General features: G+C 51.2%; 1 protein-coding gene across 1 annotated transcript; it reads left to right on the top strand.

Moving 5' to 3' along the window:
* Nucleotides 1-7,160: 7,160 nt before the first annotated feature.
* UMODL1 (uromodulin like 1) lies at nt 7,161-60,464 on the top strand (the record flags this gene model as incomplete). Its single annotated transcript, XM_080654726.1, has 21 exons — nt 7,161-7,236; nt 10,673-10,915; nt 15,267-15,428; nt 17,300-17,421; nt 19,450-19,636; nt 21,548-21,688; nt 28,827-29,081; nt 29,756-29,868; nt 31,364-31,583; nt 34,548-34,685; nt 37,001-37,570; nt 38,584-38,841; nt 42,207-42,319; nt 44,830-45,043; nt 46,534-46,671; nt 48,203-48,540; nt 53,421-53,566; nt 54,057-54,293; nt 54,568-54,727; nt 56,763-56,847; nt 60,283-60,464. The coding sequence occupies 21 exons, from the start codon at nt 7,161-7,163 to the stop codon at nt 60,462-60,464; spliced, it is 4,098 nt and encodes a 1,365-aa protein (XP_080510852.1).
* Nucleotides 60,465-113,351: the final 52,887 nt, after the last annotated feature.

The raw sequence follows: 113,351 nt of genomic DNA, 5'->3' as shown, positions 1-113,351 counted from the left end.
TTCCTCCTGTTGTTGCCCAACATCTCTCAGGGAAGAGGAGCCCTTTGCTCACATGGATATCCTATATAATAAAGAGGTAATATGCAAATTGACCATCATGCCCTCACAAAGATGGCTGCCTATGACCAGGTTGGCAGGGGGTTAGTGAGGGATGACCAAATGACTGAATAGCAGGCTGCATGGGGCAACCGGGCCGGTGGGGCGGGGGGGCTGTGAGGGGCAACCAGGCTGGCAGGAAGGGGGCAGTTGGGGGTGACCTGGCCAGCAGTGGGGGGCTGTTAGGGGTGACCAGGCTGGCAGGGGGGCATTTAGGGGCAATCAGGCCAGCATGCAGAGGCAGTGATGGGTGATCAGGCTGGCAGGGCGGGGGGGGGGGTGCAGTTAAGGGCAACCAGGCAGGCAGGCAGGCAGGTGAGTGATTAGGAGCTAGCGGTCCAGGATTGTGAGAGGGATGTCCGACAGCCGGTTTAGGCCTAATCCCACAGGGATCGGGCCTAAACTGGCGGTCGGACATCCCTCAAGGGGTCCCCAATTGGAGAGGGTACAGGCTGGGCTGAGGCCCTCCCCCGCTGTGCACGAATTTCGTGCACTGGGCCTCTAGTAAAAGATAAAGGGCCAAAACTGCCAGAGGGCAGGAAGGCACAGGGGTAAATCCGTGTTTGAGCTGGTGCTTAATGGACCATATTTAGTTCCCTGTTGGTCCCAGCCTGACCAGATGGCCCTCTTGTCCTTCCTAAGCATTAGGTCCTCAGGCCTGGCCCAATTGAAATATCTGACCTTGGCCTCTGACTCCGGCCAGCATGGACCCTGGACCCAGCTCCTCACTCAGCTCTGCCTCTGTGTTGTGGTTGTGATCTGTTCAGGGGCTCACCTGGTGCACAATGGCCATCAGCATGACCCCTCCAGGGCCAGGAGTTTCTGAGCCAGGGCCAGCCCTGCCACCTCTGGTGGACCTCCCTGAAGCTGGCCAACCAACCCTGACCCTGGTTCCTGTCTTTGCCATTCATGTGCTCATGATCCATGCTGTCCTGTCTGCCATACTCTCACCTGCATGACTGGCTACTGCTGGACACCCTTGGAAGGCCTGACCTGACCCATGTTGCTGAGTGTCCCCTCCCTGTACCACTGGTGGGGTCAGTTCCCCCAGCCCTGGCCAGCTTTCATTTGGGCCCAGTAAGGGTCTACCACTAGGCCAGGCCTTCACAGCCAGTCTGTCTGTCCCCAGATGACCTATGACAAGGGCTCTGTTTGGCCAGCAGTTCCCATGCATGGACAGTGACTGCAATTGACATTGCACAGCCCTTCCCTGTACATAGGTCGTCTCGTGGTCACTCTTGTACTTGACCTTCATAAGGAGAAAGCAAGGACACTGACCTTGATGAAGCACCAGTTGTGAGCAAGCAAGCCCGTAGGGCCCCCCTGAGCAAGTGCGTTGTTCCCTGTTTGCAGGTGAGGAGGACACAGCCTTCCCGGACTGCTCAGAGAGTGAATGGTGATGCCAAGGTGGAGTGGGAACCTGAGGATCATGGGTGGTTCTTTCTCCTCCTCCTCCCAGCTCCAGTGGGTCCCTCCCGCCCTGTCTCCTGCTCCCTGGAGCGGAGTGCCTGTTCACTCTCACTGAAGCCACCCACTCGTGAAGGGCACCTTGCTGGGAAGCTGTGATCGCAGGCACAGAGGCTGGATGGGGCGCGGGTGGGAGCCCCACCTGGGTCTGGCAGATTCACCCGTGCCAGCTTCTCCTCGTCACAGAGCTTAGATAAGGCATTCCAGCCTTAACAGCCCTCATTATCTGACCCAAATACCTCCTGCTGCAATTGAAGTCGACCCTGTGGACCCGGCCCTGAGTGACATGGAGGCCCCATCGCACACCCTGAGGGGGCAGGTAGGGGAGGTGCCCTGGGCCCACTTCGTTGGTGCTCTGCCTTGATGCCCACTTCAAGAGAGACTCGGCCCTCAGATGCCCCACTCTCCTGAGCTGGGGCTGGAAGGATGGCGTGATGGACAGGGCGGGGCCACACCTTGCTCACTTGAGCTTCAGGGTCCCTCCCCTCTACCAGTTTCTTGGTGCAACCGAGCTCCTGGCCCTGGATCCTTTGTAGGCTGTGCCCTCTCCCTTCAGGTCCCAGCTTTTATCCAGGGACCCTGCTGTCATGATGTGATCAGCTGTGAAGTTAGGTTTAATGGCAGCCTTCTCACTGCTCTTTCAGAGCTTCCCAGGGCTGCTGTCACGAAGTGCCACAAACTGGGTAGCTTAACACAACAGAAATCTGTTCTCTCACAGTCCGGAGGCCAGGAGTCTGAGATACCGGCCTGGGCAGGGCCACTCTCCTGGTGGTGGCCGGAACTCCGTGGCATCCTTGGCCGGCAGCTGTTATCACCCAATCTGCCGCACTGTTCCATGGCCTTCTCTCTGTGTGACTGTATCCAAACCCCCCTCACATAAGGACCTGAATCGTATTGGATTTAGGGCCAGGATAACCTCGCCTTAACTAAGTGACATCTGCAAGGCACCCGCTCACGAAGGCACCTGGCTCTGGAAGGCACGTGTGGGTGGATGTCCGGGGAAATGGATGAGTGAGCAGGCAGAGAGCTGACCCTGCAACCAGGTTGGAAATGAAAAGCCCGGGCACCCAAGAAAAGTCTGGTTTGTGCTGATGGTTTTTCTCTTTTCCTCTGCCTTCGTGATTGTGTTGATTCTTCTTTCTCAAATGTGAATCCTCTCAACTTCACTGCCCCTCCTTCATTCTCACTTCCTGTTTCCTGCCTCTCATCTGAGCTGTTTCAGAACTTGAAACCATCAGGGCCGAATCAGAAGCAATGGTGGGACTTTCTCCTGCGCCCTGACGCCACACAGGTCCCAAGCAGCTTCCTGTGTCATCCTGGGGCTGCTGGGCATGGACCTTGAAAAGTGCTGGCAGGGAGAGCCCGGGCGCGTGATGCAGACCTGCCTCGCTCCTCGGAGGGCAGGCAGCCTTTCTCATGCCCTGTTTTATTTCCACTTGTCTGCAGGGCAAACTCCTACACAGGCACCTTGCAAGGCCAGCTCTGGCTTTGACCTTGGGAGCTTTCTCCTTCACCCAAGAGGCTCTGAGCTCATCTCTGACTGTGTCTCAGAAAACCAGCAGACTAATAGTGCTACTGCCACCAACGTCCTTGCTAGCTCCTTTCATTACAGTGTCTTAGTCAGCTGGGGCCACCATAACAAAATGCCACAGACTGTGTGACTTAAACGCAGAAAATTGTTCATAGCTCTGGAGGATGGAAGTCCAAGATCGAGGTGCCAGTACCATCAGTTTCTGGTGAGGATTCTTCTTACCTTTCATATGGCCACCTTCTTACTGAGTCCTCACATGGAAGAGAGAGCGAGAGAGTGAGAGCGAATGAGAGAGAGAGAGTGAACGAGAAAGAGTGAGAGAGAGTGAGAGAGAAAGAGGGCTCTGGTGTCTCCTCTTATAAGAGCACTAGAGGCCCGGTGCACAACATTCGTGCACTGGAGGGGGGGTCCCTCAGCTTGGCCTGCGCCCTCTCATAGTCCGGGACTCCTCAGGGGATGTCCAACTTTTAAGCCAGCAGTTGGACGTCCCCCAAGGGGTCCTTAGTGCTGCTGCGGAAGCGGGAGAGGCTCTCGCCACCGCCACTGCGCTCACCAGCCATGAGTCCAGCTTCTGGCTGAGCGGCACTCCCCCTGTGGGAGTGCACTGACCACCAGGGGCCAGTTCCTGTGTTGAGTGTCTGCCCCCTGGTGGTCATTGCGCATCATAGCAACCGGTTGTTCCACCATTCAGTCTATTTGCATATTAGGGTTTTATTATTTAGGATGGATCCTATCAGACCAGGGTCCCACCCTTATGACCTCATTTTACCTTAATAATGTCCTTACCCCTAATATAACTGCACTTGGGGTTAGGGCTTCAACCTACACATTTTGGGAGGACACAAACTTTCAGCCCATAGCGCACACACTATGTAGTGGAGACTGTTGAACTTCTGTTCATAGGACCACAGAACTCAGAGCCTGAGGTGAGAAGGCCCCCTCCCTCCAAAGGTGGAGAAAGCAGGCAGAGCTCAGCTCAGGTACCAACATTGAAAGCAGAGAACACGGTTCATGTCCATAGAGACACTGGTTCCAGGGACAAGGAGCATGCTCATCCCGTGTACTTGTGCATGTGTGTGAGCATGCTGGGTGTGTGCCTCTGCATGTACACACACACATGTGAGTGTGTGAGCATGCACATGCACGTGTAAGTGTTCAAGCATGTGTGTCTGCATGTACACACCTACACGTGAAAGTGTGAGTGTGTGAGTGTACAAGTATGTGTGAGCATCTGCCCAGCTGCGAGCACATATCAGTGTGAGAGTATGGAGGTGTGTGAGTGTGCACACATGAGTGTGAGTATGCATGAGTATGGACATGTGTGAATGTGCCTGTATTATGTATACATATGAGAGTGTGTGAGAGTGTGTCTGTGTGCATGCATGAGTGTGAGTGTGCATATGAGTGTCCTTAAATCCAGCATTGCACCATGGAGGCTGCACCTAGAGTGAACCGGGATCTTTGCTGGATGAACCTGTGGCCGAGCACACCCTGGAGGTGATAGACATAACGTACTGGAGGGACATCCCGCCAGTTATAGTGTATGGTGTTTCCTCTTCAGGGTGTTTACATGAAAAAGGCAGATGTGGAAAATCCCTACAGTCATCATGCAGAAAAATATGCCTCCAAAATAACTGGAGGAAGAGTCCCCATTGTAGATGAAATTAACACACACATCCTTCTTGTGCCTGTATGAGAGGGAGGTAGAGGGAGGACCAAGCTAGAAACAGACTGTCAATTTTGAGGGTTTTATTACATTATATGAGTTTCAATATAAAGAGAAAATATGTGTGATGACATTTAATGGAGAATTTCAAATTAGAATGAAGTGCTCTGCTGGTAAAACGTCTTGGCTTTGCTACCTTCTCTTGGAGGCTGTGGCTGGATGTTCTGTTGGTTGGCACTGTGACCAGGCAGGGAGTGGAGTGGAGTGGAGCATGAAGGACTCGGCCTTTGGGGTCGAATCTCCTACTCGCTGGCTGTGTGGCCTCTCTGACCCTCAGTTTCTTCTTCTGTGCCGTGGGGATAAGGACCTACTTCGTAGGGTCATCCTGAACATGAGAGAAAATGGTACACAGCACCAATTTCAAGTTTTAAAATGTATCATTACTCTTGATTTCACCTTTATATTTTATAGAAATGGCCATACATTATAGGAGCCAAAAGTTCTAAGAGATGATATAATAGAATGTCATCATAGAGAATCATCTCACATTTTTTAACTTTCAGATTTCCCTAAATTACAATATATTTTGTATTTTGTACAAAATATATTGTAATTGAATATTATATATCTCTTGAATATTATATTACTAGAGGCCTGATGCATGAAGATTGGTGCAAGAATAGGCCTTCCTTCCCCTGGCTGCCGGCACCCAGGACCCGGGCCTTTGCTCTGGCCGCCACCTTCAGCCTTCGCTCTGGCCCGGAGATGCCGTCCGCCTTTGTGCGCTGCCAAGAGGCCCCGAGCAGCTGGGGCGGGGCAGAACGTCTGCTTCGTCACCATGGCGACAACGCAAGCAGCCTGGCACAGCCACCGCCATCTTTGTCATGTCAATTTGCATATTTCCTCCTTATTGGCTGTGGGCACCGCCATCTTTGTCGTGAAGTGATGGTCAATTTGCATATTCCATCTTTATTAGATAGGATAGCTTTAAAATGTATTCTTTTCTTATTGAGACCTTTTTAAACCTCCATTCCAGCACTGTGAGGGTCGACGAGTCGATCCTGCTTCCCTGGTTCTCTGTAAAGGGTGCCGTCTCCCAGGAGACTTGTGCTGAGCCCCTTAACTGCACGATTATTTCTAGCTCCCTTTTTTGGTATTCTTGTCCTAGCATGTGTCATTTAGCCATTAACCATGCAAACGCAGCAGCCAGTCATCTCAGAGGTTAATCTACGGAGAACAGGAGACATAGCAACGCAGCAACGGTGATGCGGGCGCCAGGCTAGAGGCTTCCTTCTGGAAGCACTGGTTAGTGTTTCACACACAGGGGACTTAGACTTCTGCACCTTCAGCCACGATGGGGCTCTGTTGCCCTAATTGGAAGTTTTCTCAGCAGAACTAATGAGATCTTCACCTAATGTTCAAAATCGTGCCTCGGTTTTCAATACCAAGCACTGAAAAACAACCCACCAGGGGAATGAGACAGCACCCACCAGACAGTGTTTCATAGGAGATTTAAATCCGTTTCACATACAAGATCATGGCTACTGACATAAAATGGAGATCAGCCATCATTCTGTCACCCTCACCATGGTTCCTTTTATTTCTGCGGCCCTTTCGGGACTGGGCCCACTGGTATATATCACACAGAGTCGTGGTCTTTATGGGGACAGACTGTATGAGCTGCTGCTTTGACTTGGCACTGTGAAGGTTTGTTTTCCTGCTGCTAAAAGCCTTCAGGTGAGCCTGTCATTGTGTGTGGGATGTCACGTCCGGATGCTCTGTGGTAATTTACCCTCCCGTTCTCCTGCGATGCTCACTTGATGCTTTTCTCTGTTAAATCCTGACAGGTAATGAGCATCTCTGGGACCACAGCGTCCTGGCCCAGGCAGGTCCTCCGGAGCCATCACTGGGTTAAGGTGAGGGACATTTCCAGGGCTTTTGATCTGTAGCATCCACTTGTGAGAAGGATGCTTTTCTGAATCTGATGGACCACTTTGATTTGACGCTGTTGTCTCCTGCCAGTTCCCAATGATAAGCTTCAGAGAGTACTTTGTACTTGATGGAGGGAGTCAGATTCGGGTCTAAAATGTGTTTTCTGCGTAACAACGAGATGGGACGCAGCGATGCAGCCTGGTGGGTGGGTACTCGCCTTTCCTCAAAGATGCCGTCAGCCCGGAGGGAGAATGGGCTGTGACATGCAGGCGCCCCCGGGGACGCAGCCGTGGCAGTGGCAGGCGCTAACGAGAAGGCATAAGGGACTGCTCCCTGGGAGCGCATCCTCTGAAGCCATTGCCACCGTCAGCGGCACAGGGAACAGAAGGGCCCTCTCTCCAGCCCAGGGCCCAGGCCCCTTTGTGCTTCTGCGCAGGAGAGGCCCAGAGCCGCCACCACTGCCCGACCATGCTCAGGACCCTCGGGCTGGCCCTGCTGCCTCTGCTCAGCACCGTGGGCTCCAGCCAGGCCAGCGGCTTCACAGGTGAGGGGTCCCGGCGCAGTGCAGGTGATGCCGGAGGAGGGAGCTCCCTGGGGGAGGGTCTCCATGAGTACGGGCAGCAGCCCCGCTGAGGGCTGGGCAGGCGGACGCTTCTGCTTTGAGAGGGTAGCATCTGTTCTTCTCACCACACTTTCTTGCAGCCACAAAAGAGGTGGCGTGTGTGCCCCCGAATCCCCAGGGGGCCCATGGTTCAAATGCAGATTCTGAGCCGACGGTCCGGGTGGGACCCGGAACTGTGCATTCCTGCCGGTGGTGCGGGGGTGCAGGGCCACAGGCCACCCTGAGAGTGGGTGCAGATGAGGTCTCCAGGCCTTAGGTCCTCTAGTTACAGAGGAGGCGGAGGCCCAGGGTGTCAGGACCTCGCCCCAGGCCACACAGCCGGCGGAGGGCGGTTTCCACGGGGAACCCTGACAGTGGGCTCTCTGTCCAGCTGCCCCTCACCTAGGGCTCTGCCAGCCCCCCATTTCCTTAGTGGTAAGTGAGGACGGAGGTGGCCCACCGGGGAGCGAGGAGCTGAGTCGGGGCACCTGTCCAAAGCCTTTTTGCCCGGCACAGAGTCGGCTGCTCAAAAACATTGATTTCTGAAGCCCCAGATTTCAAAGAATTGAGATCAGAAACTTTTAAATCATTGTCCTCCTGAAATCAGTCTCATTCAGTTGGGAACTCAAACAGGTCCATTCTGTTCCTATAATCACTTCGGTTTTGTTCCGGTTTGAAGTTTTTGACCCGTAAGCAGGATTTTGGTTTAGCTGTGATGGTTCTTCCTCGATTTCCCCTTTGGGGTGGGTAACGCGTGAACCACGCAGCTCCGCCCAGAAGGAGCGGGGCTATCGCGGAGCCAGAGGAGACCTGGGAGTGTTGCGTGACCCCTCGTGGTACATGTGAGGACTCGGGGACAGAAGCGTGGCGATGCTCAGAGTCCCACATCTACTTGGTCGTAGGCGCTGGTGCTGCCTTTGCAGGCATCCATTCAGGTGACCCTACAACCCGGGGCACAGCTAGTGCTTTACAAATGACAAGACCGGGGCACTGGGGGTGGGGTCCGGCAGGGTGGGGGTGGGGGGGATGAAACTGGCTCCGAACCACACAGCTGGTGACTGTGGAGCTGCTGTGCATCGGGTCCTCTGACCCCAGGGCCCAGGCTCTGGAGCATGAAGAGGTCCCGCCTCTGAGACCTGAGCCCAGGACCCCCGACTCCCACGCTGATGGCTCTCGGAGGGATTTGTTGAAGGGCAGGATCTGCTAAGGGGTGTCTACTCCGGGATCTGCCGAGCAGCCGGGCTCGGAGAGGACCCGGGGGGCCTCCGGGAGAATGTAAACAACAGAACCAAACAAGTCGCTCCCAAGTGCAGTTTCACAGGAGAGGTGCGTGCGCGTGGCGTGTGTGCCAATGACCAGCTGGGACCTTGCCATGATCCGCTGGGGACCGGTGACTCTCTGGAGATAGGGACGAGGTGCCAACCACTAATGAAGCTTGGCATCTCGTCTCGGGTTAAGACGAGAAAAACAGGATCTAGGTCCACCTTGCCGAATTCTCCGTGCAGGAAGTCCTTGTCTTGTCTTGTTAGTCGATCACTTTCATGGCGGCCATTGTCCCTAGCCCCTCATCCAAGTCACCTCTAAGCTCTGGGCTAAGTGACCTTGGTCTCAGAGGCTGATTTCTCCTGCCCCACCCACCTACCAAGGGGCTTCCCATTCCCTTTCAAAGCTTACTGTCGCCCACCCTTTTGGTAGAGACGGGCAGCAGATGTCTCCACCCCCAGAGGCCCTGCCACCCCCAAAGGTGACAAGGAGGCAGCCAGTGGTTCCCGTGGCTGTGAGGTGGGCTCGCTGTGGGGTGGGGAAATGCAGCACTGCCTTCACCCCAGAGTAAGGCTGCGGGCTCTCCCACCAGCCCGGGCTGAGGGCCGGCTCAGTCCATTTCTTCCTGGGGATCACTAGCCCGCTGCCTCTCGCTGTCTGCGCACTTGGGCGCTGTTGTGAGGCAGACTATTCAGGGGTGCTGCCTGTTGCTGGGGATGAAGAGGATTTATGCCGCCATCCCTGAGTTCCTCTCCAGAAACCCAGCTTCTCCCTGAGGGTTGTACACTATCAAATTGAGCTTACCCATTGGCTGCACCGTCTCATAGAGCTTGGAGCTCAGAGGTTGAGAATCTGAAAGTGCGAAGTATATTCAGACCTTGCATTCGTCCTGCACTGAGAGCCCCATGCTGGCTGCGTGAGCTCCCCGGGGCTGCCTGGACAAACTACCACAGGCTGGGAACTGAAACAGTGGAGATTTACTCCCTCACAGTTCTAGAGGCCAGAAGTCCAAGATCAAGGTGTCAGCAGAACTGGTTCCTCCTGTTGGCTGTCGGGGAGACCCTTCCCCGCCCTCTCCCCAGCTCCTGCTGGTTGCTAGCACTCTTGGGGTTCCTTGGCTTGTAGAGTATCACCTCGATCTCTGCCTCTATCTTCATGTGGCCTTCTCCCTGTGCCCGCTCCTGCCTCTGTGTCCAAATTTCTCCTTTCCTATTGGATGGGGGCCACCCTACTACAATATAACCTCATCTTAACTATATCTGCAAAACCCCTATTCATAAATAAGGTCACATTCTGAAGTACTGGGAGTGAGGACTTCAGCATAGGAATTTTGGGTGGGTGCGGGACACAGTTCAGCTCACAACTGAAGCTCCCAGGGCAGATGGGATGCCCCAAGGCCACAGTGTCCATGACAAAGAGACGCAGGACTGGAGATGGTAGTGGTACCACAGGGTCAGAGCCTTGAGTGATCATGCTGATGAAGGGGCCATGGGCACAGAACCCAGTGTCATCCTACAGCGGGAGCTATGCCCTCATCTTTTGATGACGACAGTAACAGTCAGACTGACCTTGACCTTCGATGATTCCTCACATGTCTTGGAGATTTCTGTTTATTTATCTTCCATCTCATTCCTTAAAAGGGTGCGCTTGCTCTCTGAGCCTGGTGCGTAGACGCCTTCAGTACATAGTTATTGCGGGAATTGTTACTGAGGCACTTGTCTTGTGACGAACTGTGGCTCATGGAGATGGAGACGTGCACAAAATTCTCCTGGCTGCAGAATCACAGAGCACGAAGCTGAAAACGGGGCCTGAGCCCCAGAAGTCTGACTCCTCCGTGTCTCCCTCCTGTGCACCTGGCGCTGGGCACAGCGTGGCTCGGCGTTGGCTGCTCCGTGTTCTGTAGAGGGGGGTCTCTTAGTGGACAGGTCTCTGTTCACGCTTTATCCCTTTGAGTTTCTGCTGCTGTCCTGACTTCTCAGTAGGCAGATTCCGAGGGTACAGGAATGCAGGGATCTTGTTTCACTCGCTTCGGCAGAAGCGAGATAACCCCTCACATCGATTTGACTCTGGTGTTTGTTCTTTCTTTGGCTCCTGCATCCTCCCTGCTCCCTCATAGACAAAGGCCTGTCTTTGCTGAGCTACCAGCTTTGCAACTACAGCGTGACCCAAAATGTCCAGAAAGTGGAGGCCGTCCCGATGTCCCACGTGACCTACGCCCCCTGCGGCGGGTGGATCCCATGGAGGCGGTGCCCCAAGACCATTTACAAGACCCGGTACCTGGCCGTGGACGTCCCTGAGTCCAGGAACGTGACCGACTGCTGCCAGGGCTACGAGCAGCTGGGCCTCTACTGCGTCCTGCGTGAGTCCAGGGCTGTGGGTGGGCTGAGGGCCACTCCCCCACTTCCTTCTCCCTGGGAGTCCTGACGAGTCTTGGGATCGTTACTGTTCACATACACTAGCCCTAAACGTACTAGATCTTTCTGAAACACTGGTTCCTAACCTTGAGCGTCAGGATCATGTGGAGGGCTTGTCCAAGCACACATCGCTGGCCCACCCCTGGCTTCAGATCCAGTGGGTCAGGGTGAAGTACAAGGTCCCAGGTGGTGCTGATGCTGCTGGCCCAGGGTTCTGGTTTGAGAACCTTTGCTCAGGAGCCGTGGCTCCCAGACCTCACTGCACACCGAAGGCCCCTGGGCAGCTTTAAAAACACAGATGCCAGGTCCTGCCCTTGGAAATTGTGATGGGCTTGGCCTGGGGCGTTGGGATGTTTTTGAATTTGAGAACCAATGTTGCAGTCTCTTCTGTTGCATTCACCTTTTCTTTTTAAAAGTGGTGGTGGCTCCTTTTTTAAAATCTGAAATCCTAATTGGAACTCCAATATATGAAAGTGATGGGAGGGGTCCCCTCAGGACCCCGTAACTGCTCAGAGGCCCCAAGTCCTCCTACTTCCTCGGTGTGGTTTGGAAGATTCTTGGGGAGGTTACCAAGGTGACCGGTGGGAGTGTGCTGGGCCAGTGTCTGAGGCCAGGTGGGCTGTGCTGTGTTGGGGTTCAGGGCTCAGCCGCTCGGTGGAAAGGGAACTTTCCAGAAGACCTCTTCCAGGGGAAAGGGTGCATATGTGAGTGTGTGTGGGTAGTGGCGATTGTTACATCTGAGTCAATACCAGATCTCAAATGAGTTTCTGAGCAGTCAGAGGTACCTCTGTCCCCATCCCGTCATGGAGGGGAAGTGGGAAGGGTGTGACTTCAGTGAGTGCCAGCGGGGTCACCCTGAGTTGTGAGGGCTACCATCTCCAGGGTGCAGAAAACACCTCTCAGGCTGGTCGGAGAGGGGATCTCACTTGACCCATACCTGGGCCAGAGGCTAAGCCGTGGCCATCACACACCAGGGGCGACAGGATGTAGCCTTGTGTCCCATAGGCCTGTGGAAGGCTGCGTGGGCTTGGCACGCTGAGTCATGCTGAGCCTCCTCCCTCAGGTCCCCTAAACAACTCAGCAACCAAGGCCTTAAAACGGGAAGAGCATTGAGGACCCGTATGGTATTTCTTTCAGTCTAAGTTTAAATTTTATTTTTAAATTCAGCGTTAGGAATGCAGTGATGACTCAGACATCATTTTATTGAAATGCATCTTTTTACTATAATTACAAATATGAATACACGAGCCGTGCAGAAACTCTGGGAACAAAGATGACTCTCACAGGGACAGGGATGCCACTTTCCGCGGGACCTGCTCAGAGGGCCAGGCACAGGGGTGTCCTGACGGCTCAGGGCTGTGTCTTCAAATGAAACCATTGTCACAAACACTGCCACCACCAGTAAAAACCAGATAGGGCCGGCTGACCTCAGGGCGATGGCTTGGAGCCAGTTTTATATTCCCGTTGGCTCTCTAAAGGGGTGCTGAAGGGAGGGGCTGTCCCCTGGAGATGCCGCCTGGGTGCTGGGTAGGAGTTCCTTCCTGTGCTGACTCCTGCTCCCTCTCCTCTCCGTGTCTTCAAGGGCATAGGTGCGAAGGGGTGGCCAGTGGAGCTGCTTGCCCATGCCCTGGGGGCACCTCTCTTCCTGGGGGGCGGGGGTCCCATTGTTTGTGGAGACCTTGGGGCCCATGGAACCTTGGTCTGGAGCATCAGAATCCAGGGGAAAAAGGCAGGTGTGCCCTGTTCCATTTGTCTTCACCTGTGAAGGCCACACAGGTCAAAACCTGCTGGCTGTGGTCAGGGCTAGTGAGGTCACAGGTCCAGTGGCCTGGAGGAGGGTCCAGGATTGGCTGAGCCACACAAGCCCCACCCACCAAAGGGTGATGTTTCTGTAAGGGCTGCTGCCCTGCTGAGCGGAACAAGTCAAGTCCCAACGGAGAGGAGGCAGGGAGGGCTGATGCTCCTTCCCCACCACCTGCCTCTCATCGTTCTTCCCCTCAATAAACCAGCCACCAAGAAATGACTCTCATGGGACATCAACCCCACTTTTAAAGTGTTAGCACCTTTAATTAGGAGCTCACCAGGTGGCTGGAGGGCCGGAACATTCTAGTTAGAGAGTCCCATGGGCAGGGCTGCTCTGGGGAGTTACAGTAGGTGTGTGGCTAGAATAAGGAGAGTGGGGATATGGGGGTGGGGGGGGGACAAGATGAGCAGCTCAGGGCCAGCGCATTGGCAGCTGGAACTGCCCGTGGTGGAAGCATTTACACCACGGGCATTGGCAACACAACCTCCTCCACGCTGGCACAGCTCCTGCTCCAGGGCCTGACTGTTTGATTAGAGCTCATTCAGAGCAGCCTAGCGACAGGCTGGCTCTTTGGAAACTGAAGAGATTCAGTCTCTGTGAGGGATCCCCCGACCCAGTGGTTGCTTTGCACCGGTTGGGGCAGAGGCCAAACCCTGGATGTGGTAGCTATGGGGACAGCCTGGACATCTGGGGAGGACAGGTGGGCCTCCAGGTCCCCCTGGGCATGGGGAGACTTGTGTCTTGGCAACCCAGGGCTCTCAGCCCACAGGTCTCATCTCCAGGCAGCAGAGAGACTCAGATGAGCTTCCTCCTTTCCCCTCCCACTCGACAACCGATGCACTAAAAAGGGAAGAGCGTTATGAGAACACAGCGGCATGTCTTTCAGTCTAAATGACTTTCAATTTCTAAAAACCCAGCCTTTGGAAGGCAATGATAACGCATACATTATTTTTCAAAAATGTATCTTTGTGCCATCGTTACCAAAAAGGATGCACACGCCATGCGCAAAATCTGGGACACAGAAGAGAACACAGGGACATCACCGACAAGCCGCCCTGCTCCCCAAAGCAGAGCCACCGCGAACACTCTCTTCTATCTCCACTCAGGGCAGGCATTTCACAAAAGGGGGATCACCCTGTGTGAGGTTTTTCTGTAACATGCTTTTACCATTTGGGAATGTATTTGGGCCACGTTTCATGTCAATAAATATCGTCCTGCAGCATGATTCAGCGGCCAAATGGCATTACCTCACAGGGATGTATCAGCATGTAGCAATCTCCCACATCGCACATCTAGCTGCTTCCAAGTTTTCATTATCGCACATGATGCTGCCATGAGCGTCTAAGGGCGCAAACACCGCTACACACGCTGGGGGTGGCACCAACTGAGCATCTTAGCCGATGCTAGCCAACTGCAGCCTCGGAAACCCTCCCCTCACCACGGGCCCATCATCGTGGTAGAAGGACCCCACCGCACCCAGAGACTACCCCAAACTCGCCGTCCCCCAGGTTGAGACCAGGGCCCCTTTGGGGAAGGAGTTCGCTTGGGAAGGAGGCGGGAGTGGGAATGATATTCCAGAAGGATCACATTTCTGAGCCCAGGAGGCCTCAGTGCTGCCGCTCAGACAGAAACCTCTGTGGGTCGCCCCCTAGCACCGTGGCTAGCCTTGGGTTGCCAGGCGCGGAGCGGTCCTGTTTCGTTGTCCGTAATGAGATGGTGGAAAGGGAAGCGGATTTCTGACTTTCCACCAAGTTGGAATGGTTGACTGTTCTCTTGGGCTCTCAGTGAGCGCCTGCCCTGTGGGGAGGGAGGAAGGGAGTCCCCACAGCGATCAGGTCAAGATGAACGTGAACTGGAAAGCATGTCTGTTGTGATTGACAGCCATTTTTGGTTGCTGATTTTTCTTGGTGGCCTGTACTTTCCTTTCATTAAGTAGACCTTTTAGTGTAGAATAGTTTAGATTGACAGACAGGTTGCAAAGGTGGCAGAGTTCTCCGTACCCTTCAACAGAGTCCCCTTGTGTTAGTGTCTTGTGTCACCATCGTATACGCATCCCCACGAAGCAATCCACGGTGGTGCATTGCTGTTCATTCGACTGAACACTTTCTGTCCTCCTCATGTCATTTTTCTGTCTCAGGAGCCACCTCACATTTAGTCTCAGGTCTCCCTAACTGTAAGGCGTTGGCTTTTAGGATGGGGACAAAGCAATCCTTGGTTTTGGGCCCCACAGGGACGCTGGAACTTCTGTCCCAGTGGCTCTCTGGGTGGCACCACTTGCCCATTTTTTATGTCCCCAAAGCCAGTCCCTGTGTGGCGGTTTCTCCAGGACTTTAGACATCAGAATGGCGCTGCCCAGGCCTTGGCCATCGCCCTTGAGCGGCTGCACTGTGCTCTCCACGGTCCGAGCGTCAGGAGGCACCCGGAGGTGTTGCCTGAGCGGCTCACCTGGTTTCTATTGCTGACGTCATTAACTGCTAATTACTCTCCCTCAGCCCTGAATCGGTCCGGGGAGTTTGCATCAAGACCCGGCGTCTGCCCGAAGGAGGGGCAGGAAGCATCCACCTTGCCGTGTACCCTGGACGCCGACTGCCCTGGACTTCAGAAATGCTGTTCCTTTTTGTGGGGCCACAGCTGTGTGGCTCCTGCACCCCAAGGTAGGACTGAGACCTGCAGCAAAGCAGGTGCCCAGTGAGGCAGCTGCCCATGGGCTGGGGCCTGGTCCTGATCTGGTGAAGGTCGGGGGAGGGGAGGGTGATTTCCAGGAACCTCAGCCAAGGTCACGATATCATGGGGAGTCCACAGCTGTGTGTGGGCACAGCCCACTCCCACTCAGTGCAACGTCTCTGCAATGTTTCTGACCACCGACACCTCAGGGGGTGGGGGTGGGGAGTGCTCACAGGCCTTCCTGGCAGAGCAGTCACCCAAGTTTCCCCAGTTGCCTGGGGCACCCCAGAGTCCCGTGGCTGGTGGCACTTATTGGAAGCTGACCTGTCTGGTAGCTGCTCCTGAAACGCCACAGGGGCCCGAAATCCTGCGCATAGCACCTGCCTGGCAAGCCTGTGGCCCAGCCCTCAGGGCATGCCTATCTGGTCTGGAAGGTTCTGGTCTTGACCTTGACCTTGGAGAATGGGTTGGTCAAGGTTCAGAGCTAAGGATAAATATATCATATTCATTGCCCTGGCTGGGTGGTTCAGTTGGTTGGAATGTTGTCCTATCACCAAAAGGTTGCAGGTTTGATTCCATAACCTAGGTATGTGCTGGGCAAGGTGCATACCCCGGTTATGGGTTTGATCCCCAGTTGGGGCGCATATGGGAGGTAACTGGTTGACGTTTCTTTCTCACATCGATGTTTCTCTCTCTCTCTCTCAAAATCAGTAAAAAATAATACATATCTTCTGGTGAGGATTGAAAAAGAAAATATCATATACATTATATGTTACTAGAAGCCCGATGCACGAAGATTCGTGCTAGAATGGACTTTCCTTTCCCTGGCTGCTGGCACCGCCTTTCCACTCCAGCCCAGCCCCTTTCCGCTCAGGCTCCGGAGCCGCCTCTTTCTGCTCTGGCCCCGCCTTCCCACGCTGCCCAGAGGCCCTGAGAGACTGGGGGTGGGGCAGAACGCCTGTGTCATCGCCATGGCGACGACGCAAGTGTTCCGCCCCCGTCACTCAGCACCTGTGTATGCAAATTGACCACCTTCTTTGTTGGGTTAATTTGCATATATCTCCTGATTGGCTGGTGGCATAGTGGAGGTACAGTCAATTTACATGTTTGTCTATTATTAGGTAAGATAATATAGTCTAGTATTAGTATAGTATAAATAATGTAAAGTATTATATATCACATATATTAATTATGCTATTTTACTATACACTCAGTGTATATATGTGTGTGTATATATATATGTAATATATATATATATTACATATATATTACACACACATATATATATATATATATATTACATGTGTGTATATATATATATATATATATATATATATATATATATATTTTAGAGGCCCGGTGCATGAATTCGTGCATGGGTGGGGTCTGGCCAGCCTGGCCAGGGGGAGGGGACATGGGTGGTTGGCCGGCCTGCCTGCTGGTCGAACTCCTGGTGGAGGGGACAATTTGCATATTAGCCTTTTATTATATAGGATATACACTGAGTGGCCAGATTATTATGTGTTCAGAGATCATAATAATCTGGCCACTCAGTGTATATCACAGTCTACATATCCTATAAAATACGTATTACACACATTATTATCTAGTATACATTATCTCCAAAAATATAGTATTAGTATATATAAGATTACAAATATTATAATGTAAGAGAAGTGTGGGACAGGAGGTGGGGGAGGTGTCCCATGCCGGCCGTGTGGCAGCCCCCCTCATGCAGGAGGGTGAATGCAGACGGGCCAGCTCCTGCCTTCCAGGCCTCCTGTCCCCCTTCTCAGCCCAGGGCCTCTGGGGGCCACACCTGGTCCTGGGCCCGTAGCTCATCAGCCTGTGCCCCTTGCAGCTCCAGAGGGGACTTCGGTGCATTCCTGGTACAACGTGACCGTCCTGGTGAAAATGGACTTCAGGGAACTCCAGCAGGTGGATGCCAAGCTCCTGGATCACATGCGGCTGCTGCACTCCATGGTGCGTGAGGGCCGGGCGAGCCTGCAGGCCGCCCTGCTGGCGCCCGTGCAAACCAGGGGTTGGGGAGGGGTTCCACGAGTGAACTTAGAATGTCCGACTCTGAAGCAGATGTAAACTCCTAATTTAAAAACAAAGTTTCAAAGAGATGTGATTTATGTGTAACCAAGTGCACACACAAGAGTGTGCAGTTTGAAGTTTGACACACACGGCGTTAAGCCGTACACCATCGTGGGGTAGAACACGGAACCCCTAATCTTCTAACGGGCTGTTGCTTAAGCCAAAGGGTGCCCAGTATAGATGGCCTGGGCCCCAGAGCTGGGCCCTCACTGGCCTCCCCCTCGATCCCCAGCGTGCTGGAAAGTGCTGGATGGGGACCTTTACCCGACACTATCGCTGTTCGGGGCTGGATGGCTCTCTGTGGTGGGGGCTGCCTGTCATGGGATTGCACAGCATGCCTGGCTTCTTTGCACAAGCACCCAGACGCATGCCTAGCTGTGACAGCCACACATGTCTCTGAACAAGGCCACATGTCCCCTGAGGGGCAACTGTTCCCGCTGCAGACACGGCTCACACTTGCTGACACTGCAGAGCCTTCCAGCCAGGATGACTTCACCCGGCGGTGGCCAGGGCATTGCCCATCCTCACGGATGGAGGTCTCTCCAGGGTGTGGTCTGCACCCAGGGCCGCATGGGCCCGTGTCCCCTGGAGTGAGCCCAGGCTCAGAAGGTCCCACACTTGGTTTAATGCTCTGGCGTTGCCTCTTGAAAAGCTTCATATGTTTTGAGTAAGGCCCCCAGTTTTGCTTCTGCACTGGGCCCCACACACTCTGTGGTTGGTTCTGCTTGACTTTCAGATCCCACAGCTGTGTCCCATGGGTGATGGGGAGGGGGTAGGCCCGGACTTGGATCCCTTCCACGCAGAACAGATTTCACACACACTCACCTTGCTCTGGGCTGTCCAGTAAAGCGACTTGAGAGGCATTGCAAGAGGGCACAGTCCCCTGGATGCTTCTTACCCGCCCCAGCTGCAGGAGAAGATGGCCCAGCTAAATAGCCAGTGAGAGCATGGCTCAGGAGCCAGACGGCCTGGGTTCAAATCCAGTGCTGCCACTCATCAGCTGCGTGGCCTTGGGCAAGTTACTTAACCTCTCTGTGTCTTAGATACCATTTCCTTTAACTAGAAATAGTCATAATCCTGTCAGAGACAGTGGCTGTGAGGGTTAAACAGTGCATGGAAAGAGCTTACAGAGATAGCAGGCTGGAGCAAAAAGAATTCAGATGAAATGAGAAAAGGGGCCACGAAAGCTGAAGAAGTCAGATGTGCAACATGAAGCTTGACGTCCAGTTCCCTAATTCCTGATACAGCCCTCTGTCATGAGCTGTGAGGATGGGGACCGCAGGGCCCGGGGGCTGACCGGTGTTTTTTCCGGGGTGGCCGTGACAGAGTGCCACAGACTGGGAGCGGGGAGGGGGGGCTTGGATAACAGACACTTAGGGTCCCACAGGTCTGGAGGCTGGAGGCCTGAGATCGAGGTGTGGGCAGGGCTGCTCCTTCTGAGGCTGTGAGGGAAGGGTCCCTCCCAGGCCCCTCTGCTTGGCATGTAGGTGGCTGTCTTCTCCCTGTGTCCCCACAGCATTTCCTTCTATCAATGTCTGTCTCTGTGTCCAAATCTCTTCTTTGTGTAAGGACACCAGTCGCACTGGGCAAAGGCTCACCCGAATGACCTCATCTAATCTGGTTTCATCCACTGAGACCCTATGTCCAAATAAGGGCCCATTCTGAAGTCCTGGGGGTGGGACTTCAACATACGGATTTGGGGGGTGGGTGGCCACTCTTCAGCCCATGACAACCAGTGTTGCAGAAGTATTTATAAACTGGGGTGATGACAGAAATAAACTATCGTAGGGGTTCTCTTCTGCAGACCCGAATGGCGCACACACAATTCACGTCAATTCTCCGGGCCTCAGTCTCCCTGTCTGTCTGAGGGGGGCACTTTCCCTGGGTGACGCTCTAACTCTGGCTTCACAGGTGACCAGTGCCCTGAGGCCGATGGACGCCGCTGTCTACCACCTGCACTCGGCCTGTGGGGACACCTCGGCCACAGTGTCGCGGCTGCTGCTGGGCCTGCCACGGCCGGTGCCTGTGGCCAACGTGTCCACAGTGTTGGATGGCATCGTGAAGCGTGTCTATGAGGTGATCAACATCCAGGTGCAAGGTGTGCTTTCCCTCGATCCTCTCCTTGGGGCGGGGGGAGGAGTGGAAAAATAATCCGGCAGGTGATGGGGGGCTGACCCCTTTAGCCCATTCTGGTCCAAACCAAGTTAAACTAACCACACGCTCCCATTCCCAGGTCCCCACTTCCATCCAGGTGGGCACTGGTGAACAGACCCCAGAACATACAGGATTTCTTCCTTCAGTTTTCAGGTTCCTCTATTTCCCTTCTTGCCTCTGTCCCATCCTCGCCAAGGACATCCTTGTACCCAGAGGGTTTTGTCAGCAGAACTTGTTCCAAGTTGGTTTGGTGAAGCACACAGATGTGGACTTGTTTCTGGAAGAAATTACCTGGTCTTTCTTTTTCCTCTTCCTCTTCCTCTTCCTTTTCCTTCTCATTTTCCTCTTCCTCTTCCTTTTCCTCGTCCTCTTCCTGTTCCTTTTTCTTCTCCTCTTCCTTCTCCTTTCCCTTTTCCTTTCCTTTTCCTGTTCCCGTTCCTTTTTCTTTTCCTTTTCCTTTTCCTCTTCTCGTTTGGTCTATATCAGGGTTAGCAAACACTTGAAAAGTGCCAGGCAGTGAATACTTCGGGCTGTGGACCACATGGCCTCTGGCTCCGCGCTCAGCAGTCGTGTGACGTGGAAGGAACGTGGTAGGGTGTGAGCGAGCCCACGGCGCCAGCAGCACGTCCTGTCCCAGGACAGGAGGACCTGAGTCCCCTGCTCCCCTGGGAGGGTGGCTGCTCCTGTGGGGAAGCTCCTCCTAGGACAGTGAAGGTCACACAGGCTCTGGGTCTTTAATTCCCTGAAAATCCACACGTGCTTGAGGACCAAGCCCACTCGTGCCAATAAGAGAAGTGCCTGTTGGCCTGTGAAGGCCCCCAGCTGGAGACCAGGCCAGTGGTCGGCAAACTCTTTAGTCAACAGAGCCAAATATCAACCGGACAACGATTGAAATTTCTTTGGAGAGCCAATTTTTTTAAACTTAAACTTCTTCTAACACTACTTCTTCAAAATAGACTCGCCCAGGCCGTGGTATTTTGTGTAAGAGCCACACTCAAGGGGCCAAAGAGCCGCATGTGGCTCATGAGCCGCAGTTTGCTGACCACTGCTGTACGTGAACAGGGCGGGTTAGCACTGGAGGGAGGGAGCAAGGGCACGCCACAGGCTTGGGGCAGGAGCGGGCAGGTGGGAGAATCTGTTATGGGATGTGGGCTTTGAGTGGGTGGTTTTTTGTTTGGGGGCGGGGGGAACTTTGATCCAGGGCTTTGTTCTAGATTGGGTGCTGTCAGAGTGTGGGGTTCTATGACTGGGTATCTCAACAAGAGGAGCAAATTTGCCTGAAGATAAGCTATAATTAGTAAAAACGAAGAGCCACTCCTTCTGCCCAAGGGGTGTGTGTGACATTGTGTGGGTGACATGGTGGTCTTTTTTTGCCTGGCTTTGGTAAAGTCGTGCGGTGGCCTGGTTCTGTCTCACTTCATCCTGGCCGGGGAGTAGCCGTGTGTGTTCTGAGACGGTTTCTGTCGGTAGGAGAGGGAAGGACCCAGCTGTGAGTGACAGGCCACCTCTGAATGCCAGGGGCTGCTCTGCTCCCTTTCTCAGTCCAGAAAGGCGCCCATCCACCACACCAGGCCACGGGTAGGATGCTTGGACCCATCATTTCGTGACCCTTAGACTCCATACAGCCCCAGAGCGATTGGCTCAGGCATCCGCAGCCGCCCAAGCACGTGTGACGGCTGCAGGTGAGCGCGGCACGTGTCCTGAGACGTAAGCCAGCTGCTCTGCAGGCTTTCTGAGTCAGGGCTTCTGCCCCGGGCCCACTGCCCCATCCACTTCCTCAGCTCAGAGGACACACACTTGGAGGCCGGTGAGAAGGACCAGGTGGTGGCCACTCACCTGCTCTTCTTTTCAATAGATGTGAATGAATGTTTGCATGAGGAACTCAATGCCTGCTCTGCAAGGGAACTGTGTTTAAACACGGAGGGCTCATACCAGTGTGTCCGCCACCCAGAGGCGCCGGTCTCGTCTCCCCAGAAGCTGGACGGCACGTGTGAAGGTAAGATGTCACAGGACTTGGCTAAGGAACCCTTTTCGTCTAGATCCATGGTCGGCAAACTGCGGCTCGCGAGCCACATGCGGCTCTTTGGCCCCTTGAGTGTGGCTCTTCCACAAAATACCATGGCCTGAGCGAGTCTATTTTGAAGAAGTGGCGTTAGAAGCAGTTTAAGTTTTAAAAATTTGGCTCTCAAAAGAAATTTCAATCGTTGTACTGTTGATATTTGGCTCTGTTGACTAATGAGTTTGCCGACCACTGGTCTAGATGGACCGTGGACCACAGAGATCCTCTCTTCTTGCAAAGGTGAACGGCTGGCTCATGGGCAGAGAACAGTCACCTGGTTCTGTAGATTGTTCTGGCTCTCATACCCGGCTATTCTCACCTTCTTTCTCCAATTGAACCAATCTGCGCGAGATGCTGGTAATTGAAACACGTATGAGTAGATCATCATTTCTGCTCTCGGGAAACTCAGTGGCGAGCATGCCAGATGCTTGGCGGTCATGATGCAGATGAGTAGGATGCCTGTGTAATTTATTGTTTAAATCAGGACACTGAGAGGGAAGGGGCCTGACTAATACGTACACTGGGCCCAGGAATAACCTGGACCAGCCCTGGGATTACTGATGAATTAGATGTAAAAGAGCAAGAGAGAAATGAAGCAGCATGCAGATGTGTTGGCCGAACAGTGTAATAGATGACGATTCCTGGATGAGTTGGGGGAAGACCAGGGTTATAATTACTATTTTTAACAATAGTTGTTTAAATTGAGAAGGGGTTGAAATTGAGTGGAGAGGCCAGGATGCTGACTGAGCTGCATATTGGGTGCTGGAGCTCAGAGGGGGCTGAGCTGCATACGGGAATCTGGGGTCATCGGCGTCCAGGTAGCATTTCACTATGGGCATGGTTGGGGGTCTGGGAAGGGGGCCTGGTGCCTGGGGCTGAGGAACCCAGCTATTTAGAAGTCAGTACAGGAGGAGGGGCTTGCAAAGGGATAGAGTGAGATGGGAAGAACAGTAGGAAAGATAGTCTCAGGCGTGTTTACAAGGAGGAGGTGCAGAGACCCAGCAGAGCCTGGAGGAAGAGCAGACTCCAAGGAGGGTCTTTCTGGAAGACGGGTGATGCCAGAGCAGGTTCGTGTGCTGATGGGAGAGACCCTGGCCGATTCTTGCAGCTCTGGCGCCCAGTCAAGCTTTCTCTCTTCTGGGAAGCTGCTCTTGGACGTCTCCCCTCCCCGCCCCCCCGGGCTTCCCCAGCTGGGATGACGGTCACCTGCAGCTGCTCTGGTGGCCAGCGTGTGGTCAGGAGAAGCTTAGTGGCCACAGCCTGTAGGGCTGTCTGCAGGTGAGTGAGGCTGCAGGTGCAGCTGGATGGTGACCAGAGAAGCTCAGCTTGCATGGCTGGACAGGAAGGGGCAGTAAGTGAGCATTCATTCATTCACTCACAGGACACATTTTAATGAGTTCCTGTAACGCACCAGATACTGTGCCTGCTATGCTCGGTGAAGAACAGACTACGGGAGTCATGGCAGACCACAAACCCACTCTTTCCTTCCGTAGTGACAGAAGTTAGATTGAGTTTTGTGTGGAAATGTTAGTTGAAGAGACTAGGTTTCCCTACCTCTCTTGCAGGTAGGGTGGCCATGTGACTTGTCTTAGCCAATGAGACATGGCAGGAGTTTCCATGGGAATGAGGAAGACTGCTTAATGGTTCTAGGCCCTGCTAAGACCAGGCTGAGCACAGGATTATGATGGCTGAGGCCCCCTTGGCCATCTGAGCCACAGGGTGACCTTGATGATAAGGCTCAGATACTAGTGATGAGGAAGCAAAGACAATGAAGAGGTCTGGGCCTGAGGTACCATAGATGTTCCCTACACAAAGGGTACACCTGACAGGGGTCAAACACGGTTATGTGGGCTTTCCTATTATATGGAGCAACTTATCCCAATGCAAGTGGCTTGGGGCAAGGCAGGAAGCAGGGAGGTAAAGTGCAGGCAGCGTCCCGGAAGCAGGTGGCTGGTGGTGAGGTAGTGGGTGTGGCGGGGAGGTGTGTCTGCTAGACAAACACCAGGCCTCCCAGGACAGCGGGGCGCAAACCACAGACTGGGCGTTAGTGGGAGAGGAGATTGCAGGATGGGACTTGATGGACTTGGTACCTCTCTCAGAGTTCAGCCTAGAGCAGATACTGCTTATTCAATTTGGCCACTAAAACTTTCTCCTGTTATTGCAGAATCTGATTTATTACTTTAGCAACATTCTAACAACAGCGGAAAGATAAGTCACCCCCCGTCTCAACGCGCCAGCAAACAGTTTTCTTTTTCCCTGTTCTCTTCCAGGTTTTCTACCCTATTTAAATCCTGCTATGCGTGCAGTTTTGTATTCTGCTTTCTTCACTCACCAGGATGTCTTGTAAAGGCTTCCAACACGCAACCTGGTCTTCATCATCCTAATTTTGATGGTTGAGCAATAATGATGGCGTATAGCAGTGATATCATGTCTTAGCTATCTGCCTCATGGGGGGCATTAAGGTGGCTTCCAACATTCTTCTATAGAAACGAGAACTTTCATTAGCAGTGTGAAGTGGTTATGGAGAATACTGTTATACTCACGTTTGGATCACTTAATTTAATTCGCATGTCCTATCTCCTTTAAAAGAATGTAACAGTGAGGACCCTCCCTTTGTTCATAGTAACACAGTCAAGAGCTGCTTAGCACGTAAGTCACCCGGGCTCTGTAAGAAGCACCTTTACAGCATCACCTTATTTAACCCTTAGAACAACCCTGCCAGGCAACTGCCCCACAGTGCATCCCCCAGCGGCTGTCCTCGTCACAGCCTTGTGCCCCCCGGTGGCCGTGCCCTTTCCCTCCTCCCATTCATGTGGAGGATTGGGAGCTGACCAGGGTTCTAGGGCTCTGGACTGTTTCCTTAGGTGACCCAGAACTCAGCGGGATAATGAGTGCAGGGTCCTTGCTGACTCTTCCCGCTTTGCCATGGAGGGGTGAGGGTGGAAGCTGCGGGATGATGCTGGGAGGGGCTGGTTCCCAGCCCCACTTGAGGATCTGGAGGGTCAGTCTTCATCACTGGAATGTTCTATCTACTTCCTCCAGGATGAAGCTCCATGGGGCAGGTCTCCTGATTGATGCCAGTGAGTCCTGTACTTGGCAAATAGCAGACACTCAACACACCTCTCTATATAAAAGCCTAAGCGACCATTATGACTGGATGACCGGATGACCGGCCAGTAGCTATGACGTGCACTGACCACCAGGGGCAGATGCTCAACGCAGGAGTTGCCCCCTGGTAGTCAGTGCACTCCCACAACCAACCTCCCACAGCCAGCCAACCTCCCGTGGTCCCTTCCCTTGGCTGGCCGGCCCCGATTAGCTCTGATTGGCCCCCATTAGGACTGGGCGAGACAGCCCTGATTGGCTGGGAGGGACCCCATCTGTGCACGAATTCATGCACCGGGCCTCTAGTATTATCAATGAATGAAGAGGGAGGTTTGAATGATGGCTGTTCCTAGGATCTCTGAGTGTTGAGTGGTGAACATACCAGTCCACCTGTAGCAACAGGGCACTCCTCCACTATGTGGGTCTAATTAAAACTGTGCGTGCCCTCCACGCGCAACTGGGCCCACAAAGCTTTGCACAGACTCCCCTGTAGACCATCCTTGGATCTACACTGTGGCCTCTGTGGGGAGAATCCTGTCCATCACTGAGAATAGAAGACTGGAATCAGTTACTGAAAGTACTGTGGTCAGTAATCTGAAAAAGACATTAGACTCTATTTATAGTTAGGGATGTTGCCAGCCAGACTTTGCCATGCTGCCCGGATACTGCGTTACAAGGTTCCGTCCAGATAAAGCGCTGTCCCACAGGTAAAGGGAAAGCTGCCCCATCTGGCTTCACTCCCCACCGGGCAGAAAAGGCGAACCCAGTGTTGCCAGCTCCGAAACAGAGTGAATTCCAATGGCATATTGCTAAGGGAAGCAGCACATGGTTTAAATTTAGAAGCTAATATAAATGAGCAATCTGCTGGAATGGTTCAGAGGTACAAACCCGTGGAAAATACAGCACAAATTTCACATGCTTTTCTTGTGAAATTAGTCATTCGATTAATGACACACGGGGCAGCTGGATTCTTGCACAAAACAGAGACCGTAGGAAATGTTGCCTGGTTGGCATGTGACGTTCCAGGGACACGCTCTGCTTTTTGGACGGGGAGGAACTGTTCTAGGACCCTCCTAACTCTGTCTGCCATGGTCCCTTTCTCCACTGGAACCCAATACCTGGTCAACACCCTAAAAAACGCGTGCTTGACCAGGGCAGGGCTGCCCACTCCAGAGGCAGGCTGTTCACCAAGCCAAGACCCCTCGTCCCTAACTGAATGCGCAGGCTCTTGGCTAGCATCCTCAGCATTTCTACCTTTACGAAAGGTCAGGTCTCAGGATGACAGGCCCCAGGGAAAAGAGGAGCAGCCTGACCTGGGGTACCCTGGGAAAGGCAGCATTCCCAGCAGGCAGGCTCCTTCCTGCTTCCCCCGAGGCGGGTCAGGGCTGCCCCAAAGCAACAAGGCCCAGACCCAGGGACACAGGGAATCTAATGCGCTCACCGAGATAAAGGCCAAGTTCCCAAATGAAGGTCAGGGAGGCACATGGCAGCAGGGTTGCACAGACTCAGGGGTTGGGTGTTATTTTCAAGGGCCTCATTATATGAGGGTCGTCAAAAAGCTGAAGGGCTGTGAGAGCAGATGTCCTGGCTAATGAAGGACAAAAACCCGGGTTCAAGCACAAGGGGCAGAGGCATCATGTCCAGCGTAAGAGGCCTTGAGCTCTGACTTAGAGCAGAGGGCTTTGGCCGAGTGTGTCAGAAGCTGGCTGATTCTGCAGCGACACGAATAATTTTCCAAGTGGCTGTCCAGCCAGCAGCTGCCTTGAAAAGTAGTTGAAGAGGCTGGGAGGTGGGTTCGTTTCCTGTGGCTGTTGTAACGAAGGGCCACACACCTGGTGGTGTAAAACAGCAGAAAAAAGGTAAAAAGCAAAGCAAAAGGAGGTGATCAAATTTTTTTTTTTTTTTTTTTAAAAAGTCTAAAAGAGCAGTAATGTATTCTCTCACAGTTCTGGAGGGCAGAAGTCTGAAAAGGACAGATGTGTCTTCCTCAACCACCCATCCTGGGAGAGTGGTCAGGGCACAATGAGAATTTAGGTGGAGGTCCCCAGTCCCATCCAAGTAAGGCGGGGGGGTGGGGGGGGAGGAGGGCTGGGCTCACTGTAATTTATCTCCACCTGCTTTGAGGGGGATCCACAGGGGTTCACAGGAGGGAAGCATGCACCCACGGGGCACCCCCATTTATAAAAGGCAGCTCCGTGCTCAGTTGGAGGAAGACACAGCAGGGCTGAGTCAGAGGACTAGGGTGAGGCACTAACCTTGATTCTGAGCCTCTTGGCATCCAAGGCAAAAAGGAAAATGGGTTGAATTACACTGGTTTTTATTTTATTTTTTTACTGAAAGGAGACATACACATTTCTCTGGAAAGGTGGAATTTTTTTCATGATCCTAGAAAACATGTTTTATGAAGCCTTTCATGAAGGGCTTTGGGAAAGGTTGACACGTCTTTAACTGAGTCTTTTTACTATGGTTTCACAAAAGGTTTTTAAAAAATCCTCATGACTTGCTTTTTTATAGAACTCAGATTCTGATGTAAGAATTGTTGTGCCTAGACTGAGGGCTAAACTACTTTTTACATAATTCATATTTCTTAGGTGCCTGTTGTATGCCAGAATTTTTCTTCAAAAACAGAGATTAATTATATTTGAATATTAAAATATATGTTAATTGTTTTATTAGAATATTACATGCTAGAGTTTTATATTAGAGTATTGCTCCCCAACACATGGATTTTCATATGAAAATGTAAAAAAAAAAAAAAAATAGATCAAGGCCTGCACCACCCAGGTACCACCATGACCAGGCAAAGGGGGGCTTGAACCATGGGGCAGGGCAAAAGTCAGCCACCTGGTGGAGTCGTGTGGCCACGCCAGCTGCCTTCTGGACGCCAGAATCCCCAGTTCATTCAGGGCTGAGTGTGTATAACTTCCCCAAACCAGGACCTGAGCACAGTATGGCTCAGTGGTTGAGGGTGGACCTTTGAACCAGGAGGTCACAGTTTGATTCCTGGTCAGGGCACATGCCCGGGTTGTGGGCTCAATCCCCAGTAAGGGGTGTGCAGGAGGCAGCCGGTCAATGATTCTCTCTTATCATTGATGTTTCTAACTCTCTTTCCCTCTCCCTTCCTCTCTCTGAAATCAATCAAAACATATATATTTTTAAAAAGGGCACAGTCAGATTGGAGTAGGGCCCAGCCTAATTACCTAACTTGAACTTAGTCACCTCTTTAAAGACCTGTCTCCAAATACTGTCCCATCCTGATGTACTGGGAGTTGAGACTTCACCCTGTGGATACTGGGGGATGCAGTTCAGCCCATGACACACCATAATGACCACAGCTGAGGTTGTGTCCAAGTCTTGGCTATTGTGAATGATGCTGCGGTGAACGCTGAGGCGCACACATTGCTTGGAGACAGTGCTTTCATTTCCTTCGGGTAAGTACCCAGCAGTGGGCTTGCTGGATCACGTGGCAGCTCTATAGCCTGAATTCTTTGAGGAACTTCTGTACTGCTTCCCACAGTGGCTGCACCAACAGTGCACAAGGGTTCCCTTTTCCCCCCACATCCTCACCAGCTCTTATCTCTTGTCTTTCTGAGGATAGCCGTTCTGACAGGCGTATCCCATTGTGGTTTTGATCGCATTTATCTGATGATGAGTGATGTTGATCATCTTTTCATGTGCTTGTTGGCCATCTGTATGTCTTCTTTGGGGGAAATGTGTACTCAGATTTTTTGCCCATTTTGCAATTATATTATTTGTTGTTGTTTTTTTTTGCCATTGATTTCTATGAGTTTCATACATATTTTGGATGCTAACCCCTTACCAGATGTGTGATTTGCAAATATCGTCTCCCATTCCCTAGGTTGCCTTTGCTGTGCAGAAGCGTTTTTGTTTGAGGGGTTCCACTTGTTGATGTTGCTTCTGCTGCCTCTCTGTGACATCCTCCGATGCTTCTCTTTCTGTGTGTTCACAGACGGCCCTCCCATCACAGACTACATGATCCTCAATGTCACGAGCAGCAGCTTTCAAGTGTCCTGGAGTTTAAATTCCACCCAGAACCGCACCTTCCACGTGCAGGTTTCCAGGGGCGAGGAGCTGCTCAGGAGTGTCAGGACCCAGGCGACGACCCTGGAGGTGACGGGGCTGGAGGCCGGGGTGCTGTATTGGGTGAAGACCAGCTACCAGGTGTGCAGGACCAATGTCACCGCCATGCTGACCGTCAGAACCGGTGAGGCACTCGTCTGAACACCGTGTGTTTCCTGTGAGCTGGTCTTTCCATCCTGATTCCGTTGGCCCCAGAAATTCAAACTGTTGCTCTTCTTATAACCAGGCAGGGGCAGGCATGGGCTTGGCCGTCCTAATGGGGTGGCAGGTGCTCCATGTCCTCTGAGCAATGTCTGGGGGTCATGGCCATCATGGGCTCCCTCGCTCCCCTCACTGCGTCCTGCAGGCACTGAAAGACCTTCTGTGACACTTAACCCCTCAGGGCTGAGTGTGTATAACTTCCCCAAACGAGGGCCTGAGCGCTTTGTGAAACCTGCAGGAAGTGCACCTCATTTCCCACACGGTGCACCTGACAAGGGCATGCCCCGCCCACGGTGTCAATGCCAGGAGAGAACTTTCCCCCAGACAAACACGGGTAGGAATGAACCGGGGATTCTGGCATCCAAAAGGCAGCGGGCGTGGCCACACGACTCCTCCAGGTGGCTGACTTTTGCCCTGCCCCATGGTTCGAGCCCCCCTTTGCCTGGTCATGGTGGTACCTGGGTGGCGCAGGCCTTGATCTATTTTTTTTTTTTTTAAATTTCTCTCAAAGCATAGGCTTTATGAAAAGCGTTGACAGAAAACCACGTGATGTTGGATCACTGGGTTTCAGCTAATGTGCACGATTGTCTGTCTCAGAGGCCCGTGTGTTTGGAGTCACAGTGAGGATCCTGAACCGCACCGTGACGGAGCCGCTGCTGAACCGCGGCAGCCCCGAGTACCGGGACTTTGCCCGGCAGCTGCTTCAGGAGGTAAAGCCAAGGAGGGGGGCGGTGAGCTGTCCCTGATGCTCCGAGCGAGGAGCCCACATAAGCCATGACTCAAATACTTCCCCCTCTTCGTTTATGGGGGGCTTAATCTAGATTTGGGGCCACACTGTCTTTGAAATACATGTTTTGGATTCAAATGGTCTACACCACTGGATCCTACAGCTGGGTTTTCTGTCGAACTTCCTCCCTGGGATCTGAGGGCTCTGTCTTCCCACTTTGGGGCGGCTTCATCAGGAATGCTAAGCAGGGATCAGGCATCCATGTCCCCGGTGGCTAAAGGGGGTCATTAGCACCCGGCCTGGGAGGACCAAGAAAAAAGTGACTTCATAAACAGTCAAGAACCACGAAAGGTCTAAGACTTTACCCTTCCTGCAAACTAATACGTCAGCCTCTTCCTGTTGTCTGGGTGCTGGCCGAAGACACCAGGTGCCTGGGTGAGACACAAAGGGCTTTGTCCAGCACAGCAGGCAGCGCGACGGTCCCACTGGGGCCAGATCCCCCGCTGCCCCCGGGTCCCACAGGGGTGACTCAAAGGAGGCCAGGTGGGGGATGCACGCAGTATGTCTGCATCACAGCAGGGGATCCCCAAGCTTGGGGAGCCCGAACCTTTGTAACTGGGCTGTGAGCAAACCCGACCAAACCTTACTCCATAAGGAGACATTACCTTTATTCTCTCAGACAGGGAACAGATCTGCCCTTGGCGCCATGATCTCTCCCCCCTCAGGCTGTCCGTCATACAAACGCCTGGGAACGATATTCGGGAACAAAAGGGCAGTGATGGCTTCTGCTTGCAAACGGTGTAGAAATGCGAGAGACCGGAGGAGGGTTGTCTCTCCATAGTCACCTACAGGGAAAATTGGTTTTTAAGCCAATGGGATCTGTGTGTGTGCAGGAATGGTGTGGCAGGAGCGTGGGGCAAGGCTGCTGTCTCCCTGGCTCCGGCAGGGCCGACCCTGAGCCCCTGGCCCTGCCCCGGTGTGTCCTGGGGGAGACAGCCCTGTAAGAGGGGGACAGTGCCAAACAGCCATGAGATTGTTCCTTGGCGGCCCCCTTGGTCAGTCAGTCCATCCATCAGTCAATCCGGCAGCCCTTTGTCTCTCTCTCACGCAATTTACCTTCACAGCGATGTTCAGAGCACTGTCCCCCACTTACAGGGCTGCCTGCCGTGCTGGACAAAGCCCTTTGTCTCTAACCCAGAGGGCACCGCATCTCTCCTGCTCCATGACAGAGAGCCCGACTCTCATGGTCACTGCCCGTCCTCACCAACACCCGGTCCGCTGTCCCAGGGGAAGCCCGGTTGGGGTGCAGTGAGCTGGGGGACATTTGCTTGCCCCAAGGGGTTGGTCGCCGGCTGCCTCTTCTTGGTCCTGGAGGGGACACACGTCCCGTCGGCAGCCACGCCTGGGGCCCGGCTTGGCCGTGTTAAAGACGCTGATGGAAAATCGGCTCTGACCGGCTGTCGCCTCTCCCTGGCCAGGTTGAACGTGCCTTTCCGCCGGCGGTGTCGGACCTGTGCAGGCGGGGGAAGCTGAGGCTGCAGATCGTGTCTCTCCAGGCCGGAAGCGTGGTCGTGAAGCTCAGAGTGACGGTGCAGGACCCCGAGTTCCCAGTGGGTGTCTCCACGCTGGCCCCCATGCTCCCGCGGCTGTGGGCAAGCAGAGTGTTCCAGATTGATCCGAGGGAGACGCTGGTGCAAGGTGGGTGGGAGATCCAGAGGCCACTGGCAGCTCTACCTGCCGCAGGCCCGCCTTCTGCCTCGGACCCGGAGAGCCGCCTGGCCCTGGGTTTTAATACAGGCCGGATAAAGCTGGGCCGCCTTCCCGGGCGTGCTGCTGAGCTGTGTGCAGGGGGAGTAAGGGGAGGGGAGTCACCAGCACTAAAAATAGCCACCAGGTGCTCTGTGCTCTGCACTTTGAGCCCAGATCTCCTCTGGGGCCTTGAGCACCTCAGGGCCCTGCTGCTGGGCCAGCCTGGGCTCCGTTCTGGCCTCCACCCCCCAGCACCCTGGTGCTGCCTGCAGGCTGGTCGACGGGCAGGGTTCCAGAACATCTGGGGGCCGGACCAGCAGGGCCCTGTCTGCAAAAGAGCCCAGGTGTGTGTGTGGTGAGTGGTGTGTGTGTATGTGGTGTGTGTGGTGGTGGTGGTGGTGGTGTGTGGTGAGTGTGTATGTGTGGTGTGTGTGTGAGGAGTGTGGGGTATGTACGATGTGTGGTGTGGGGTGTGTGAGGTGTGTGGGATGTGTGGGATGTGTGTGTGGTGTGTGTGTGAGGTGTGTGGGGTATGTATGGTGTGTGGTGTGGTGTGTGTGAGGTATGTGGGGTGTGGGGTGTGTGTGTGGTGTGTGGTGGTGGTGGTGGTGGTGGTGGTGTGTGTGTGTGTGGTGAGTGGTGTGTGTGTGTGAGGAGTGTGGGGTATGTATGGTGTGTGGTGTGGTGTGTGTGTGTGAGGTGTGTGGGGTGTGTATGGTGTGTGGTGTGGTGTGTGTGTGAGGTGTGTGGTGTGTGTGTGTGGGTGTGTGTGGTGTGTGTGGTAAGTGGTGTGTATGTATGAGGTGTGTGGGGTTTGGATGGTATGTGGTGTGGTGTGTGTGAGGTGTGTGTGTGGGGGGGTGTGGTATGTGTGTGGGGTGTGTGTGTGTGTGTGGGGGTGTGGTATGTGTGTGGGGTGTGTGTGTATGGTGTGTGTGTGTGAGGTGTGTGGGGTGTGAGATGTGTGTGTGTGGTGTGTGTGGTAAGTGGTGTGTGTGTATGAGGTGTGTGGGGTTTGGATGGTATGTGGTATGGTGTGTGTGAGGTGTGTGGGGTGTGTGTGGGGGGTGTGTGGTGTGTGTGTATGTGGTGTGTGTGTGGTGGTGGTGGTGGTGTGTGTGGTGAGTGGTGCGTGTGTGGTGTGTGTGAGGTGTGTGGGGTGTGTATGGTGTGTGGTGTGGTGTGTGTGTGAGGTGTGTGGTATGTGTGTGTGGGTGTGTGTGGTGTGTGTGGTAAGTGGTGTGTATGTATGAGGTGTGTGGGGTTTGGATGGTATGTGGTGTGGTGTGTGTGAGGTGTGTGTGTGGGGGGGTGTGGTATGTATGTGGGGTGTGTGTGTATGGTGTGTGTGTGTGAGGTGTGTGGGGTGTGAGATGTGTGTGTGTGGTGTGTGTGGTAAGTGGTGTGTGTGTATGAGGTGTGTGGGGTTTGGATGGTATGTGGTGAGTGGTGTGGTGTGTGTGTGTTTGGTGTGTGTGTATGAGGTGTGTGGGGTTTGGATGGTATGTGGTGTGGTGTGTGTGAGGTGTGTGTGGGGGTGTGTGGTGTGTGTGTGGTGTGTGTGTGTGGTGTGTGTGCATCAGCTGACGAGTGAGCCTGCTGGTCTCCAGGGAGCTGCTTCCGTGAAGATCACATGAAACAAAACTGAAAACCACAACATGGGCCCCTGAGCATCAGCTGCAGTTTCTCTGCACAAAACTGACCTCGTCCCTGATCTTGACTTGACCCAGCCCCGCCCGGCTCCCTTGGCGCACTGGGCGTGGTCGGGCACGCTGCCAGGCTCAGGGAGGCGTGTGCAGAGGGCCTCACAGCCCTCCCCACCTGGGGAATCCAGCCCCCTCTCGGGGCCCTAGCGTGTCCTGCCAGCCGAGGTGACTCTGCTTGGAGCCACTTGTTCCCCTGAGGGGCGGGGAGGTGGGGCAGGTAGTGACCCAAAGAGCTGGGTGGGCGGAAGGATGGAGTTCTGGGATGTGGGAAACTACCCCAGGCCCCCCCCCCCCCAGCCCGGAAACCAGTTGAGATATTCATTCCTTGAGGTTTAGGTTTATTGTGCTGATTGCACGTAGCCCTTTACTGATTAGCCATGTGTCCAAACGCACGAGACCATCAGATTCTTTCCTAAGGCAGGTACGGAAGTACGGGTAGTGGTCCCAGGGGGTCCAGGAGAGGGGCTTGGAGAGGGCAGGATAAAGAAGGGAATGGCATTCCTGGAGAATTTTGTTCCTCACTTTGGCCTGATGCCAGTCCTGGCTGTGGGTGATTGGAAAAGGCAGGGCTGGACTGGGTGTGGGTGAGTGAGCCAGGGCCGGGGGCCACTGGGGTGTTTACAGGGACAGGGGCTTACCTAACATTTCCTTGCCCAAATCAGAAGGCTCAGGGCTTGCTGGTGACATGGGGACTTTGAGAGTCATTTCCCAGAGGGGGTGCTCCAGGGCCATTCCTGTCCATGTCAAAGAAAGCTCACATTATACCTAACTGGACATCTGGCTCAGCCATTTTCCCATTTCTCTCTTGAACACTAAGTATTAGGGCATGTTGACACATTTGAGAGGTTTAGGTCTGGAACAAAGAATAAACAAGGAAGAAATATATTCCCATCTGTGTGTGTTAATACCTTAAACAGTAACCACCATCCCCTAATCTTTGCTCCATTATCAGCCAGCCAACGGTGAGGGTCAGCGCATCAGGCGCTCAGATTGTGCCCTGGTTCAAGTGCAGGCCTCTGGGGAAGGATCGGTGCAGAGCCTCCTCCCAAGGGTGCTGGACACCCGGGCACTTCACTCACCCTGGCCTCGGCCTTTGGGCTATTCCCTGAAAGACAGTCAGAGAGAACTTTGCTCTGTTCCCATCCGTTTTCTGAGCAGCCTCTGGCCTTTCTCCCGGGCTCCTGTCCCGTCTCTCTCCCTCCCACAGACTGGGACGAGTGTGCGGACAGCCTGGAGCATGACTGCTCGCCGGCCGCCCAGTGCATCAACCTTGAGGGCTCCTACACCTGCCGCTGCCTGACGGCCAAGGACGCCAACCCCTCCAGAGCTGGCCGGGCCTGCGTGGGTGAGTCCTCCACCCCACCCCTTCCCCAGCGCTGGGCTGGCCCCCACCCTGCGGACCTGGGTGTGGGGTAAGGCCCACTTCTCCATCAGGCACAGTGTCGAGGGCTCCTCATACAGTTAGGAACCCACAGAAATGTTTTCATTTTTTAAATTAAAGGAAAGAAATCCTATCTAATAAAAGAGTAATATGCAAATTAACCACCACTCTGCTACACCCACCAGCCACGCCCACCAGCCAATCAGGAGGGAATATGCAAATAAACCCAACCAAGATGGCTACAGCCACAGAGAGCAGGAGGGAGGCTTGGGTTTCCCCGGCAATGGAGGAAGTCAAGCTTTCCGCCTGCCCTTGCTGGTCCAGGCCTCCACTCAATGCTACAAAGTTTCAATTATAGAAGATAAATAAAGCCCAACAGAAATGTGGCAGCCACAGAGCTGGAGAGAGCAGGAGGCTAGGGTTGCCCGCGGTGATGGAGGAAGCCAAGCTTCTGCAGCCCTGGCCTGCTTTGGCCTCCGCTTAAGGCTACAAAGTTTCAATTATAGAAGATAAATAAATCCCAACAGAAATGGCTGCTGCCATGGAGTGAGCAGAAGGCTTGGCTCCGCTCCAGGCTACAAAGTTTCAATTGTAGAAGATAAATATACCCCAGATACCAGGGCCTCCACTTGGGTCGCCAAGGGGTGTGGCTGGCCTGCAAACCACCACAGGCCCCTCGCCCAGGCCACCCCACACCCCAAGGGTACCCTCACCCTGATCGGGGACACCCTTCAGGGCAAACCAGCTGGCCGCCACCCATGTACCAGGCCTCTATCCTATCTAATAAAAGAGTAATATGCAGATTGACCATCACTCCAATACACAAGATGGCTGCCCCCATGTGGTCAAAGATCCTGCCCCCATGTGGACACAAGATGGCCACCACAAGATGGCCAGCAGGGGAGGGCAGTTGGGAGGAACCAGGCCTGAAAGGGAGGGCAGTTGTGGGTGATCAGGCCAGCAGGGGAGGGCAGTTAGGGGTGACCCGGCCGGCAGAGGAGGGAAGTTGGGGGTGACTGGGTGTGCAGGGAAGGGCAGTTGGGAGGGACCCAGGCCTGCAGGGGAGAGCAGTTAGGGGGTACCAGGCCTTCAGGGGAAGGCAGTTAGGCATCAATCAGGCTGGCAGGGGAGTGGTTAGGGGGTGATCAGGCTGGCAGGCAAAAGCGGTTAGGGGCAATCAGGAAGGCAGGCAGGCGAGCAGTAGGGAGCCAGCAGTCCTGGATTGTGAGAGGGATGTCCGAATGCCCATTTAGGCCCGATCCTATTGGGCAGTCGGACATCCCTCGAGGGGTCCCAGATTGGAGAGGGTTCAGGCTGGGCTGAGGGACATCCCCCCCCCACCCCCGGCCCCGTGCATGAATTTCGTGCACCAGGCCTCTAGTGAATATAATAATAGTGAATATCAATAGTGAATCCTATCTTTATACCAGGGCAGTTTTAAAATATGATGTTTAATCTTTTTACTTGCCTGGAGCCCGAGGCTAGAGAAGCCCAGGCAAGTGCGGAGAAGGCCCTGACGTGGGGCCCAAACATCTGCCCTGAGTTTTGGGGGGCCAGTTCTGATTGATTGGTTGGGGCACCTGAAGGGCTGAGGGAGAAGCAGGAGGAGGCCCGAATGGATGCACGTGCTGTGATGGGCCAGCCATGTGTGCCCTGGGTGCTGGGGGGGCAGTGGAGGGCTCGGCCACCTTTGAGGTCCCAGCTCAGGCCTCTGGCTGGGAGCACTGGCAGAGAGCTGTCCTCAGAAAGGAGCTCTGTTCCCTGCCCTCTGGGCCTCCAGTCCCACCTCCTCACATGGCAGAGCTTCCCTTCTCCATCTTCTCAGTCATGTGTCCAGTAGGTGGGCACCAGTGCCAGCGCCAAGCCCTGCTCTGAGCACACATCTGGGGAAATCACTCCATTTCCCAAAGGCGGATGGATTTGTGTGAACTTGCAGGAACCAAGCCCTGCATCTAGGTCCTGGCTCGGCAGCAACCCCCGTCCCCCGCCGCCCCTGCCCCGGGGAACGTGACTGTGGGGCACATCCTCCAGCTGTGTTGGGCCCCCAACACCCTGCTCTTGGCGCCCCAGCATCCTCACGTATGAAGTGGAAAGGCTCCTCCTGGCCCTCCTTGAGAGTCGCTTGGGTGACGCCACATTAAACAGTCCTAGTCACCGAGACAGCCTGTGGCCCCACTTGGGGTCCTTCCGGGGGTCTCTTGCTCATCAGTGGCATCTGGGGCTTTGCTGAGATGTTTGTGGGTCAGACACCCCATCTGAGAGTGGCTGTGTCCCAGCAGGTGACGTGGCGAGCCCCATGGAAGGTGCGCTGTCCCTGGCGACAAGGGTAACAGCCCCAGCTGTCAGCACAGAAACAACAGCCCTTGGCCTGGAGACCCCTGCCTTGTCACCCAGCCCTGGGCACTCGTGGGGCCCCCCTGCAGCAGGCCAGGCCCAGACCCCAGGGCCCCCGCCCAGGAGCGGGGACAGTAGCGTGGTCGGGCAGGACAGGAACAGCACGGGGCAAGGCGTGGAGGAGGCGGCGCCCAGCGAGGCCCCAGGTCTGGGGACGAGCCAGTGGACTGCCAGCAGGGCTCCTAGGCCAACGCACAGCTCCCTTCCCGGGCCCATGGACGGCTTGTTGGAGGCCTCTGGATGGCTGCTGAGAAACTCCACGGCAGAGCCGCACGCTCGGCCCAGCCCCGCTGAGGGCCCTACTGGCCACGTGTGGCACACTGGCCTCCCCACGCGGGGCACACCGCCTGTACCTCTGGACCCTACGTGGCCGCAGAACACAGACCCTGGACACTCCAGCTCCCCAGACCTGCCCTTGGCCTCCACCCCTACGTCTCTGAAGACCCCAGCCTGTGGTGAGTGCCTGGAATGATGTGTCCCAGGGGCACGTGGGACCACATGGTCAGCGCAAGTTCTGGTGGCACAGGCTCAGACAGCTGTCGGGTCAGAGACCTTTTAGCAACGCTCAGGTGTATTTCTCATTTTAAGGCTCGGCAAGCTGCGTGCAGAGCAGCCCTGTCCCTGGGTTCGGGCCTAGTTAGGACGAGAACTTGGTCTCCGTGTTCTCTCTAGCCCTTCCTCCCCCTTCCGAAGCCTCCCATTTGCCAACATCTGGGGCAGGGATTCAGGCATCTGGAGGAGACTGTGGGGCACATCCCACAGCTGTGTTGGGCCCCCCACATTTCTGCACCTCCCCAGCATCGCTGACCCCAGCAGCTCCACATTATACATTCCATGGAGAGGGTTTAGTCATCACCAAGGCCCACGGGTGACAGCTCAGGAGCCAGGAGCCAGCTCTGGCAGGAGACGGCCTGGCCGTGCCGCCTCCCTCGGGGCGGCCACGCTGGCACCTCTGTGAGCTCACGCGGCTGGCCCGGCTCTGGACGGCATCCAAATGGAAGTAGCTGTTCGATGCAGTTCCTCTGCTGAGCCATGCAGCTCCCAAGACTAAACTGTTAAGCCCGCATAACCCAGTGCTGTCGCGTCCCTGGGGCCCCCTGTAAAAACAGTTCTGCAGCCAGCAGTGGCCACTATGCTGACTCCTCGGAATGTCAGCCCAGGGGGTGAGGGGGATGAACCCTCTGGAGGAGCTACCTACAACCTGTTCAAGAGGCCTTCGTTTCGGGAATCCGGGAACCTCAGAGGCAGACACCAAACCGAAGGTGCAGGGGTGCTGCCCAGGGAGCTGCACCCCTGGGTTCCGCTTGCAGCAAGGCCTCACAGGACTCCCCTGGGCCAGCGTCCCCTGAGGACGTCTTATATCCCGAGTGAGCGGTGCATTTGATTTTAACACTGGGGACGAGGCTTCTCCTTTCTTCTCTCCTCGGAGCGTTGGTTTTTAATCTCAGCGTTTATATCCACTTCCCAGTTCCTGCCCCCATCAGAAGGGCCACTGTCTCCAATGTGACCAGCACCGGCTTTCACGTGGCGTGGGTGACAGATCTCGCCCCGCGCCCCACTTTCCAGCTCACGCTGATGTCCACGCGGAGCCCCACCGTGCACCTGGAGACCCGGAACACAAGTCTGCAGCTGTGGGGCCTGGAGCCCGGTGTCTTGCACCTGGTTGAGATAGTAGCCAAAGCATGTGGGGAAGAAAGTGCCAGGGCACACCTGAAAGTGCGGACAGGTAATGGGCTTCCGGAACGCTGATGGCCACTTGCTCTTTAAGGGAGGGAAGACGTATGAAAAAGGGTTTCCGTGGGTTCAGGGTTAAAAGAGCTGCGTTTACTTGCAGGCTGCTGGGTTTCCATTTGCTTCTCAGTGTAGAAACATCGGGTTCAATTCATACTAGGCATGGACAGCCAGACCAAAGGTGGCTCATTTTGGGAAAAGGTGTTAGAGGTGGAGTTGCAAAGAGCTCCAGACTCTGCCGCAAGGTGTGGACACTTGCCTACCTGTGCCCTCGTGTGGGCAGATGTGGGTGGTGCAGGTCTACTGAGCATCAGCCATTCCTCCCGATCACTCTCACTCTCACTCCCAGTGGACCTGCATTTGGTTTTCAGGAAGAAGGTCAACAGACAGATGGACACACAGTGGATCTGTGAATGGCCCCCAGAGCCTAGGGCTGCAGAGTAAAAGGGATGGGAATAGAATTGAGCAAATCACACACAGATTCAGATAAGCTGCCACTGATTGTTGACCATCTACACCAGGGGTGGGCAAACTTTTTGACTGGAGGGCCACAATGGGTTCTTAAACTGGATCGGAGGGCCGGAACAAAAGCATGGATGGAGTGTTTGTGTGAACTAATATAAATTCAAAGTAAAGGAGCGGAGGGGAGAGCAAGAGAACCCTCCGCTCTTTCGGCTCCGAGGGCCAGATAGAACAGCCGAACGGGCCAGATCCGGCCCGCAGGCCGTAGTTTTCCCACGGCTGATCTACACTAATAAAAGAGAAACATGCAAATTGACCATTACTCCACTATACCCACCAGCCAATCAGGAGTGAGTATGCAAATTAACCCAACAAAGATGGCAGCGGCCATGGAGCTGGAGCGAGCAGGAGGCTTGGGTTGCCCCTGGTGATGGAGGAAGCCAAGCTTCCCACCTTCCCTGGCCGGCCCTGTCCTCCGCTCAAGGCTACAAAGTTTCAATTATAGAAGATAAATAAATCCCAGATACGTGCTTTCAGCCAGCCCTGGCCTCCGCTCAAGGAGGCACTGAAAAAAAAAAAAGAAAAAAGGAGGGGCTGGGAGCTTGGGTTGCCGGGGGGTGTGGCCATCCTACAAACAGCCATCAGCCCCTCACCCAGGCTGGCCAGGCACCCCAGCGGGGACCCCCACCCTGAAGGGGGTGTGGCCAGCCTGAAAACAACCCTCAGCCCCTCACCCAGGCTGGTCACACCCCCATGGGGTGAGGGTCCCCGCTGGGGGGCTTGGCCAGCCTGCAAACATCCATCAGCTCATCACCCAGGCTGGCCAGGCATCCCAGTGGGGACCCCCACCCTGAAGGGGCTGTGGCCAGCCTGCAAACAGCCCTCAGCCCCTCACCCAGGCTGGCCACACCCCCATGGCCCGATCCCTGTAAATGGGTAGTCGAACATCCCTCTAGGGGTCTCAGATTGGAGAGGGTGCAGGCTGGGCTGAGGGACACCCCCCCAGCATGAACTTCGTGCACCGGGCCTCTAGTCTATAATAAAAAAAGTGTAATATGCTAATTAGACCAGATGTCCTTCCAGACGACCTTCTGGATAAAGCTGGGGCTGCGAGGGAAGCCTGGGTCCTGAGTGCCAGAGGGAAGCCGGTGCTGGCAGCTGGGGGAAGAAAGGCCTACTCTTGCACGAATTTCGTGCATCGGGCCTCTAGTAGTCATAGATACAGACAACCTCTCTTCTCTCTGGCAGTTGTCAGCAGAGGTTTTCTTGAAAGTCTAACTTACCTGAACAGCCGAAGGGCAGGCTTGATGTTGCGGTTAGTCCTCAGATCTTGGGCGGCTGTCCGGGAGTTGATGGCAGCTCTCCAAGGTGGGGTGCACACCCTTGGGAGATGCCTAAGGTGACCTATAGGAATGCAGTCAGAAAGTTTAGAATTTTTGTTTATATCTTTAAAGTTCTAATTAGCTATGGGCTGGGAAATAGAGAAAAGGTGTTTGATGATGCTAGTGTACAAGTTGGTGGGACCTGGAGAAGGGGGGTGACTGTCGGCCGGATGGTCCAGCAGGGTGGCCTCGGGTCAGCATCCGTCTGGCCTCTGAAGGTCTCACCCACTGGACCTTCACTGGAGGGAGGAGCTGCTGGTGCCTGAGGCGGGTCGGCATCCGCTCTCACCTGTGCACTGTCCTGTTCCTGGTGGCTTCTAGATCAGGCCACACGCCCCCGTTGTCCTGAGTCTGGACCGCTGGCCCTCAGACGCAGCAGTGACCCCGAGGACTTGGGGTGTAGGCTCATCCAGAATGCGAAGTGAGATGGAGCTGTGGCTTGTCTTACACGTGGGGGGAGGGGCAGCAAGCCTCTGAGGGGGCGCCTCTCACCTCCAGGGGGAGAGCCTTGTCCTCCGCCTTCGCTGCCAGAGGCCTGGCCCGTAGCAGGGGCCTCACAGACGCCCAGGGAAGGGCTGCGTGAGAAGAGATGGCTGCTGTGCGGGAGCGGGATGAGCGGGATGCTCTGTACCACGCGCTCCTGGAAGTCCTGTGCGGGGGAAGATCCGGGTGGGACTGGCCTGTGCAGAAGCAGGGCAGCCCTTAGACCGCAGAGCGGCGGGGCTGTAGGGCGGAGGAAGAGCTGACTGTGTCGGGACTTCCGGGCGCTCTGTCCTGGGCACAGGGCTCTGAGCAGAGGTTTGGCAAGGCCACCTCAGGTCCGGGTTTGCCAGGACAGCCGGTGAGCACCTGAGGCCCTGGCACAATGAACTATGTACGTGCCTCCTATCACGCTCAAAGCTGTCCCCACTTGCTGGTAAATTACCTGGACAGGCTGTGCACAGGCTATGCCACAGGCAGGGAGGAGACAGCTGCCGGGGCTGAGCTGTTCCTCGGCCTCCACAGGTTTTCCCCGGAGCCCCGGCTTTGTCCCGCTGTCCTCCAGTCTGGCGGGCCGTGTCTGGGAGTGTCGGGCTCTGCTCCTTCTTTGCAGAGCCCAAGTCAGCCTAGCGTGATGTTCTTCCCGGCCAACATGAAAATACTGTTATTAAGTTAGAAGTGGCCATGGCCAGTGTTGCTCAGTGGTTAAACAAAGGCTCACGGGTTCAATTCCTGGGCAAGGGCGCGTACCTGGGTTTCAGGTTCAATCCCCAGCCCCAGTTGGGGCTCGTGCAGGCGGCAACCAATTGATGTGTCTCTTTCACATCAATGTTTCTCTCTCTCTCTCTCTCTCTCTCTCTCTCTCTCTCTCTCTCTCTCTCCCTCCCTCCCTCCCTCTTTCTATCCTTCCCTCCCTCCCTTATATTCTCTCTAAAAAGCAATGGAAAACAATCCACAGGTGAGGATTAAAAAAACACATGATCATCTCTTCCCTAACACATTCCTGTCCCAAACTTGCTTTTTCTTCACCCTGCAGCCGCCCAGAAGCTCAGTGGGAAAGTCAGAATAGCCAACGTCAGGTATTCCGAATCCTTCCGCAACGCCAGCAGCAAGGAATCCCAGGATTTCTTAGAGCTATTCTTCAGGATGGTAAGTTGGTGAGATCGTCCTTACTTCCTTGCGGGATGTGAAGGAGGGAGGCGGGTAGAATCCTAGCTGCAGCCCAGCAGGATTTAGACCCTCTTTTCGGAAGGAAACTGGGACCTCCGGCTCTAGCGTGGGGCCTGGGTGTCCCTGGATCTGCCACTAAATAGACACATCAGTGGATGGGAGACACATCTTGTCCTCCGCTGCCTCCCTGCCTCACACTGTTTCCTGCTCAGTACAACTTTATCAAGGTGAGACTGCTCGAAGCAGAAAGCCCCTTCCTGCCTTAAAAAGAACACTTTTTAAAAAAGTGAGATCTATTTCACATACCACAGGACTCAGAGTTTTAAAGTACACAATTCAGTAGTTTGGACTGTATTGTATTCATAAAATTGTGCAACCATCACCACCTTCTAATTCCAGAACATTTCATCACCTCCCTCCCCAAATCCTACCTATGAATAATCACATTCTATTCCCCCTTCTCTCTGCTCCTGGCAACCACTAATGTGCTTTCTGTCTCTATGGACTTGCCTGTCCTGGACATTTCATAGAGACAGAGTCATACAATATATGATCTTTTGTGTCTGGATTATTTCACTGAGCATATTGTCTTCAAGGCTCACCCATGTTGTAGCATGTACAGAACTTCATTCAGGAGACCATCTCCTCTGGATGGCTGAAGAATATGCCATCATGTGGATGAACCACATTTTGTTTACCCTTTCACTCATTGGTGGACATATAGGTTGTTTCCAATTTTTACCTTAAAAAATTATTTTCCTGCTCTTTCTTGCCCTTCCTCTGCCATCCCGTCAGCATCTTTGGGATGGTATGTTGTTATGCTTTAGTCGGGGTAGCAATCTCAATATTATTTTTGATGGAGTTTAGACTTCCCTTTGATGAACAGAGAACACACTTGTCATGACCTAGTGACTTACTTGCACAGGGGATGCCAGCTTTTCCTTATTCTGGGCGATTAAGATACAGAATAGCCGGAGTTTAGCAGCGCCATCTAGTGGTGGAGTGTGAAGACATACGGGCGCCTTAGCAATGCAGGTGGCCTCCTCACCTTTGATTCTATTCTACCCTGTCAGCATCACTTAGTGATAAAACGGTCACACAGCCTCCAGGAACCGTCCCATTGAGGTTCCCCAGGATCTGGGCCTCCACATTATTTACCCTGGGTCCCCAGCTCCTGGTCCAGTGCGTGGATTACGGAGCTGTTGATGGTTTGATTCATTCATGTATCCATCTGCTTTAGGTTAAAGATAGCTACACTGAGATGAAGCAAACACTGAAATCAGTCCACATCGCTCTAGGGGTCACACGAGGGAGCTCCATTTCCACCCTGAGTTTCTTGATTTCCTCTTTAAACCGTTTCCTCATTTGTCAATTTTTGGGGGATAATTTTTGTTTGTTTATTTAGAATTTCAGGATAGCAAATAAGTGTGCCACTAATCGCATGTGTAGAACTTTAAGACAAGTTTTGGTGAGTTGTGGGTTAATCCAAGGTAATTGTGGGTTACCTTGTTCTTTGTAACAGCCTAGCAAGGAGCCTGGAACTTGGTTTGAGATGGGTTTGAAAAGCAATTGAAGGCGGCATTGACCCAAGACTGTGACAGATCCTTCTTAGGAAGTCCCAGAAGAGCAAAAGAGACAGAGAGAGGGAGGGAGAAATAGATTATAGATATATGATTGATAGCTAGCTAGCTAGATGATAGATAATAGGTACATAGATGATAGGTATATAGATAGATAGGTAACGGTTGACTGTTCAAATCATAAGAATGTCAGCCATGTGACTGCAGGCAGCTCCTGGTCTCTGGGCCTCTGCAGCCCCTGGTGGATGCCACTAGATTGCTGGGGTTGACTGTTCCCAGGCTGGGAAGTGAATCCTGGGCTTGAGCGCCTCCTACAGGGCAGAGGCGGCAAGGCTTTCTCTGTGAGAGCCTCTGGAGGTGCGCGTTCCATAGACGAGTTCCATCCCGTGGACTCCTTAAAGCTCATCACCACGTCTTCCTGGGCATTTCGGCCATCATGGGCTGGACTGCAGTGATACCGTGTGTGGTGTCAGGTGCTGTCCAAAGTGACAGAATAAGAAACAGCTTTCAGAGGCAGGAACAGCCTGCCCCACACGGTGCTCACGGGAAGCAGTTTTTGGAAAGGCGGGGAGGAGGATTAGAGGGGAAATGTGTCGTATCAGGAGCAAAAGGGTTATTCTAGGAAAAACAAAGTGAGGGACCACTCGTCCAGGGCCCCGCCCCCAGGGCCCTGAGCTGATGGGGGCAGATCCCAAGTGCCACTGTGAGTCCCCTACCCAGTGAGAAGCCCCTAGGGTAGGGCTTTTGCACCCAGCCCCATGCGGACACCTGGCTAGGGGCAAACAGGGCTCTTCTCATATCTCAGACCCACAGGCACTGGGACTGGGCCCAGGCCCGACCTGTGGCTTTGCCCTGCTGCTGCCTGCAATCCCAAGAGGAGTTCCTTTCACCAGCTCTGTCTCTCCGAAGGTGCGGGAGTCCCTGTCACCCACCATGCGCCAGCACCTGGACGCGGGCGGGGTGCGGGTGGAAGTGACCCGCATCGCCAATGGCAGCATCGTGGTGGAGTTCAGCCTGCTGATTGTCGCGGACTTGGAGGTCCAGGCGGTGTCTGCGGCGTTCCTCGCCGCCTTTCAGAACGCCTCTCTGCTGGAGGTGGTCGGAGGGGACACCTTCATCTGGGGTACGTGTTGGTCTGGCCCGATGGAGGCTCACGGGGCTGGAACGCGAGGCAGTGATGCCCAGCTGCGGCCTTTGTTTCTGAAAGACGTCGCTCCGCGTGCTTCCTCTCCAGGGCTCCCGGGCATTAGGTGAAAATGGGAAGCAGGACCCTCCTCTCGCTTTTTGCTTCTATGTCGTTGTTTGTATTTATGACCTAAGGGTTGAGAACAGCCCCGGGTGAATGTGGGGTGCTGCTGCCTGGTCGCAGGCTGCGTCCCGCCCCCGGCCCCGCCCCCGCCCCCGCCCCTCCTCCACGGCCCGAGGGCACACGGGTCCCTCCCTGCAGCCAGACTTCCTCCAGAGCACGGTTGCCAAGGAGACCCTAGTGAAAATAATTGAAAAGCAGGCAGAAAGGGCAACCTAGATGCTTTCCTCAGATCGTCTTAGTCAGCTCGAGCTGTCACAATAAAACACCGCAGATGGGGGGCTCACACAGCCGACACTGGCGGCCAGAAGTCCAGGATCAAGGTGCCAGCCAACCTGGTTTCTGATGAGGGTCCACTTCCTGGCGTGTGTCCTCAGAAGGCGAGCCCCATGGTGTCTCCTCATGACAGGACACCAGTCCCACTAGATCAGGACCGCACCTCGATGACCTCCTTTAACCTGAATCACCCCTAAAAGCCCGTCTCCAAACGCTGTCACATGGGGGTTAGGGCTTCAACGGGTGAACTTTCAGGGGCACAGTTCAGTCCACAGCACGTATCCTACTTGAAAACCGTGATGAAGGGCTTCCAGAGACCTGTATAAAAAATCAAAGACAACATGGATGAATATTTTTCTGAATTTTTGGAGTAAGACACGTTTTCCAAGTTTAAAAGCCGAAGGAAAACAAGCCCACGGAAGAAAAGACTGGAATATTTGATTGCATGAAAATGTAAATCTTTAATGTCACACAAAATAAAGGCGCCCTTCTAAAGCAAGCAACAAAGCAAAGTATAATTTTAATAATTTGATGAAGAATTAAACCCTAAATGGAGAGAGAGATCACATGCATTGATCATATCCGTTTTGTTCAGTAAACCTGCATGACTGTTGGTAAGTAAAGTAACTGAGCATAGAAACCAAGGGCAGGTGGGCTGCGGGCCTGCTGCCCAGGGCTGTCTTGTTTTGGGGGTCCCTCTGCCTGAGACCAGGGGTTGGGTGGGGCCTGCTCACCTCCTGGCTGCTCTGATGTGACACTGCTTTGTCCAGTGTCCCCCCCCCCCCCATCTCCCCCCCACCCTGCAGCCCTGGGACCAGGAATTCTTCCAGAACAGCCCCTGCAGCCGGCTGACACCTGCCCCCACCCCATCCCTGTCTGCAGAACTGTCCAGAACTGACAACATGGATAATTTTTAACTTTCTCTGAGATGCGCTTTCCACGTGGCTGTCTGTGAACAGCTGGCAGGGTGCCCCCTCCACAACCGTCAAGCCCACTGAGACGTTCTGCTTTGTTTCCTAAATGTCGCACAGATTTCGATGAGTGTGAGAGGAGGGAGGACGACTGCGAACCCGGCACAGCCTGTCGCAACACTCTCGGGTCTTACACTTGCAGCTGTGTGGGAGGTGCCTCCGACTTCCCTGTAGAATATTCTGGAAGACCCTGTGAAGGTAATATCCTCCCGGTCCCTTTTCTGGAATACTGTCCACAATCTGTCCTGTTAAAAGAAGCAAAGTGCCTCTTTTCCAAAGGAGGTCGGCCTATTTTATGTCCTGGGCAAGTTTCTTGTTCTGTGTGTGTGTGTGTGTGTGTGTGTGTGTGTATGCACATGTAACCCGTGTGAGTGTGTATGAGTACATGTGTGTGATGCTGTCCCTTCACATTCTCTCATATGTCTCCAGCCTTCTTGGTGGTGCCTCATATCCCCAAATGATTCTTCTGATGACTGAGAGGAGAAAACACACTCAGAACTGAGGTGTGTTTTCTTGCAAAACGTATAGCCCATGAGACAAGCACCATGCGCGAGACCTTTCTCCTCAGCCCCTGTCTCCACTCAGCACTCTCCCCGTCCAGCGGGGCTGTAGTGAATTCAGCACTGACTCCGAGATGATGCCTGCCATGCAGGGTCTGTGGTCCAGTGGAGGGAGACAGAGTAAACACAGTGTCACAGGGAATGTGGAATGTGCTCTGCTTGAGGTAGAAGCAGGAGGCTCAGAGGAGACTAAGTTGTTTCAGCCCTATGTGTGTGGTCAGGGAGGGCTTCCTGGAAGAGGTACCTTAGAGCTGGTCTCAAAGGATGGCTAAGATAAGCACTGGGCAGAGGGGGCTGTGGTGGGGCAGGCCATGGTGGGTGGGGGCAACAGTGAGAACAGAACTGTTCAAGGTGGGCATGGTCCAGGCATGCAGCTGGGCTAGCTTCAAAGTGGGTGCCTGCAGGAGATGGGGGGGAGGAGTGGGAGGCAGGCTGCCAAGAGAAGTGGGTGAGGCCAGTTGAGAAGGCTGCAAACACCAGGAGCAGTGATTTGGCTGCATGCTGGAGACAGGGAGAGCCAGGTGAGGCGGCAGAGTGATGGGTGAGACCCCCTTCCCCCACCCCCACCTTGAGACAAGAAATGGCAGATGCGAAGGTGGCAGGCAATGGGGCCGGGCTGTAGAGGAAGGCCCAAGGGGGGGATGTGTCTTGGGTCTGCTTCATGCAGGCCGGGGAGGGAGCCCAGGGAGAGTGGTGGGCGCCTTTAAGGAGCCTCTTCCTTCTTCCAGAGGGTGAAACCGAGAGTGCTTTGCGGGAAGCAGGGAGCTGGAGCAGGAGTGAGACACTCAAGGATCTGGGGAGTAAACATCATTAACTCATCTTAGAGACAGGACTCGGGGACTCCTGAGGGTAGACGGCTTGTCCCAAGTCCACAGGCTTAGCACATGCCCAGCCTGGGCCTGGGAGAGGCTGGGAGGGCAGGAGGCCCCTCTATTCCCTGGCCCACAGGGCCCGTGGGTCGCCAAGCCAAGCCCAGCTATCTGGGTTGGCAGAAACGTGCAACACGTGTGTGCGTGAGGCCGTGGCTGGAATGTGCAGTGCCCAGGTGTGTGCTGCAGGTGCAGGGGCTCCGGTGGGCTCTCCACCCGCAGTGCCGGCCTCACAGTCAGGCTCACATCCCAGTCCCCAAACGCAGACCCACATGCTGCTTGTCTCCACGTGCCTTGTAGGTGACTCTCCTGGTAGCACAACCCAGGCCCCCGGGTCTTCCCTGGGCCCCGGCCCAGAGCAGCCTCCCACCCCCGCAGAAACCAGGGCTGCCTCCGTGCAAGGGGCCAGCCCAGCCCCCCAGGACCCACCCCCGCGGCTGAACCTGACGGGAGCAGTCAGGGTGCTCTGCGAGATCGAGAAGGTGGCCATCGCCGTAGAGAGGCGCTTCCTGCAGCAGGAGTCCATCCCCGAGTCCTCCCTGTACCTGGGGCACCCGTCCTGCAACGTGAGCGACAGCAACAGCACACACGTGTTCCTGGTGGCCGCGTGGAGTGAGTGCGGCACCCTCGTGCAAAGCGTAAGTCCTGGTGCAGGGGGCGTCCAAGCTCTCTGGACCTCGATATGGGGAGGGCCTGCCCTGACCTGGGGACCAGGAAATACTCTGTACCCTGAGGTCCTGACGCTAAGTGAGGGACCCGCAAAGGAGTCAGGATAGGGCCGGGTTCTCACTGCAGATTGGGCTGCACCTTCGCACCAGGAGGGACCTGAGAGGCCCACCCGGCAAGGATTCTGGTGCAAAGGGCCTGGGGCACGTTTGAGAGTCAGGGTGCAAAACAGCCTCTCGGTGAGTCTGATGTACAGGCAGAGCCAGTGGGGAGTGATAGGGGTAGGGAAGCTGGAGCCTATGTGTGCACGTGAGCGTCCATGTGTGAGAATATGTATGTGTGTATGTGTGCGTGTGTGAATGTGTGTGTAGCTATGGTTGTGTGAGTGTGCGTAGCTATTGTTGTATGAGTGTGCGTGTGTGAATGTGTGTGTAGCTATGGTTGTATGGGTGTGTGAGACTGTGTGTGTAGCTATGGTTATATGAGTGTGCGTGTGTGAATGTGTGTGTAGCTATGGTTGTATGGGTGTGTGTAAATGTGTGTGTAGCTATGGTTGCATGAGTGTGCATGTGTGAATGTGTGTGTAGCTATGGTTGCATGAGTGTGCATGTGTGACTGTGTGTGTAGCTATGGTTATATGAGTGTGTGTGAATGTGTGTGTAGCATGAGTGTGCATGTGTAAATGTGTGTGTAGCTATGGTTGCATGAGTGTGCATGTGTGAATGTGTGTGTGGCTATGGTTGCATGGGTGTGTGTGAATGTGTGTGTAGCTATGGTTGTATGGGTGTGTGTGTGAATGTGTGTGTAGCATGAGTGTGCATGTGTAAATGTGTGTGTAGCTATGGTTGCATGAGTGTGCATGTGTGAATGTGTGTGTGGCTATGGTTGCATGGGTGTGTGTGAATGTGTGTGTAGCTATGGTTGTATGGGTGTGCGTGTGAATGTGTGTGTAGCATGAGTGTGCATGTGTAAATGTGTGTGTAGCTATGGTTGCATGAGTGTGCATGTGTGAATGTGTGTGTGGCTATGGTTGCATGGGTGTGTGTGAATGTGTGTGTAGCTATGGTTGTATGGGTGTGTGTGTGAATGTGTGTGTAGCTATGGTTGTATGGGTGTGTGTGTGAATGTGTGTGTGGCTATGGTTGTATGGGTGTGTGTGTGAATGTGTGTGTGGCTATGGTTGCATGAGTGTGTGTGTGTGAATGTGTGTGTGGCTATGGTTGTATGAGTGTGTGTGTGTGAATGTGTGTGTAGCTGTGGTTGTGTGAGTGCGGGCATGTGTTGGAGGATTTGCCATGGGCAGAGCTGTCCAGCTCCTGCTGGCGATGCTCTCACAGGCTGTTCCCAAGTGGGTCTGCCACTGTGGTGGGCGAGGGGGCCCGGAGTCAAGGCTGCCATGTCGGCTCGCTCCCTTTGTTTTTCTGAGCCGGGCAAACACCTGCTTAGCAGTTACATTCAGCTGGGTTCAGGGCCTGGTCAGAGCAGAGGGAAACTTGTCTCTTATGAGTCATGCCAGCCCTGGAATCCACACAAGTTCTCGATGTTCTTTGACGTTTGTCAAAAGCTAAGTTTGCCTTGAAGACTTATTTGTACAAACATGATAGATTGCACACAGCAGGTTCCACCTTCCTTTTTTTTCATTAAGTGGTTTACATTTATTGACCCCCAGGTTAGAAGAAAAAAGATCACAGCCCTAGCCGGGTTGGCTCAGTGGATAGAGTGTCTGCCAGCAGACTGAAAGGTCCTGGGTTCGATTCTGGTCAAGGGCATGTACCTTGGTTGCAGTCTCCTTCCCAGCTCAGGCCCTGGTCAGGGGGTGTGCAGGAGGCAACCAATCTCTGTGTTTCTCTCACATCGATATTTCTCTCTGTCTTTCCTTCTCTCTTCCACTCTCTCTAAAAAAATCAATAGAAAAATAGCCTAGGGCAGTGGTTGGCAAACTCATTCGTCAACAGAGTCAAATATCAACAGTACAACGATTGAAATTTCTTTTGAGAGCCACATTTTTTAAACTTCTTCTAATGCCACTTCTTCAAAATAGACTCGCCCAGGCCGTGGTATTTTGTGGAAGAGCCACACGCAAGGGGCCAAAGAGCCACATGTGGCTCGCGAGCCGCAGTTTGCCGACCACGAGCCTAGGGTGAGGATTAAAAAAGAAAAAGGTCACATTTCTCTGTTTGATTACTATAAACAGGTCTTGCAGATATGACGATGAAGAGACACAAATTCACCCATGCCCCCAAAAGTTTCACTTGAGTACAGAATCATCTTTGTAAATACATGTAAGATTCTTGCGAAGATAGAAGGGGACTTCCCTGTTTTTCCTGAGACACTTTGCAAAATGCTGCGAGGCACAAAACCCATCACCATTGTGAAGATACATCCCAGACCGAGTCCCCCCTGTACCTGGTGTCACACGTCCCAGGCTGAGTCCTCCCTGTCCCTGGTGTCACATGTCCCAGACCTAGTCCTCCCTGTACCTGGTGGCTCTCCTCCCGCCCATCAAAGTCTTGGCCTCGGGACTGAGATTAAACTAAGAGGAACAGGAGTTTGTTTGGCTGAAAACCCGCAGGGCCTGTAAGCATCTCGCAGACAATTCCTCCCAAATACAGAGCTACAAACACAGGCCTTTTTTTAAAAAGACGCCAACACAAAAGATTGGCGTAAATTCAAAAGGGATGAAAGGCTTCCATGAGGGACCCGTCAGTTAAGAACTGTACACATTTGCTCCTAGGAGCTGGTGCATTGCTAGTCACTACTAAGGAAAATGAATTCTAACCGTGAACCTGGTTTTCAGTAACCCAGATTTTGCTGTTTCTATAAAATCCTAAAGCAAATCTGATAGCTTTCAAAGATATGCTAGTGGCTCTGATGTAATCGACGTTACCAAAGTTTGTCCAGGCCTGTTCAATACACAACAAAAATTCATTCGTTCTGTAATTTTGGGTCCAGTAGCCACTAAGGAGCTGCAGAAGGGGAGAGACTTCTCTTCAGTGGCTCCCTCTTCAGAACCATGGAAAGCCGCCCCTTCCCCTCACACTCCGTAAGCCTTGCCCCCTACAGTGTTCTGTTCTTACACCCTCTCCCGCTGGTGCCTGGCTGGCCACTGGACTCCTCGTCTCTCGGATTCGTGGGTCCCGTGAGTCATGTGAGCCCGGGAATTGCTATTTTCAGCCAACACTGCACCGACAGCCTTACCAGGGTCAGACGTGGTGTCTTACAGGGCACAGTCGGCCTCGCTCGTGCCTCCTCCGAGAAGTCCAGTGGCTTCTGCTGTTCTTGGCTTGTGTTTTCAACAACTCGAATTGAACTTCTTCACTGTCTTCCATGTTCACAACCCCCTGCCCCTCGTTTCCTCCTCAGTCGGCGGTTCTGACTTACTGACTTCACACAACATTTCCCTTGTCTAGTTCTAAGCCCGTGAGGCCGGCGAGCCACCCGCAGAGCGGTGCCCACTGCGAACTGTCGCGAGCTGCTGGTCACCACGGCAGGTGGCCAGCTGCCCTCCGAGGGCCCTGCGCTCTGTTCTGGTGACAACTTAGGGGGTGTCAGTAAGGGGACACGGGAGATCTACCACCGTGACAGTCAGGCTCCAGGCCACGAACCAGCAAAGTGCTTCAAACAAATAGTTAGAACTTGAGGTATTTTGTCCAACAGCAGACGTCAGCGTAATGATGACACCCCTTCCCCTCCCCCCGCCCCTCCCCCTCAGGCCTCCATCTGGTTTCCCTGTCTCACCGCAGTCTCTTAGAAAAGCCCGTTTCCAGGCCTGCTGTCTGCAATCTCCTCCTCTTTCTGCTCAACCTCCACATGCCGGCAGCCAGACCTTAACCCCAGCAGACCTGGGAACATGCCTCTTTGTGCTTGAAGCCAATTGCTCCACACCTTCGTTTATGGTAGAACAGGGGTGGGGAACCTCCGTATAAGGCCCGCGAAATCATCCGGTCTGGCCCTGCCAAGGCAGCGGGAGTGAGGTAATTAAATGTTCGACCCAATAGAGCAGGCTAATCTTTAGGTGGATCATTTTCTATGGCCTAGGAATGATGTGATAAATACCCAAATGGCCCTTGGCAGAGGAAAGGCTCCCCACCCCTGGTCACTTCATTAACATCCACAGGCTTAGCATTGTTCCCGGAGACTCAAGTCCGCAGTTTAGCCTCATTGTCACTTGTGCACCCTACCCTCGTCCTCATCAGGATCACGTTCTTTCCTTCCATTTCTCTTCTGGATCTTGGCTCGGTGTTAGAGAACTTAGAAGGAGTGCTGGCTGCCTCGGCCTCAGGCCTTTACAGGTTAACTCTTGATTCCTCCAGGGAGGGCCTTGTGCTCTCATTTTCAGAAATGTTCATGGGATAATCTGGGGGGGGGGGTCGGATATGTTATTGTGGGTACCCCCTGATCGAGGCCGTCTCTATTCTCCTCCATTGAGGAAGCTGGCACGGGACATAGGCGTCAGCCAGCCCCTGGACTTCACCCTCTCTATAGCAGTTTATGTTAGAAAAAAAATCATTTGTTTTTTTTAAATATTTTATTGATTTTTTTTACAGAGAGGAAGGGAGAGGGATAGAGAGTTAGAAACATCAATGAGAGAGAAACATCGATCAGCTGCCTCCTGCACACCTCCTACTGGGGATGTGCCCGCAACCAAGGTACATGCCCTTGACCGGAATCGAACCTGGGACCCTTCAGTCCACAGGCCGATGCTCTATCCACTGAGCCAAACCGGTTAGGGCTCATTGGGATTTTTATATTTTTTGGGGAAAAGCTTTCAAGAAGACCCCTCCCCAGCACCCCTACTGAGGTCCTGCTGGGGCCCAGGAGCTTGCTCATGCCCCATGTGGTTTGTGCTCAGAACATGACGAACACGGTGGTGAGGACCACGCTGAGGAACGACCTGTCCCCCGAGGGCATCATCCACCACCTGAAGATCCTGAGCCCCATCCGCTGTGCCTTCCGCAACGACCTCCTGACGTCATCAGGCTACACCCCGGAGTGGGGGTGAGTGGAGAGCCACCCCCTCTCCCCAGCACGCATTCCTCTCTAGCACCCTCGCTGGGGGTTTCCTTAGGGTTCCAATCACTTGAGGATCTATCTGAGAGACTGAACGGACGGTGCCAGGACTTGGCTAATAATGGCCAGCTTTCTTCAACCTTGTTCCCTCTTATAACTCAGGACCGACCCGAGGAAGCCATGTATGTTTCTCTGTTCAACCACATAGGACATCCCACTTATAGCGAGCCTGCCCATGGCTTCTCTGAGACTCCCTTTCCCCCTCCACTCTACCTGTCTTTGAGTCTCCATCAGTCAGGCGATGGGACTGAGCCCCCGCTGCCGCCCGCTCGGAATAAACAGCCTTTCTCGCTTGTTCTCATTTGGGTTTTATTTCCACGATTCTTTATTTCTACGCTTTTTGAGGTTGCTTTTCAGGGAGGAGTGGGGATGAGAGGGGTCCCAGGAGGGAACCTCTAGCAAACTGCTCCCTCCGCAGGGTTTACACCATCATTGAGGACCTCCATGGCGCTGGAAATTTTGTCACAGAAATGCAGTTGTTTATTGGGGACTCCCCTATACCTCGGAATTATAGCGTGTCTGCCAGCGACGACATCAAGATCGAAGTGGGGCTCTATAAACAGAAAAGCAACCTCAAGGTGGTCCTGACCGAGTGCTGGGCAACACCGTCCAGTAACGCCAGGGACCCGGTCATGTTTGGCTTCATCAACAACAGGTAGGGGTTTGGGTGGGCCTTGGGCATCGCTGCCCCCCTTGCTGGTGGCCTGATTTGGGTCCTCTGTATTTCCAGACTTGTGCATGCATGGACCTGGGTTTTAGGTAACACCCCACAGGAGACCCTTTCCTCTCAGGAACTGGAGATCTAGCCATCCTTGCCTTCCAGGGAGCCTGGTGGGGTTGCTCCATGGGCAGCCAGATGTATTGTAACTCTCTCACTTTGGAACAAGGACCAGTTTATAACTAATGAGTCACCTTTTCTCTCCTCCCAGCTGCCCCATCCCCAACACACATACCAACGTGATTGAGAACGGAGACTCCAACAAGGCCCAGTTTAAGCTGAAAATTTTTTCCTTCATCAACAACTCCATAGTCTACCTGCATTGCAAACTCCGCATCTGCATGGAGACCCCCGGAGCCACGTGCAAAATCGTAGGTGTTGGGTGTTCTAAGTTTTTGTCTGGGTCTTCGGTCCTTCTCGTTATGAAGAGGGTTGCTGTGTTATCCAAAGCCCAGGGTGTGGGTGGCTCTGAGAAGAGGTGCTGGGCCCTGCAGACGTGGCCCCTAAAAGGTGGGAAATGGCATTTCAACAGTGGGCAGCCCTTGTGGTGGGGGGGAGGCTGACATAGCTGGGTGTCACCTCAGTCCTTCTTGAGGCTACACCATCTGCTGGCCCTCACATCAGAGCTTCCTTGTCATGAGGCTGTTGTACTTCTCAAGGCGATTTAATGCATATTTAGGTGGGAAAGTGTTATTTTAATTTCACTTTATTTTTAGCTACTTTGTTGGAACACTGCTGATTCGTAGCCACTGTGACATTCAATCAGGTGTTTTTCCTTCCCTATGTGCAGCATTCATGCTGGGATTATGAATAATTTTACATTCTCATTTTCTTTGACCTTTGAATTCAAAATGTGCTTTGCAGTCCTGAGATTTGAAAGCTCTCCTTCATACCAGTGACAAGAATGAGAAGTGACTGTTGTATGTTGTCTGGGTCCAAGGACAGTGTAGGGGGCTCTGCTGGCTGCTGATCGGGCCACTGCATGTCTCTCTGCATGTCTACGCTTGTCCCTCTGCTTTTCCTAAGGTTTTCCTGCATAATCCACCTCTGAGCGTCAGTAGGTCATGGATGAGCGAAATGCAGTGATGGTCGGTTTTGTTGATGTCACTTTTATCAAACAGTAGATCTGCTGGAGCACCAGGAGGAAAGGGACACAGGCTCCCGATGACTGCCAGCTAAGGGCGCGGATGAGTCTGCACCTGGTTGCACTGGCCCCACAGAGATGCTGAGAGTATTAATAGCCACAGTAGCACTTGGCCTCTGCAGGGAGCTGCCAGTCCCCAAATTCTTCACAACATGAGCTCCACACATTTCTTCCCAAGTTCCTTGAGGATGGACATGGTATTGGTTTCCTGTGGCTGCTGTACGAAGTACCCCAGAAGGATTGGCTTAAGCAATAGAAATTCGTTGTCTCCCAGTCCTGGAGGCTGGAAGTCCAAGACCAGGGTATGGACAGGGCCGGTTTCTTCTGAGGCTGAAAAGGAGGATCTGTTCTAGGTTCATCTCCGAGGCTCGTAGAAACCCATCTTCTCCCTCTATGTGTGTCTGTGTCTGTGTTCAAATTTCCACTTTGGATCAGGACCCACGCTAGCGAGCTCATCTTAACTTGAACATCTGCAAAGACCCTGTCTCCAAATAAGGTCACATCACAAATACTGGGAGTTAGGGCTTCAACATCTTTTGGGGACATATGAGCCCACAGTGGGTTTAGGCAAAGGCATTGAAAGGAACACGTGGTTGCAGCAGGCTGTAGAGATGCGAAGGTGACTCTGAGAGCTTTTCTGAGAAAGAGCCCCGAACCAAGGGGCAAAGGGACCAGCACTGGTAACTAGAGACAGCTCGAGGGATGCTGCCTCTCACTGCTCTTGTGCACCTCCTTGCGGCCAGCCCTCCCTCCCCTTCACACTGGGTAGAGCCTGTGGTCCTGGTGGTCCAGGTGGTCCTCGTGGTCCAGGCAGTCCAGGTGGTCCAGGTGGTCCTGGTGGTCCAGGTGGTCCAGGTGGTCCTGGTGGTCCAGGTAGTCCAGGTGGTCCTGGTGGTCCTGGTGGTCCAGGTGGTCCAGGTGGTCCTCGTGGTCCAGGTAGTCCAGGTGGTCCTGGTGGTCCTGGTGGTCCAGGTGGTCCAGGTGGTCCTGGTGGTCCAGGTAGTCCAGGTGGTCCTGGTGGTCCTGGTGGTCCAGGTGGTCCCAGTGGTCCAGGCGGTCCTGGTAGTCCAGGCGGTCCTGGTGGTCCAGGCCTCTGCAGCCCTCCTTCTTCCTGGCTGAGCTCATTCATCGTGATTTCATGTCTCCAGCAGCGAAAAAATCTATGAATCAGGGTACCATTCCAGAGACTGGGTACATTTCTCATAAACATTGTTCCACTAATTGAAGTTTCTCTCCTTTAAAAAAAAAAAAACACACAACAGAATTGCAATGACTTTCGGTCGCTGAGAAGTGGTGAACCATCTGAAACACACCAGATGTCCTGGGGACCCCTCATTCGGTCTGACGGTGAGTTGGGGCCTTGGTTTAGAAAACTAAAGAAAAGACATGACCAATTCCATTTCATCATCATGTAAACCAAAAATCAATTCCTTGGAACACAGAGCTTGTAAGATTTTCCCTAAAGACTCGTAAGAGTAGTAACAATGCCGGCTAACGCTCATGGAGAGCCCCGACTTCCCAGCACTGTGCTCCGTTCTGTACCCCCAGAATGTAATTTGCTCTTCTCAGCAGCCCTGCAAGGTCAGATCTATTACCATCCCCATGTTGCAGATGGAAAGACCGAGGCTTCAGCAAGTAGGCACATGTTTAAACAATGCATGTTTGGGTAAGGGGCAGGCAGTAAAGTTTCCTGACACTGAATAATTGCATGCAGTGGGTTTTTACCAGGAAGGAACTCAGTCTATAGGAAGGCCAAATTCTGTGTATTTGCATGTGTGAGTGTGCACGTGTGTGCGCACGCGTGTGTGATGTTTGCATGTGCAAACGCATGTGAATGGGGAAGCTGTTGTATTTTAGCTTTGCTAAAACAGAAGATGCAAAACAGAAAAATGGCACTGTTGTTCTCTCTCAGTATAAAACTTCCATCAGCCGATGTGGAACTCACTGTTAGTTTTCTAGGAAAACATTTTCCTTTCTTTGTGATCTATCCTATTTTTATTTTTTATTTATTTATTTTTTGTTAATTCTCACTTGAGGATTTTTTTCCTATTGCTTTTTCAGAGAAAGTGGAGGGAGGAAGGGAGGGGGAGAGAGAGAGAGAGAGAAACCTAGATGTGAGAGAGACACATAGACTGATTGCCTCCCACATGCACACCGTGGCCTGGGGCAGGGAGCAAGCTGGCAACCCAGGTACATGCCCTTGACTGGGAGTTGAACCCATAACCCTTCGGTGCATGGACTGACATTCCAACCACGGAGCCACACCAGCCAGGGCTATCCTATTTTTAAAAAAATGGTTTGGGGAAATGGTGTGCTTTGGGTATTAAGACAAAAACTGCTAGCTGTTCCCCAATATCTGTTCTCCTCTCCTTCCATAATAATAAAACCCCAAGTTTTTAGCTGGGAATAAAAACTATATATTTTAAAAAATATAACCAACCTGGCAGCCAGGTGTGGGCCATATGAGTAAGTGCTGGCCAATGAGATGCAGATGGGAAGGTCCAGTGATGACTTCCTAAGGGTTGCCCCCTCAGAACATCCCGTGCCCCTGCTTTACCCCGTCTTCCTCCTCACCTCTCCATCCTGATGCCTGGCAGGCAGGTGAGACGGCTGCCGCCAGTCCCCATCCTGGCCTGTGAGGACCACAGGGACAGGAGCTGGACGAGCCGGGCCCCCGAGGACACTGCGGTGCAAAGCTGCTGGGCCAGGCCTGGGCTCTGACTTAACCAGTTTCATGCACGAAAGAAATAAACTTCCACATTCTTCATCACTGCTATTTTAGGTCTTCCTCTTTTTTGCAGCTACACTTAATCCTGGTTGTTGGGAAATCCTACTATTTTCCTTTTTTGTTGTTTTTCTTCCTCATTTTGATGGCCCTCCTTCCTCTTGGTATTTTTCCGTGACAAGAACATCTGTGTGTCGGATGCAGGGTCTGAGCCGGGAAGTGCGTGCTGATCCGGACTTGGACAGGGAGGGCCTCTTGCCCGGGCATTCTCAGCTGCTGGTTCTCATTCAAAGCATTTGGGCAATGCGCACTTCCACAGGTCCCAGGCCACGCCCGGCCTCGCGGGCTCTGGAGCTGGGCGCTGGGCCTGGTGTTGGCACTGGCCCTTTGGCAACTTTGGCTTGGGTCCTAGGACAACATGCTCTTCCTACCCTCCTCATTGTCTTAAGTTGCTGAGCAGAGCTGGGGCCCTTGTGCGAAATGGAACATACGTGAGTTGCATTGCCATGTCTGTGCATGCCTCCTGTTTATTCATAGATATTACAGACGATGTAAAAACCAGAGTGGAAAAAGCTATGGGCTTGGCGTTAGGAGACCTGAGTTTGATTTTAGGCTCTCATACCTATGAGCTGTGTGGTCTTGGGAAAATTAGTGAATCTTCTGGATTTTATCCATCCACTCATCCACCCATTTATCCACCCACCTATCCATCCATCCATCCATCCATCCATCTATTTATTCATTCATCCATCTACTGTCCTTCCATTCATCCACTCTCCCACTCATCCATTCATCCTCTAATCCACCCATCCATCCACCCATCCATCCATCCATCTATTTATTCATTCATCCATCTACTGTTCTTCCATTCATCCACTCACCTACTCATCCATTCATCCTCTAATTCATCCATCCATCCATCCATCCATCCATCCATTTATTCATTCATCCATCTACTATCCTTCCATTCATCCACTCTCCCACTCATCCATTCATCCTCTAATCCACCCATCCATCCACCCATTCATCCATCTATTTATTCATTCATTCATCTACTGTCCTTCCATTCATCCACTCACCTACTCATCCATTCATCCTCTAATCCATCCATCCATCCATCCATCCATCCATCCATCCATCCACCCACTTATTATTTCACCTATGACTGTATGTCAGGCACTGCTTTTTCTCTAGAACAGTGGTTGGCAAACTGCGGCTTGCGAGCCACATGCGGCTCTTTGGCCCCTTGAGTGTGGCTCTTCCACAAAATACCACAGCCTGGGCGAGTCTATTTTGAAGAAGTGGCGTTAGAAGAAGTTTAAGTTTAAAAAATTTGGCTCTCCAAAGAAATTTCACTCGTTGTACTGTTGGTATTTGGCTCTGTTGACTAGTGAGTTTGCCGACCACTGCTCTAGGACATGGATGTGTACCTCATTTTACCCCTTCATCCTCTGATGGACACGTGGGTTGTTTCCACCTTTGGCTGTTGTGAAGAGTGCTGCTTTGAACATGGGTTGAAAAGCAGTTATTTGAGTCCCTGTTGTCAGTCTTTTGGGTCCGCACGCCTGTGTGCTTTGTGGGTTTTTGCCCCTCCCTGGAAGGATCAGCCCGCACTCCTCCACACTGTAGAGTGTGTGAGCCCGCGTGTCTCCCTGTGGGCAGTCCCACTGAGCCGTCCACCTCTTCCCGGGGGCCTGTTGCTCCCACATGGCCTCCTCCTCTGGGCCAGGGCTTATCCCGAACCCTGAGCAGGCTGAGCTGTGCTGGCTGCTGTGCTCTCCCGGCCCTCAGACACTTTCCTCGTCAGCTCTGGGAACCCACAGGTGCATGGGCACACACCTCACTGCTACAGTGCTTTGGATGAATCACATTCAGACGATCATGCTACAAAGTAGCCGACGAAGGGGGGAGCTCGCTCTACCCAGGCTCCGTCCTGAGCCTCATTCTACACTCACAACAACATCTCAATGCTGGGACCAGAGGGAGACCCACCCAGGGACGTGCTTTCCTCCTGCTTGGGGCAGACCTTCCACCTGTGCCTGTCTCATCCCCTGCAGGTGAGTCTCCAGATGTGCAGCCAGGCCTGGCACCCGGCTACATCGTCCTCATTGTGGTGGCCGTCTTTGCCGTGGTGACAGGGGCAGCTGCCCTTCTCATTGTGCGCTACCAGAGAATGACCGGGAAGTACAACTTCAGAACCCAGCCAGACAACTTCAGCTACCAGGTGTTCCAGGACTAGGAGTCCTGGCTGTCCTGAAGGTGGGTGAGCAGCGAGGCAGCACACACGGCCGACGCACGTGACCTGCTTTTGCCACCGATAGAGGCTGTGTCTCAGTGGCTTTGGCAAAAGGTAGATTTGTGGGCGTCAGCATTTTGTGCCCGTGGTTTATAGTAAGACATATATACTTGGTCTTCATTCCCTGTTCCTGGTTTTAGAGTTCCTGAAACCCTTGGCTTTCCTAAGCGATGGAGCAGGAAAGGTGTCTTCTACTATGTTGTGAGATGACTTTTGGAAAGCACCCAAGGGTGGGGCTGGTTGCCAGGAGAATCAACCCTGTAATTGGAGGGTTGGAAATTTTAGTCCCACCGCCTGGTCTCGAGGGAGGTGAGGAGGGGTTGGAAGTTGAATCAATCACCAATGGCTGGTGATTTACTCAAACAAGCCCATGTAATGAAGCATCCATAAAAAACACAAAAACTGTGGGGTTCAGGAGCAATTATCTAAGATATCCCCAATTCTCAAGATGGGGTGCCAGGCATCCAACAGTGGACTGAGCGGCTGTTGGGGTCAGGAGGAAAGAGCTTTCCTGGGATCTCTGAAGCCTCCTGCTAATTGGGGTCCTCTGCACCCCCTGAGAGACCCAGATAGGGGAGTGAACAGCAGCAAATTTCAGCTCACCTGACACTATAGTCATAGAAGATGACTTGCTGCGGTGGGGTGCCTTCATCTCTGGGGGGGCCCCCCAGGGTTTGGGTCATGAAGACCCTGTTCCACCCTGTGCCCTGTTTGGGTACTGTCGTGTGGATGCACCCCACCATGGCTGGCCCCTGCTCCCCGTTTCCTCACTGGGCCAGCAGCTTCCCCAGCCAAGGCCGCCTTCCCTCTGCTTGGCTCCTTATTCTCTTGAGGTAACAGATCTTCAGGACAACTCAGCAAAGAGTGATAATACTGGCCACATCCTTAACGTGAGGAAATCGGCCCAGAGAGCTCCAGTGACCTCCCGAAGGTCACAGAGCAGAGGCGGATCACAGCACACTGCCCCACAAGCTGACAACCCTGCCGGGGCCCTTCGTCTCCACCAGAGATGGGGGAGCTGTTGGAGGAGACGCCAGAGAGAGGCTGCCGTGGCTTGTCCTGCACCCTCTGCTCCGAGGACGCCTGACAGCTGTGCACCCATGATAGGTCTTGGAACCCTTACAGCCCAGATAGATGGAAGGGCTAGGCCAGTCACTCCCCTGGGGAGACTTCCAAAAGGATTTCCGTGGATTTCACTTAATATGTAACATGTGAATCCCGATAACCAGCCAATGCTTGTCCTAAATGCCTTAGAAAAGCTGCGTGTTGGTGCCACGGCCGTGCTGGGCGTCCCCCTCCTTGAAATTAAAGCACCAAGGGAAAATGGTGTTTTATTTTTACTCTTCATTTTTATTCTCCTGGGGCTTCTGTCTTCCAAACTGGAAACCATCTGTAACGAGTTTTCAGGTCTCTGCAAACCTCAGCTCTTTGAAAAACGGTAAACAAACAACCACCTCTCCACACGCCAGACTGGCACTTGGCACAGGAGCCCTGTGTCCGAGGGGGGTTCTCCACAGATAACACAGAGACACAAGGTCCCTGAGGATGCGCTGTCCAGCTCAGGTACGTGCGCCAGGCACAACTGTCGCTGACACAGGGGGCTTCACGCACAGAGGCCAGGCCACAGGCACCTCTGTTCCGGTTCCTCTGTGCCTCATGGGGGTTGCTGTCCTTTTATTGGTGCGCAGCCCCTCACTCTCAGCCAGCAAAGCAATCATGTCCTCAGAGCTGCTGGCAACCCTCCACTCCCATGCTCCAGGGGGTTCCTGGATGAACCTCTCCTTGGCTGCATGCGGCTGATCCAGGTGACCTTTCCTACACAGGTCGCCGTGAATCAAGCTCGGTTCTTCATGCATCATGCATTGATGGACGCCTACTCTGCCCCACACTTGGATGAGCCCCAGAGATGATGAAAACATCACCTCAGCCTGCCCCCAGGAGGCTGATTATGTAGGTTCCAGACAAGCAGGCCGGTGAGAGGAGCTGATGGAGAAGTGGGCATGGTGTTGGCGATGCCCAGAGCTCCAGACACAGGGATCTTCAAACCCAACGTGGACACAGCTCTGCCATCACCCAGTCACCTCCCCAATCCCGGAGCTCCCAGACCCTTGACATCCATCCATTCATCCTTCCATCTTTCCATTCATCCAGCCAGCCAGCTATTTGGTACTCTTTGTCAAATACGTAATATTCCTAATTTTCCAAGATATTTGACAGTACACTTGAAGTTATTTTTTTTAACAATAGGTCAATAATAAATATATTGTCTAGTAGACGTACATGCTCTTAACTTTTCTCCTGCATTACCAGGATATTATTTTATTCACACAGTGGTGATGCAAAAGACACTATTAATATGAAAATCTTTATAATAAGTAGAAATAACATAATATGTATTATTCTTTATATTTTTCAAAACATTTTCTCAGTCATTAAGATATAATCCTACTACAGGGGGAGGTACCATTTAATCATTACACAATGGGAAACCAGAGAAGAAATGAGTGAGTTATTTACTTCAGGTCACAAAATGAATTAATGAGGAAATGGGTCTAGAGCAGGGGTGGGCAAACTTTTTGACTCGAGGGCCACAATGGGTTCTTAAACTGGACCGGAGGGCCAGAACAAAAGCATGGATGGAGTGTTTGTGTGAACTAATATAAATTCAAAGTAAAGGAGCGGAGGGGAGAGCAAGAGAACCGGATAGAACAGCCAGATCCAGCCCGCGGGCCGTAGTTTGCCCAAGGCTGGTCTAGAACCTAAATAGTTTAGTTTAGAATTTTCTTCATTGCACCACGCTAACAGATAATGCTTGTTACTTTATTTAAAGCAAATTGAACTGTATTTGATATTTAACACCTGATTGTATAGTGTTTTTCCTTGATGAACTTGGAATTATAACATGATCTTTAGTTCTCAATTCATGAGATTAATTTTGTTGAATATAATTAACTACCACTTATTGAAACATTTGGGAAAAGTGGTATTTCTGATGTATTGGGTATTCTCAGAGTCAGCAAAGAGTTACGATATGCACTGTTACGGATAACCAGTTTTGAACAAATAGAATAAATTGCATCTGACATTGAAACGTGCCTGTGCCTGCTGCTCTGTGGTTCAGATGCTCAGCTCGGATCCGTGAGGGGTCAGGGCTGTGCTGGGTAGCGCGGGGAGACAGGGAGCGTGTCTCTGGCTCTTCCTGAGCGGTGCCCATACCAGCTCAGGACCAATGGCACACTGTCCTCGAATGAGAGACAATGAAGTGCAATAACCCAGGCTTTGAGCCCTACGACGGCGCGGCTTTTGAATTTCAGAGCTGATGTGCATTTTGAAACTCCATCTTTAAATCTTCTCCAGTTTTCATGCCATCTCAAAAAAGATTCTACATTTATTCATTTGTGTTTTCCATAACAACGAGAATCTGGTCTCCCCTCACCTGCCCCAGGGTCAGGGTTACCTGTGTCTCCTTTGGCAGGTATTTCCTGAGCACACACCATGCTCCAGGTCTTGGGCTCAGAGCTACTGATGAAATTGTGAGAGAGCAGACTGGGTCCTGCCCCCACCGAGCACATGGTCTTGTTGGGGAGAGAGACACTCACATCAGTAGCTGATGACAGCCAGGACAAGTGCTGAGAGGGACAAATGCATGTGCGCTGTGAGGCACCTCTGACCTGGTCCATCCATCCACTCACCCAACCATTCACCATTCACTTCTCCACCCACACACCCATCCACGTACCCATCCATCCATCACCCATCCCTTTACCCACCCACACACCCACTCATCCATCCACCCATCTAACAAAGGAATGTTTGCTGCGTCCCAGTTCTTATATTGGTACCAGGAAGACAAAAGGGATGTGGTAGAGTCCTTGTCCTTAGGAACCCAAAATCCACCTGGAGAAAAGTCCCTGTGAAGACCACAGCCAGGGAGGCCAGGGCGGGAAGGAGAGAGGCAGAATAAAGCACGTGTGTGCATGTGGGCCTGCACACGCACCTCTGCTCACGCTACTTGCACGGGAGGGTTCTGGGTGCTGCTGTGTCCAGGCTGCTGTGTAGGAATACATTCGTAGTGCTTGCAATTCAAATCCTCTCCAGGGGTGGGCAAACTTTTTGACTCGAGGGCCACAATGGGTTCTTAAACTGGACTGGAGGGCCGGAACAAAAGCATGGATGGAGTGTTTGTGTGAACTAATATAGATTCAAAGTAAAGGAGCGGAGGGGAGAGCAAGAGAACCGGATAGAACAGCCAGATCCGGCCCGCGGGCCGTAGTTTGCCCAAGGCTGCTCTAACCCTAGACGCTTTCTGCTGGCATCGCTCAAGGCACTAAATCCATAGCATCTGAAACAGAAGGAGGAAGGGAGAGAACCCGGGGTCCCTGACACCCACAGAGGCTGTTCACTGCTCCTGCTCTTCAAGGCAGATGCCACGCTCAGGTGGTGCAGTGCACTACCGGTAAGGCCAGAGCCAGGGTCTTGAAAGACCCCCTCACAGACCATTGTGCTCTGGGTCCTCTGCCCGTGGAGGGGAGGGGATTTTGTAGGAGCTATGCATGTACTTTATAGCTATTATCTTATTCAATCCTCCTTAAAAGCCTCCATGTATAATTATTCTCACTTTACAGTTGAGGAATGGAGACATGATGCAACTTTTCCAAAGTCAAGCAGCTAGTAAAAGTGGAGGGGCTGGAATGAAAGCCACACCTGTGTGGCTGTGAAGGCATGTTCCCACTCTACCTCCTGCCACAGGCCCAGGGAGGACAAGGAACATGACCACCAACCTTCTCCCCTCACTCGTCTAGTTGTCACAACAACCCTATGAGTTACAAGTTGCTGATCCCATTTTACAGATAAGCAAACTGAGGCCGAGAGTGTAAATTATTGGTTCAAGCAGCTCAGAATGGAAACGCAGATCTCCTTCCTCCTAGTTTAGGCTCTTGCCCCTCCAGGAAAGACGTAGTTGTTTTACTGGTGAGGGGTGGGAGGGAGGACCGTTGAGGACCTTAGAACTCAGCATACTTCTGAGAGGTGGAGAGAAAGCCAGGGCCCTCGCCAAGGCAGGTTGGCCTCGGGCAGCTGAGGGTCTGAGTCCTGGGTAGTTCTCACGTTCAAGACGGCACCACCCCGTTCTGACCACTAGATGGCGGGCAGAGCAGGGCAGGAGATCCCTCTGTTTCCTCAGCCTCCACAGCCCTGCTTTTCTCGTTTTCTTTTGCAGGATTGCGCCTCTTGCCAACAAACAAAGGGGAATTTGAAATCATTCCGCAGGGCTTTGGGGTCCTGTGGGGGTGGGGTCCTGGGTGCCCTGGAAGCAGCTCAGAAACTGACATTGGTCATTCAGGGTGGACAGATCCGGCATCTTCAGAACAAGGCGTAATTGGATGCTCCGGCCAGTGGGCAAAGCCGGTGTGGACACCACTCCCTCCCCCAACTTCCCACCAAAGGGAGTCACCTTCTTCCCCCTCCCTCTCTGTTTCCGGGAGGAAAAGGGCAGCCTTGCCAAGAATCAGTCTCTGTGAGTGTGACAGTGTCCCTGGGTGTGGCAGTGTCCCTGGGTGGGGACTCTGGGAGGGACAGTGGTGGCTCCTGCAGCAGGTTCTCAGGGTCTGAGCAAAGCTGGAGATCTGGCTGATTGAGGAGGCAAGCGTTAGTGTTAGAGCAGGAGTGCTTCCGGCCTGGACACAACTTTGGCATCTTTGGGGGAATAAGTGCTGAGAAGTTATGGTCACGCAGGGAGGGAGGTGTGCAGGGCACGGAGGAGAACCACAGCCCCACTGGGTGCCCCACGGCTCTGGATGTTGAGCCTTGGTTGGACGGGAGGGTCATTCTCATTATCAGGGACTGCAGATCTCACTTTGAAGACTCGACACCAAAGTAGTTCTGATGGAAGGAAATTGGCAGTAAGGACTTTGCTGGGGGGTTCCTTAAACCAGAGAAAGCTCAGAGTTTGCACCCCACAGTGTAGCATGTGATTGTCAGGGTGATGTGGAGAGATGGTGCCTTTAATCTCTCTGCGCCTCAGTTTCCCTGCCTGTAAAATGGAGATGGTCCTAGCATTGGGTAGGGAGCCTTGGGCCACAAGTAATGGAAACATCAACTCCAACAGGCTTTAACAAACGATAAAGGACATTTTTGGCCGATTGTAAATGAAAAGCCCAGGTCAGGGTGAGCTTCAGGTGAGGTTTGATCCTGCAGATCTCAAGGACCCTGGTTTTGTCCATCCTTTGCTCTCCTTTCATGGTTTCAGCCTCAACGAAAAGTTCGCTCTTAGTCCCCAAATAGCCGTGAGCAGTGATCAGGGCTACATGCTTCTTCATTCATGTCTAGCAGAAGAAAGGTGGTGTCTCCAGCCAAAGGGGCTGTGACTGTCTCGATTGACACCTCCTGGGTCACGTCCCCATCCCCAAGGCAATCCTTCTGGCCAGGAGGCAGATGATGGGTGTGGAATGATGTAAGGCCTCCACACCAGCTGGGGGCTCTCCACGGGGCGCCTCCCTCACCTGCTGGCCTGCAGCCAGGTGACTCCTGTGGTGGGAAAGGAAGGAGATGGAGGCTGGGGAGGAGGTGGTCTCAGGATCAAGGTCACTGCCTCAGGCTTGTCCATGGTCCACTCTGGCCCTGGGCTTCTCGGCCTTCAGATCCTGGGGCTCCCTGGCTCAGGCCCTGCGCTCGAGAACATGGCCTGGGAAACCAGCTCCTATATATAGGACATGGATTCCGGTGTCAGGGCAACTCTTACGAAAGGTCTCATCAGCAGCCTGACAGAACCATCCAGAACAGTGGTCGGCAAACTCATTAGTCAATAGAGCGGCAAACAGTTTGCCGATGTAAAATGGAGATGGTCCTAGCATTGGTTAGGGAGTCGCAGTTTGCCGACCACTGATCCAGAACATGTCATCCAGGTCTCAAATCCAGACCCAAATCGCTCCCACAGCGAGAGGGTAGGCCCGTTCCTGCTTGGGGTGGGGAAGTTGTTTTGTAGGGAGAAGCCCCTTTTCACTCCAGGAATGTTTAGAGTCAGACGCAGGTGATCAGTCGAACCCGTCGTAGTAACACTGCCCTGTCAGGTTCGGGCCTCATCTGTTTCCAGTGTCCATGAGGTTGGGGGAGGAAGGCAGGTCAGGGGCTCCGCAGCTCAGCTTTTTGGAATTTATCCCCTCAGGAGAGCTGGCTCCGGTTTAAAATGTGCCGCTCCTCCTGGGCTGTTAAGTCCAGGCTGAAAGATGGAGGAGAAACAATTGAAATATGTCAGTGGATTGTGCCCTAGAACCGGAGAGCTGCACGCTCCTGTGTTCTGTCATTCATGTCGCTGGAGTTCTTTAAAGCGCAGGTGCCGCATCGCGGAAGCACCTGCCAAAGAAAATCAGATGAAGTTTGTAAACTCTGTTGAAATTCATGCCCAAGGAAGTTCAATGAATAGGACTGACTGGTGATGAGGGTTTCCATCACCGGACTTCATCCAGCTCCAAATGTTCCCTGGAAAGAGGTTCAAAGTTCCCAGATGGATGCAAAATACACACAGCTAAAGATTCATACGCTGAGTTTACTTAAGACAAATAAATTGTCTCTTAACAATTAGCCTCCGTAATTACCTGAAATTGTCAGCAGCTGAGAAGGTGTTTTCCGTGCTCAGCAGCCTCCTGGGACATCGGGGCCCCCGCGGGACACCTGCTGAGCAGGACTATCAGTCAGGGCCCAGGTGTGTGGAGACGCTCTTCCAGGTGGGACATTCCCGTGGAGATCCAGTGCTTTTTGGGAAGGTGCAGGGTTTGGACGGCCCAACCCGGCCAAGTTAACCCTTTATTGCTCAGGGACCTGTGGGAGGGAGCGTGTGTCTCAGGGTGCCCGTGGGCCCTCAGTACTGAATTCTCCCAAAGAGATGTCCTTGCAGCTGGGAGGCCGGCCCCTGCCTGCCTCCAGCTCAGATTTCCTTGCAGAGCCTGAAAGTCATCCTGAGACCCAGGTGGAGCTGGGCTGAGGGGGCGGGGCTCAGCTCCGTGTCCTTGACTCCGGTCCAGCAGGGAGTGTGCCTCTGTCATTGAGGCTGCATCACATTTCACACATCTCTCCGAGTGTTTATACATCTTCTTTTAAGAGTAGCCGCAATTGCCACCAGCTCAGCAAAAACAAACATGGGGTAACCATGGTGACACGAGCATGTTGGCACTGGGCAGAAACAGCCTCAGGCGGATGCGGTTTAATGCGTTTACCCAGGTTTGATGCGAGGCGCCATGGACCAGATGGAAAACCTTCACAGTCCCTGGCGAGCTGCAGCTCTCCTCTCTCCGCAGGCGTCTGTCCCGTTGTGGTCGCTGGCACCCAGGCCGGCCTCCCAAGGCCACGCCCAGCACCCTGGCCTGGGAGAACACTGTCCAGCAGGCTTCCTTGCCTACCACCCAGACCCACCACGTTCAGGCTTCCTTTTCACAAAGTTGGTGCCCAAGGATTGCAAAGGCAGGCTCTCTGAGAGAGGCCCAGGCTGGCTGCCCTCTCGCAGGGCTGGCCGCGCTCGGCTCTCCGAGGCTCCGAGGCTCGGCTCCAATGCTCTGAGGTTGGCTAGACTCCAAGACTAGCATCTTTAATGATGTCACGCTTCACATGGACAGGTCACACGCTGTGTTCTTGTGCTGGCAGTGATAACTTACAGTGAGTCTAAAGGTCTGAGCAGGAGACTGGCCTACAGGGAACAGGCACTCATTCCAACCTCCCCCCGCCCCCCCAATTCTTCTGACTGCCATCATGGGCCTGGACAGAGAGCAGCAGGTACTGTGGACTGGTTTCATTTGAGTGTACATCACCTTTACACGGAATTATGAAAACATACTTACAGACGTTCCACAGTCTGTAAATAATCAGGAGCAAAGACCCTTTATCGAAAGGGATTATATCTAGGGCTGTGCAAAATTCAAAAAGATCCGATCCCTTTGAAAGAGTCCAGAGTCCATGCAACAAAATTGACCTGGGTCAGAGGGAAACCCTGGTGTCTCCAAGATGGCTTCACAGGACAAGACCCTTGGCTGAGCCACACCGGGCCTCAGAGCCGAGGTTGACTCTGGGGGGAGAGGTGTCTGTGCAGGTCACGCCCATGCACTGAGGCTGGCTCCCTGGGTCCTGCTGGAAGGAAAGGTCTAGCTCATGGGTGCTGGCCAGGCAGTTTGCAAAGTCTCGGCTCTCAATTGGAGATGGCAAAAGATGGGCTTCCCCCGAGGAAGAGCAAGATCTGGGCAACCAATACCAATAAGGCACAGATGGTCACACAACGGAAACGAGGAGCTTGGGGGCAGGGACAAGGGAGGCCTGGAGAAAACCACCTGGATAGGAGTCCCAGGCCGTGGACACGGCCTGCCGCTGCGCAGCAGTCTCACAGGCACCGCGGGGACCCTGAGCTCGAACCCCAGCGCAGGGAGCTTGGCTTTCCCACGGCCCGTGTGCGGAGGGCGGGAGGAAGCCTTGCCCCGGCCCGCCGGGCCTCGTCATCTGTGCGATGGATGGGATGTGAGGTGGCGCAGGAGCACTCTGACCCGAGGAGGGTCTTCCCAAACTTTCACCAGCCCTAGAACCACCGGGGAGGGGGAGGGGGGGAAGTGGGGGGAGGGGGAGGGTTGTATTTCAGATTCCTGGGCCCCAGTTGCAAGAGTTCGGATACAATAAACTGGAGGGAGCCTCATTTTGTATCCACATTTCTTACAACTTTCAGGGGACCCTCCCCATAGTGGTCTGAGCACTGCTGGAGCCTTCTTTGCACATTTCCAAATGCACACGGACCTTTGTTACTTAGCAGCTCAGGTTGGCGTGGCTGTAACTGGAATGGGGGTGCCACCCCGAGGCCCTGCTCCTTGGGCCGGACTTTAGGGGGCGCAGTGGAGTAAATTGCACAGCTGCTGGCGAAGTCCGTGCTTGCTGAGCCTCCTATGTACAAAGCAAAGAGACGTTCTGGGGCGAGAAAAAGGAGCGAGACCCACAGCTGTGTCTCTGAGGACTTATTGCCGAGACGGAAGGATGGGCGAGGCAGCAAAACTCTGGTCAGGAGAGGAAACTGCCCAGGAGCTCTAGTGCTGGGGGGCCCCATGGGGGCACAGCCCAGCAGGCCCGGGGGAAGCCTAATGCAGAGCCCTAGAGCCCATCCACCCTGAGCAAGCAGGGCATGTGTCCTGGCACCTGCCAGGGGCCCATCTGCTCAGCCCGATCTCCCTGCCCAAGGCTGACCTGAGAGTCCCTCACCACCCACATGCACTCGGGCACCGTGGGGACTGGCAGCCCGAGCTTTCTGTCACCCGCTGCCTGTGATTATCCCACAGCACCGCCTGCTGCAGCCAACTTCTCGGGGCAGAGGGACAGAGGGCGTTTCTCTTCCTTTGGCACCGAGCCTGCTGGATGCCACGGACACTGTGCTGTCCCGGCCTTGGCTGCTGGGGTCTGATGGCCACACGGGACCCTCCTCCCCAGATAGAGCTCCGTCTGCCATAGAGCCCCGTCTGCTCCCCGAGACCTGAACTTCCCTGGAGAGAGCCAATCGGTGGCTGGTGTGGGGCCAGGGGGCTCAGCTAATCCTCCTGGCCCGGATCTGGGATCTGCCCGATGCTAATGAGATCCCCTCCCCCTGCCCCCCTGGGAGAGGCAGCAGATGGAGCCACCAGACCAGGTGGGGGAGGGAGCAGGAGGCACAGGAAGAGAGGGGAGCCTGGCACCCAGGTCCCTACCTGCCCTCAGTCTGCCCTGCAGCAGCCGGGCCATTCTGGCATTTCTCCAGACTCCAAAGCCCACACGGTGAACCCGGGAGCAACCCGGGATCTGTGACTTATAGGGACGAGATGGCGAAGGATCGAGGCAGGTGTGAGGGAACCTCGGGCCTGTGACCTTTATCCCTCCTTCTCTCAGCAGGTGTGTTTGTGCAAACGACCCGCTGGCCCGTGCCCCAGCCTCTGACGGCACTTACACCTGCACCTTCTCTCCGGAGACGCTCAAAGGGCTGGAGGCAGGCACCTCCACGTGAGCGGTCAGTGAGCGTTCAACGGGAAACCCCGGATGTGGCTCCGAAGGCTGGGGTGGGGCCGGGCACTCGTGGTCCAGCTGTGGCAGAGGAAAGGGGCATTTTCTGCTTTGCTGATCTGTTTGAAGGACATGATGCCCGAAGAGGGCTTTCTCCCAAATCATTAAAGGACTAAGGCAAACCCACACACCACGCCTCGCTGGCCTGGGGCCACGCCGCCGTCAGGAATTAGATTCTGCAGCCACATCTGTTGTGAGATAATGCACAGCAGTCCTTGTCCTGAGACTGGGCTGGCTTCCAACCGCTGCGGCTTCTGGAAAAAGACCCCAGTCTTCCCAGAGAAGCGGGCTTCATCTGCACTCAGCCCTTCCTGCCTCCCGTCCCGCAGCAGCAAAGAGGGTCGTGGCTTACAGCCAGCAGAGCTTCGCCCTGCCTTCATAATCTCATTAGATCCCAACAGCCGCTGAGATCAATATCGCCCTCCTTTTTCCTCTTCCGTGAAGCTAAGCGGCTGCCAAGGCCCCGGGGGTCCTCCCAGGGCCTGGCTGTTGCACCCCAGGCCGGGCACAGAGGTCACAGAACTATGGGTGTACGAGTGGCCGCTGTCACAAATAGCCATAAACTTAGCCCTAGTTTAAAACCACACAACTGCATTACCTCACACTTCTGGAGGTCAGAAGTCTGACCTGTGTTTCACTGGGACACAACCGGGGAGCAGGCAGGGCTGGTTCCACCTGGAGGTTTCGGGGGGCTTCCGTTCTGTCTGTTTGGCTTCCAGAGGTGCCTCATTTCCTGGCTGGTGGCCCTGCCTCCAAGTTCAAAGGCAGAAGGGCTGGCCGAGTCTGAGTCTCAGTTCACATCACCCTGAGGCCTCTGCCTCCCTCTGCCACATCTAAGGGTCCAGGTGATTGCTCCGGCCCACCTGGGGGACCAGGTTAATCTTCCTGTGGTCAGGTGAGCTGATAAACAACTTCAGTTCCATCTGCCACCTTAATCCCTTCCAACCTGTAAGGTGATACTTCGCAGGTTCCAGGATTAGGGAGCCATTCAGGTCTGTGCCCCCGGGGCCTCCTTTCACGCTGTGACTTGGGCTGCTTGGCTGGGCATCCCTCCAAGGTCCTGCCTCTCCCCGTGGGATGTGCTGGGGCTGGCTTACCTGGGCTTTTGGGAGCCAAGAGTTAAGTAGCTGTTATTAAAAGCTATATAAACACACAATTAGTAAAATAAATTGCCTTAAAACAAAGGTAACAAATGCTCCAATTCATCACTTTCTAATTGTTTTACTACATGTTACTGTCATCTACCCTCTAGGGCAGTGGTGGGCAAACTCATTAGTCAACAGAGCCAAATACCAACAGTACAACGATTGAAATTTCTTTGGAGAGCCAAATTTTTTAAACTTAAACTTCTTCTAACGCCACTTCTTCAAAATAGACTTGCCCAGGCCGTGGTATTTTGTGGAAGAGCCACACTCAAAGGGCCAAAGAGCCACATGTGGCTCATGAGCCGCGGTTTGCCGACCACTGCTCTAGGGGTTATTTGCCTCTATTATATCTGAACTAGAGGCCTGGTGCACGAAATTCGTGCATGGGGGTGTGTGTCCCTCAGCCCAGCCTGAACCCTCTCCAATCTGGGACCCCTCAAGGGATGTCTGACTGCCCGTTTAGGCCCGATCCTACCGTAGGATCGGGCCTAAACGGGCAGTCGGACATCCCTCTCACAATCCAGGACTGCTGGCTCCCAACTGCTCGCCTGCCTGCCTTCCTGATTGCCCCTAACCGCTTCTGCCTGCCAGCCTGATCACCCCCTAACCACTCCCCTGCCAGCCTGATTGATGTCCAACTGCTCCCCTGCCAGCCTGTTTGCCCCTAACTGCCCTCCCCTGCAAGCCTGGTCACCCCTAACTGCCCTCCCCTGCAGGCCTGGTCCCCCACAACTGCCCTCCCCTGCTGGCCATCTTGTGGTGGCCATCTTGTGTCCACATGGGGGCAGCCATCTTTGACCACATGGGGGCAGCCATCTTGTGTGTTGGAGTGATGGTCAATCTGCATATTACTCTTTTATTAGATAGGATAGAGGCCTGGTGCACAGGTGGGGGCCAGCTGGTTTGCCCTGAAGGGTGTCCCAGATCAGGGTGGGGGTTCCCTTGGGGCATGGAGCAGCCTGGGTGAGGGGCCTGTGGTGGTTTGCAGGCCGGCCCCCCCCCCCCCCCCCCCGCGGTGACCCAAGTGGAGGCCCTGGTATCTGGGATTTATTTATCTTCTACAATTGAAACTTTGTAGCCTGGAGCGGAGCCAAGTCTCCTGCTCACTCCTTGGCCACAGCCATTTTGTTGGAATTTATTTATCTTCTATAATTAAAACTTTGTAGCCTTGAGTGGAGGCCTGGGCCTACCAGGGTGTGTGGAAAGCTTGGCTTCCTCCATTGCTTGGGAAACCCAAGCCTCCTGCTTGCTCCGTGGCTGCATCCATCTTGGTTGCGTTAATTTGCATACTCGCTCCTGATTGGCTGGTGGGCGTGGCTTGTGGGTGTAGCAGAGTGATGGTTAATTTGCATATTACTCTTTTACCAGATAGGACTAGAGGCCCGGTGCATGAAAATTCATGCACTGGAGCGGGGGGCGGTCCCTCAGCCCAGCCTGCCCCCTTTCACAGTCCACGTGCCTGCCGCCCCAGCAGGGCTGAGGGGACTGGGTGCCGCAATCTTTGAGAGCGGGGCAATCAATTAGCATATTCCCTCTTTATTAGATAGGATGGCAGAAATTCTGATACCTCACATCTCTTTCAGAACTGTTTCATTATTATCTGCAAGCTGCATGCTGTGCCCCCTCCACGGCAATCACCTGGAGACTAAGCCGATGTGCAGGGACAAGCTGCCTTCTGCACAGAGCTGGCTGTTAGGCACTTACCAGCGCACCAGCGCCCACCCCTCCCCCAGCCTCACCTCCCAGCACCATGTGCTCTGTGTTCTGCCCTCTGAACCTCTTGAATTTCCCAGAATCCCCCCTGCTTGTTCACATACTGTTTCTCAACGTGGCAGAACCCCACCCCACTCCACCCTGTGCCATCGCCTGCTTATCCTGCTTGTCCTTCAGGCACAGCCCAGGAGATCCTGGGTTGGGTGGAATGTCACTCATTGCCCCCAGCTTCCCTCCACCTCAGCTCACATCACACACACACACACACACACACACACACACACACACGCACACACCCCTGGAATCAGGCTGCTCTCTGTCTTTACTGCTGGCCTTGGCTGTGCACAGAACAGCCCAATTCCTACATAGTAGGTGCTTAACCAACACTCACTCCATAGGGTGGGTAGAACACGCACGTAAGGAGCTGGAGTTGCTCTTGGCTGGGCACAAAGCCTTTAAATCTCCCCCGGGACACGGCAGGAAGCAGGAGGGAGAGAGAGAAAGCTCAGATGCAGACACAGTTCTGAAGAGAGCCGGCTGCCAGCAGATGGGGTCTCTGGGCACATTGAGGGCCCCTGGGGAATGTCACATGCCAGCCCCCTGTCCTGGAGGCTGGCATCCCTGACAAAGAGTCTCTTTGTGCAGATCCGTGGGAGGCAGGGAGCGCAGGACTCAGGGCAGATCAGTGTCCTCCCCAGCGGGCCCTGGGAGCTGGATCCCGCCCCAGGTGTGCTCAGAGGATCAACAGGAGCCGCTGGGAGGCAGTTGATAGGGAGACAGCTGCCCGGGGACCCCGGCACCGGCAGCCCAGGTGTGGAGGCTGCCCTGGTGGGCTGCCCTGTCTCCACCCTAACCAGGGCTCCCTGGCAAACAGCAGGAGGTGCTGACAAGGGCATCGCAGGCCCCACTGGCTTCATGGGGCTCTGCTGACCCTGGTGGGTGAGGTGACGGGGTGGAGGTGGAGGGGAGGCAGCTGGGACCCCAGGAGAGATGGCTGGTCAGGGAGCAGTAATGGTAACAGTGCTGACTGGAACCTAGCCCTGCCAGGCCCAGGCTAGGCCCTCTCCTGGCACCAGCCTGAGGAGGCAGCTCTCGGGATCACACCCTCTTTACAGCTGGGAGACTGGGGTTTGCACCTGGTAAATCTCAGCACCAGGACAGCCTCCTAGACCCTGAGATCACAGAAGACATCCTGACCTTGGTCTTAAAATATTTAACGCAGCTTGCCCGTTACTCGCACGGCTCCAGGCTGCGGAGCTCCCAAGGGGCACCGGTGATGCCCTCTGTCCCCTCCTCTTGGGGCTCCTCTCCTGTCCTTGCCCCGCTCCCAGGTGGAGGCACTCATCCTGGCACCTCCTCTCACCTCACCTGGAGTGTGGAGACCACCTGGAGCCGTGGGGAGGGCAGGTGCCTCCCAGCTGTCCTCATACCAGGAAATGCCCGCCCCACAGCCGAGCCGGTGCCCGCCAGAGAGCAGGCCTCTCCTGGCCTCCCTTCCCAGTCTTGGGAAGAGAAGGCAACTTCCCGGCCTGGGTGGATGGAGGGAGAGATGGGGAGGAAGGGAAATGACGTCAGAGCCAATACACTTTGAGAAGGGGCTGCAAGACTTCCGGTTTACAAACAGGGGTCCTAAGTCAGCATTCCCCTAACCTCGAGGAAGACCCAGGGAGAGCAGGAGCCAGGAGGGCACAGGAGCCACTCCATCCGTAAAGAAGTGAGTCCACAGGCCTGGAGATGGGGGGAGGGGGGAGGGAAGCGATGGGGAGGGGCGGGGGAGGGCTGGAGAGAGGACCCTGCAGGTGCATGTGTTAGAAAAGGCCACGACAGAACGCACAGCTCAGGCAAGGTCCCCCAAATGAAGAGGGGAGGGGAGTTCCACCTGCAGGCCCAGGGAGTGTCCCCAACCTGTTTGGTTCTGAGAAGCAGAGCACGGGGGCTACGGAAGGAATTAGCTGGCAAACCACGCCACCAGGAAGCCGTGCGTGGGTGTCACCACGTCTCCTCATAAGAAGAGAAAGCATAATCTTCGCAAACATGAGAGAACTCGGATTAAGCACATGTCAGGTCATGTAATGCAAATGGGATGAACTTGAATATTAGAAACCCAATTCTGTACCCCACCCAGGAGACATCCTACACCTATTGAAAGGTCCAACATCCAAGGACGGTGGCTCATGCCAAGGGAGGCTGAGTTTACGTTGAAAAGCATTGAGCAAGACCAAGCAGGCTCTTTTAGAATAGTAAAGAATGCAGCTCACAATAAACACATCCCGGTGATGAACAGTCATGTACCAAAAATGACTCAACCTCTACAAAGTAAAAAAGGAGACACGAGAAAGTATATACAAGGTCATAGTACAAACAGGGAACTTTTCAGGAAATAACCGTTGTGATTTATTTGTTAACTTTTTGCTTTTTGGTTATTTGCTCAATATTTAACCGTGGGAAAGTTTCAGAAAGGTGGAAAGCGTTGTGCAATAAACACTTCTATATCCACCCCCCCCAGGTCAGGGGTCAGCCAACTCTGGCCCCGGGGGGGCTAAGGCTCACGTACTGGCTGTTTTGCATGACTTGTAAGATAAGAATGGCTTTACGTTTTCAAATGGTTGAAAAATAGTCAAAAGAGAGAACCTATTTTGTGACATGAAAATTATGTGAAATTCAAATTTCAGCGTTTATAAATAGGGTTGTGCGGGATCACAGGCTACGCACATCGTCCACGGCTGGTTTCTTGCCCCAGTAGACTGACTGGTTGAATAGATGCAGCCAGTCTACAAGATTTACTACCTGGCCCTTTACAGAAAGGTTCACTGACCCCTGCCTGAGATTCTAAAATAAGCACTTTTTTTATAATTGTTTTGTCACCCATCTGTCCATCCCTCTGTCCATGCATCAACCCACACTGTTCTGGATGCGTTTGAAAGTTATAGACATCAGTACCCACCACTCTTTAAATGCTTCAGTGTGCATGTCATTAATCAGCGTTCATGACTAGTTTACGGGTGTTTTGTAAATGATAAAATGCACAAACAGCAAAATGTATAACATTTAAGCCTCATCCTCTATCAAGATAAAATTCCCTCCTGGCCTTTCCCAGGCCAGTCACTCCACTGAGGCTACCACAATTCCGATTTTTTCCCCTCTCGGTTCGTTTTGCTGGTTCTGGACCTTCACACAAACGGCATTGCACAGCCTGTGCTCTTGTGTGCGAGTTCTTCCACGCCGCACAGCATTCTAAGAACCACAGTGCTGCCTGTGTGGGTGCAGACCCTCCTACGGAAGAGCCTTTCATTGTATGACTATGCCAGCATCTGTTGACTCGTTCTGATGACGGCTCCTACGCTACTCCAGTGTTTGGCTAGTTTGGATAAAGCCCCTGTTTCTTGTCTGTCCCTTTGATGCTTTCACTTCTCTTGGGTAAATACCTGAAAGTAGAAGTTTGACTCCTGGGGTGCGTGGATGTTTAGTTTTATAAGACCCTGTCAGACTTGGTCCAAAGCGGTTGGACCATTTCAGTCCCAATGATGAGAATTCTAGTTGTACCATGCCTTTACCAGCAACTGGGGTTGCCATTTTTTTTCCATGTTAGCCATTCTGGTGAGTGTGCAATGACATTTTGTGATTTATTTGGATTTTCCTGATTCCTAGCAATGCTGAACATCTTTTCATGTGTTTTGCAGACATTCATATCTCTTCCTTTGTCAAGTAAAAAATTAGATCGATTTCTGCCAGGTAAATATTTCTGTATCAACATTTATTTGCTCACAGATGGACATCCTAAGACTGAGAATCCAGCCCTGGTGCAGTTGGTTGGAGCACCATCCCATGCATTGGAAGGTCTTGGGTTTGATTCCTGGTCAGGGCACATGTCCAGGTTGTGGGCACGATCCTCTGTCAGGGTGTGTAGGGGAGGTGGCCAATCGATGTTTCTCTTTCTCTCTCCCTTCCTAAAATCAAGACTAAGGATCCAGTGCTGCAGACATTTTTTGATCATGACATAATCAGTTAAAAATAAACAGGTCTTAAAAAATGTAAGTTTATTGAGTTAGAGTTTACATAGCCAACAGTACATCCATTTTAAGTGTCCAGCCAGTAAAAATGACATGAGGTAAGGTTTGAGGTTTATTTATTTTTTATCATATGGACATCCTGTCATTCTAGCATCATTTCTGAAAAGAAGGTCTCATTCCCCAATGAATTACTTTGGAATCGTTTTTTTTTTTTTTTAATTAATTGACCATTTCCCCCCATGAATCTTTATATCAGTACTACAATATCTTGATTACAGTAGCTTTCTAGTAAGTCTTAAAGTCAAGTAGTATACTTCCTCTAATTTAATTCATTTTCCAAAAAAATTGACTCTTCTAGGTTCTCTGTATTTCCTTATGGAATTTTATAATTCACTTGTCAATTTCTACAAGAAAAAGAAAGAAAGAAAGAAAGAACGAAAGAAAGAAAGAAAGAAAGAAAGAGACTACCAGGATTTTTGGGGAGCATTTATACAGAAATGCTCCCCAAAAATCCTGGTATTTAATATTTCTTGTTTAGCAGAACTCACCAATGAGGCCACGTGGGATTAGAGTTTTCTTTGAGGGAAATGTATAACTATAAATTCAATTTAAAAAATAAATATAGGGATATTCAGGTCACTTATATTTATTTTTCAAGAAATCTATTCATTTTAAATAACTTGACAAATGTATTGAGAGAGTTGTTCATAATATTCCTTTATTCTTTTAATGTTCATTGTATATATAGTCTTATTTATAGTCCTTTTCTTTTTTTTAAATTTCTAATTTTTCTGGCTAGAGATTTATCAATTATATTTATTTTTTCCCAAGAATTTAGTTTTGCCTTCATTGGATTATCTATTCTTTTTTATTTTCCTTTTTCAATCATTTCCAACTGTTATTTCCTTTTTTCTTAATTTGGGTTTATTCACTGTTGTCTTTCTAGTTTATTGACTTGCAAACTTAGATCATTGATTTGTGGCCTTTGTTCTTTTTTTATATAAGTACTGAAAACTGTTCCTTTTAAGCAGTACTGTAGCTACATCCCAAAATTTTGATATATTGTGATTTCATTTTCATTCAATTTGATATATTCTAATTTCTTTTGTGATTTCTTCTTTGGCCCATGGGGTTTTTTAGAAGTGTGTTATTTAATTTCCAAATTAGGGTTGTTTTTTTCACATACTTTTTGTTATTGAGTTCTAGTTTAATTATTTTATGGTCAAAGAACAGACATGACATCATTTGAATCACTTTACATGAATCATTATGACTTGTTTTATGGCCTGGCCTATGGTCTTTCTTGCTGAATGTTCCATGGGTACTTGAAAAGAATGTATTTTGCTATCGTTCGGTGAAGAGGCTACAGCCATAAATCAGGCAAATTGGTTGATACTGTGTTCCTGAGTAAAGGCAATACTGTTACTAATTTTCTGTCTATCAATTGTTGAGGGAGGAACATTTAAATTGCCAGCTGAAATTGTAGCTTTGTCTCTTTCTTTCTTTAGGTCTGTCATCTTTTCCTTTGTGTGTTTTTGAAGCTCTGCAATTAGGTGCATACACATTTAGGATTGTTACATCCTCACGGTGAACTTAGTCCTTTTTCACTCTGAGGTCATCCTCTTCATTCTGGTGAAACTCCTTGCTCCGAAGCCGGCTTTGTCTGGTATTAATAGGACTCGTCCAGCTAATCTCACACCTAGTACAATATAGCTGTTTCCATTCCTTTACCTTTTGTCTGTGTTGTATTTAAAGGAGGTTTCTTTAAATATTTAGGCTCTATTTTTTGGTCTACTTTGACAATCTCTGCCTTTTAATTGAAATGTTAGCCCATTTATAGTTGAGATAATTTGGGCTATGGTTGGGTTTAAATCTATCATGTTGTTTCTTTTTCCTTGTTTTTCTCCCTTATTTCGATCAAATGAGCGTCAAGCATCTTTTTGTGTGTGAAGTAAAATAAACAGCATTTTAAATTGAGCATTTTTCAGTATTTCATTTTATCTCCACTTTGGTTTATTGGCGCTGCTTCATTCTCTTGTCGCTTAGTGGTAGCTCTGTTGTTTTTAGTGTTATGCTTTATTGCACCTTTAACTCGTCAGTCTGCCTTCATCTAATATCACACCAGTTCACCCACACAGTGTGAGGACCTTGCAATGGCAACTGTACCTTCCTTTTCCCCATCCCTTCTTTTGTAATACTGTTTTCATACATTTCACTTTTACACGTTAGGGATCTCACAACATGTGTTCATATTTTAAAGCAAGTCTTTTAAAATCACTAATAAAAAAGTAATTTTTATCTCAGCTGGCATGGCTCAGTGGTTGAGCATCGACCTATGAACCAGGAGGCCGTGGTTTGATTCCAGTCAAGGGCATATGCCCGAGTTGCAGGCTCGATCCCCAGTAGGGAGAGTGCAGGAGGCAGCCAATCAATGACTCTCACTCATCATTGATGTTTCTATCTCTCTCTCCCTGTCTCTTTCTCTCTGAAATCAAAAATATTTCTAAAATATTTTTTAAAAGTAATTTTTATTAAAAATATCATTAACGTAAAATGCCAGAATGACACAGCAAGTGCATTGCTTCTAGAATGTACGGTTTGTACTGGGATGCAGCATTTTCCATGCTGCCATTATTTATTTGTCTTTCTCTCGCATTAGACAATAAAGTCCTTGAGAGCCAAAACAATACCTATTCATCTGGTAACCTTAGCATGGTGCATGGAGCTGAGGGGAGTTCAACTAATGTTGTACGACTCATTAATTTGCTGACTGCCCAACTGCCTGACTTACTGAATGAAGGAAGGACAGGAGACCTAAATCCTAGACGCCCAGACGGAACACGCTCTAGCAGACAGACTGATGCACACTACCTCGTCGCCTTTATGCATACCTTCTTCCTTCGGTCCCCACTCCCACCATCCACCTCCCATTCAACACTTGACAGGCAGGAAGAGGAAGACAAGGACGCCAACTGTGCTTCAAGGACACTTTAAAAGGTCACAGATCCGGACTCAGCGTGGAATCTGACTGTGGCAGCGTTCCAAGAGCTGCTGGGTGTGGCCGTTGGTCTTGCGGCTTCGGATGTGTTTGTGTTGGGAACAAAGGTGACCTTGGGTGAGGTCTGGGAATGGAGAGTGGGTCACTTCAGGATCATGTCCTCGCTGGCCTGGGAAGTGGCCCAGAGCCCACGCTTGCTGCTCGAGTCTCTGTGCACCTGGCTGCCCCCGATCTCGGCGGGGGAACTGTGGCAGCCAAGCAGCTTCCTCAGATGCAGAAAATGCTCGGCAGCCTGGCTGACCCACCATGGAGCTGGTACTAAAGACCTGGGGTGTGGATTCCGTGCTTCAGCCTTTGAAGCTGCATGCCGGATGCTCTCCCGCCGCTTGGCTGGCTTGGGAATAGTTAAAGCTGGCTCACAGCGGGCTCTTCTGGAAACCAGGCTGTGGAAATACTTCTCCGCTAGCATTTTGAATTCGGAACAATCAGAGCATTATGGATTTTACCCTGCTTTGCTGACCTCTCTCTCATTTCCCAATCCCTGAAATGTTTGAGAGGATTATAAAAATGTTCACAATGTGCTTTACAAAAATTCTGCGTAAATCATACTAATAACGAAACAGTATGTCTCCCTTCCAGCCAATGTCGACCTCCCAGGAGAGCATGTGTTTCAAAGAGGCATCTTTAATGCAAACAGAGAAAGTTCTGGAAAGCTAAAAAATTAAACTTAGGTTCAACCATCTTCCTGTGCCCTATTTTATTGACGTAACGCATATAGATGAAGCAGGCATCGTCGAGGTGAGGAGGGTAACGTGCACCCACCACAGTGGAATAAGGCAGCTGGGGAGTCATGCCCACAGACAGGTGGGGGACATTCCCCCAAATGATCACCAATTCTCTCTGGATTTATGTGTGTGTGTGTGTGTGTGTGTGTGTGTGTGTGTGTTAAATGTACTATGGATTCGCCATTTGTCTCCCCATTCACTGCATCAGAGAACTAGAAAAGCAGCAGACGATAATGCACTGTGCTGGTTTTCAAAACTACTTTTTCCAGCCGGTGTCTGGTGACTCAGAGGGAAGAGGTTCTGCCCGGTTGCAGGTTGGAGACTTGCTGCTCTTTCCTCCCCACCCCCCAGGCCACCACCTGGCCCAGCCTCGGGCAGTGGACAGTTTGAATACTTGACAGGCAGGAAGAGGAAAACAAGGCTTCACATGGGGTCCATTGGGGTCATGTGACCCCTGGGTGCCGGTTGCCTGATTCTCGGAGTTTCGTCCCCCTGTGAGGGCCAGGGGTGTAGGTGGGGAGAAGAGGGAATGGCCTGGCGAGCTGCAGCAGTGGGGGCCGGCTGAGTCCGTGGCCGGGGCTCCCAGTGTCCAGGGGCCCTAGGGAGTGCGGCCTCTCTAAGCTTGAAGGCTAGGACAGGACCCTGCAAAAAAAAAAAAAAAAAGCCCGTTTGGGGTCCATGTGGGGCCTGGCCAGTGTGCAGAGCTGCCAGGTCACCTAGAGGAGAGGTCAGTGAATCTAGGAGACCCGCCAAGGGGGATCGGGGTAGGGCTTTGCCCTCAGGAAGCATTCCCTATGCTCACTGGGGAAGAGAGGCAGCAGGTCTGTTCCAGAACTTTCCACATCGCCTTCTAGGACCCCAGCGACTTCACCAAATGAGATGGTGCCAGTGTCTCCTTTGCATTCAAAATGGCAGTCTGTGGCTGGAGCGTAGTGTTCTGGGACCACTCAGCCTGATTCAACCAATTCAAACACGGCTCCAGGAAAGCGAGCAGGGTTGTTTTAGAAGTTCCATTAACTCTTCCAAAATGACGAGGCACCATTTAGTAAATTACTGCTCTCTAGTAGTTAATGACATCCCATCACCTGAGAAGACTGGTTTCCTCTCATAACACTCTCTAAAGTGTGTGTGTGTGTGTGTGTGTGTGTGTGTGTGTGTGTGACAGAGAAAGAGAGAGAGGGAGAGAGAGAATATTTTGGGAAATAATGTATAAAGGCAAAGGTTTATCTGTGCCTCCAAAATGTATCATTCCTCTCTCAAGGGCCTGAATTAATACCCAGTTCTATTTCTATTTTGGGCATTTATTAGCTATAAAGCTATAATTTTCTTAAAATGTGATTTAAAAAACTATTATAAAAAATTGGCTGTAAAAACCATTATAAAAAATGGGCTGTATCATTCAGGACTCTCTCTGAGCTGCAACCACTTTAAACTAGTTTAGGAAAAACAGGGTGTTCACTGGCTCACATGAATGGGAAGTCCTGGTGCACACAGGGGCCACCGGCAGGGCTGTAATGATGTCCCCTCCCAAAGGCACTCAAGGCCAGGCTGGGGACAAGGCGGGCAGTGGACACAGACTACTTTCCCACTGGCTCCAAGGGCAGAGGCCCAGGAGGCACTCTGATTGGCCCAGCCTGAGTCACATGAGCAAGTGCCATCCAATCCCTGTGGCTGGGAAATACAGGGCTCTGATTGGTCAGAGCTGGACCACGTGGCTGGCAAGAAGTCAGCCCCTCCTGGGCAAGGTGGAAAGGACTCCTGCGGGGCCAGGGAGTGGTTAACTGCAGAAAGGCAGGGTAGGTGCTGGGCACACAGAAGCCACCAGAGTTTGGCCCTGCTTTTCAGACCCTTCGATACTGATTGGCCCGCAACAGCACAGGTTCTACCACCCAGTCCTCTCTGGAACAAGGCTGTGCGTCAACACAGACTGTGTATAAATATACATTGTGTTTCGTTTTGAAACCTTGTTGCCTGCTGTCTTTGTTGCTGGTGCTTTCATTGTATTCAACTTCCCATCTAACTGCATCTCTTCATATAGAGCCCACTGCTCCAGGCAACACCATGCACCCTCGCTGTCCAGAACTCAGAGAGATGTGCCGCATCTCTAATAGGGAGCGTTTGGTGCTGGAATGCCTTTCAGCTGGGCCTCTTTCCCTGCTGTCCTTGGCTATCAAATTCCCCAGCCACCGACCTTCCACCTGCCAGGAAGGGGAAGCTACATGGATATCCCTGCTCCCCCTGGTCATGTTCTTCAAAACATCAATGTATTTCCCCACTCACCCTTAAGCACTTGTTCGCACACCTTCACCCTCGGCCATCCCCATGCTGTGGAAACCTCCTGACCGCCCCGACCGTCCCTCACAACTTCTCAGAGCTCCTGGCCCCTCGTGACTTCTCTTCGCTGCCATCGAGGTGCTGTGATCTGATGCATGTCTGTAGGAAATGGCCTCCAATTGCAGGATTGAGGTTGGCTTTGTAAAGCAGTGATGGACTGCTCTAGGTCTTCAAAGCTGGAGACCCTCTCCTTGGTCATGGAGCGAGGCCCCCAGAGGCTCTTCCCTGCACACGATGGGGTGGGCTGCTTGTGAAGTTACCTCCAACGCACAGCCGACACCCCTATTCCTTCTAGAAGCCGATCTGCTGCTTCATCCGGCAGGAAGTACTTCCTTCTTTATGCTTCTACAAAACCCCGGCACTTGATCAAATGCTGGCCAGAGGTTTGTTATGTTTTGGATGCATGTGCGTGTTCATAGGCATGTTGTGTGTGTTCATGGAACTTTACTGTTAATGAACTTGTAAAACCCCAGGCCGGGGACCAGTGTCCCCCAGCTCTGGACGTCTCACAGCGCCTGCCTCGCACCATGACTTCCATCAGAGCAGGTGCTCAAGAAATGCTTCTCAACGAACTCAAGACTGACGTCGACATTGACACATGTGTGTTCTCCTTTCTGGTTCTACTCCCCAGCTCTGCAGTCGCCCTGACACATCGTTGTTCACAGTCCCCAGCCCATCAATCTGCTGTGACACCCCTCAGCCCCTACAGCCCTTTAGGAGTTTGCCCACTGCCACTCAGTCACAGGAAGGCGGGGCAGGGGGGGAGGGGGCGATGGGACTGTTTTCACGTGGTTTTCTGAACCTAGTTTAAGGCCCAACATCTGAATGAACAAAGCCCAATGCTGAGGTATCTCCAAAAGAGCTCAGTTACTGGCACCTCCCCTCCCAGGGACACTGTGCTCCCCCAAAGTTGAGAAAGGTCACCAGGTAACTGGAGGGACACCCCAAAGTCTCCATAACAATCACAGTGAAACAGGAGGAATGCCAGGCGATGTTCTTCATCTGTAAAATGACGAGCAGGCACGAGGCTCCCGCCTTCCTTCCAGCTGAAAAGCCAGACTCTCTGGGGCACCTACCCATATCCCTCCGAGACGCCGTTCACCTACAATCCAATTCGACTTTTGGAAACATGGATTGCCTCCAGCAAAATGCCCTTGGTTTCCTTTCAGAAGGCAGGCCATTACGTGGTTAAACATCTTTGGAAACATCCTCACATGAGGGCACTGATGCTTTGTGTGGCATGAAAACTAAAAATGCACCCACTGGCTGTTCTCTACCTGCAATGTTGACATCTCATACCAACACGCGCAAGGAGCTGGCACTTCATGGTGAGATCTTCTATTTGGATGAAACACTTTGGAAGTTGTCGTTGTTGTTGTTATAAGACAATTCTTAGAGTGAAACACATCTTGTCTTATTACAATGTCCAAGTGCCATTTGAGAGCGACCACTGCATGTGGACATTCTCCGTATGCGGGCCGCGGGCGGCCTGATGGACCAGACGGGGCACTGCCGTCCGCTGACCATGTAATCTCGTGCCCAAACTGCGTGCCTCTCTTCCTTTACCGTTAAAAGAACCAGGTTGCAGCCCTAGCCAGTTTGGCTCAGTGGACAGAATGTCAGCCCTCAGACTGAAGGGTCCCAGGTTCAATTCTGGTCAAGGGCATGTACCTGAATTGCAGGTTTGATCCTTAGCCCTGGTCTGGGCTCATGCGGAAGGCAACCAATCAATGTGTCTCTCTAACATTGATGGTTTTTTTTCTCTCTCTCTGTCTGCCCTCCCCCTCCCTTCCATTCTCTTTAAAAATCAATGGAAAAATATCCTCGGGGGAGGATTAACAGAAATCCATATATATGTAAAAGCCTAAGTGACCGTTCTGACTGAATGACCAGAATGACTGGAACGAATGGTCGACCAGTCGCTATGATGTGCACTGACCAGCAGGGAGCAGATGCTCACTGCAGGAGCTGCCCCTTGGTGGTCAGTGCGCTCCAACAGCCAACTTCCCATGGCCCCTCCCGCCCCCCAAGCCGACCAACCTCCTTCGGTCCCTCCCCGACCCCGCTGGCCAACCTCCTGCGGTCCCTCCCCTGGCTGGCCGGCCCCATGATAGGCCTCGATTGCCGGCCAGGCTGAGGGACCCCACATGTGCATGAATTTTGTGCACCAGACCTCTAGTCCTATATAATAAAAGGGTAATATGCAAATTGACCAAATGGCAGAACGACTGGTCGCATGACGCACTCTGACCACCAGGGGGCAGACGCTCAATGCAGGAGCTGCCCCCTGGTGGTCAGCGTGCTCCCACAGGGGGAGTGAGGCTCAGCCAGAAGCCCTGAGCTGGGCTCACGGCTGGCGAGCGCAGCGGCGGTGGCGGGACCCTCTCCCACCTCCACGGCAGTGCTAAGGATGTCTTAGGCCAGGCCTAAGCCGGCAGTCGGACATCCCCCGAGGGCTCCCAGACTGTGAGAGGGCGCAAGCCAGGCTGAGGGGACCCCTCCCCCCGAGTGCACGAATTTCGTGCACCGGGCCTCTAGTAAATAAATAAAAGGATCAGGCTGCAGAGGATAGGAAGCTTTAAACTCACCAAATGCTGCCAAATTGCCCTCCCCAGTGGTTGTGGGTTGTCCGCCCCCCTGAGAGTGTGGAAGTCCTGTTTCTCCAGGTGTGTGGGACCCCTGTTATAGACAGACTTCATGCTGGCCGGTGCAACAAGTGTAAATGGTTTGTTATTGTTTCAGATTCCAGTTCCATGTGGACTGACAAATTTGAGCATCTTTCCATGCATTTATTGGATGCTTGAGTTTCTTCTGCGAATTTCCTGTTCATCTACTTTGTCCGTTTTAAATGTTCAGTTGTTTGGTTTTTGCGATCCATTGGTGAGATTTCTTTATATAGTCTCTACAGGGTAGGGCAAAAGTAGGTTTACAGTCGTGAGTATGCAAAAGTTTATTCTTGTGTTATTATTTATTAATTATTGTATTGTTTGTCTTACAAACAACTGTAAACCTACTTTTGCCCCACCCTGTGTATTAAGTCTGTGTTTGAGTTGTACATACATATTTTACTCATCCAATTTTATCATCAAACTTATATTAGCATCTTAAAATGGATTATAGCACAGCCTCTTTTTCTATTCTTTGAAACAATTTGTGTAAGATGAAGATGATCTATTTCTTGAAGATTTGGGAAAATTTATGGAAAAATCTGTCTGGGATGCCTAGGGAGGTGGGAAAATTTTGATTACTCGTTGAATATTTATAAGGATTTATAGGGTTATTCAGGCTTTTGTTTTCTTCTTGATCCAATTTTGGTGTTTTTTACTTTTGTAAAAGTTATCTATTTCATTGCTGGCCTCAGATTCACTGGATAAAGTTTCTTATAGTATCTCTTAAGTGCATTTTTAATTTTCGCTGCAATTAAATCCCATCTTTCATTGTTCTTCGTCATAATTTGTTGTCCTCCTCCTTCTCCTCTTTCCTTCCACTGCCTCCCACACCCGCTCTCCTCTATATCCTCTGGCTAGCAGTGAGCTCACTGTTAAGTTGTCTGATTTGCTACAGTTGTTTCTAGGGATGGTGTTTAGCCATTATGAAACCCGGAGTTCTTGCTGGCCATCCACTCAGGTGGATCCTGCATCTCACAACTCCCATTGTCATTTCCTCACTTAAGAGTCATTTAAGAGAGCATTTAAATGATCTAAACATGCTTTGCGTTTCGTATTATTGATTTGTAATTGAATTGCATTGAGGTCTGAGAATGTGTTCTGGAGGATGGCAATTTTAAAGACCTAATGACAAAAACAAAACAAAACAAAAATAACCCCTTTGCTTATGATTAATCAACCTAGTTTCAGGAGCACTTGAAATAATGCATGCGTTTATTTTGGTGGGGGGGTGCTAAGTGCTGCACACTGCTGTGAGCAGCTGGGGCTCGACCAGGCTGGGGCCTATTGGGGAGGGTGTAGAATTCTCCCAGACTTGTCTGTCCAAGGATTGAAGGCTGGGGCTCCTGCCTCCCGCCAGTGGAGTTACCGTGGGGTGTTAGCCTCCTGTACTTCTGGGCTGCTCAGGGTTGAGTGCTGAGTGAGATCCTGTTGGCACTTCCAGTGCATCAGAGAAACCAGGAGGCAGGACATGAGAGAGGGGAGCTGGGCAGGCTTGGGGTGATAGCCATTAGCTGGGAGGGAACCTGCCTGTTTCTGAGGCCACTGCTGGCACCACAGGGGAGCCCACAGATCTGAGTTATATGCCAGGCATCTGGTGCAATTTGCTTTCTAATTCATTAATGTATTTATCAGTTCCTTCCACCTATTTTCCTTGTGTTCACTTGCTTGTTCATTTTCTAACTTCTTACATTGGAAATCTAGTTCATTATTATTTTAGCCTCCCCAGTCTTCTAATGTAGTAAGCTGTCAGGGTTTTAAATATCTCTTTAAGAAACATTTTACTTGCATCCCTCATGATTTAAGATGTAGTAGTTGTTTTATATATATATATATATATATATATATATATATATATATATATATATATATATATATATCTACACTAATAAAAGAATAAGATGCAAATTGACCATACCTTTGCGACACCCACCAGCCAATCAGGAGTGAGTATGCAAATTAACCCAACAAAGATGGTGGGTTAATTTGCATACACAGGCGCCAAGCATCCTGCCCCGCCCCAGCCGCTCTGGGTCTCTGGTCAGCATGGGAAGGCGGAAAGGCAGCTCCAGGCTGGAGCGAAGGCGGTGCCGGCAGCCAGGGGAAGGAAGGCCCATTCTTGCACGAATCTTAGTGCATCGGGCCTCTAGTATAAATATATATATATATATTTTATTGTCTAAAGTTTTACATATGTCTCCTTTTTCTCTAGTTGACCCCCCCCCAAGCCATTCCCACCCCAGGCAAGCCCCCACTGCCCCAGTGTCTGTGGCCATTGGTTATGCCAATATGCATGCATACAAGTCCTTTGGTTGCTCTTTAACCCCCCCACCTCCCCTGCCATTTGTCCCTGGATCTATTTTTGTTCATCAAATTATGTTGATCATTATATCCCACATATGAGTGAGATCATGGGATATTTATCTTTCTCTGACTGTCTTATTTCACTTAGCATAATGCTCTCCAGTTCCATCCATGCTGCTGCAAATGGTAAAAGTTCCTTCTTTTTTATAGCGACATAGTAATCCATTGTGTAGATGTACCACAGTTTTTTAATCCACTCATCTGCTGATGGGCACTTAGGTTGTTTCCAAATCTTAGCTATGGTGAATTGTGCTGCTATGAACATAGGGGTGCTTATATCCTTTCTGATTGGTGTTTCTGATTTCTTGGGATATAGTCCTAGAAGTGGGATTACTGGGTCAAATAGGAGTTCCATTTTTAACTTTTTGAGGAAACTCCATACTGTTCTCCACAGTGGCTGCACCAGTCTGCATTCCCACCGGCAGTGCATGAGGGTTCCTTTTTCTCCTCATCCCCACCAGCACTTGTCCTTTGTTGATTTGTTGATGATAGAGTAGTTGTTATATTGCTATTTAAAATATTTTCTCATTTCAACATAGTTTCTTTTTTGACCCATGAGTTAGTTAGAAGTGTATTTATTAATTTCCAAACACTTGTCCCTCTTCCCCAAGTTACTTTTGTGGTGAATTATTCACCTGATCATGGACAAAACACAATGGGATGTTAATGAAACCAAACTTGATGTTTTTGTGAGACTTGCTCTGTGCCCCAGAGGGAGGTGAAGCTTTGTAAAAGTTCTAGTTGTGCCTGAAAAATGCCTGCTCTCTCTCCGTCACCATGTTGTCAGTGACCATCTATCTCCCTCGGGACCTGTCCTTTTGAGATGTTCCATCCAACTCCCAATGGCCAGTATCTGCATCTCTGTGTCTAACGGCTTTTCTGCAGTTAGAGAAGGCAAGCAGGGCAGCAGTGCCCGGGAACGGGCACCAGGGTTAGTCAACAGTGGGCGTGGGCACCGGGGAGGGACCCTCCACTCTGCAGACCGGGAGTCCTTTGGTCCTGGGAGTGGAACCTGAGCTAATATTTCTCTTCCTTTCCAACACAAAAATGTCTAAGAATAAAAGTAGAGAGAATAGTATAACAAACTACTCTGTACCTCCCACCCAGCTTTTATGAACTGTCAACAAACCTGTTTTTATCTTCTGCTCTTTTTAAATAATGAAAAGGTTGTCTCTTGGATTTTCCGTTCTGGAGAATTTTTCAAAGGAGCAACCCATTTATTCATTCTATTAAGAGTCTGATTTCTAACTCAGTAATTTCTGCTTTTGTTGATGGTGATTTTGTTGTTTTTACTCTCTCCCAGATATATTTTGGTTTTATATTTCAATAGTTCTATCCTTTTACACAATTTCTAATTACTCTTTTATAGTATTTGTTGTTATCTAATAATTACTTTTTTTTTTTTTACAAATGTTAAGAGTTTTCTTCATTTATTTCTGCCAGAATCACCTATATCATTATTTTTTGCCATTTTAAACATTTTATCTTATTAACTTTTTTATTTTTAGTGGCCATTTCAGGTATACAGCAGAGTGGTTAGACATTTATAGACCTTACGAAGTGACCCCCGCCCCCCACTCCCCATGGTAAGTCTAATGCCCACCTGGCACATCCATAGTTACTACAATATTATTGACCACATTCCCTGCGCTGAACTTTACATCCCGTGACTATTCTGTGAGTACCAATCTGCCCATCTGAATCCCTTCACCTTTTTCTTCCATTCCCCCAAGCCCCTCCCATCTGACAACCATCTCTTCTCTGCTTCCGAGTCCGTTTCTGTTGTCCGTTCACTTACTCTGTTTAACGGAAGCGCATTCGTGGTTAGAGGTTGGTTTTGTTGGCTAATCATGGTTGGGCATTAGGTTTCTTCACGTGTGTTACACCTGCAGGCTCATTTGGGTGAGAAGTTTTGTTCCTGAGCAGCGGTTCCGTGGCTGACTGGCATCCCACACCCACGCCAGGCCAGCCTCCTGTCCTTCCCACGCTGGGGCTCCTGTCCAGCAGGGCCCGCGGGCGGCCATGTGTGCCTGCTACGCCCTTCGTCTCCTTGCCCGAGCAGCCTCACCCACAGAGCGGTCAGCAGACACTGCCTCTCGCCGCTCTGTGCCCTCACTGCCAGGCAGGGATCTGGCTGAGTCCCAGCTTGACTCCTGACCTCTGCCACCTGCTTCCAGCCCAGATCCCCTCAGGGGTGCGTCCGCACTTCTGTGTCATTCCCAAGCCACAGGCTCTCAGACCTGGCTTTGGCTGTGCTGTCTCCTGTCAGACTGCAGGTCTGGAGCAGCACAAGCTTCCGGCACCGCCTTGTACCATCTCGCCTGGAGGGCCCCTCGTCCCTTCCAGCGGAAGAAGGGGTTCGGAGAAATGAAGCGCTTCCTGGAAATCGCACGCCCCTTTGCGGAGGGCCAAGGACAGGACGCCCATCTCCGCCATCGGAGCGCTGGTCCCTCTGCCATGGGCCGCTTGGAGTGAAAAACAGGCTTTCATATCATTGTGACCTAAGTGGACAACTGCAAAAGTGTATATAAACTGTTAGAAACTGTTTAGCAAATAAACTAGTCAAAGCCAATGTTGTGGATTTTTTTTTCTAATTAGAAAAGGTTAAAGTGTGTGTGTGTGCACGCACGTGCGCACCTGTGTGTTTGTGGAGAAAAGTAATAAATGAGGGGGTCCTCCAGTTAACATATCAGGAACATTCTTGAAAACTGGGCCTAAGATTTTTTTAAAATATAATTTTATTGATTTCAGAGAGGAGAGAGAGATAGAAACATCAATGATGAGAAAGAATCATTGATCAGCTGCCTCCTTCACACGCCCCATTGGGGATTAAGCCCACAACTTGGGCATGTGCCCTGACCAGGAATCGAACCATGACCTCCTAGTTCATAGGTTGATGCTCAACCATTGAGCCGCACCGGCCAGGCAGGCCTAAGATTATTTTTTTAAAACCTTGCTGGTTAGAAGTTGAGGAAATGGGTTTTTAACACTGTAAGTGGTTCCCGTGTCAGAAGTGAAGAATTCCGTGGGCAGGCGTTTCATTGTTCTGGTAAACCTCCCCTGTATGCGTAAGTGATGCACTCAGGCTGGTGGCGGGAGGAAGAGGAGATAGAGGCAGGCGATACAGCTGCTGGGGTCTCAAGTCCCGGGTGGGCTGGAGTTGGCTTCCACCAGGCAACAAGGGCCAACTGGTAAACCCAGCCATTATCCAAAATGCATGAATTTTAAAACCAGAGGCAATTGACACGTCAACCACATCACTTCCTAATTATTGTAACGTTTTACTATTATTTGTGCTCTTGAGACTACTGATACCAACTGCGCCTGACCGGTGGGGACACTTCCTGGTGGTCTGCTGTGCACATCTCTGCTGGTACCCTGCTCAGTGAGATCGGGTCTGCAGCTTGAAATTAGTGGATGGCGGGAATATTGGCAAGTTCTACAAGTCAGAGGCAAACGTAGCTACTTATTTTTCCTTTGTGTTTTTCTCCTCCCCCAGTGACCAGTTGTCACACATTTGTCAGCACACAGGTGCTTAACACGATAGTTTTTTCATTTTCCAGGTTGGTGAGGCCTCACTCATCCCTCATATCCGTGCCACTTCAGGTGGATAGCAGTAGCTTAGCAATGTTGGCAACTACTCTCTTGTTGAAAGGTAAGTGTCTCAGGATCTTAGGTAAACGAATGGACAAAGTTCTTAAAAAACACACACAACACAGCACCAACCTATTTCAAATACAAGAGGAAACACGAGAAAAATCAATGTAAAAGAAAAATTGCCTGTCCATTTCTTAGAAACAAACTATTAAGGTACGGAAAAACCATGGCTCGTAGAGAAAGAATACGATACTATTGACCATTCCCAGAACCACGGTAGCAGGTTAGTGACATTTAGATTGACCGAGAAAACACAAAGGAAAAATAAGTAGCTACGTTTGCCTCTGCTAACAACCACACAAAAGAAAATTAGCTGCAAATTTCATGTCATACATTCATGGAATGACTGAGTAAATCATGGCATTTACAATTCAGTGGAAGATTATGCGGCTAATGAAACAATGGGTATGATTTTTATATATTATTACTATGGAATATTTTCATGTTAGGGGAAAAGTAATGTGGCGAGGATGATTCTATACTTATATATAAAAAGAGCAAATTACCTTACATGAATCACACACACACACACACACACACACACACACACACATGCTTGTTTATGACTAAAGAGAAGGTAATGAGAGGGCACTGCCTTGGTCCGGTGCGGCTGCTCTAACAAAGTACCACAGGCTCAGTGGCTTAATCAACAGAAATTTATCTCTCTCGGTTCTGGACGTCACACTCTTAATCTTCCCAGATAACACACTTCCTCATTTTTTTTTTTTCAATCTGGATAGTCTGAGAATTTTCCAATCTTTAAGTTCTGGCTTCTTTTCTGCTTGACAGTTTCTTCTCAAATTCGTTTTTCTCTTGGCACATTTTGCTGTGAGCAGCCAGGCGGCACCGAGCAGCTGCCACAGCACTTGGCTTAGAAACGTCCTCAGCTAAGTACCCAGTTCCAGAGCGTGCAGGTCTTACCATCCACAAAACACCAGAATGTGGGCACAGGTCAGCCAAGCCCTTTCCTCCAGAGTCTAACAGCGTGGCCCCGATCTCCATCAAACCGCACCCCCATCACCTTTAGCAAGCCCTTCGTGGCAGTCCCAGCTTGTTCTGGCCTCACCCCCAAACTGCCCCAGTCTCTACCCATCACCTGGTGCCAGACCGTTTCCACCTTTGGGGATGTGTGTTACACCAGCGCTCTGCCCTCTCAGTGCCAATGTCTTTGCCAGTGTGGGTTGTTCTAACAAAACACCATAGGCTGGATGGCTTATAAACTGGGGACTTTTATTTCTCACAGTTCTGGAGGCTGAGATGTCTGAGGTCAGGGTGCCAGCATGGTGTACAGGTGGCATCTTCTCACTGGTCCTCAGAGACGCTCTCTCTGGAGCTGCTTCCTCTAAGGGCACTAATCCCATCACAGGGCGCCCCTCTCATGACCTAATTGCCTCCCCAAGTCCCACCTCCAAACGCCTTCACATTGTTAAGGCTTCAACATACACATTTTGGGGCACAATTCAGTCCATGGCAGACATACCTCCAACGCTTAACACTGCTGTCTTGTATGTATGTTGGAGGTGTTGACCTAAAACTAAAAGGCCAAAGTGAGAGGCAACAAGCATTTATTGAGATAAAAAACAAATACTATTGGAGAGGCAGTGATTCCGGTAGAAGCCCTGTTCTGGTTAGGAGGCAAAGGCCAGGGGTATCGGTGAGAAAGGGAAGGAAGAATTACATGAATTGAAGGAAGGCATTGCTATTGATGCAGATAACATAATATAGTGATGCTAATTCTAAAGAATATTTTTAATTTTAGTCCAGTAGTCCTCAGTCCTCTAGTTATAACATCTGCTTTCTTGTTATCTTTGCAAACAGGTCTTTGGGAGACAAGCTCACTCAGGCCCAGTGCAAGGTTTCTTTGCCTGGTTCCAACATTTCAAGGTGCAGGGCAGGTCCAGAGCCATTTTAAAGTGGCTCCATTTATTATCTTTTTTTATGGAGGTAAAGAAGGCTATAATCATATTTAAAAATATTTAATAAATCTTTATTGTTCAGATTATTACAATTGTTCCTCTTTTTTTCCCCCATAGCTCCCCTCCACCCGGTTCCCACCCCACCCTCTGCCCTTACCTCCCCCACACTGTCCTCATCCATAGGTGTATGATTTTTGTCCAGTCTCTTCCCGTATCCCCCACCCCCCTTTCCCCCTGAGAATTGTCAGTCCACTCCCTTTCTGTGCCCCTGATTCTATTATATTCCCCAGTTTATTCTGTTCATCAGATTTTTTTATTCACTTGATTTTTAGATTCACTTGTTGATAGATATGTATTTGTTGTTCATAATTTTTATCTTTACCTTTTTCTTCTTCTTCCTCTTCTTAAAGAATACCTTTCAACATTTCATATAATACTGGTTTGGTGGTGATGAACTCCTTAGCTTTTTCTTATCTCTGAATCTCTTTATCTGTTCTTCAATTCTGAATGATAGCTTTGCTAGATAAGTAATCTTGGTTGTAGGTTCTTGTTATTCATCACTTTGAATATTTCTTGCTACTCCTGTCTGGCTTACATAGTTTCTGTTGAGAAATCAGCTGACAGTCGTATGGGTGCTCCCTTATAGGTAACTGTTTTTCTCTTGCTGCTTTTAATATTCTCTCTTTGTCTTTTGCTCTTGGCATTTTAATTATGATGTGTCTTGGTGTGGTCCTCTTTGGATTCCTTTTGTTTGGGGTTCTCTGTGCTTCCTGAACTTGTAAGTCTATTTCTTTCACCAGGTGGGGGAAGTTTTCAGTCATTATTTCTTCAAATAGGGTTTTAGTATCTTGCTCTCTCTCTTCTTCTGGCGCCCCCATAATTCGGATGTTGGTACGCTTGAAGTTGTCCCAGAGGCTCCTTACACTATCTTCATATTTTTGGATTCTTTTTTCTTTTTGCTTTTCTGGTTGAGTATTTTTTTCTTCTTTGTATTTCAAATCTTTGACTTGATTCTTGCGTTCCTCTAGTCGGCTGTTAGATCTCTGTATAATATTTTTTATTTCAGTCAGTGTATGTTTAATTTCTAGTTGGTCCTTTTTCATATCCTCAAGGGTCTTACTAAATTTATCGGCTTTTTCTAGGAAATTCTTGAAAAACCTTATAACTGTGGTTTTAAACTCTATATCCAGTCATTTGCTTTCCTCCATTTCTTTCATTTGTGACCTGTTTCTTTGTCTCTGCATTTTGGCTGCTTCCCTGAGTTGACTGAGTGGCTTTGTGTGCTAGGTGTCCTATAGGGCCCAGTGGCTCAGCCTCCCAGTTACCTGAGGTGGACACTCTTGGTGCACCCCTTTGTGGGCTGTGTGCACAGTCTTGTTGTGGTTAAGCCTTGATTGTTGTTAGTATCACTGGTAGGAATTAACCTCCAGGCCAATTGGCTGTGAGGTTCAGCTGTGTCTACGCTGGGAGAACTTCTGTGCTAGAGACACCCTTATGAGACAAGACTTGCAAAAGCCTCTGTGCTCAGTTTGGATGGGGCGGAGTCTCAGGGCAGAGCAGACAGCATTGGTTTCCCATCAGCCCTGCCCTAATAGGCCCCTGTGTCTCAATGTCCCGTGGTAATTGCTGCAAGCACCTCTGAGAGAAAGCCACCCTCGAGTTCCGCCCGCTGCCAGACAATCCAGTTTCTCCCGGAATGAGTCTGGGTCCCCAGAGTCTCGGCCGGAACTGGAGTTCAGTGCAGTGAGGAGCTTTTGTCTCCCTCCTGCTTGAGAAAGCCAGCCGTGCACTCAGTTGCCAGTCCTCTCCGCGTGTGCATCTCAGTACCTCTGCCTCCTGCAACTCCTCGGAGTCTCAGTGTGCTTTTCTCTTTCCTTCTAGTTGTAGAATTTCCACTCAGCCAGCCTTCCTGTGGTTCTGGATGATGTCCGTTTTGTCTTTTAGTTGTAGTTTTGAAATTGTTGTGCGAGGCAGCAGATTAGGTGTTTACCTATGCCACCATCTTGGTTTCTCCCCTATAATCATTTTTTATGTATGTTTATTTTGTTATAATAAGCATGTATACTTAATCTTATTTTGTAAAAGAGATCTTCCTCTCCTTTCACTCTTTGAAAAATTCAGTCCTAAGGGCGTTAGGTGGGCCCAGCAGGGCAGAATCTGTCCTGGAGTGCAGGGCAGTGCCAGGGGCCAGGGGAGGTGCTGGGGCCTGAGTGGGTGAGGGTTGTCCACATGGTGGGGAGCTGTGGTGCTGGATATCGAAGCCAGAGTGAGGCATCCATGGTGGGGCTCACGTGAGGCGTGGGTGCCAAGCAGGGCTAGGAGGGTGCTGGTGCAGCTTCCTGAATAGAATTCTTTTTCTAAAAAAAAAATTCACTTAAATGCTTGTAGCCTCTCCGTTTGGCCCTTTAGTTTTAGGTTAACAGTTCCAACATACATATAAGACACCAGTGTGAAAAGTTTGGTGTGTATATGCTATGGACTTAATTGTGCCCCCTGCCCCACCTCAAAATTTATATGTTGAAACCCACCCCACTGTCTGTTTCTGATGTCTTCAGGAATAACCTAATGGGAAGGGACCTTCTCAGCACACTCTTGGTTCATATCTAGGCCATTAAGAGAGTTACTTGGCTAATTCCGTATAAGTAGGAACCTGCAGGGAAGCCTGTGGTTGGGTGGCCTGGAGCATGGGCCTGGGACTCAGTGAATGGGACCAGGAGCTGCTGCCTCAGGCTGTGTGCCCACTGGGCTCCTCCGGGCCTTGGTTGTCTCATCTGCAAAGTGGGGGTAATACAAGGTGAGCTGGTTTTAGTACTGAAAGTCCCACACCCTAGGACCTTTTCTCCCCTCCTTCCCGGCCTGGGAAACCGGTACAGCCAGTCACCCTAAACAATACCCCCAAGCTCTATGTTGTCCTGAGGGGTAAAGTGCATGTATATGGCCGAGCAAGGCGCCAGGCTATGGCAGATAGATAGATAGATAGATAGATAGATAGATAGATAGATAGATAATGGTTTTCATAATAATGGAAGCAGTTTATGGACATCTGTTTGGGCGAAGGTGTGGAATATTAAAATCTAGTGTACAACATAGATTCGGGATTATAAACAAGCCAGCTCACACGGCTGATCAGAAGTCCATGTTTATACTTTACTTAACTGTGCAAGCCTGTGATAAACTGAATGGGTGGATGGGCGCTGGCTGCCACGGTGCACCCTCCCCACCCCGCCTCGGACAGTGCCTCTAAGTCTATTTCCCAGGCTGCAGGTGCTCATCGGGGACAGCACCCTTGAGACATACAGAGGGGACAACCCTCCAGGAGGGCCACCTGCCCAGCCATTGCAGTCTGAGATGACCAGCCTTATAGAGGGTACAGGGGCCTGACCAGCCGCCTCCTCTCCAGGTAGAGAGGCGCTGCAGGGCACAGCAAATAGGAAGGCCAAAGGAGGAATCGGGGTCTTTTCCACGGTCAGATCTCACAGCAAGGCCGTGACGACCTGGCGGCCAGGGAGGAGCAGGGCAGCCTTGTCGTCACCGCCTTGCTGTGAGGAGTTGGCTCTCGAACCAGGAAGAGGGGACGTCAGAGAAAGACCGTGGGTAAAATTATCCACCCCTCTATCTATTCTCTGCCTGCCTTTCATCCATTTATTCAAAAAGATGTCCTAAGTGTGCTTGCTTTATGTGCCCACTGACGTTTATTTACAAAGCCTGGAAGATTAGCAGTGGATTCCAGTGAGGCCTGTGCTCTGCAGGGGTCAGCAGTCCCCATCTCTGATCTGAGCTGTGAGCTTTCAGGGGTGTCACGAATATAGAAATCCCTTCTGTCCAAGGAACCCCGCTCCCCAAGGTTCACGTGTGCTCCCCTGGAGACCTGGAAGCACCTGCTTGCACCCCAGGAACTACCTGGGGAGGGATTCTCAGACACATCGAAACAGACAGTGGGAGGAGAGTAGTTGCAGATCACAACACTTGAAAATGACAATAATAGAGTTTTATCATTTTGGAGAAAAGCCATCCCTTACATTATGTTGTAACCCAATCGATACAAGATTATTTTACTTCCTCAAATACGCTAACACAGCATTGGAAGCACCTCATGTGTGGAGAGAGAAAATTATAACACACATTCAGGCACAATACACAGTGGTCACATTTTTCTGGACACCGAAGTAAGAAACATACAACTTACAATAGGAGTGACTTCCATTAACCAGGCTGCACCTAATTTTATGTACAAAAAAGCAGTATCTTTCCCCCCAAAATGATGACCACTTCCCTCCCAACCCCTGCACTGTGTAGACATTATTTGGTATAGAACATTTTTCGATTTATGTGCTCAATTGTGTAACCTTGGACAAGTAACGGTGCTATTGTGGGCTTTGGGAAAAGATCCAAGTGCTTGCTTGCCTGTAAGAGCACATCTTTCCCTGAGGAATTCCATAAACATGGCAGGTACTTGCTTTCCCAGGGAGGGTTTAGGTAGCATTGGTAACCCCTGGCGACTGTCCCTGCTCCTTCCCTTGCAGACATCACTCGAAGCTCCACCCTTAGAAATCCCTGTGCCATCTGATATCTTTAACACACGAAAGGCTATTGCGGCCTTGACCCACCTCTTCCCATCCCTTCCTCCCCTGCGTCTCCTCCCAGCCCCGGGGTCGGACCATTGCCCTGGACTGTCCATGCACCAACTCCCACCTGGACCCAGGTGGGCACCCGGGGCCTGCCTCACTGAAGACTGAGTGTGTGCACAGGACCAAGCCCAGGCCGCACCTCCTGGAGGTTGGAGGCTGGATTTGGGGTATTTTCTGACAAATGCAGTGTTGTAGAGCTCTCTATACTGAGTCCCACAATTTAATACCGTGAAGAATGGCAGTAATGCAATCTATCTACAAATAAAACAAAAACGGGCTTTTATGGACTAGCCTGGGAACCTAACCCCTGTGTCTATGGGAAAATGCATTCTACGTCTTAGACAATAAGCCAGAGAAAGCGCTGGCATGCCCTGCCTGGGGACTGCCAGCACTCCGGATGCTGCGTGTGCCCGGGGACCGGGGCTCGGCACCGAGGTGGTGAGCCGTGGATCCTCCATTCCTAGCGGTGTGGGCCTGTGAGGGGGAGCTGGCTGAGCTGCCTTCGGTAAAGAGATTCTAATACCCAAGTCTTTCCGTTGGGATGTTGATGATTCCGGAGGGCAAAGCCTTTGGAAGTCGATGTCCTAAAAACAAGGGCCCGTTTTCGTTCTGGGTCCAGTGTGGTGCAAAGGGACAGGGAGGGTGACACTGATGCACTGTTGCCTCCCTCTGTGCCCTCGCTCTGCCCAGCGGGAATAGGGCAGCTCGCTGCCCTGGCGGAACTCCATGAGATGCTCAGCGGTCCGGGCTGATTCTCACAGGGTCTGGACGTTAGACCGTATTTCTGGGGTCCTGTCCACGTGCTGCTCCATGTTCGCCTCCTCGCACGACCCACTCCACTTGGTCCGGCTCTCCATGCCCAGCCCCCTCTGTCATCGCCCAGAGACCTGACTGTGACCAACACTGTCCACGTTGGATGGTGACCGTGTGGGGATTTGCAGCTTATGAGATGGGGAACATTCACAGGGACCCTCAGCCACCCAACACTCCTGCCTTCAAGTCCTCTGGCCACAGGGGAGGTGCTTGCGAGCTCTGCTCCTGTCTCTCCTCCTGGATCCAGGGTCGCAGAAATGGCCTTTCCCACAGTTAGCGGGACTGTCCCAGCCATGTGAATAGGACCAAGGCTGCTTGGTGAGCAGATGCGAGGCCTGGCCAACATCCTTGCGATTTCGATCAAATTACACAGACACACACGCACACACGCACACACACACGCACACGCACACATGCACACACACATGCACGCACACACGCACATGCACATGCACACGCACGCACGCACATGCACACACGCGCGTGCACACATGCACACGCACGCAAACACACGCGCACACGCACGCACACACATGCATGCACGCGCACACACACACACACACACACACACGCACACACTATAATCAATCCCAACTATGTGAGATATTCTCATGTGGTTCTGAAATTCTTCACCAGACAGTGGTGGATAATTAGTCACAGTAACGGGGAACCTCCTAGGGCCCCTCTTCCTTAGTCGGGGAACAATATGCTTGGCCCAACTTTCTACATATTTTTGGTCTGGTGTCCTGTAATTGTTCTCAAACCCACGTAACCTCTGGCATATCAATAATATTCCGGGACTTTTTTTGGAAGAGCCAATAGGAGTTGACTTGGGTTCATGCTTCACTTCCCATTTCTTACCCCGTGGCTCATCAGGAAAAACCAAACGAAACCCTCCACCAACAGAAGCACCTCATCCTTGTGTTCTTGTGGCCCTGAGCCGTGCACCTGGACCTGCCCTGCCGTGACCTCTGGCCACACTGCCATCTGGAGTGACGTGGACGCACCAGTATTTCTTGTCAGTCCCGCTCCTGGGAGGTTACAGGGCGGCCTGGTTTGGGAATGACTCACTTCATGATGTGCGACCACCAATGCAAGGGACAGTGGCCTGGTCATGCTGGGCATGGGGTGGGGGCCGGAGGGCGAGGGTACGGATGATGTGACGGGAAAGGAGTAGGCACGGGCACTCCAGGCAGGCTTCAGGACAGCACCATATTCGCGGGAGTGCAGAGGTCCCTCGGGCACTGCGAGAAGCGGGTGAAAATGCACAGACCTCAGCCCACGGATGGGATGTGGGGCGGAGTGTTTGACAGCTCCCAGGTAGCTCTTACGCACGTTCAAGCTTAGGCCTACGGCCTTGCCCTCGATTCTGGCTGCATGTTCCAATCTCCTGGGAGCTATGCACACCCTGATGCCTGGACCCTATCCCGTCCTTCCATAGGGGATCCGGTTGCAGGCACCCCCACAGAGCACAGGAAGGGTGTGGCGTTAGTTCATCAGGAAAGGGCAGGGGGCGTGTCAGGGAGCTGGACACCACCTGAGGCCAGGTCGTGGCCGGGGGCGGGAAGGAGGGTGGCTGAATCTGGATCTGGAGAGGCACAGGTGCATCACCACTGATTCCTGAGACGAGGAGGCAAAGGGCAGGAAGGGGAAATCTGGTGCGATCCGCTCTCCTGCTCCCACAGCCCGCAAAGCCCCCATGTTTCTGTGATCGTGTGACCCAGCTGCCAGGTGCCCACCCTTGGCTGCTGCCCTGGAGGGAGCGGAGAGGGGCCCTAAGTTCTGGCCCTTGACCCCCCTCAGCAGTGAACTCACCAGTGTCCAAAGCAAATTAACGTGGGCAAAGCGAGGGACCAAGGGAACCCAGTGGATGGCAGGTGACAGCAATGGTGTCCCCCCCAATGCGTCCTGCTCTTCTGGGGGCACTTGGGGGAGCATGGTGCACGCATGCTCCCATTGGGAGGCCAAGGGACCCAAGCATCTTGGAGCAAGGTGACTGGAGACCATACACTGTGAGGGGCGGATGACGGTTCCAGTTGGAGACCTGAAGGGCAGAGCAAGGACTGGGGGGTGCTGATGCATAGCCAGGAGGGGGTCACCATGGTGGGGGACGGGGTTGGCTGGGTAAGATGGAGCCAGAAAAGCTCTGGGAATGAGGGTCACCAAGCCCACCAGGCCATCCCGGGTCCACAGGGCCCTCACACAGCTCGGGGCCCTCACACACATCCACATCCTTGGCCGGCATTGACTTTTGCCACGTATTTCCTTCCGAGGCACTGCCCCCTGACAGCCCAGAACCTCTTCTAATCTCTCATAAAGTTGAGTTCAGAACTTGATGTGAATGAAATAGAAAGAATCTCACTGTGTCGAACTGTAACTTGTGTAGCAGCCGAGACCGATAAAAGCGACACACTCTCACGTTGTTCCACGTGGTAGTTACACCACGAACCTCGAGTGCACACATGGGCTTGTCCATAACTAAGCACAACCTTTACAGAATCCCTCCAAACCCTCCACCAACAGAAGCAGCTAAAACCCGTTTTAGTGAACTCATTACAGTATCCATGAGTTACCTTTGTTTTTAAGAGAACAGAGTTTGTAACTCATGCAGCATGCTATTTTAATTGAATTGCTACTCAGGCCACCTTTAGCTCATTTTTTTTTTAAAAGAAAGAATTTTTTACTCAAGTTGTGGGTTGTAACTGGATGCGCTCGCAATCTTCGATGCGGATGGGCCAATTCAAGGAAAATGGTGAAAATGATTTTCAACTGCAGACCTGCTGTCGCCCAGACAGCTTCCCAGATTGTTTGTGGGAAGGAAAAGGCACCTCCTGATTTCCTGTGACAACACAATCCGGGTATTGCACTGGTGCTGTTGCTAAGGGCGGGGTGCAACGTTTGTCTGCTGGCTGGTTGCTGGGGGTGCAGTCACAGAATGGGAAGGCAAACCGGTCCAAAGGGCCACACGCTGTAGGTGAGAGGTGAGGCGCCAGCAGGAGGGGCCCAAGGCAGGGGCCAGGCCTCATCCCTGTGGAAATGGCTTTCATGTCCAGAGTCAAACCTCAGAGGGTAACGTTAGCTGTCAACGACTTCATAATAACTGTGCTAAGGTGTTAAAAGAGAGTAAAAGGTAGGCAAAGTGGATGCAAGGAGGGAGCATTTCCATGGAGGACTGGGTTCTACAAAAATCATCCAATGGACGTTCTAGAAGCACAAATAAATATTTTGATATATGGGTATTTCAGATGACAGTAACAGTAGATGGGATACCCAGAACCATAAGATCAATGCATTTAAAGACAGATCAATAGAACATATCCAAAATAAATCACAGAGAGAGAAAAAAATCATGATTAAAAACAAAACCAAGGTTAAGACATGCAGGGCTGGACCAATCTCAACACCGTGTAGCCAGAGTTCTGGAACAAGGCGAGAGAAGAGGGAGAGGGGCAATATTTGAAGAAATAATAGCCACATATTTTCTAAATCTTATGAACAATAGCAACCCACAGATTCAGGAAAATAAATCCAAATAGGATGAATAATTTAAAAAAATCAAACTTAAGCACCATCATAGTCTGACTCTATATAAGTGAACCTATAAACTATTACCAGTAGTAAAGTATCTTGGGAAATTCACTAATATGTGGAAATTAAACAACACCCTTCTAAATAACCAGTAGTTGAAAGAGAAAAATCACAAGGGAAGTTGAATAGACTTGGTGAGGAATGAAAATAAAACGCAACAGACCGAGACGTATGGGATGCAGCAGGAACAGCGCTGAAAGGCCCATGTGTAGCGAGAGACCCCACTACGGAAAAGAAGACCTCAGAGCAACAAGGGAAACGTCCACCGTCAGAACCTGGGAAAGAGCGGAAGGAAGGACATAGCGAGGATCAGAGCAGAAATAAGCGATGTCAGCAAGCTTGCGAGCTACAGCGTCAATATGGGAAAACCGATTCTATTGCCACATCCGAGCACCAAACAATTGGACAGTGAGATGAAAACCTATCACTTAGAATAACATAAAATATAAGAAAGAATAAGCCTTACTGAAGATGTAGTCAGTGGACAAGAACTCTTCACTGGAGATTTTAGAACACCGCAGAGAGAAACTAAAGATGACAGGTAAATGGAGAGATGTTCTGTAGTCGTGGGTTCGGATATTCAGTGCTGTTAAGATGTTCATTCTCACCCGGCTGGTGTGGCTCAGTGGTTGAGCATCCGCCTATGAACCAGGAGGTCACAGTTCGATTCCCCGTTAGGGCACATGCCCGGGTTGCAGGCTCCATCCTGGTATGAGTTGTAGCCAATCAATGATTCTCTCATCATTGATGTTTCTGTTTCTCTCTCTCCTCCTCGCTTCCTCTCTGAAATCAATAAAAAATATACATATATTTTTAAAAAAGACGTTGGTTCCCCTCAAAGTGATCTAGAACAATGCAGTCCCAGTTGGAACTCCAATAGTTTTGCTTTTCTCATTTCCCCTTTCTTGGTGACAATTGACATGCTGATTCTAAAATTTACACGGAAATACAAAGGATCCGTAACACTCTCCCATTTTAGGGCTTATTTTAATAAAGCTGGCGTGATATTGGTGTAAAGACAGACGAATGGACCAATGGAAAAGAATAGATGGTCCCAAATTAGACCTTCCTCCCATACACGGTCATTGCAATTCCACGGAGAAAGGATGGGATTCTCAGTAAACTGGTTCTGGAGCAGTTAATCGAACAAGCACAGGGGAAAATGTGCCTGGACTTCCGCCTGTCGGCACACGTAGAAATTAATTCAAAATGGGTAAATGCCATGAATTCAAAATTCCCAAACTTTAATGTGAAAATGAAAATAATGGCACGTCTAGAAGAAAACATAGGAAAGTATTTTCATATTCTTGTGGGAGGCCAAGGTTTCTTAAAGAAGAAACACGTGCAAAAAAAAAAACCAAAACAGAACAAAACACATAACTATTAAGGAAAATATTGAAAAATTAGGTTTTACTAGAACTAAGAACTTTGATCATTAAAAAAAATTAAGAAACTGACTGGGAAGCTGCAGATTGGGAGAACACACATTCTCAATATGTGTATGTGACAGACACATGCAGACTGTATCAAGAAATCCTACAAATCAATACTAAAAAAATCCAAGTTTTAAATGGGGGAAAATGGAATCATTAGTACAGAGAGGCAAATTAAAATGTTGGTGATATAATCACCATACACCTAAAGAATGGGCACGTTAAAAAAACTGAGAATTCAGAGTGATGGCAAGGATGCAGACCAGCTGGAACTCTTAGGCTGCTGGTGGGCATATAAATTGGTTTAAATTTGGAAAACTGGCAGGCAGATTCTACTACAATGAAACATATTCTTATCCCACAACCCAGCCATTGCATTGCTTAGGTATATTCTCAAGAGAAATGAATGTTTATGTCCACCAGGACACATGTACAGTAATGTTGATAGGACCTTTATTTATAACTAGGGGCCCAGTGCACGAATTTGTGCACCTTGAAAGGAACTGTGGTCCGTGAGGCTGTGGTGGGCACAGGGGCGGGTCTTGGCCCATCCTCTGCGCCCCTGCTTGGCCCCGCCTGCCCCGCTGGCACCTGACTTCATGGAGCGATTGGGGCCTGTGCCAGCAGCGGGTGCGAGCAGTGGCTCCAGGCGCCGGCAGCAGGTGCAAGCGCAGGGCGGGACCACAGAACACGGGAGCAAAGAATTTTCAGTAACCACCAGAGGCTCGCCCCAATGACAGCCACCAGTGCCCTGCCTTGGTCTGGCACCCCTGCTCCACTATCCTGCTGCAGCTGATGCCCTCCATGTTCCATGTGCGCCCCCTGGTGGTCAGCACACATCATAGTGACCGGTTATTCGGTTGTTCCACTGTTCGGTCTATTTGCATATTAGCCTTTTATTATATAGGATAGCCCCAAACTGGAAACAACTCAAGTGTCCATCAGTAGGAGAATTAAAAAATCAACTGAGGCAAAAAGAAACTGTGGCCTAATGGATACATGTGACAACACAGATGCATCTTAAAATCCTGAAGTTGAGCAAAGGGAGCCGGACACGAAGTGGTGCAGACTGTATTGCAGTTTGCTGCAGATCAAGAAGACACAAAGTAGCCTGTGGTGATTGAAGCCAGAGTAGGGTCTTCCTCTAGAGGCAGGAATGGATTGGGATCCGCCACAAGGACCATTTCACACCACGGAAATGTTCTCCGCGGTGATTGACCTGAGTGGTGAATATGCAGTACAGGTGTATAGAAAGGTAAAAATCACCAAGCGTTACATTGAGATGTGTGTGCTTTAAGAAGAAAGACTCCTTTATTATAGGAAGGAAAAGAACACCTAACCTCTGGAGCCAGACCCGACTGTTTTGGATCTGAGATAAGCTACTTTCTTGCTGTGTGACCTCAGGAAACCAGATAACCTTTCTATGCCTTACTTCCCCTTTGTTCATAGCAATAGTGTCTGGTCTACAAAGTTGTGATGCAAATTAAGTGAGTTAGTGGCTCTAGAGTTCAAAGCATGGTGCCGGGTACCTACTCCGGCCTTACGGGTATTAGTCCTTGTCCCCAGGTGATGGCCAACTCCCCTCAAGCTGTGTACCCCGTAGACCCTGGTGAATTTCCATTTTGGCTGTTGTCAATGTTTTATATATAAAAAAAATTCTGCCCTCGCCAGTTTGGTTGGAGTGTCGGCCCACAGACTGAAGGGTCCCGGGTTCATTCCGGTCAAGGGCACATACCTTGGTTGCAGGCTCAACCTCTGGGCCTGGTTGAGGCACATGCGGGAGGCAACCAATCAATGTGTCTCTCTCACACTGATGTTTCTCTCTCTGTCTCTCCCCGTCCCTTCCAGTCTGTCTAAAAATCAATGGGAAAAAACCCTCGGGTGAGGATTAACAAAAATTAGGTAATTTCCACCATGTTCACAAATGCGAAATCTTCCATCGGACCCAAATGATAAATCAGTAGATTTCATAGTTGGCCAATCCGGCAGGTGGTGGGTTCTCCTTTGTGCTAGTAACCTGGGAGGGAGCAGACTGCCCTTTAGTAACCTCAGTTGCTTCCTGTTGTCTGCAGTAACAATTGCATTGGGTAATATTATCACAGCTATGATTGCATCATCCCTATTTTAAACCATTCTCTCTCTAGTATAAAACAGAAACTGAATCTCAGTTCGTGGCTTGGGCTTTTTCACATGTCTGCAGCGGTGAAAACTGGAGTTCTGCTTTAAGGCGGGGCTTCTTCCCTTTATTAATCCCCAAATAAATAGGTTCCCCAGCGATGGCCTCTTTGCAGAAGGAGAACTCCTGGGGGATATCTACACCCAAGCCTGTGGGTAAGTCACCGGCAAAACGCTCTTTAGTAGAAAAAATATTTTGTGATGTAAATATATGGAATTAATAGAACTAGTGGCAGGTCCAAGAACAAAAGCCATGTCTCTTGTTCAGGCAGCAAACAATTATTTGGATTTGAACTGTGATGTACAGTATCTATTGCAGAGCACTCGGGACCAGCCATCTGCTAGATATCGGGGGTCAGTGAGCACGCACCTGGGCTTCTCCAGCCTGTGGGCCCAGGGACTAGTGAGAAACCCAGGGAATCTGTACATTCGGATGGGCCAAAGTAAGATGCCGTAATGTTTTTCCAATTTTATTGAGATATAATTGACATATAGCATTCTGTTAGTCCAAGGTGTACAACATCAGGACCTGGAATACGTTTCTGTTGTGAAATGATCACCACAATGAGTTCAGTTAACGCCCATCACCTCACATAGCTACAATTACTTTCTTGTGATAAGAGCTTGAAGACGAATCTCTTGGTAACTGTCCAACGCACAATATAGTATTGGTAGCTCCGGTCACGGTGCTGTACATGACATGCCAGGACTTCCTTACCTTGTAACTAGAAGTTTTCACTTTGCAACCACCATATTGATGTCTTAATATTTAATACTGAAACACTGTCACCCTGAGGCTGGTGATCGAGGAGTTCCTTGTACATGTATCTACCCATTTTCCCTTGCAGGGCGTCCCACACAACAGCCGACCATAGGAAGCAAAATAAAGAAAGCCGTTGGAGTGAAGGTGAGGAGTGAAAACAATGGGCAGGGGAGGGGGGTGGCGTTAAGGGCAGGGTCATGGGCTCAGGATGTGGAAATGTTGGATGCATACAAACCTCCTTCCTTTGTCTCTTCTCGGCTCCCACACACCATGACTACCCATCTCGTTCAATTGTCACATTGGTGGTCCTTTTATTCCCATTTTACTGATGAAGACTGAGGCTTTGAGAGGTTAGGAACAGGCTCAGCATCACAGATGCTGGCATCCCACCATTGCTGTCTGCCTGCAGATGCCTGTGGTTCTCTCTCTCTCTCCGTCTCTCTCCGTCTCTCTCTCTTCCAGTAAAAAGGAAGAGTCTTCCCTTTATCAAGTTGACGGTGGACAAAGTCCAGTCACAAACACTCCTCTTGTCCCAGGGGCTGTCTGGTCCTGTGTCTCTCCCCTGTCATCCCCAAAGCACCTCCACTTACCGGTACTCCCTTACTCCCCACACTCCGCATGATGTCTACGCTCTGCTTTAGTTTTGATCTCGAGGCCACCTCATGCAGAGGGGCCTCAGTGAGGACTGTTCTGTGACTTCTACAGAATTATTTTTAATTTTGAAACGACAAAATGAAACATTGTAGTTTCCCGTTTAGTTGTGAGAGCCCGTGGACCCTTCCCCCCGTTTCCCCAGGGGCGGCATCTTGCACAACTCCAGGTCAGCATCACATCCAGGTTGTGGACACTGGCACGGTCCAGGGCCAGAGCATCCCATCCCCAGGAGATTCCTTCCTGCTGCCCTCTTACAGCCACACCCTCTTCCTTCCCATCCACCCCACCGTAACTCTGCCAGCCACTGCTCTTGTCTCCATCCTATAAATTTGTCATTTCAAAAATGTTGCATAAATGGGCTTGCTCTAAACATGATATCTTGAAATAGACTTCTTCCAGAATTTTCTGGAGACCCATCCAGGTTGCTGCGTGTATCAGTAGTTCATTCCTTCTTATTGCTGAGTCAGGTTCCATGGTGCCGATGGAGCACATTTGTTTAGTCACCCGTTGAGGGTCATCTGGCTTGTTGGCAAGTCTGAGCTAAGTTAAACAAGTTTGAGCTGCAAACTCTTGTGCATAGATTTTGGTGTGAATGTAACTTCATATTCCTCAGAGATAAATGTCCAGGAGGGCCATTGCTGGGGCAAATGGTAGTTGCAGGTTCAGTTTTTCAAGAAACTGGCAGACTGCTTACCAGCTGGCTGTACCAGCAGTGAACTAGTCTCCAGTTTACCTACACCCTCCAATGTGGTGTGTTGTACTACTTTTTATTTTAGCCATTCTGAAAGGCATGTAGTGCCACCTGATTTTATTTTATTTTGCATATCTCTGATGCTTAGTGATGTGGAACTGCTGCCCATTTTATTTAAAAAAATTTTTTAATACATTTTTTATTGATTTCAGAGAGGAAGGGAGAGAGAGAGAGAGAGAGAGAGAGAAACATCAATGATGAGAGAAAATCATTGATCGGTTGCCTCCTGCACACCGCACACTGGGGATCAAGCCCGGAAGCTGGGCATGTGCCCTGACCGGGAATCAAACCGTGACCTCCTCGTTCATAGGTCAATGCTCAGCCACTGAACTGTACCGGCCAGGCTCTTTTGCCCGTTTTCTAATTGGATTGTTTGATTTTGTTTTCTTCGCTGTTGAGTTTTCACAGCTCTCTATACATTCTAGGTTTTTTTGTTGGGTATGAGGTTTATTTACAAGTCTTCTCTACCAGACTAGCTTGTCTTTTCATCTTTCTAACAAAGTTTTTCATTTTGATGTAGTCTAACTTATTATTTTTTTACTAGAGGCCCAATGCACGAAATTCGTGCACAGGGGGAGGGGATCCCCTCAGCCCAGCCTGCACCCTCTCCAATCCGGGACCCTTTGGGGGATGTCCGACTGCCAGTTTCGGCCCGAGCTGGCAGTTGGACATCCCTCTCACAATCTGGGACTGCTGTCTCTTAACTGCTCACCTGCTTGCCTGCCTGATCTCCCCCTAACTGCCCCCCCCCCGCCAGCCTGATCACCCCTAACCGCCTCTGCCTGCCAGCCTGATTACATCTAACTGCCCCCCTGCCGGCCTGGTTGCCCCCAAATGCCACCCCCCTGCTGGCCTGGTTGCCCCTCACTGCCCCCCTGCCAGCCTGGTCACCCCCAACTGCCCTCCCCCCGCCAGCCTGGTCACCCCCCAACTGCCCCCCCCCGCCAGTCTGGTTGCCCCTCACTGCCCCCCTCTGCCGGTCTAGTCACCCCTCACTGCCCCCCTCTGATGGTCTAGTCACCCCTCACCGCCCCCCTGATGGCCTGGTCACCCCACACAGCCTGCTGGTCAGTTGTTTGGTCGTCCCTTGCTAACCCTGCTGCTGGCCTGGTCACCCCATGCAGCCTGCTGTTCAGTTGTTACTGTGAGGGCATCGTGACCAATTTGCATATTGCCCTTTTATTAGTATAGATTTTATGAATCATACTTTTGGTGTTTAAGAACCCTTTGCCTGGCCCTAGATCCCAAAGGTATTTTCCTTCTATTATTTTTTCTAAAATTTACATTTAAATCAATGATCCATTTTGAATTAATTTTTGCATAAGGCATGAGACTTAGGCCCAGGTTACTTTTTTTCTGTCTATGGATGTCCAATTGCTCCAGCACCATTTAATGAAAAAGCTATCTTTCCTTCATTGAAGTGTTTTGTACCTATGTAAAAAATCATATTTTGGGGCATATTTGTGTGGGTATAATTCCAGATTTTTCATTTTGTTTCATTGATCTTTGTGTCTATCTCTTTCTAGTCTCACAAAGTCTTGATTACTGTAACTATAATTAATCTTAAAATCAGGTCATTCAATTTCCCCTACTTCATTCTTTCCTAAAATTGCTTTAACTATTCTAATTCATTTGACTTTCCAAAAATTTTAGATTACTCTTACTTATTTCCACAAAAAAAATCTTGCTGGGATTTTAATTGGGATTACATCAAAACTGTATATCAGTTGGGGGATAATTGACATTTTTACTATGTTAAGTCTTCCAGTCTATGAACAAAACATGTCTCTCCATTTTTAAAGAGCTTTGATTTCTCTCACCAATATTTCAAGCTATTAGAATACAAGTCCTGTACATGTTTTTGGTAGGTTAACACCTAAATATTTACTTTTGTTTGAGCAATTACAAATTATATAGATGTGTGTTTTTTTAATTTCAGTGTCCATTGCTAGAATATAGAAAATAAAATAAAATTTTTGTATGTTTATCTTATATCCTGCAACCTTGCTGAACTCACTTACTGTTCTAGGAATGTTTTTGTTGATTCCTTGGAATTTCCTATGAGAACCGACAATGATGTCATTTGCAAATAGAGATTGTTTTACTTTTTCTTTCCAATCTGTATGCCTTTTATTTCTCTTTGCCTTACCACACTGGCTAGAATTTCAGCACTATGTTCAAGAAGAGTGGCGAAATCAAATATCCTGTATTACTCTTGATCTTAAGGGAAAAGCATTCAGTCTTTAACCATTAATTATAATGTTAGCTGTAGGTTTCTTGTAGATGTTCTTTATCAGGATGAGGAAGTTACCCTTTATTTCTATTTTTCTGATAGGTGTGTTTTTTTTTTCTTAAAAAATCATGAATAGATGTTGAATTTTGCCAAGTGCTTTTTCTGTTATCTGGTATGTTACATAAACCTATTTTCAAATATTAAATCAGTCCTGCATGCCAGAAATAAACCTCATTTGGACATAGTCCATAGGTCTTAAAATATATTATAGAATTCTATTTGCTAATATTTTGTTAAGGATTTTTGCATCTACATTTATGAGGGATATTGGTCTATAGTTTCATTTTTTTTATACTATCTCTGTCTGGTATCAGGGTAATACTAGCCAAATAAAATGAATTGGGAAATATTCCTAAACTATATGGGCCTGGAGAGTTCCTTATTTGGAATTTTAAAATTATGAACGCAATTTCCTTAAAGTTATAGTACTACTCAAATAACCTATTTTATATCAAGTTAGTTGTTGTATAGTATACAAGTTTTTGAGAAATTGGTCCATTTCATCTAAGTTGTCAAAATTATGTGTGTAGAGTTGTTTATAGTGTTCCCTTACTGTCCTTTGGATGTTTGTGGAACCTGTAATGATCACCGTTGCTCCATCTTTAACATTCATAATATGTGTCCTCTCTCTTTTTTCTTTGTTAGTAATGCTAGAGATTTGTCATTTCATTGATTTCTGCTCATTATTATTTTTTCTATTTCTTTTTCTACATTTTTGAGGTGGGAGCTTGGATTATTGACTTGAGACTTTTCCTAATATTTTAATTTATATGCATTCAGTGCTAGAAATTCCCCTCTCTGCTCTGCTGTAGCTGCGTCCCAGAAATGTTGATATGTGTGCTTTCATTTTACTTCAGTCAACTATATTTTGTATTGCATCTGAAGACTCCCTCTTTGATTCATGGATTATTTAGAAGTGTGTTGTTTGGATCCTAAGTCTTCAGAGATTTTTCTATTATCTTTCTATTACTAATTTCTCATTTGATTCCATTTGAATCTGAGAACACACCTTATATAATTTCAATTCTTTTAAATTGGTTGAGGTTTGTTTTATGGTCCGGGATGTGATCTATCTTGGTATATGTTCCCTTAACA

The sequence above is a fragment of the Plecotus auritus genome (assembly GCF_963455305.1).
Source record: "Plecotus auritus genome assembly, chromosome: 2".
Classification (NCBI taxonomy): Eukaryota; Metazoa; Chordata; class Mammalia; order Chiroptera; family Vespertilionidae; genus Plecotus; species Plecotus auritus.
Note: the sequence above shows the minus strand (reverse complement) of the source record. Positions and strands in the feature narration are given on the sequence as shown.